Raw genomic sequence first — 144,179 nt, 5'->3', positions numbered from 1 at the left:
GCACCTGCCACCCAGCAAACAGGGGATGTACCACCAACACCACCACCACCACCTCCGTCACCAAGCGTCTCAACCATGTCACACGCCAGCGTTCAGCTCTCCATCTCACAAACATTTGATAGAAAGCGTAAATTCCCACCTAGCCACCCTCGATCCCTGGCCCTGAATGCCAGCATTTCTAAACTACTGGCCTATGAAATGCTGTCATTTAGGCTGGTGGACACAGACAGCTTCAAACAGCTCATGTCGCTTGCTGTCCCACAGTATGTTGTTCCCAGCCGGCACTACTTCTCCAAGAGAGCCGTGCCTTCCCTGCACAACCAAGTATCCGATAAAATCAAGTGTGCACTGCGCAACGCCATTGTGGCAAGGTCCACCTAACCACAGATACGTGGACCAGTAAGCACGGCCAGGGACGCTATATCTCCCTAACTGCACACTGGGTAAATGTAGTGGCAGCTGGGCCCCAGGCAGAGAGCTGTTTGGCGCACGTCCTTCCACCGCCAAGGATCGCAGGGCAACATTCTTTGCCTCCTGTTGCCACCTCCTCCTACTCAGCTTCCTCCTCCTCTTCTTCCACCTGCTCATCCAGTCAGCCACACACCTTCACCACCAACTTCAGCACAGCCCGGGGTAAACGTCAGCAGGCCATTCTGAAACTCATATGTTTGGGGGACAGGCCCCACACCGCACAGGAGTTGTGGCGGGGTATAGAACAACAGACTGACGAGTGGTTGCTTCCGGTGAGCCTCAAGCCCGGCCTGGTGGTGTGCGATAATGGGCGAAATCTCGTTACAGCTCTGGGACTAGCCGGTTTGACGCACATCCCTTGCTTGGCGCATGTGCTGAATTTGGTGGTGCAGAAGTTCATTCACAACTACCCCGACATGTCAGAGCTGCTGCATAAAGTGCGGGCCATCTGTTCGCGCTTCCGGCGTTCACATCCTGCCGCTGCTCGCCTGTCTGCTCTACAGCGTAACTTCGGCCTTCCCGCTCACCGCCTCATATGCGACGTGCCCACCAGGTGGAACTCCACCTTGCACATGCTGGACAGACTGTGCGAGCAGCAGCAGGCCATAGTGGAGTTTCAGCTGCAGCACGCACGGGTCAGTCGCACTGCGGAACAGCACCACTTCACCACCAATGACTGGGCCTCCATGCGAGACCTGTGTGCCCTGTTGCGCTGTTTCGAGTACTCCACCAACATGGCCAGTGGCGATGACGCCGTTATCAGCGTTACAATACCACTTCTATGTCTCCTTGAGAAGACACTTAGGGCGATGATGGAAGAGGAGGTGGCCCAGGAGGAGGAGGAGGAAGGGGGGTCATTTTTAGCACTTTCAGGCCAGTCTCTTCGAAGTGACTCAGAGGGAGGTTTTTTGCAACAGCAGAGGCCAGGTACAAATGTGGCCAGCCAGGGCCCACTACTGGAGGACGAGGAGGACGAGGATGAGGAGGAGGTGGAGGAGGATGAGGATGAAGCATGGTCACAGCGGGGTGGCACCCAACGCAGCTCGGGCCCATCACTGGCGCGTGGCTGGGGGGAAACGCAGGACGATGACGATACGCCACCCACAGAGGACAGCTTGTCCTTAACCGTGGGCAGCCTGGCACACATGAACGACTGCATGCTGCAGTGCCTGCGCAACGACAGCAGAGTTGCCCACATTTTAACGTGTGCAAACTACTGGGTTGCCACTCTGCTGGAGCCACGGTACAAAGACAATGTGCCCACCTTACTTCCTGCACTGGAGTGTGATAGCAAGATGCACGAGTACAAGCGCACGTTGGTAGACGCGCTACTGAGAGCATTCCCAAATGTCACAGGGGAACAAGTGGAAGCCCAAGGCCAAGGCAGAGGAGGAGCAAGAGGTCGCCAAGTCAGCTGTGTCACGGCCAGCTCCTCTGAGGGCAGGGTTAGCATGGCAGAGATGTGGAAAAGTTTTGTCAACATGCCACAGCTAACTGCACCACCTGATATGCAACGTGTTAGCAGGAGGCAACATTTCACTAACATGGTGGAACAGTAAGTGTGCACACCCCTCCACGTACTGACTGAAGGTTCGGCCCCATTCAACTTCTGGGTCTCTAAATTGTCCACGTGGCCAGAGCTAGCCTACTATGCCTTGGAGGTGCTGGCCTGCCCGGCGGCCAGCGTTTTGTCTGAACGTGTATTCAGCACGGCAGGGGGCGTCATTACAGAGAAACGCAGCAGCCTATCTACAGCCAATGTGGACAAGCTGACGCCTATAAAAATGAACCAGGCATGGATCCCATAGGACCTGTACATCCCTTGTGCAGATTAGACATTAACTACATCCCATTAACCATATATTATTGTACTCCAGGGCACTTCCTCATTCAATCCAATTTTTTTTTTCATTTTACCATTATATTGCGAGGCTACCCAAAGTTGAATGAACCTCTCCTCTGTCTGGGTGCCGGGGCCTTAATATATGACAATGGACTGTTACAGTGGTGGCTGACGTAAAGCCTGATTCTCTTGTATGACATGCAAACTGATTCTCTGCTGACATGAAGCCAAATTTTCTGTTACGGGACCTCTCTCCTCTGCCTGGGTGCCTGGGCCTAAATATATGCCAATTGACTGTTCCAATGTTGGGTGATGTGAAGCCTGATTCTCTGCTATGACATGCAGACTGATTCTCTGCTGACATGAAGCCAGATTCTCTGTTACGGGACCACTCTCCTCTGCCTGGGTGCCTGGGCCTAAATATATGACAATGGACTGTTACAGTGGTGGCTGACGTGAAGCCTGATTCTCTGCTATGACATGCAAACTGATTCTCTGCTGAAATGAAGCCAGATTCTCTGTTACGGGACCTCTCTCCTCTGCCTGGGTGCCTGGGCCTAAATATATGCCAATGGACTGTTCCAATGTTGGGTGACGTGAAGCCTGATTCTCTGCTATGACATGCAGACTGATTCTCTGCTGACATGAAGCCAGATTCTCTGATACGGGACCTCTCTCCTCTGCCTGGGTGCCTGGGCCTAAATATATGCCAATGGACTTTTCCAATGTTGGGTGACGTGAAGCCTGATTCTCTGCTATGACATGCAGACTAATTCTCTGCTGACATGAAGCCAGATTCTCTGTGACGGGACCTCTCTCCTCTGCCTGGGTGTCTAGGCCTAAATATATGCCAATGGACTGTTCCAATGTTGGGTGACGTGAAGCCTGATTCTCTGCTATGACATGCAGACTGATTCTCTGTTGACATGAAGCCAGATTCTCTGTTACGGGACCTCTCTCCTCTGCGTGGGCCTAAATATATGCCAATGGACTGTTCCAATGTTGAGTGACGTGAAGCCTGATTCTCTGCTATGACATGCAGACTGATTCTCTGCTGACATGAAGCCAGATTCTCTGTTACAGGACCTCTCTCCTCTGCCTGGGTGCCTGGGCCTAAATATATGACAATGGACTGTTACAGTGGTGGCTGACGTGAAGCCTGAATCTCTAATATGACATGCAAACTGATTCTCTGCTGACATGAAGCCAGATTCTCTGTTACGGGACCTCTCTCCTCTGCCTGGGTGCCAGGGCCTAAATTTATGACAATGGACTGTTACAGTGGTGGGTGACGTGAAGCATGTTTTTCTGCTTTGAAATAAAGACTGATTCTCTGGTGACATGAAGCCAGATTCTCCGTTACGGGACCTCTCTCCTCTGCCTGGGTGTCTGGGCCTAAATATATGCCAATGGACTGTTCCAATGTTGGGTGACGTGAAGCCTGATTCTCTGCTATGACATGCAGACTGATTCTCTGCTGACATGAAGCCAGATTCTCTGTTACGGGACCTCTCTCCTCTGCCTGGGTGCCTGGGCCTAAATATATGCCAATGGACTGTTCCAATGTTGGGTGACGTGAAGCCTGATTCTCTGCTATGACATGCAGACTGATTCTCTGCTGACATGAAGTCAGATTCTCTGTTACGGGACCTCTCTCCTCTGCCTGGATGCCTGGGCCTAAATATATGACAATGGACTGTTCCAATGTTGGGTGACGTGAAGCATGCTTCTCTGCTATGACATGCAGACTGATTCTCTGCTGACATGAAGCCAGATTCTCTGTTACGGGACCTCTCTCCTCTGCCTGGATGCCAGGGCCTAAATTTATGACAATGGACTGTTACAGTGGTGGGTGACGTGAAGCTTGATTCTCTGCTATGACATGAAGACTGATTCTCTGGCGACATGAAGCCAGATTCTCTGTTACGGGACCTCTCTTCTCTGCCTGGGTGTCTGGGCCTAAATATATGCCAATGGACTGTTCCAATGTTGGGTGACGTGAAGCCTGATTCTCTGCTATGACATGCAGACTGATTCTCTGCTGACATGAAGCCAGATTCTGTGTTATGGGACCACTCTCCTCTGCCTGGGTGCCTGGGCCTAAATATATGACAATGGACTGTTACAGTGGTGGCTGACGTGAAGCCTGATTCTCTGCTATGACATGCAAACTGATTCTCTGCTGACATGAAGCCAGATTCTTTGTTACGGGACCTCTCTCCTCTGCCTGGGTGCCTGGGCCTAAATATATGCCAATGGACTGTTCTAATGTTGGGTGACGTGAAGCCTGATTCTTTGTTATGACATGCAGAATGATTCTCTGCTGACATGAAGCCAGATTCTCTGTTACGGGAACTCTCTACTCTGCCTAGGCCTAAATATATGCCAATGGACTGTTCCAATGTTGGGTGACGTGAAGCCTGATTCTCTGCTATGACATGCAGACTGATTCTCTGCTGACATGAAGCCAGATTCTCTGTTACGGGACCTCTCTCCTCTGCCTGGGTGCCTGGGCCTAAATATATGACAATGGACTGTTACAGTGGTGGCTGACGTGAAGCCTGATTCTCTGCTATGATATGCAAACTGATTCTCTGCTGACATGAAGCCAGATTCTCTGTTACGGGACCTCTCTCCTCTGCCTGGGTGCCAGGGCCTAAATTTATGACAATAGACTGTTACAGTGGTGGTTGACGTGAAGCATGATTCTCTGCTATGACATGAAGACTGATTCTCTGGTGACATGAAGCCAGATTCTCTGTTACGGGACCTCTCTCCTCTGCCTGGGTGTCTGGGCCTAAATATATGCCAATGGACTGTTCCAATGTTGGGTGACGTGAAGCCTGATTCTCTGCTATGAAATGCAGACTGATTCTCTGCTGACATGAAGCCAGATTCTCTGTTACGGGACCTCTCTCCTATGCCTGGGTGCCTGGGCCTAAATATATGCCAATGGACTGTTCCAATGTTGGGTGACGTGAAGCCTGATTCTCTGCTATGACATGCAGACTGATTCTCTGCTGACATGAAGCCAGATTCTCTGTTACGGGACCTCTCTCCTCTGCCTGGGTGCCTGGGCCTAAATATATGACAATGGACTGTTCCAATGTTGGGTGACGTGAAGCATGATTCTCTGCTATGATATGCAGACTTATTCTCTGCTGACATGAAGCCAGATTCTCTGTTACGGGACCTCTCTCCTCTGCCTGGGTGCTAGGGCCTAAATTTATGACAATGGACTGATACATTGGTGGGTGACGTGAAGCTTGATTCTCTGCTATGACATGAAGACTGATTCTCTGGCGACATTAAGCCAGATTCTCTGTTACGGGACCTCTCTCCTCTGCCTGAATGTCTGGGCCTAAATATATGCCAATGGACTGTTCCAATGTTAGGTGACGTGAAGCCTGATTCTCTGCTTTGACATGCAGACTGATTCTCTGCTGACATGAAGCCAGATTCTCTGTTACGGGACCTCTCTCCTCTGCCTGGGTGCCTGGGCCTAAATATATGCCAATGGACTGTTCCAATTTTGGGTGACGTGAAGCCTGATTCTCTGCTATGACATGCAGACTGATTCTCTGCTGACATGAAGCCAGATTCTCTGTTACGGGACCTCTCTCCTCTGCCTGGGTGCCTGGGCCTAAATATATGACAATGGACTGTTACAGTGGTGGCTGACTTGAAGCCTGATTCTCTGCTATGACATGCAGACTGATTCTCTGCTGGCATGAAGCCAGATTCTCTGTTACGGGACCTTTCTCCTCTGCCTGGGTGCCTGGGCCTAAATATATGCCAATGGACTGTTCCAATGTTGGGTGACGTGAAGCCTGATTCTCTGCTATGACATGCAGACTGATTCTCTGCTGACATGAAGCCAGATTCTCTGTGACGGGACCTCTCTCCTCTGCCTGGGTGCCTGGGCCTAAATATATGCCAATGGACTGTTCCAATGTTGGGTGACGTGAAGTTTGATTCTCTGCTATGACATGCAGACTGATTCTCTGCTGACATGAAGCCAGATTATCTGTGACCGGACCTCTCTCCTCTGCCTGGGTTCCTGGGCCTAAATATATGACAATGGACTGTTGCAGTGGTGGCTGACGTGAAGCCTGATTCTCTGCTATGACATGCAGACTGATTCTCTGCTGACATGAAGCCAGATTATCTGTGACGGGACCTCTCTCCTCTGCCTGGGTTCCTGGGACTAAATATATGACAATGGACTGTTACAGTGTTGGCTGACGTGAAGCCTGATTCTCTGCTATGACATGCAAACTGATTCTCTGCTGACATGAAGCCAGATTCTCTGTTACGGGACCTCTCTCCTCTGCCTGGGTGCCTGGGCCTAAATATATGCCAATGGACTGTTTCAATGTTGGGTGACGTGAAGCCTGATTCTCTGCTATGACATGCAGACTGATTCTTTGCTGACATGAAGCCAGATTCTCTGTTACGGGACCTCTCTCCTCTGCCTGGGGGCCTGGGCCTAAATATATGCCAATGGACTGTTCCAATGTTGGGTGACGTGAAGCCTGATTCTCTGCTATGACATGCAGACTGATTCTCTGCTGACATGAAGCCAGATTCTCTGTTACGGGACCTCTCTCCTATGCCTGGGTGCCTGGGCCTAAATGTATGCCAATGGACTGTTCCAATGTTGGGTGACGTGAAGCCTGATTCTCTGCTATGACATGCAGACTGATTCTCTGCTGACATGAAGCCAGATTCTCTGTGACGGGACCTCTCTCCTCTGCCTGGGTGCCTGGGCCTAAATATATGCCAATGGACTGTTCCAATGTTGGGTGACGTGAAGCCTGATTCTCTGCTATGACATGCAGACTGATTCTCTGCTGACATGAAGCCAGATTATCTGTGACGGGACCTCTCTCCTCTGCCTGGGTTCCTGGGCCTAAATATATGACAATGGACTGTTACAGTGGTGGCTGACGTGAAGCCTGATTCTCTGCTATGACATGCAAACTGATTCTCTGCTGACGTGAAGCCAGATTCTCTGTTACGGGACCTCTCTCCTCTGCCTGGGTGCCTGGGCCTAAATATATGCCAATGGACTGTTTCAATGTTGGGTGACGTGAAGCCTGATTCTCTGCTATGACATGCAGACTGATTCTCTGCTGACATGAAGCCAGATTCTCTGTTACGGGACCTCTCTCCTCTGCCTGGGGGCCTGGGCCTAAATATATGCCAATGAACTGTTCCAATGTTGGGTGACGTGAAGCCTGATTCTCTGCTATGACATGCAGACTGATTCTCTGCTGACATGAAGCCAGATTCTCTGTTACGGGACCTCTCTCCTATGCCTGGGTGACTGGGCCTAAATGTATGCCAATGGACTGTTTCAATGTTGGGTGACGTGAAGCCTGATTCTCTGCTATGACATGCAGACTGATTCTCTGCTGACATGAAGCCAGATTCTCTGTTACGGGACCTCTCTCCTCTGCCTGGGTGCCAGGGCCTAAAAATATGCCAATGGACTGTTCCAATGTTGGGTGACGTGAAGCATGATTCTCTGCTATGACATGCAGACTGATTCTCTGCTGACATGAAGCCAGATTCTCTGTTACGGGACCTCTCTCCTCTGCCTGGGTGCCAGGGCCTAAATTTATGACAATGGACTGTTACAGTAGTGGGTGACGTGAAGCATGATTCTCTGCTATGATATGAAGACTGATTCTCTGCTGACATGAAGCCAGATTCTGTGTTATGGGACCTCTCTCCTCTGCCTGGGTGCCAGGGCCTAAATTTATGACAATGGACTGTTACAGTGGTGGGTGACGTGAAGCATGATTCTCTGCTATAACATGAAGACTGATTCTCTGGTGACATGAAGTCAGATTCTGTGTTATGTGACCTCTCTCCTCTGCCTGGGTGCCGGGGCCTAAATTTATGACAATGGATTGTTACAGTGGTTGGTGACGTGAAGCCTGATTCTCTGCTATGATATGAAGACTGATTCTCTGCTGACATGAAGCCAGATTCTCTGTTTTGGGACCTCTCTCCTCTGCCTGGGTGCCAGGGCCTAAATTTATGACAATGGACAGTTACAGTGGTGGGTGACGTGAAGCATGATTCTCTGCTATTATATGAAGACTGATTCTCTGCTGACATGAAGCCAGATTCTGTGTTACGGGACCTCTCTCCTCTGCCTGGGTGCTGGGGCCTAAATATCTGAGAATGGACTGTTCCAGTGGTCGGTGACGTGAAGCCAGATTCTCTGCTATGGGACCTCTCTCCAATTGATATTGGTTAATTTTTATTTATTTTATTTTTATTTTTATTCATTTCCCTATCCACATTTGTTTGCAGGGGATTTACCTACATGTTGCTGCCTTTTGCAGCCCTCTAGCCCTTTCCTGGGCTGTTTTACAGCCTTTTTAGTGCCGAAAAGTTTGGGTCCCCATTGACTTCAATGGGGTTCGGGTTCGGGACGAAGTTCGGATTGGGTTCGGATCCCGAACCCGAACATTTCCGGGAAGTTCGACTGAACTTATCGAACCCGAACATCCAGGTGTTCGCTCAACTCTACCAGTGACACGTGCCAAAAAGGGCTTTAGGACATATAACTGCAGCGCTGAGCGGCAAGTATATTTTTTCTTTTTACGGTAATACACACCACAAAAGGCTTTCAATCAGATAACTGCACGGCTGACGACAAAGATGTTTTCGGTTTGCCACTTATACACATTAAAATTGGCTTTAAAACAGATAACTTCACCACTAACCGGCAAATATACTTTTGGTTTGTCAGTATTAGGCCTCATGCACACGACCGTTGTGTGCATCCGTGTCCGTTGTTCCATTTTCCGTGATTTTATGCGGACCCATTGACTTTCAATGGGTCCGTTGAAAACTCGGAAAATGCACCGTTTGTTATCCGCGTCCGTGATGCGTGTTTCCTGTCCGTCAAAAAAATAGGACCTGTCCTATTTTTTTGACAGACAACGGTTTGCGGACCCATTCAAGTTAATGGGTCCATGAAAAAACACGGAGGCTGCTTTGGCAGAGTGGGGGGGGGGGGGTGTAGGAGCAGTTCTAGCTTCATCAGCAGCAATTTGAGTCTAGAGTCACTAATGAACAGTTTCTTCACCTTCCTAGTGAAGAAACTACTTATCAGCAGCAGTAGCTAGACCTGGAGCAGAACCTGAACCAGCAGGTAGTGGCATACATGGACAGCACCCTGTCACCCCACATTAAAGATCTGCTGGACTACTGGGCAACCAAACTGGATTTGTAGCCGCAACTCGTAGAGTTTGCCCTGGAAAAGCTGTCCTGCCCGGCCAGTAGTGTGGCATTATATAGTTAGCTCATATATATAATCCAGATAGTTAGTTGTAGATAGTGTAGGTTAGTGAGTGAATAGTGTAGCTGATAGGGTACAGTGCAGGGTGTAGTGTAGGTTAGATAGAGATATAGTATAGTGTAGGCTATTGCTGTCTGTTTCATCTGTGAAAGTTTTTTTTCTGTGTTTTAGTGTTTTAGGGATTCGTGTGGGTAGTGATTAGTGCAGCGTCTTTTGTCAGTGAAAAAAAAATTAATAACAAAAAAAATGTATTTTTCAGTGTTTTAGTGTTAGTGTTTTAGGGTTTCCTGTGGGTAGTGATTAGGGTCAGCGTCTTTTGTCTGTGAAAAAAACAAACAAAAAAAGTATTTTTCTGTGTTTTAGGGTTTTGTGTATATTTTATTGTTTGCCCCATTATCCCCAACCCTATAAAGTTTGCCCAAATTCCCTCATTATTTTTTTTGTATATAAAAACAGATCATGAGTGCATGTGGGTGTGCCAGCAGCCGTGGTCGTGGTAGTGGAGTTGGTGCCAGTGCTGGAACGCTGCCAGCATGTGGAAGCTCCTCTACACACAAGGGCGGGTGCAGGTGTACTCCGCCTCTGCAGGACCAGCCCCCAAGACTCTTCCCTGCTGTTGTTTGACAGCAACAGTGAGAGGGACATCTTGGGGGAGGTAATGCAGGAGAGTGGGCTGCAGCTTAGTCCTCCTGAAGCTCAGGACCTGTTGGAAGGGATGGAGGAGGAGGAGGAGGTGGTACCGCCTGTCAGTACCCCAGTGAATTCCCTTCCAACTGGTGCGGGTGGTTTCAGCCACAGAACCCCCACACTTAGTCAGACCCAGGCGTCAGCGAGGGGACAGCGGAGCCAGGTCAGGGACTCCACGTCTGCTGTTCCCCTCAGTCCACCACTGGCCTTGGGTCTGATATTACAGGGGATGAAGAGGAGGGTGACCTAGAATGGGTGCCACCTCCCTTGTCAGGTGACAGCAGCACTAATGAGGAAGGTAGGCACCCGAGGCAAACGGTGCGCCAGGTCACAAGGGAGCCCAGTGGCAGAGGCTTCACTTGTAATGGCAGCGGGAGGAGGCAGCAGCAGCAGGTGCCGGCTCCCCCTGTGCTCACCGATCCTGAACAGGCGCAAGCCAGCACCACCCCATCTGACCAGAGGTCACCTGTTTGGGCTTACTTCACCCTGGCATCAGATGTTCAGACAATTGCAATCTGTCAGCTGTGCCATGCCAGGATGAGGAGAGGGAGGTCTGTTGCTCGACTGCGTACCACTGCCCTTACCCAACACCTGAGAGTCAACCACTGGCGGAAGTGGGACCATATTCAGTGTGGTCGCAGCAGGGCCAGCAGGACTGCACAGGGGACAGCAGCTCCTGCCACTGTCCTGCAGCCACCCCACCCTCTTCCAAAAATGTATTCCCACTCCCTCTCCTAGAGGTACTGGCACTGGCAGCCAGACCTCTGCCTCCTCTGCACCCTCCTATATTGCCTCCACTGCTGTCCGGCACCAGCCGTCAGTTGCCGACGCATTTGAACACACCGTGGCCTAAACCCCTGGGTTATCGCCCAACATCTGCTGCCTTTCAATATTGTGGACAGCAATCCATTCCAGCAGATGTTGGAGCAGGCCAAACCCAGATGGCGTGTCCCCAGCCGCCACTTCTTTGCCAGGACAGGCGTCTCTGCCCTACACCAGCACATTGTGCAGAATGTATCTCTGTCACTGGATCATGCTGTCAGCGAAAGGGTGCATCTGACAGTGGGTGCCTGGACCAGCAGACATGAGCAGGGACGATACATCAGTTTTACAGCCCATTGGGTGTCCCTCGGAGGCGCCAGGGAGGGATCATCAGATATGGCGGCATCTCAGTTTGTGGTGCCGCCCCAGGGTAACCAGGGGAGAATTGCTGCTCTCATTCAAGCCACTGTCTCCACCGCTGCTGAGCCCCCCAAAAAGCATCCCTGTAGGTACGCAAGTGTGGGGCACATCCGCTGCCAGGCCGCGCTCCAGCTCGTGAACTTTGGGGAACGGAGACACACTGGACCTGATGTTCTGGCTGCCCTCCAGGCTCAAATCCACAAGTGGCTGACACCTCGAAGGCTCCAGGCAGGTATGGTTGTCTGTTACAACGGCAGCAACCTCCTCGTCGCCCTGAATTCTGGCAGTCTAACACATGTGCCCTGCATGGCACATGTCCCCAACCTTGTGGAACAGAAGTTCCTACGCAAATGCCAAAGGTTGAGCGACATTGTGCAAAGGGTATGGAAGATTGTAAGTCACTTCTGATGCTCCCCAACCACCACTGTGTCCCTGTCCAAACTTCAGCAGGACAACAGCCTGCCAACTCACAGGCTGATTGTGAACAGCGTGACGTGGTGGAACTCCACCCTCCATATGTTGGAGAGGTTGTGGGAGCAACAACTGGCGGTGAAAGAGTACCTGCTGGACCAAAGCACTTTTGGGCCATCACACCCACTCCCCTACATCACCAATGCGAAGTGGGGTAAGATAAACCAGGTCTGCCACATGTTGGCCCCATTCGAGCAGGCAACCAAGATGGTTAGTGGGGAGCATGTCGGCCTCAATCATGTGCTCCCCATAGTGTTCCTGCTGGACAGGACACTAGAACACCAGCTTGATGCTGGGGAGAGTGCCTTGGTGGAGCAGGAAGAGGCAACACTGTTCCACCAAGACCAGGCCCAGTACGAGGTAAAGAAAAAAAATTGTTGAGGAGTTAGCTGATGTCCAGGAGTCTGGGCTTGGTCAGGAGAGAGAGCCGATGCTGGGGGCACCGTTAGTCTGGGGGTGGGGCATCTCTCATAGGGAGCAGCAGCAGGAGGACCAAGATGTCATGGTCCCGGGCAACCAAGTGGAGTCACAGCAGGCTGTCATCTTCTCCATGGCTGCCCACATGCTGCGATGCCTCAGGAGGGACCCCCGGATCAAGAGATTTAAGGAGAGGGATGATTTTTGGTTGGCCACCCTTTTAGACCCTCATTACAAGAGTAAACTGGAGCAGTTCATCCCAGCCAGCCGGAGGGATGCCCGTATGCAAAACTTGTGGGTCTGTCTGATCATCCAGCTGGAGCAAGCAAACCCTCATCCTGAACGAGTCCTGGATCGGTAGCGACTTCTTGGACCTCGTCGTCGGTTCAGGGCGCTGAAGGGTCCCTTGTCAATCCCTCTCATTGTCTCTCCCTCCCAAACATCGTTGGTTTTTAACTTCTGTATATATTTCTGGATAAATTAATTAATTAATTTATTTATTTATGGATACATTTTTTCTATATATTTATTTATTGATAACTTTATATATATATATATATATATATATTTATATATATATATCTGCATTGATGAATTAATTTATGTATTGATTGATTAATTTATTTATGTATTTATTTATTGATTACTTTTTTTATATATATTTCTCTATTGTTGAATTTATTTATGTATTTTTTTTCTGAATATTTTTTTTCTTATCTTTTTTTTTCTATAATTTATTAAACCTCTTATTTATTTATTTATTTATTCATTCAATTAACTAATTGTTGAAATATAAATATAAATACTACACATTAAGCCTGTTAGAATAACGGGAGCTAAAACAGTAGTGCATAAACATTAGTAGGAACAGTCGATCTTAAATGGCAAGGGAACTAGACCACATTGGCTTTTTGTGTCGAATTACTCAATTTAATTGATTAATTGTTTCAGTCCTAGTATAGTGTAACCTTTATTCCTCTGTGTGATCTCTGGACACTGCCCTCCATACATAAACCATACTGGAAAATAGACCTCTCAGATACCAATTAGAGATGTCGCGAACATAAAATTTTCCATTCGTGAACGGCGAACGCAAATTTTGCGCAAATGTTTGCGAACGGGCGAACTGGGCGAACTGCCATTGACTTCAATGGGTAGGCACATTTTAAAACCCACAGGGACTCTTTATGGCCACAATAGTGATGGAAAAGTTGTTTCAAGGAGACTAACACCTGGACTGTGGCATGCCGGAGGGGGATCCATGGCAAAACTCCCATGTAAAATTACGTAGTTGACGCAGTCCTAAATTGTTTGGAATAACGTGCTTTAAAACAACAGGTATGATGTTGTATCGATCAGGTAGTGTAACGGTTACGCCCGCTTCACAGTGACAGACCAAACTCCCTGTTTAACGCACCGCAAACAACCGCAAACAACCGCAAACAGTCCATTTGCACAACCGCAAACTCCCCATTTGCACAAGGTTGGATACCAAGCTAGCCATGTCCCGTTCCTTGTCCTCACTGATGTCATTGAAGGTCACTTCCTCCACCCTGCCACGTACAACACCAAGGGTCCCCGATAGGTGACAACAAGCCCCCGTGACGCCTGCTGTATTTGGTCTTCCACCTCCTCAAAGCCACCTTCCTCCTCTGACTCCTCTTCTTCAGACTCCTCTCTCTGCGTTATTATAAGGTGTGTTAAGTAGTACTATTCCTATCAGTTTAATCCCTGTTACGTCCCCTATCCGGGGACGTGTATATGGAATCGATTTTAGGAACCAGGAGATGGAAAAAGATGCTTGGTCAGTCCTCTTAATTCCAATTTGGGGCACTGCGCGTGCAATCTAATGCGCCACCAGATATGAGTGGCGTGTTAAGTAGTACTATTCTTATCAGTTTAATCCCTGTTACGTCCCCTATCAGGGGACATGTATATGGCATCGATTTTAGGAACCGGGAGATGGAAAAAGATACTTGGTCGGTCCTCTTAATTCCAATTTGGGGCACTGCGCGTGCAATCTAATGTGCCACCAGATAAGAATAGTGCTACTTAACACGCCACTCATATCAGTTTAATCCCTGTTACGTCCCCTATCAGGGGACGTGTATGGAATAGATTTTAGACAACCGCAAAGAGTTGTCAATAGTTGACACACTCATGACATCTTGATGTAGTGATGACTGTGCTCGAGCGCACGTTTGGGAGATTGCAGGCGATGGGGTTTTTTCAAAGTCTATGGTCGTGCTGAGGTAGTTCAGTGACAGTTAAGTGACCCAGAAAACAATGATTCTGCAGTGTGGGCCCATTGTTGGCCTAGTAGGCTTTAATGATCACCTTAGATGATCACATAGAAAATTAATGTTTTTTCTATGCAAAATTATCCAGCCGATCGCTTTTGGTCTATTCGAAATGAAGCAACAACCTTATCATCTGGGGTGTGCCAACATTGCCATTGCCAACACACTCATAGAGGTGGTCGCTTCATTGTGATACGCAAGCCCCTTCACCACAACAAGGTAACGATCATGAAGGGGAATTGACACATGTTTTTTTTTGTTTGTTTTTTGAAGCCACAGTGCAGCACCAGAGGCCAGAATAATTAGGCATGTACACATGCCTGAAAAACTTGGTATTGTTGCAATCACTGTTGTAGCAGCGGCCAGAAAAATTTATGTTTGTTTCCCAGGCAGAAAGTGCCCTAAAACATTGCGGCTTGAACCCTAGTTGGTGGCGGATAAGTCACGCAAGTCATCCGGCATTCAGAGATAAAATACAGCAGCGTGTGGACCATTTTTAGCCCAAGGCAGATCATCTCATCACCAGGCTTTTTTTAGTCGAATGTATCGCCCACTGTCAGTCCCTTCGGGATCCATGCCTCATTCATCTTAATAAAGGTGAGGTAATCTAGACTTTTTTGACCTAGGCGACTTCTCTTCTCAGTGACAATACCTCCTGCTGCACTGAAGGTCCTTTCTGACAGGACACTTGAAGCGGGGCAGGCCAGAAGTTCTATCACAAATTGGGATAGCTTAGGCCACAGGTCAAGCCTGCACACCCAGTAGGTCGAGTCGTTCTCTGAGGGTGGACACGAAGGGCTGTGGCGATGCGTAGGACTTAAAAAGCTCTGCATGTCCTTCATCAACAACACGTCTGTAAAGCGCCCTGTTCTTGTCGGCGTGGTCGTGGTAGGAGGAGGATTACTTTCACCTCTTCCCCTGTTAGATTCCCGTTGTGCTGTGACATCACCCTTATATGCTGTGTAAAGCATACTTTTTAATTTATTTTGGAACTGCTGCATCCTTTCCGACGTCCGGTAATTTGGTAACATTTCAGGCACTTTCTGCTTATACCGGGGGTCTAGTAGCGTGGACACCCAGTACAGGTCGTTCCCCTTCAGCCTTTTTATATGAGGGTCCCTCAACAGGCACGACAGCAGGAAAGACCCCATTTGCACAAGGTTGGATGCCGAGCTACTCATGTCCCGTTCCTCGTCCTCGTTGCCGCAGGTCCAGCAAGCGATGCTGATAAGGCTGTTTCTGATGGTGATGATGGTGACCACAACTCTTCCTCTTTACGCTCATCTATGGCCTGATCAAGCACTCTTCGCAGGGCACGCTCCAGGAAGAAAACAAATGGGATGATGTCGCTGATGGTGCCTTCGGTGCGACTGACTAGGTTTGTCACCTCCTCAAAAGGACGCATGAGCCTACAGGCATTGCGCATGAGTGTCCAGTAACGTGGCAAAAAAATTCCCAGCTCCGCAGAGGCTGTCCTAGCACCCCTGTCATAAAAATACTCGTTGACAGCTTTTTCTTGTTGGAGCAGGCGGTCAAACATTAGGAGTGTTGCATTCCAACGTGTCGGGCTGTAGCAAATCAAGCGCCTCATTGGCATGTTGTTTCGCCGCTGGATGTCTGAAAAGTGTGCCATGGCCGTGTAGGTACGCCTGAAATGGCCACACACCTTCCTGACCTGCTTGAGGGCATCCTGTAAGCTGGGTACTTATGCACAAAGCGTTGTACGATCAGATTCAACACATGTGCCATGCACGGCACATGTGTCAACTTGCCCAAATTCAATGCCGCCAACAAATTGCTTCCGTTGTCACACACCACTTTGCCGATCTCCAATTGGTGTGGAGTCAGCCACTGATCCACCTGTGCGTTCAGGGCGGACAGGATTGCTGGTCCGGTGTGACTCTCTGCTTTCAGCCAAGTCAACCCCAAGACGGCGTGACACTGCCGAATCCGGGATGTGGAATAGCCCCTGGGGAGCTGGGGGGTGCCGTTGATGTGGAGCAAGACGCAGCAGCAGAAGAGAACTCAGCCGAGGAGGTTATGGAAGAGGATTGAGTATGAGGAGTAGAGGAGGTGGCAGCAGGCCTGCCTGCAAGTCGTGGCAGTGTCACCAACTCCTCTGCAGAGCCACGCATTCCATGCTTGGCAGCCATCAGCAGGTTTACCCAATGCGCAGTGTAGGTGATATACCTGCCCTGACCGTGCTTTGCAGACCAGGTATCAGTGGTCAGATGGACCCTTACCCCAACACTGTGTGCCAGACATGCCATTACTTCCTTTTGCACAATCGAGTACAGGTTGGGGATTGCCTTTTGTGCAAAGAAATTTCGTCCGGGTACCTTCCACTGCGGTGTCCCAATAGCTACAAATTTTTTGAAGGCCTCAGACTCCACCAGCTTGTATGGTAAAAGCTGGCGGGCTAAGCGTTCCGACAAGCCAGCTGTCAGACGCCGGGCAAGGGGGTGACTCTGTGACATTGGCTTCTCACGCTCAAACATGTCCTTGACAGAAACCTGACTGTGGGCAGATGAGCAGGAACTGCTCAAGGCGGGAGACGGAGTGGCGGATGGTTGAGAGGGGGCAAGCAGGACAGCAGTGGTTGACGTGGCTGAAGATACTGGACCAGGAGGAGGATGGCAGCTTTGAGTTTGTGTGCTGCTTGTACTCATGTGTTGATCCCATAGGCGTTTCTGATGTGCGATCATGTGCCTTCGCAAAGCAGTTGTACCTAGGTGGGTGTTGGACCTCCCACAACTCAGTTTCTTTTGGCACAGGTTGCAAATGGCATCGCTGTTGTCAGAGGCAGACACACAAAAAAATGCCACATTGCTGAGCTCTGCAATGATGGCATTCTGGTGGTGGCAACAGCATGCGTTGATTGACGTGCTGTCTGGCTGACCCCGGCTGCTGATGCATGCTGTCTCACTGTGCCACTAGCTCCTTGCGACGACCTCCCCCTGCTTGCAACTCGTCTCCTCCTACTCTCTGTCTCCCAATCTGAACTTTCCCCCTGTTCTTCTTCTCTTCTAGTGGGCACCCGCGTGACATCCATGGACACATCATCATCATCAACCGCTCCACTTGTATCTGAAAACTCAGCAAAGAAGCAACTCAGCAAAGAAGCAGCACTGGGTACAACATCATCATCATCACACCATACGTCCATGTGTGTAATGCTGCCTGACTGAGACATATCCCTGTTATCTACATCCTCTGGCAATAATGGTTGCCCATCACTCATTTCTTCCAACTGATGTGTAAAAGCTCCTCTGACAGATTAAGTGAAGCTGCTGAGGTGCTAGTGTTGGTGGTGGCAGCAGGCAGGCGAGTGGTAACTTGAGAGGTGCCCGAAGCTAAGCTGCAGGAGGATGGTGCCTCAAGGTTCCTAGCAGAAGCTGTAGAAGATTGGGTGTCCTGTGTTAGCCAGTCAACTATGTCCTCAGAACTTTTCGAGTTCAGGGTACGTGCCCTCTGAACACTGGGCATTATTCTAGGGCCAAAGGAAATCACAGCACCATGACCACAATGGCCCCTGCGGGGTGGCCCGCCTCTGCCTGTCATTAATTTTTTTCGATTAGTGGTACTATTTGTGCAAGCTACTGTGACAACAGATATGAAAGGCACGGTGCACTGGCAGAAGTTGGAAGAGTAGACGCTGTAGGCCTGACACACATGCTTGCAGACAACTAACTTCTATTCAATCTATTACAGTCAAATTTCTCTTTTTTTTTTAAATGAACACTACTGTTACGCCAGATATGAGTGGCACTGGTGTGACACTGTGCCCTGGCAGGCCCTGAAACACACATGTGTGAAGGGCAGGCAACTGACTGCTATTATTTCACAGTCAAATTTCTATATTTTTTTTAATGAACACTACTGTTACACCAGGCCCTGAAACGCACACGCGTGAAGGAAACTGACTGCTATTATCTGGCGGGGTTTAGCAGTGGCTCTCTCATCCTCCTTTTGTCTTTGAGGAGGCATGGTTACCGGCGCTCGCACGATCCATACATGATCAGCGCCGCACACACGCCGGGCTCCAGCCATCGGCAGCACCCAGCCATCCTCTGCCTGTCTGAGCACAGAAGCCAGTCAGGAACCAGCTTGCCTCGGTCCGGGTGTGGAAGTGTCCCTGGCTCTGCCCCCGGGATCAGTTCCCCTCCCCTCAGTGATGATTCAGGTACAGTCACCGGCTGCTGGCGGGGTCCTCGGCGGCTGCCTCTGCCGTGACCAGGAATGGGTACACTAACGCCACTTATGCAGTGGGCCAGGAGACAGGTGGATAATAGTCTGTATTTGTCATTACACCACCAGAGTGGTGTAATGGCCTATAATCTCTCTGTAGGGTGATGATAATTGTGTCAACGGTGTCTACTACCTAGGTATGTCTGGACTCCTGGCTCCTGGCTCACTTGCAATAAATTTAAGTGTAGTGATAGTAGGAGTAATAGAGGAATTTTGCAGAAGAAATGAGGTCCAGACCTTTAGATGAAGTTCAAACATTTCTTTACTGAAGATAACTTGTATCCAAGCAGTATATAGCTTTGGTCTCTGGTCCCAGCAGGTTTTAGCAATGATTGGCAGGAAATTAATGCTTCTGCTCTTTAAATGTGAGCTTGCAGGATGATTTGTCTGCTTGGTAGCTCTGTAATTGTGGCAGGAACTAATCTTTTGCACTTTTCTGTAGCTTCTGCTTTGTGGGGACAGAGTAGCTGAGGAGTAATGGCTTCTCCTAGGTCTCTGGACATAACTCACAGATGATTTTTCAGGGGATGCTTTCTTCCTGGAACTCTGTAGGTTGTCTGTGGTTTTCTGCTTCTTTTTATCCAGCTGAGGCTGCAGGTGCTTGGTCTGGGTATGTGATCAGGTCTCAGCCGAGACAAGATCCTTGCTGTCTTTCCTATGCAGGGGATCTCCTAACACACACACCCTACCCCTAGCAGGAGGGTGGGCTGCACTAAACTCTAACTTCCTTCTCCACCCATGCGGCAGGATGTGGGAAGAGCCCACTTCGCTCACAGAGGGGGAGCTAAGCTGGAATAAGCCATTCCAGCTTAGATATACTAAGCTAGGACTTGTACCTGGCCAATGCATTGTTGCCACCTGCTGGTGAATCTCGAAAATTGCAAGGAACAATTGTATTCAACATGGTTTTAGATGCACATTTGTGAAGACATAATATAAATTACATCAGATGACAATATACAGGTTCTTAGAAGATAGTAGCGGAGTAGAGGAGTGTAATAACACAACTCTGGGGTGTTACATTCCCCCTTACTTTGAGTTAGGCCGTCCTCAGCTTATGCTTAGGATAAGAGGAACAAGCTCTTAGGTACCCAATTTAATAAGTGCTGCATGAAATACACATAAGACATACAAAGACAAACACATAACAGCTACCCTGAGGTTCCTGACCGCATGAGTAGGGGGTCCTAATTAACAGCTTCCCTCTCTGTATACCCAGTGAACCAAAGGTCTGAACTAAGCAATCACTACTGACTGACTTTGAAGTATGCCGGCCAATGAACACCAAAGAAAGCATGGGGGTGTCTTTACTCTGTAATCACACCATTATGTAATGAAATGCCCGCAAATGGAAGGGTGGCTTTATCCTGTATTCCCTTCCCTGCACCAAAGTCAAAATATAAGGCTTATAGCACGATCACTATGTTGACTATGGGTAGCAAAAAAGGCTCTAAGGTTAAGGCGCCATACCTTAGGCAAAGGCACAGAAGGGGGAGGTATCAGCTTCTCAATGCGCTTCTGGCAATGTCACAGGAGGAGTGTATAATAATCCCATGAAACTCCTGGAAGACAACACAGGATGGGGGTTAAGTAGTCCCATTACCAATCCTGGCACATATAACAAACAGGAAGGAGGGGTATATTACTCCCCTAGCCGTACCCGAAGCAGCGGGGTTACCCTTGTAGTTTCTGGACCTGCCTGGAACTTACCACTTGTCCTACCCGTGCACTATGAGTAGGCCATTAGTATTTAGCGTCTGCAGAGGCAGTCCATATAAAGAGAACAGAGCCGTGAAGCAAAGTGACACAAAAGTAAGGTGCTACTGATCGGGCTAAAGGCAAAAGTTAAGTGCACTATCACAAAAAGTGCATACAGGTCACATTGCGGCACCTAGAGAAGAATACATACAATGGGCCAGATGATACTTGAACGTTGCATTAACCATATCACAGTAGAGATCACAAAGAGCTCAGATACACGTTTGAGTCTTTTCTTTGGGTGCAAGCTTGTAACTTTGCATAACCTGTAGACATGTTGGGAAAACAGTGCAAAAACATTATGCATTTATTAGTGCAATCAATATTCAATAATACACTCAAATATGACTTGAGTCCTTTTTTTTTCAAGTGCTTTAAAGGATAACTGTCACACTTAGACCCTAATTTAAATTTTCATATATGTAGTTACTAATAACAGGATATTCCAGACTTAGTTACTATTAGACTGACTTACCCCATATTTAATAAGATTCAGCCCTTAGCAACCAGTTTGCATAAAACTGCAATTTCACTATTCAGTTAAGATGACCGCAACTGCCCTCACCCTGAGGCTAATCCCGCCTGCCCTCACTAGCCAGTAACAATAGCCCCCCAAAAGTGTCAGTAACCAGAGCCCTTACCACTAAAGGGCTAATCTCCTGCAGCACAAAGGGGTCCTCTTACCACATGTTGCTTTCATTTATACACTGAGCAGACGGCAGATCTCCCTTCCCTGGTCTGCGCTGCTCCAACTCTGCATTCTCCAGCTCTGCTGAGTGAGGGAGTGTCTGCCAAGTGCAGGGACAGGGAGAAGGGCACACAGCCCAGGCACTGTTATCAGCTGCTGGGGAGGACCTGGCTTTAATCATTTACTTACAGTCCCTCGCTGTCTGTAATCTGCACGCTGCGTGCTTCTGCGTCCTCCGTCCTTCAACACATAGACGGACCCTGCATAGTAACCTGATTTTAAGCACAGGTAAAAGTAGGCAGCACAAGGAACTAAACTGTGGCATTAACGGGTAATTTAATACACAGTGGAAAGTTGAAATAGGGCCACCAAGGAGATATTAATCACAACAATCCAATACTCCAAAAAAAAAAAAAAAAATGACAGTTATACTTTAAGGTAGAATCCTCTGGAAACACATAAAAGTCACTTGTAATACAAGGGAAACAATAGAGTCAATTGTAATCCAATAGAATATATATTTGTAATCCAAGGAGTGGTATAAAAACCCATAAAACACATATCACATAGCAGCATGATGAGAACCATAGTCCCATGAGTCTCTCAAATAAACTGAGAAATTGGATAAAACAATGTGTAAACTGGGGTATACAAAGTTATTGAAGATGGGGGGAGTCCTCACAAGAGTGGCCATCCAGCTGAGGCTGTAACTAGCGGCAACGGATACAACAGAACTGGCCAACAGTCCCTCCGATTTCAAGACCAGTCCAGACTGTGGCTCCCAATAATCTTTATTTAGGATTAGGAAGCATTTAGAGAAGAACTTGCAGGTCCTCCTCACTACTGGAGCTGCTAAAGCTCATTAGGGGGCGCTCTTGTTTCTGGTAGTTAAAAGTCACAGCAGTTGTGGTGCGCCACTGCCCTCTTGTGGTGTTCTTGGGATTTAGCTGAGCAGTCAGCCTGGTGAACGCTGCAGTAACCTGCTGCAAACCGGGATCCCTAGCCGGTGTAGAGGTGGACAAAACCTCTGCCTGGAGGGGCTCTGGAAGGCAAACTGGGGGTGCCTGGGGGAGCTTCCAGGGCAGGATGTAGGGTTGCACCCTGGGATTAAATGTTAATACGGAATTGTTTATCTGACCCACCCGCAGTGTTGGGGGTGCTGCTGGGTCACGGATGAGTGGCTCAGGTTCTTTCTGGGCCCGTTCCCTGAATCTTAATTTGTCTCCTGCAAACAACGGACCCTACCTGCAGAGCCTGGATCTTCCTGCCAGGTCTCAGGGGTAAATGCAGGGGATAGTGGCTTGGCCAGGAGGGTCACTCCTGCGGCAAAGGGGCCTTGAATTGACCGCATTGGAGTGTATTCAACCTGGTCCCCCACCATACAAATTGTATTGGGCCTGAGGCAGGTAGGTGCGCTTGACAGAGCGGCGGCCCACAAATACCTCAGCTCCCAAGTAGTTGTCTTGGAGGAAGCCTACTCCTCTCTCTACACAAAACCAGAGTATGGTTCCTGTGCGCCTGGCGAGTTTGGGATTCTTCTGGCTGTGGGTCATCCAGTACCTGTTTCACCCACTCCTCAATGACTGTCTTATACTCCCACTGGCTTTAGGCATGACAGGTGATCTCCATTGGGACTTCTGGATTAAGGTGACTGGGCCTAGGTTCAGTCCGGCTGGGCAGCGGGTGTGCGGAGCGTGGCCTCTCTGGGCCTAGTAGAGGTGTCGGGGACCACCGGGTATGGTGCAGGGCAGCTACGGGCTGGACTGGGGCCTCAGGGAGTGGGACTGCTACAACCTGTTGTTGCGGCCGGGTGTTCGGTTGCGGTGCCTCCTGCTGGTGCTCAGCGGCGGAGCTGGGACATCGGTTGCTGGAGGTGTAGATGCGGTCTGCGATGCAGAGACCTACAGGGCCTGGACAGCTTTGCTGGCGGTGGTTTCCTCAGAAACGGGTTTGTTGTCGTCAGCCATCTTGTCCTCAGCACTGGCGGCAATCTTGGTGTTGGGTGAGGAATCCACAGCCTCCACAGGTAATCCAAAGATGGTGGGGCCAATCTTCTTCACCACCTGGAAATGCAGATCTCCGGTGGTGGAATTTTGTATGCTGGTTTGTTCCCAATGACGATCTGGTTCCATTTTGGTTTTGGGAGACGCGCCATCTTCTTTGCTTCTCCTGCCATGACGAGTGCAAGAAGTGAGGATGGAGCCCATGGGGAGGAGTCTTCACTCCCTTGGCTCACATTACAAAGTTCTTGGTGGGCAGTCTTTAGTTTTCCCGCTTCCAGGGGGGCGTAGTCATCATTTTCGCGCTCCTGAGAGGTCCTGCTTGAGTTTTGCCGCTTCCAAAGGGCATGAAGAAGCGGCGCCATTACAAAAATATGGCGGATTAACCCCTGAAGTGCTGGTGTGTACGGTTTAGCGCTTTCTGGCACCGGAATATAGGCAATAAAGTAAGTTGTCGGGGTATTCACACAGTCTGTAGGCCTTGTAGTAGGGATAGGAACACAATCCAATCCTGTTATAGCAGTGATAGGCACACAATCTGATTCTGTTAGGCACACAATCCAATCCTGTTAGGCACACAATTCGATCCTGTTTGTAGGACGCCAAAAATGCTGTGACCAGGAACGGGTACGCTGATGCCACTTATGCAGTGGGCTAGGTGGATAATAGTCTGTATTTGTTGTGACATCAATTGCAGCGTGCGCAGGGTACTACCCCAGTGCTCTTCCAAGGTGTTATAACGGACGTCCCAGATTAGGAATGCCAAAGTGGTGTAATGGCCTATAATGTCTCCGTAAGGTGGTATTAATTGTGTCAACGGTGTCTCCTACCTGAGTATGGCTGTACTCCTGGCTCACTTGCAATACATTTGAGTGTAGTGATAGTAGGAGTAATAGAGGAATTTTGCAGCAGAAATGAGGTCCAGACCTTTAGATGAAGTTCAAACGTTTCTTCACTGAAGATAACTTGTATCCAAGCAGTATACAGCTTTGGTCTCTGGTCCCAGCAGGTTTTAGCAAAGTTTGGCAGGAAATTAATGCTTCTGCTCTTTAAATGTGAGCTTGCAGGATGAGTTGTCTGCTTGGTAGCTCTGTAATTGTGGCAGCAACTAATCTTCTGCACTTTTATGTAACTCTGCTGTATGGGGACAGACTAGCTGAGGAGGAATTGCTTCTCCTAGGTCTCTGGACTTAACTCACAGATAATGTTTCAGGGAATGCTTTCTTCCTGGAACTCTGGAGATCTGTGGTTTTCTGCTTTTATCCAGCTGAGGCTGTAGGTTCTCGGTCTGGGTATGTGATCAGGTCTCAGCTGAGACAAGATCTTTGCTGTCTTGCCTATGCACGGGATCTCCTAACACACACACACACCCTACCCCTAGCAGGAGGGTGGGCTGCACTAAACTCTAACTTCCTTCTCCACCCATGCGGCAGGATGTGGGAATAGCCCACTTTGCTCACAGAGGGGGAGCTAAGCTAGAATAAACCATTCCAGCTTAGATATACTAAACTAGGACTTGTACTTGGCCAATGCATTGCTGCCACCTGCTGGCGAACCTGGAAAATTACAAGGAACAATTGTATTTAACATGGTTTTAGATGCACATTTGTGAATACATAAAATAAATTACATCAGATGACAATATACAGGCTCTTAGAAGATAGTAATGGGGTATAGGAGTGTAGTAACACAACTCTGGGGTGTAACACCTCCAGTGCGCAGCCCGGGTCATCAATCGCAGGTCAGGCTGCTGAATAAGTCTTTAGCTGCTAGGCTTGGCTAAACATGGGGGTTAGTGTCAAACAGCCCAGAGCAGACTTTAACAGGAAGGGGCTGACAGCCAGGCACCGGGGAGCACCTACACTGTCATCCAGCAGAGCATAGTTTGTAGTCTATTTTGAAGGCACCATGTGTTCTGGAGTTAGATAGAACTGCCCATAAACTTACCCCACAAAACGAATGCAGCTGTGCTTCATCTTTGTGGACATAGAAATTCATATCCTTTAGGTTCATGAAAAACGTACAGTAATCCGGTCCTATACAATGCAGATATCTGGAGGGAGAGAAGAATGCAGGGCTTCCAGTGAGATATGGGGTAGATAGATATATACATGTTGTCCATCATACTCTAATCTATCTATCTAACCCATCTCTTCCTGGAAGTCCCATGGTCTACAATGGTATTCAATGGAGATCTGGCTGCTCCCCAGCACATATACACGCAGTGTTTTTTTGTCCAGCCATATCTCCGCATATTTGCCAGGTAGTGGCTGGATCTCCGCTGGATCCCATTATAGTAAATGGGGCCAGCAGGCATTGCAGTAACATCTGGCTATGCTGAATGCAAAGAACTCCATTAGGCTGTTCTCTGCTGGAACATCCTAGTGGAATATGACAAAATAATATCAAAGACAGGTGCACTCTGCGGTCTTACTAAACCCGCAAACTGATTTTAAAATTGAGAGATTAGCCAACATGTCCTAGGACATGTCTGAGCCCGAGCACTGCGCCAAGGTTTCTCAAGTAGCTCGGGACCTAATACTTACCTACCTGTGCCATGTGGGCAATACCAGGAGCCAATGGGAAAATTACAGGAGCATGAGGCCGACTCACAAACAACTCACCAGTTACCTCCAGCATGTAACCATGCTTGCAATGGGAGGAGGGAGGAGTCTGCAAGTCCCACTAAAGACTGGCTGATATGGCTCAGGCCTCACAGGTGCACCTAAATGTAGCCTGTAGATGGAAAGCAGGCACATTTAAATTTGAGTTTATACACCTCCAGGCATCTCTATATATACAAACTGAATAGAATGGCGTGGTATTAAACAGGCAGGAAGTGCTCAAACCCACATGCAGTTGTGCATATATATACAGGGGAGCAAATCCTACACTTGTGGCCCGTTGCTAATGACGATCCCCAGCAAAAATGCATACAGTGGAGGATGCCCGCAGCGAACCACAAGTACCACAATAGACATCCTACACAAGATAGCAATTATGTGGATGTGATAATCAATATAACAATATAACAAAATAATAGCAAAGACAGGTGCACTCTGCGGTCTTACTAAAGCCTCAAACTGATTTTAAAACTGAGAGATTAGCCAACATGTCCTACGGTGTAGGACATGTCTGAGCCCGAGCACCGCGCCAAGGTTTCTCAAGTAGCTAAATGATGTATCTCTGGACCTGCAGACATGCAGATAGCCTGTGCTGGTGCACTATCGTTGCATAACATGGCTGCCGATTATGTATTGATATTGAAAAACTGAAGTAAAAAAAAGTTTGTTTTCAGCAGTAGTTGGCTCAGGGCAGGCTTAAAACAATTGTGCACTGCACCCACAAAACATATTTGATGTAGATCGCTGAGTTATGCAGGCAGTTCTTAATAAGATTTCTCCCTGATCTCTCCCTCACAGCAGCTGCAGCCTCTCCCTACACTAATCCGAGCAGAGTGACGGGCAGCGCTACGTGACTCCAGCTTAAATAGAGGCTGGGTCACATGCTGCAGTTGGCCAAACACAGCCATGCCAATAGTAGGCATGGCTGTGATGGCTTTTTGGGGCAAGTAGTATGACGCTTGTTGATTGGCTGCTGTGCAGCCTTTCAAAAAGCACCAAGAAAGAGCCAAACACTGAACCCGAACTTTTACGGAAATGTTCGGGTCCGGGTGCCGAAAAACCTAAAGTTCGGTAGGAACAATTCTAGTGGAGACGAATAGTTTTAAAGGCCTTATGGCAGTGGCTGTCCCACAGTACGTCGTGCCCAGCGGGCACTACTTTTCAAGGAGAGCCATCCCTTCCCTTCACAACCAAGTAGGGGACAAAATCAGGTGTGCACTGCGCAACGCCATCTGTGGCAAGGTGCACCTGACTTCGGATACGTGGACCAGTAAGCACAGTCAGGGCTGTTATATCTCTATAACAGCACACTGTGTAAATGCAGTGGCGGCTGGGCCTGAGGCGGATAGAAGTTTGGCGCATGTCCTTCCACCACTGAGGATTGCAGGGTGCTTCAGTTTGCCTCCTGTTGCTTCCTCCTCCTACTCTGCTTCCTCATCCTCTACCAGCTCCTCATCTGGTCAGCGTAACACCTTCATCACCAACTTCAGCACAGCCAGGGGTAAACAACAGCAGGCAGTTTTAAAACTTATCTGTTTGGGGGACAAACCCCACACAGTGCAGGAGCTGTGGACGGGCCTTGAACAACAGACCGATGAGTGGTTTGTGCCTTTCAGCCTCAAGCCCGGCTGGGTGGTGTGCGATAATGGGCAAAATCTCGTAGCAGCTCTGGGACTAGCCGGTTTGACGCACATCCCTTGCCTGGCGCATGTGCTGAATTTGGTAGTGCAGAGATTCGTTAAAACTTACCCTGATATATCAGAGCTGCTGCATAAAGTGCGGGCCGTCTGTGCACGCTTTCGGCATTCTCACCCTGCTGCTGCTCGCCTGTCAGCGCTGCAGAGTAACTTAGGCCTTCCCGCTCACCGCCTCATATGCGACGTGCCCACAAGGTGGAACTCCACCTTGCACATTCTGGCCAGAATGTGTGAGCAGCAGCAGGCGATAGTGGAGTTTCAGCTGCAGCACGCACGGGTGAGTCGCTCGGCGGAACAGCATCACTTCACCACCAATGACTGGGTCTCCATGTTAGACCTGTGTTCCTTGTTGCGCTGTTTCGAGTACTCCACCAACATGGCCAGTGCCGATAACGTCATTCTCAGCGTTACTATCCCACTTCTATGCCTCCTTGAAAAAAGGGTCCTGGCGATCATGGAGGAAGATGTGGCACAGGAGGAGCAGGAGGAAGAGGGATCATTTCGTGGGGTTTCCGGACAGTCATTCCCAAGGTGGCTCGGAAGGTGGGTTCCTGCACCCACAAACCCAAGGTTCACAATTGTCCAGCCAGGGCACAGTTCTGTAAGATCAGGAGGTGGAGGATGAGGAGGAGGAGATGGAGGAGGAGGAACCATGTTCATAGCAGGGTGGCACCCAGACCAGCTCATGGCCATCACTGGAGCATGGATCGGGGGATACAGAGGACACAGACGATACACCTCCCACAGAGGACAGCTTTTTGTTGCCTCTGGGCAGCCTGGCACACGTGAGCGATTGCATGCTGCAGTGTCTCCGCAACGACCACTGAGTTTCCCACATTCTAACTTGTGCTAATTACTGGGTGGCCACGCTGCTGGATCCTCATTACAAGGACAAGTTACCAGCCTTAATTCCCTCATTGGAGCGTGATCGTAAGATGCGCGAGTGCAAGTGCACGCTGGTAGACTCGCTGCTGGTGCCATTCCCACCTCTTAGCGGGGGCACAGTGGAAGCACAAGGCGAAGGCAGGGGACGAGGTTGCAAACGCAGCTGCGGCACCGCCAGCACCTCAGAAGTCAGGGTTAGCATGGCCGAAATGTGGAAAAGCGTTGTCAGCACGCCACAACAACCAGCACCACCAGCTGATATGGAACGTCTTAGCAGGAGGCAGCATTTCACCAACATGGTGAAGCAGTATATGTGCACACGCCTACACATACTGAATGACGGGTCTGCCCCCTTCAACTTCTGGGTCTCCAAATTGGGCACATGCCCTGAGCTTGTTTTTGCGCCTTGGAGGTGCTGGTCTGCCCTGCAGCCAGTGTATTATCTGAATGTGTGTTTAGCACGGCAGGGGGCGTCATCACAGACAAGCGCAGCCGCCTGTCCACAGCCAATGTGGACAAGCTCACGTTCATTAAAATGAACCAGGAATGGATCCCACAGGACTTGTCTGTACCTTGTGCAGAATAGACATGTATACCGGAACTAAGCAGCTATTATTATACTGCAGCGCAATTGCTCATGTTTTTATTTTGGATTTTTCACACTCTTTTGGAGTGTACATTAATTTTACAAAAATTAAAACCAAAAACCTGTGTTTGCTATCTCGTCCTCCTCCACTGCCGCTTTCACCTACTCCGCTACGTCCACTGCCTCCTCAAACCCCTACTCCATATGGAATTCCACCTCATAAATCTTTTTTTTTTTGTACGTGTTTTATTTTATATAATTTCACTACATTGTCATTTACAATTTCTGGTGAAATTCACAAATTTTTGGGTGTATAGTACCACTGCTATACCTACTAGGCCGGTTAAAAAATAAATTCTCATTAACATTTTCTGTTGAAATTAACAAATATTTGGGTGTACAGTACCACTGCTATACCTAGTAGGATGTTAACAAAAAAAAAATTGTCATTAACATTTTCTGTTGAAATTAACCAATTTTTGGGTGTATAGTACCACTGATATACCTAGTAGGCCGTTTAAAAAAAATAATAATTGTCCTTAACATTTTCTGGTGAAATTAACCAATTTTTGGTTGTATTGTACCACTCTTATACCTCGTAGGCCAGTAAAAAAAAAATTGGGTGTATTTTTGGGTGTAAAGTACCACTGCTATACCTATTAGACCGGAAAAAAGATAAATAACATTTGTCAGTTACATTTTATGGTCAAAAATCAACATTTTTTTGGTGTAATATACCCCTCCTCTAACTAGTTGACAGCTTAAAAAATTTGGATAATTTTTATTTTACATTTTCGGGTGACAATAAACAATAGTTTTCTGTCATAGACCCCTGCTCTACCAAGTAGAAAGGTTAATACATTTCTGTAATTTTTCTGTTACATTCTTGGGTTGACATTATACAATTTTAGATGTGAATAAACCCCTGCTCTGCATAGGTGACAGGGAATAAAATTTCTGAAATGCTTCTTTAATTGATGCGCGCCACCTCCTATGATTTAATGCTTAAGCTTAAACAAGTTGTACCACAATTAAGCTTCAATACTTTGTCCCACATTTCCGCTATACTCTTTTGGACAACATTTGCGCCTCAATAGCTTTTCGCACATGTCCGCTTGACTCTTTTGGCCCATTTGGGCTTCTGTAATTTGTTCCACATTTGCGCCTCAATAGCTTTTCCACATTTCTTCTCGATCCCCAATTTTTAAAATAAATGTATCTCCCTTAAATTTGGTCTCTTTTTATCAAGTTCCCTCTCCGGCCTGGAACCCTAATTCCCCGCCACCCGTAATCACCATGGTAGGCGCATAAAAGAACATCGAAAGTTGATAGAGCAGATATCAAATTGGATCGTGAACATCAGGGGGACGTGCAACATGGTGGGGCAGTAAGTAAGCACACACCTACACGAACTAACTGACAGGGGTCAACCCTTGCAACTTCTGGGTCTCCAAATTGGGCACATGGTCTGAGCTTGCCCTTTACGCTTTAGAGGTGCGGGCCTGCCCTGCAGCCGGTGTATTGTCTGAACGTGTGTTTAGCATGACTGGAGGGGGTTATCACAGGTTATATTTCCCAATGTTTTGGGGTGTACCCTAATTTAAAAAAATAAATAAAATAAAAATTAAAACAAAAAGCAGTGTAGGCTACCTCCTCCTCCTGGTCCTCCTAGATCAAGATTATTATTATTTTTTTACGTATTTTATGTTATTTAAAGTAATTTCCCTATCCACATTTGTTTGCAGAGCACGTGCCATGCTCTTGACCACCTTTTGACGACATTTGCAGCCCTCTAGCCCTTTCCATGACATTTTTACAGCCATTTTAGTGCGCAAAAGTTTGGGTCCCCATTGACTTCAATGGGGTTCGGGGTCAAGTTTGGGTCAAGTTCGGGACCCGAACTCAAACTTTTTTCCGAAGTTCGGCCGAACCCGTCGAACCCAAACATCCAGATGTCCGCTCAACTCTAATTATGGCTTACAGCTTATGAAACCCAAAAGTCTCAATTTTAAGGTACCCATTGCTCAGGGGGTATGGATTAATTATCTGACTAGGGTGTGACATTTTGAGCCTAGAACATTTGCGGACATACCGCCTGTGCAGCTGGTTCAGGCACTACAGAGATGATTATAACTCTGGGGGGTATGGCAGGAGGTATTATAATTACAGTGGGCACTGCAAGGAACATTATAAATACTGTGGGCAGTGGTGGAGGGCATTACTACTACTGAGGGCTTTATAGAAGTGCCTTATAGATTATAAGAGGTGCCCTATAGGGAGGCCTTATTTGTACTGAGGGCACTGTAGGAAGCCTTATTACCACTGGGGATACTATTTGGGGGAGGCTTGGCAGTGAGCCTGGGGATGTCACTGGCACTAATAGGTATACTTTAGTGCTGCCTTAGCCTGTAAAATGGCTAGGGCAGCGCTAAAGCCACCCATCAGAGCCGGTCTGTGTTGGGCCCGTATTGAGAAAAGAAATTAATAATTGAATATATGCAAATTATCCTCTAGGAGCAACGGGGGCGTTACCATTACACTTAGAAGCTCTGCTGTCTCTGCAACTGCCGCTCCTTGTCTGCTTTGACAGGGCCTAGCAGTAAAAATGTCATCTCCCTGGGCAATAATAAAGTGCAGAGGGCGCGGCAGTTACAGAGAAAGCGGAGCCTCTAGGTGTAATGGTAACGCACCAGTTTGTATATAATAAAACATAATTTTTCTCAGCAATGCGGGCACATAAGAACATGGGACCAACACAGATGTCTCCAGCTGCTGAGCGCATACGTAATAGATCAGTCCTTTAATTGTCCAAGTGTATGAGGGAGTCCTGAGGGATAGCTGAAGGCCTAGGGAGCCTTTTACCATCAGCTATGGACTTCATTGGGGGGAGAAAGCTGGCACTAAAGTGCCACGGGCAGCATCAAATCTAAATATGGCCCTGGCTCCACAGCAGTAGCAGGATGTAGTGTCACCCATCACACCGCTGGTCTGTGTATGAGGAGGAGCGGTGCGGCCGGGAATCTGCTGTGCTCCTCCTCCTACACAGACCAGCAGAGCAATGTGTGACACTACATCCTGCTACTGCTGTGGAGCGCCTGCGGCTGAACTGTGATCATGAGGAACTAGGTGTGTATATTTTTTCAAAATTCTGTGAAGGGGGCACATATCTGACCATTACTACTGTGAGGGGGCACATATCTGTACATAACTACTGTGAGGGGAGACATATCTGACCATTACTACTGTGAGGGGGGACATATCTGGCCATTACTACTGTGAGGGGGCACATATCTGACCATTACTACTGTGAGGGGGCACATATCTGTACATAACTACTGTGAGGGGGCACATATCTGACCATTACTACAGTGAGGGGGCACATATCTGACCATTACTACAGTGGGGGGCACATATCTGGCCATTACTACTGTGAGGGGGCACATATCTGACCATTACAACTGTGAGGGGGCAAATATATGACCATTACTACAGTGAGGGGGCACATATCTGACCATTACTACAGTGAGGGGGCACATATCTGACCATTACTAGTGTGAGGGGCACATATCTGACCATTACTACTGTGAGGGGGGACATATCTGGCCATTACTACTATGAGGGGGCACATATCTGACCATTACTACTGTGAGGGGGCACATATCTGTACATAACTACTGTGAGGGGGCACATATCTGACCATTACTACAGTGAGGGGGCACATATCTGACCATTACTACTGTGGGGGGCACATATCTGGCCATTACTTCTGTGAGGGGGCACATATCTGACCATTACTACTGTGAGGGGGCACATATATGACCATTACTACAGTGAGGGGGCACATATCTGACCATTACTACTGTGAGGGGGAACATATCTGACCATTACTACTGTGAGGGGGCACATATCTGTACATTACTACTGTGAGGGGGCACATATCTGACAATTACTACTGTGAGGGGCAAATATCTGTGCATAACTACTGTGAGGGGGCACATATCTGACCATTACTACTGTGAGAAGGCACATATCTGTACATAACTACTGTGAGGGGGCACATATCTGACCATTACTACTGTGAGGGGGCACATATCTGTACATAACTACTGTGAGGGGGCACATATCTGACCATTACTACAGTGGGGGGCGCATATCTGACCATTACTACTGTGAGGGGGCACATATCTGACCATTACTACTGTGAGGGGGCACATATCTGTACATAACCACTGTGAGTGGGCACATAGCTGACCATTACTACAGTGGGGGGCGCATATCTGACCATTACTACAGTGAGGGGGCACATATCTGACCATTACTACAGTGGGGGGCACATATCTGGCCATTACTACTGTGAGGGGGCACATATCTGACCATTACTACTGTGAGGGGGCACATATATGACCATTACTACAGTGAGGGGGCATATATCTGACCATTACTACAGTGAGGGGGCACATATCTGACCATTACTACAGTGGGGGGCACATATCTGATCATTACTACTGTGAGGGGCACATATCTGTATATAACTACTGTGAGGGGGCACATATCTGACCATTACTACAGTGAGGGGGCACATATTTGACCATTACTACTGTGAGGGGGCACATATCTGACCATTACTACTATGAGGGGGCACATATCTGTACATAACTACTGTGAGGGGCAAATATCTGTACATAACTACTGTGAGGGGGCACATATCTGACCATTACTACTGTGAGGGGGCACATATCTGTACATAACTACTGTGAGGGGGCACATATCTGACCATTACTACAGTGGGGGGCGCATATCTGACCATTACTACTGTGAGGGGGCACATATCTGATCATTACTACAGTGAGGGGCACATATCTGGACATGACTACTATGTACTGGCAGAAAGGGGGAATAATTACTATGTGGGGGCATTAAGGGGACTGGGTGTGTATAGTTATGCTTTGGGCAGAGATAGAGGCGTGACCTAGTTTGAAAAGAATATATATACATATTGTAAACATATTCACAATAAGTTTTTTATTTGCACACATATGTTTAGATTTGTATGTGTGATGGGGGGTGGGGGCAGGTACATCCTTTGCACAGGGGCCCTTCGCTGTCTGTGTCCGCCCCTGGCCTAGAATATTGAACCTTTTCACAAAATTCTAATTTTAAGTTGCATTAATGCAATTCCTTTTCATTTGCATTAGTGAAATACAGTAAATGGACTTTTGCATGATATTCTAATTTTTCGAGTTTCACCTGTACGTCCCTATACACTTTCAACAGAAATTACATGGCAAGCTTGATAGAGTGAGAAATGCATTTCAACTTTTATTTATTTATATAGCACATTTAATTGCAATGTTGTTGCCCAAAGTGCTTCACAGTTACATTAAAACATACATTTATAAAAACATTAGCAGCTGACTTGTGTATGGGGACTTGAAAATGAGGGAGTGGTGGCAGTTTAGAAATCATGTCCTGATTTTTCAGCTCACACTCTAGCATTTGTCACTCTGCTGGCTGCTCACACACCTGGGTTCTTATGGCAACTTACTCTACAGAGAGGGCAGAGAAGATCAGTTAAAAATAATCTGCTCAAACTTGCTCACTTCACTGGTGGTTGCCATCTTCAAACAGTTGTTGTTTAAAAATGATAAATCCTACAACAAAGAGACTCAGACCTACATTTTGATGCAGTATGTCTCTGAAATATAAAAAATGAAGGCACAGTTGCAGTTTAGAAATTGCCCTTCAAATTTGAGGTGGCTGGAGTGGAGTTTCAATGAATGTCAATGAGTTGCAAACAAATGGTCTTATTGTAAAAACTATCAGGACTATGGCTAAGCCGTGGACATTTTTACTGGCAGCAGGGATAGCTGAATGTTTTGATATAAGATTTGTGTAGGTGGGCTTGAAAATGAGGGAGTGGTGGCAGTTTAGAAATCATGTCCTGATTTTTCAGCTCACACTCTAGCTTTTGTCAGCTCCCACTCTAGTTTTGAACATTTCGCCATTCATTCCTATAGGACAAATTTCGCCACAAAAACGCCGATATTTTGTGAACCATTCGGCAAAACATTCCACAAAGTAATGCAACACGCCAGACCTGCAGGGTATAGCGAAGTGAGGTCACGGTTATGGGCACTCGAGGGTTACTCACTATATTTGGAGAACCCTGGGCAGGCGCGTGGCAGTGAAGGAGAGGTAGACACGGTTCCTCTGGGGCACACTCTGTATATAGGGACCAGGCCTGATGGTGGATGAGGTGCCCTGGATGTTACAGGTATTTTGAGTGCCGGGGGCAAGGTCCCTGTTGGATTCGTGACGCCAGTGCCTTTGGACGGTGGCACGCCGGTTGATAGTTGAATGATGTAGGTACACAGGTAAAATGGTGAACCAAACGTTACTTTTACTGAACAGTTCAACTTTGTACAGCAGGTGGTCACACAGTCTTTCAATCACAGTTCCACAAGTAGGCTTATTCACAAAACGGCAGGTATGAGTTATGCAAGATACGCAGAGGGTAAATTCACAAGCACTCAGCAGCAGGTTGTACCTTTCCTCAGAATCAATGTACACTGTCCTTTCTAGAACTCCTGCTCTGGCTTTATCTCCCAAGGCCCGGATGCCTAAAGGGTGGCTTAAATCCTTGGTTACTATCTTCCTCAGGTATTAGATTCTTGCTTTCCTTTCTATTTGCATCTGCCCATCAGGGTTACTTAGCTTACCCTGGAGTTTTCTCACTTGACTGTTGATTGACTGTGGGTTTCTCCCAGGAGGTTGGGTCCTGCAACTGGGGTGTCTCTACTGAGCTAATCCTAGCCTCAGGAGCTTCAGGTGGACGAAGTAACTCCTCTAGTCCCCTGGAATGAACTAACACTTCCCTGTCTGGGCCTTCCTATATATAAGGAGGGCTCTCCAGCTCCCTCTAACGTCCGGGAGGCTAAACTACACCCTGACAGGCCTGACACCCAGCTAATACAGGGAAAAACATGCACATGACATTCAATGCATATAAACACATTAACCTGTGCAGTGCCCACCTTTACCTAGTGGGACACTACATACCCCCACGCTATAACGTTGCCCGTCCTCGGCGCAACATGGAGGGTCCGCCCATCTAGAAGCGGCAACCTGAAAGACAGATGAAAACATGCATATACAGCAATCACCACATTTAACAATATAACAGTTGATAAATACACTGAAAGGAGTGATGACAAGGGGCGTCGTTCTCTTCTCTCAGGATAATGTGAGGGAACAGGGGCGCTGACCTGGCACAGCGTATCAATAAACCAGGATAGTCCGTATAAAAATAAATAAACATAAGTCCTTGGAGGCTCAAAGAACAACATGAGTCCGTACCCAGGCTTGCAATGGTTAAACAGGGGCTTCCCGTGAGGGGCTACCTGGGCCCATAATGTAGTCCACAAACCTCACAGGACGATGCCCCCTGGTAGAATGGGTAGACCTTCTTACTGGCAGGGATTCTTCCTGCCCGGATTCAGGAATGTCAGAGGAGCCCACCGCCTCTGGAGCTTCTTCAAGAGGCTGAGGGCTAACAGGAACAGGAGCAGGAACCAATAAATTCAACCAAGGCGTGAGGGCCCAGTGGAGCGGCTCTTTATCATGGATTAAGTTCTCCACAGCCTGCATAGGGTCCATAGGTGGAGCCGGCGACTCTTCCTCAGTAGACTCAGGCTCCATCTCCTCTGCCGCTGGTTCTCCTTCTATACAGGGCTTGAGGCGGTTCCTGTGAACAACTTGGGGACATTTTCCTTCCCTGGAGACCTGGTAAATGTGGGCCGCAGCATTGGGTATGGCAGTGATAAGGTAGGGAATCCTTTCCCATTTGCTGTCCAACTTGCTGGTCCGGTGGTTGTTTTTCAACCACACCTTGTCTCCCAGAGCCAGGGGTCCCGCATGGGCAGTCTGGTCATAGTCCTTCTGCTGTCTTTCTCGAACAATCTCCATCCGTTCCTGGACAATCTTCTTAGCATTAAGAAGACGCCTTTGGTGTTCCACTACCCAATCAGTCTTGGGCAGGGGGTTGATCTCGTCCGGCACCTGTACCCCTAAGGAGTGGTCCGCAGGCAATCTCCCTTGTCGACCAAACATCAAATAGAACGGGGTGTAACCGGTGGAACAATGGATGGTGTTGTTGTAAGTATACATAAGCTGCGGCAACAGAGTAGGCCAATCTCCCCTCGTCTCAGGGGGTACTGCTCTCAGCATTTCAATGAGAGTCTTATTTATTTTCTCACAGAGTCCGTTACCTTGCGGATGATAAGCGGTGGTCCGGACCTTCTGGCAGTTGTGTAGCAGGCACATCTCATGGAACAGCTGTGACTCAAACAGCCGTAGGGCAGCAGGAAATGCTTCCAGAACGCCTCCGCTGTGGTCTTGGCTGTCAGGTCTTTCACAGGCACTGCTACGACAAACTTAGTGAAGTGATCAATTATAGTCATGGCATATGTATACCCTGAGCGACTCGGCTCTAACTTTACATGATCAATGGCAACAAGTTCTAAAGGAGCCTTACTTACGATGGGATGGAGAGGCGCCCTCTGGTTATGGCGTTCAGTCCGCCCCACAGCACAGGCAGTGCATTCTCGGCACCATTTCTCGATATCTTCTCTCATCCCGATCCAATAAAATCTTCTGCGAATGGTGGCCTCAGTCTTTTGCACACCGAAGTGTCCGGACTGATTGTGGTACATATCCAGCACCAGGCTGGCATCCCGACGTGGCAGGAGAATTTGATACACTCTATCATAGGACACTGGATCCAGACTCCTTCTAAGCAACAGGCCCTTTTGAAGGAATAGTTGATGGCGATGTCTCCACAGTCTCACTAGCTCTGGGTCTGCACTCTTCCTGCGGATCCTCTCAGGGATTTTCCCACTAGTAAGGAAGTCAAGCAGTTCACCGAGGACTCTACTTTCGGACTGGAGCTGAATCCATCTTTCTTGATCGCCTCTGGACTCAGGATCATCTGATGAGGAAGGATCAGCAGCAGGGGAATCTTCAGTACGTATATTATCCTGCTGGGTAAATTTATTATAAAACGCTGGCATCTCCACCTCTTCCCAGGCATCTTTCGGTTCATCTGGGGCTTCTGTAGTGGGGAGTCGTGACAGAGCATCAGCGTTATCATTGGAGCGGCCTGCCCGGTACTTCACAGTAAAATCATAGTTGGCCAGGCGGGAGGCCCATCTCTGCTCCAGTGCCCCTAGTTTGGCTGTTTTCAGATGCGCCAGGGGATTATTATCTGTGAAGGCAACAAACGGTGTGGCAGCGAGATAGTCTTTAAACTTTTCGGTCACAGCCCACACTAAGGCAAGAAACTCCAGCTTGAAAGAACTGTAATTCTGGTCGTTTTTCTCAGCTCCCTTCAGGGATCTGCTGGCGTAGGCAATCACCCTTTCTTTGTTATCTTGCACTTGAGCCAACACAGCCCCCAGGCCTCTTTTACTGGCATCTGTGTAGAGGTGGAATGGCTTCTGATAATCTGGGTAACCCAGAGCAGGGGGTTCAGTCAACTTCTTCTTTAGGAGTTGGAAGGCAATTTCCCACTCTTCATTCCACTCAACAGGAACAGGAGTCTTTGGGCTCTTTTTTGGATGCCCCCTCAAGAGTTCCTGGATGGGATCCGCAATTTGTGCGAAATGCGGGATGAATCGCCTATAATACCCTGCAAAACTGAGGAAGCTTCTCACCTCTTTCACGGTCGTAGGAGTAGGCCAGTTACGGACAGCAGCAAGTTTATCAGGATCAGGCTGTACTCCTTCGGCACTGACAACGTGCCCGAGATATTTGACGGCTGGTTTCAGCAGGTGGCACTTGGATGGCTTGATTTTGAGGCCATATTTAGTAAGAACTTGAAACACCTCACCCAGGTGCTTTAGATGGTCCTCATACGTCTTGAAGTATATAATGACGTCATCCAAGTATAATAGTACCGTCTCAAAATTCCTATGGCCTAAACAACGTTCCATCAGCCTCTGGAACGTTCCTGGAGCATTACACAGTCCAAATGGCATATCATTGAATTCAAACAGGCCCATAGGTGTAGTGAAAGCAGTCTTTTCTCGATCTTCTGGGGCCATGGGTACCTGCCAGTACCCACTGGTTAAGTCCAAGGTGGAGAAATAGGCTGATGACCCCAGGGCAGTCAAGGACTCCTCAATGCGTGGCAATGGATATGCATCTTTGTGGGTGATTTGATTAATTTTCCTGTAATCCACGCAGAACCTTATGCTGCCGTCTTTTTTCCGAACAAGTACTAGGGGCGCAGCCCAGGGACTATGACTGTCCCGGATTATATTAGAGTCTTTCATCTCTTGTATCATCTCTTTCACAGACTGATAGGTAGTAGGTGGTATGGGTCTGTGCCTCTCCTTAATAGGAGGATGAGAGCCAGTGGGTATGGTGTGTTGGATTACACTGACCTCTCCATAGTCTGTGGAGTGTTTGCTGAAAGCCTGGTGGTGCTCCTTCAGCAGCTTCAGGACTCCCTCTATTTGCTCCTTTGGGGTGGATTCGTCCCCCACATGTAGTTCTTCCCACCAGGATGCCGTTGGGGTGCTGCTATTCTGCGCGGTCTGGAACGCCTCCGCGGCAGGCAGACGGATCACATCCTGGAAAGACACCTGGAAAAGCTGAGCAACGGGGTAGTGTTTAAAGAGAGTAACGGGATGATCACCAAAGTTGATTAAACGAACAGGCACTTTACCTTGAGACACGGTCACCATGCTCTTGGCTGTCCGTACGAAAGGATGGTCCTTAATAGGAATAGGCTCCACTAGGGCTTGATAGTCCTGGCCCTGGATCCCTAATACAGCATGGCACCACAGGATGATCTGGGAATTTGGAGGCAAAATCACCGGCCGGTTATCCCGGATCCGGACAGTGCAAATTTCTCCTTTCTTGTTGGCGAACCTTTGTTGAGCGCAAAGCACACTAATAGTTTTCTGAATAACTCTTCTGGAAGCAGGTGAGGCGGATGATATGGTTTGATTCAATGCTTCAAGCACTTCGGAGTAACAATTTTTAAGAACATTAGTCCCTAAAATCACAGGGTGTCCTCCTTTACCTCCGGCTTGTACCACAATCACGCCTTGCTGTGGCAGGGTGGCTTCTCCCACCTGAAGAGTAGGTTCCCAATACCCATGCACTTTCACTGGCTTACCGTTGCTAGCGATGATATCTAGCCAGGACTCTGGTGGCTGGGTGAGGAGACTTGGATCCCAGAACTTGTCGAAGGCAGGCCGTTGAATAGTGGTGACCTGTGACCCAGTGTCCAACAGGGCCTCAAAGGGTATCCCGTTGATACATATATTAATTTTCGGACGGGATCCTACATACTTAGGCATCTATTTTGGATCCTTTGGACCTACTGTTCTACCTCCCGAGGGGCGGTCCTCTGCCTCAGGGGTTACTCGTTTAACTGCCAGCACATTGATTCAGTATGTCCATATTTCTTGCAGTGATGGCAGACAGGCTGTTTTCTACTTCGGTCGCCCATCAGGCTCTTTTGGATATACATCTCCATATGCAGGTGGGAGCCTGGGAGGAAAAGGACCTTCATCTTCTAGTAACAATGGTCTCTCCCACTCCTCTATCTTTTTGCACACCTTCTCTAGACTTAGAGTAAGATAATTCACTTGCTCCATTAGTGCTGCCACTACATCCGTGACTGGAGCTTGGGTGGCTTGACCGACTCCTGTAGACTCCACATTAACAGTCTTTGGCTGACAAGCCTGGGGTTCAAGGAAGGTTGCTGGCCCTGGAGCAGGGTTCTGGCCTAGTATGCTGATGGCCAATTCTTTAAAATCCAAGAACGTACAGTGAGGGTGTTGAGCTGACAACATCCGTAGCTGGCCCTTTAAATGTTCAGTACTTATGCCTGCAATGAATTGCTCTCTAAGAGTCCGGTCCTGGTCCTCAGCTTCTTTAGGATCCACTTGGACTACAGCTCTCAGCATCTCCTGTAAGGACAGGGCAAAATCACGGAGCGACTCTCCAGGCTGCTGCTTTCTGCTGAAGAAACGCATTTTAACTTCTGACACCGCTCTGGCTTCAAATGTGGTGCCCAAACGTTCAAAGATCTGTTCCAGGCTATTTTTCTCAGAACGGGGCCATGACATTACTTCCCTGCGGGCGGCCCCTTCTAACTGAGCTAAGAGGATCTCCATTTGCTGCTCAGCATTTATGGGATAAAGCTGGAACAAGGCCAGTATCTGTTCCCTGAAGTCTTTTAACTTGTGGGCTTCCCCTGAATAACGTGGGAACCAGGGGGCCCCGAAATAGTACGGCATGGTTAGCGGCATCAGGCTTGGCGGTGCCGCGGCGGCAGGGGCCCCAGAGTCGGCTGCGGGTACTTCAGCAGGCACGACTGGGGCTGCCTGTGCGATTTCCTCGACTGCGGACATGGCGTTGCTAGGTGGGTATGGCCCTTTAAATGTAGCGGAGCGGACCGGAGCGGCAATGGCAGTAACTTTAACTTTTTTTTTCCAGACTCGTTGGTGACTAGCGGGGGTCCCTCTGGTGCCCTGGCAGGGGTCGGGAAGCTCCCGGTAAGGTAAGCGGAGAAGCCGGCAAAAGTTTTTGAAGTCGGTACTTACTCCGGTGGTGCTCGCTCCAAGTCTCGCGAGATGCGCAGCTACGGGTGTCGGACGTCCTGCGTACCGCGTCAGCAGGTTGGCGCGGCCTCTCGTAGCTCCGGGACTCAGGTAGGCGGGGTTCTTCTTCCTCGTTGGCTGGGCGATGGCTTCACCTGATTCTTTTCGCGCCAAAGTCCTCTTTTTCGCGCCAAACAGCTCCACGAGGCGCGCTTGTAATCCGATCAGGTTAAGTGGGCAATATGGCTGTCTATTCACTGACAGCAAGTGGTGACTTAAATCGGCAGCAAACAGTCCAGATAACAAAATCTTCACACCGCAATTGTCACAGTTCACTTTGGCCCAGCAATTTGCAATAAACAATTAGGGCTTGTCACTTCAAGACAATTTACAGCACACAGTTTTTAAATCCGCAATGGCGCAGGAATATTCGGAATCCTGTTCGTGACGCCAATTTATGCAACACGCCAGACCTGCAGGGTATAGCGAAGTGAGGTCACGGTTATGGGCACTCGAGGGTTACTCACTATATTTGGAGAACCCTGGGCAGGCGCGTGTCAGTGAAGGAGAGGTAGACACGGCTCCTCTGGGGCACACTCTGTATATAGGGACCAGGCTTGATGGTGGATGAGGTGCCCTGGATGTTACAGGTATTTTGAGTGCCTGGGGCAAGGTCCCTGTTGGATTTGTGACGCCAGTGCCTTTGGACGGTGGCACGCCGGTTGATAGTTGAATGATGTAGGTACACAGGTAAAATGGTGAACCAAACGTTACTTTTACTGAACAGTTCAACTTTGTACAGCAGGTGGTCACACAGTCTTTCAATCACAGTTCCACAAGTAGGCTTATTCACAAAACGGCAGGTATGAGTTATGCAAGATACGCAGAGGGTAAATTCACAAGCACTCAGCAGCAGGTTGTACCTTTCCTCAGAATCAATGTACACTGTCCTTTCTAGAACTCCTGCTCTGGCTTTATCTCCCAAGGCCCGGATGCCTAAAGGGTGGCTTAAATCCTTGGTTACTATCTTCCTCAGGTATTAGATTCTTGCTTTCCTGTCTGGGCCTTCCTATATATAACTAGGGCTCTCCAGCTCCCTCTAACGTCCGGGAGGCTAAACTACACCCTGACAGGCCTGACACCCAGATAATACAGCGAAAAACATGCACATGACATTCAATGCAAATAATCACATTAACCTGTGCAGTGCCCACCTTTACCTAGTGGGACACTACAGTAATAGCACACCAATCGGGAACAATCTGCACGTTTCGGTATATTACTGTCTATGTAGTGTAAAACCTGTGGGAGGAGTTAGGGTGGTAAATTTGGCTATAATAATAAGAATATATATGTGACATAACAGTAAGTTGTCTTGCCATGCAAGAACACTTAAAAAAGGGAGAGCACCTTTATGTCTCAAAAGTCAAGCATTAACTACGTATATGTATATGTGTATATGACTTTTCCAGACACCGCGCTCCATCTGTAGTGAGAGTTGCCTCCATGGATACTGGAAAGTCCTACTGGAAGGAAAACAGAAATGCTGCTACTACTGTGCCCCCTGTGCAGAAGGCGAAATCTCCAACCAGACTGGTGAGTAGGGACAGTTTCACATGAAAGTACAAATCTACAAGATGGGCATTAGCACCGATCAGACAACATTCATTGTGAGATCTATTGCAAGAGAAAGATGCGTTCAGATGTAGCCAACATTATCCTGGCTCCGGGCATGCCGGGAGGGTCACTGTAACAAGATCACTGTAATGTCATTTTGTTTCATTAACGCGTTAAGCCAGTCAAGATAACATTGGCTACATCTGTATGTCGGGTAGATCAGTCATATTTTGGAAGGGGCCATTTTGCTAGTTTCCATTCCTCCAGGTGTTTAATATGAATATCATATAGAGGAATCCATATTTTTTATAATTCTCCATAGAAGTTTTTTTCACAAAAATGCTTCAGCCAAACAAAACCGCAGTTTAAGCAATTTTCTTTTGAGTCATTTCCAAAACAGTGATTGCCATTTTATTGTTAAAATGCAAGAGAAATAGAGCGTGGAGGATGGGGAAGACAGATCACATGACTCTGGGAGAAACCCTGGCTTGTGGGCTTTGCAGACAGCCTATCAGCCAATCATGTGGCTGGATAGATATTTGCCTATAGGGATATACAGTGAGGAACAGAAGTATTTGAACAACCTGCGATTTTGCAAGTTCTCCCACTTAGTAATCATGGGGGGGGGGTCTGAAATTCACATTGTAGTTGCATTCCCAACAGAATGAAAAAATAAGAAAAATAAATCGCGAAATCACATTGTATGATTTTTAAAGAATTTATTTGTCTTGCACTGCTGCACATAAGCATTTGAACACCTGAGAAACAGCAAGAATTCTGGATCTCAAAGACCTGTTACTGTGCCTTTAACCACCTCCGGACCGCCTAACGCAGATGTGCGGTCCGGAGGCGGCAGCGCTGCGCAGAGTGACGCATATACGATGACGCGCTTTGCCGGCCCGCGCATGCGCAGTTCGGGCCGGCATTTCGTCAAGGGGGGTCGCGTCATCAGCTTGCCAGCCAATGATCGCGGCTGGCAAGCTGATGATTTAAAAATAAAACAATCAAGTGCCAGATAACAGATCATATTAGTAAATATGATCTGTTATATGGCTGGCCTGCTCCTCTGCTGGTCCTTTTCGTCGGTTGGATCCAACAGAGAAGCAGGCTACACAGTGAGTACACCAACACTACACTCTTAGCCCCAGATCACCCCCTGCACCCCAATTAACCCTTTGATATTGGGCAGACTGGATGGGCCAAATGGTTCTTATCTGCCGACACATTCTATGTTGATCACCCCTTTGATCGCCCCTGTCAATCACTAGTGAAAGGAAAAAAGTGATCAGTGCAAACTGTAACTTTTTTTTTTCACTGGTATTGACCGTTAGGTTTTAGGTATAGTTTAGGCCCCTTGGTTAGGTAGTTTAGGGATCGGTTAGCGCCCAGCCCACCGCACCGCAGTCACTGATTCGCTGATTAGCGTATCGCTAATCAGCATTTGTACTTTTATAGTATCTGGAAGTGATCAAAACTGATCACGGTCAGATCTATAATAGTATTAGTGTCACTTTAGTTCACTCTCCACCCAAAACGCTGTGTTTGCCCGATCAGGCCTGATCGGTCGCCCACACGTGCGTTCGCCCACACCCGCCCCACCGCAGTGACAAAAAAATATATTTTTTTATCACTGCACATTCACTTTACAAGCGCTGCGGCGATAAAAAAAATCAGTTTTGATATTTTTTATCAACCGCAGCGGCCTCCGGTACTTCGCTAGCCTCCCCTTTGTAAGACAGGCTTGCTTTTTTTTCTTGGGTAGTCTCAGGGAATACCCCTAAATTTTGTTGCCCAAATGTCAAACAGGGGGTATTCTTCTGAAGAGGCCTACAGGCGTCTGACCCAGTCGGATGAGGAATGGGAACCCTCATCTGACGAATCTAGCGGGTCAGAATACGAACCTGTAGAAAGCAGTGGCTCTCTGACCCAAAGTTCGGACGAGAAGGCTGAGGTCCCTGATAGCACCAGGCGTACCCGGCCCCGTGTCGCTAGACCACAGGTTGCGCAGGATCCGCTTCAAGAGCAGCAGAGTGGGGCTGGCGCTGTCGGATTACGTGGTGAGGCATACACCAGCAGCGCAGCCCTCCCTGGACCTAGTACCAACACTGCCGTACAACCTGGTGACGTGGCGAGCACCAGAAGGGCAGTTGAAGCTGGTACGGTGGCACGAGCAGTAGTGACCCCGTCGCAGCCACCGCAAAGACGGGCCCGTAGAGCCCCTAGAATCCCAGAGGTGCTGGCAAACCCTGATTGGCAGTCCCCAACTTCAGCCGCACCTGTAGTTCCCCCTTTCACTGCCCAGCCTGGAGTTCGGGTTGAGACAGCTCAGATCGGTTCGGCCCTGGGATTTTTTTAGCTGTTCTTGACTGCGGAGCTCTTGGACTTAGTTGTGGCCGAAACAAACAGATATGCCGCACAATTTATAACCGCCAACCCGGGAAGCTATTATGCCCAGCCTTTCCGATGGAAACCAGTCCAAGTTTCCGAAATTAAAACTTTTCTGGGCCTTCTCCTCAACATGGGTCTAACTAAAAAGCATGACTTGCGGTCATATTGGTCCACGAACCCAATTCATCACATGCCCATGTTCTCTGCTACTATGTCCAGGGCACGTTTTGAGGCCATCCTGCGCTTCCTGCACTTTAGCGACAACACCGCCTCCCGTCCCAGAGGCCACCCTGCTTTTGACCGGCTCCACAAAATTCGGCCCCTCATAGACCATTTCAACCTGAAATTTGCAGATTTGTATACCCCAGAGCAAAACATCTGTGTAGACGAGTCCCTGATACATTTTACCGGGCGCCTTGGCTTCAAACAATACATCCCAAGCAAGCGCGCCCGGTATGGGGTCAAATTGTATAAGCTCTGGGCCACAGGCTATACCCACAAATTTCGGATCTATGAGGGAAAAGATCAGACCCTGGAGCCGGTCGGTTGCCCTGACTACCTGGGGAGCAGTGGGAAGACAGTCTGGGACTTGGTGTCACCCTTATTCGGCAAGGGGTACCATCTTTATGTGGACAATTTCTACACAAGTGTGGCCCTCTTTAGGCATTTGTTTCTAGAACGGATTGGCGCCTGTGGCACCGCACGAACTAGTCGCGCGGGCTTCCCCCAACGGCTCGTTACCACCCGTCTTGCAAGGGGGCAGAGGGCCGCATTGTGTAACGAAGAACTGCTCGCGGTGAAATGGAGAGACAATCGTGACGTTTACATGCTCTCCTCCATTCACGCAGACACGACAATACAAATTGAGCGAGCAACCCGTGTCATTGAAAAGCCCCTCTCAGTCCACGACTATAACCTTCACATGGGAGGGGTGGACTTCAATGACCAGATGTTGTCTCCGTATTTAGTTTCCCGCAGAACCAGACGCTGGTATAAGAAGGTGTCTGTATACCTAATTCAATTGGCTCTGTATAATAGTTTTGTTCTCTACAGTAAGGCTGGGAGAACTGGATCCTTCCTCAAATTTCAGGAAGAGATCATCGAGAACCTCCTGTACCCAGGAAGTTCCGTGGCCCCATCCACCAGTGTAGTTAGCCGTCTACACGTTCCTGGTACCTCAACCCAACCGTCACCCGAAAAAGATGTCGTGTCTGTAGCAGGAGTGGAATAAGGCGTGACACCCGCTATTTCTGTCCTGACTGTCCTGATCACCCTGCCCTATGCTTTGGAGAGTGTTTCCGGAAGTACCACACACAGGTACACCTAGCATAGGGATCACATCTCACCAGGACAGGCACACAGGGCTATTAGGGCCCATTCACATACAGCTGCTGCAAACCTCTCCTTTCACCTGGGACAAAGTGCATAACGCACTTCGCCACATCTTTGACCCATGGGGAAGGAGAGGTTTGTTCTATAAAGGTAAAAAATAAATAAAAAAATAAAAAACACCAGTAAGCAAAAAGGTTAATGTTTAGTTCAAAAAGTTAAAGTTTATATATTCTGTTCCAAAGTTAATCAAATTATTGCGTTGCGGCCTGTTTTTTTTTGTTTTTTTTTTTACCTTCCAGGTGGACCAACTGATCGACTAGCTGCAGCACTGATGTGCATTCTGACAGAAGCATTGCGCTGCTGTCAGATTACACGCAAGTCGGTGTATGCGGCGCTGCAAGACGAGATTTCTCCTCTGCAGTAAAAGATACGTTTGCCGAGGCATACGAGCTGAGGAGGTGGCGGTGTTCATATGCTTTGGCAAACACTTTGTATATAAAAAAAATATAAATAATCCCGGCAATGATTTATTCATCCACATCGATTGATGTGAATGGAGAAATCTGGTTTGCCAGGGCATACGAGCTAAGTGGGTATAGATGTTGGGCGGAGCTCCTATGTCCTGGCAGATGCCTTTCCCCTCCTTTTTTTTTTTTTTTTGGAAGAGATTTTTTCATCCACATTGATCGATGCGAATGAAGAAATCTGTGCCGTTCATTTTTTTCTTTCAGCCCAGAGGCTGAACGGAAAAAAAAATCTCATTACCTGTATGCTCAATATAAGGAGACTAGCAGAAACTCCTAATGCTGGCCATACATGTAATGATTGTGGAGACCCTCAAATGCCAGGGCAGTACAAACACCCCATAACTGACCCCATTTTGGAAAGAAGACACCCCAAGGTATTCGCTGAGGGGCATATTGAGTCCATGAAGGATTTACATTTTTGTCCTCAGTTAGCGGAAAGTGAGACTTTGTGATAAAAAAAAATATATATATATTTCCGCTAACTTATGCAAAAAAATTAAATTCTATGAACTTGCCAGGCCCCTCATTGAATACCTTGGGGTGTCTTCTTTCCAAAGTGGGGTCACATGTGGGGTATTTATATTGCCCTGGCTTTTTAGGGGCCCTAAAGCGTGAGAAGAAGTCTGGGATCCAAATGTCTAAAAATGCCCTCCTAAAAGGAATTTGGGCACCTTTGCGCATCTAGGCTGCAAAAAAGTGTCACACATCTGGTATCACCGTACTCAGGAGAAGCTGGGGAATGTGTTTTGGGGTGTCATTTTACATATACCCATGCTGGGTGAGATACATATCTTGGTCAAATGCCAACTTTGTATAAAAAAATGGGAAAAGTTGTCTTTTGCCAAGATATTTCTCTCACCCAGCATGGGTATATGTAAAATGACACCCCAAAACACATTCCCCAACTTCTCCTGAGTACGGCGATACCAGATGTGTGACACTTTTTTGCAGCCAAGGTGGGCAAAGGGGCACATATTCCAAAGTGCACCTTTCGGATATCGCAGGCCATTTTTTACACATTTTGATTGCAAAGTACTTCTCACACATTTGGGCCCCTAAATTGCCAGGGCAGTATAACTACACCACAAGTGACCCCATCTTGGAAAGAAGACACCCCAAGTTATTCCGTGAGGGGCATGGCAAGTTCCTAGAATTTTTTATTTGTAAAATTTATATATGGATGTCGTTTTTTTTGCAAAATTTTACAGCTGAAAGTGAAAAATGTCATTTTTTTGCAAAAAAATCGTTACATTTCGATTAATAACAAAAAAAGTTAAAATGTCAGCAGCAATGAAATACCACCAAATGAAAGCTCTATTAGTGAGAAGAAAAGGAGGTAAAATTCATTTGGGTGGTAAGTTGCATGACCGAGCAATAAACGGTGAAAGTAGTGTAGTGCAGAAGTGTAAAAAGTGGCCTGGTCATTAAGGAGGTTTTAGTTAGCGGGGTTAAAGTGGTTAAAAATTGCACCTCTACCCACTCATTAATGTAACATGTCTGAGCTCTTAACCATATTTCTATTTATTGAGGTAAAAATCAAGGTCACACGCCCACACATGACATCAGTACAGTAACATTAAGAGTCAAAATAGTCATCCAGTGCACATATCATGTGTAAACAATACAAGCGATTGTCATCTTCATCAGAGATATACATCAAAAGGAAAAGAAAGGGTATAGGGGGGAAACAATCGGGGAGGTAGGGGTAGAAAACCAGGAAAGGGAGGATTCCTGCTCTATCATGCAAAATTCCTATGTAACTTCCACGGGGACCATAGCTTTAGGAAGCAGTGGCGTGAGTTAGTCTCCCAGTGCGCTAGTTCCTCAAAGCGGTAGAGTTGATCCACCTTGTCCGTCCACATATTGAGAGACGGAGGGGAATCAGTTTTCCATAAAAAGGGGACCAGTAATTTAGCTGCTGTAATTAACATCGTTGGGAGGTTATTCTTGGCGGGAGTTAGGGTGCTATTAGTGCACCATAATAGGATAAGTTTGGCATCCAAGACGATCTTGGTTTTGCATACACTATTGATCATGGATTCTATCAGCTTCCAAAATGGCTGGATCTTATGGCAGAGCCACCAGATATGTGACAATGAACCAGTTTCTATGCCACACCTCCAGCATGCTACGGAGATTTCAGGGTTAAGTCTAGCCTAGACCAAATCCCAGAGGGGTTTGACACAGAAGGGTGAATATAGCTTTGCAATAATTTGAGAGGCATACAGTGATTAGGAAAGCTAAACAGCTGGGATTGGACCATTTTGGACCATTCTACTAGCATTCCCTTCCAGACCGGGGAGGAGGCGTAATGATTGGCTGAGAAGGGCCTGACACCCCATAAAGTAAGCTGGTCTTGGTTGGTGAGCAGTACAGACTCAAGACGTGAGCAAAGGGAGCTAGATTGGCGGGATAGAGTAGCCACACATCTACATAACTGAACAGCAGTGTAATATAACTTTACATCTGGCATCCCAAAGCCTCCGAACCTCCTGTCTCTTGTGAGGACAGAATAGGCAATGCGCGGCGATTTGCCATTCCAGAGGAAGCGCGTGAACACTCGGCGGACTTCTGTGAAGTATGAATTTGGTAGCCAAATAGGGAGGGCTTGCAGCAAATATAGAAATTTGGGGAGGATAAAAGTTTTAAGGTAATTCTTTCTTCCAATCCATGAAACAAACGGGAGTTTCAGGTTCTGTATATGGGTGCGGACATTTTGCAAGAGCGGCACATAGTTAAGGGAGGCTAGGTCTTGGACATTAGCCGAAACATGCGTCCCCAAGAACGTAATGTCTCTGGAGGCCCAGGTAAATGGGGTGGTACGTTTAAGATTATTGACCACAGTTTGGGGGCAAGAGATATTAAGTGCCATGGATTTCCCATAATTTATTTTAAAATTGGATACAAATCCAAAATCCTCGAATATATTCTACAATTTGGGCAAGGCCTCTGCAGGGTTGGAGGTCATGACTAAAAGGTCATCCGCGAATGCTGCAGTAACATGAGTATAGGGGCCAATCTGAAGGCCTCTAATGACCGGGTCTGCTCTAATTTTACACAAAAGGGTCTCCATCACTAATATGAATAGTGCAGTAGAGAGGGGACACCCCTGCCTCGTCCCATTGGTGATGTGAAATGGTGGGGATAATGCTCCATTGACTATGACCATGGCAGAGAGGTCCGAATATAGGGTATTAATGGCACTAATAAACTGGTCTGGGAGGCCAAACTTCGACAGGGTCCGCAACATAAAGAGCCAGCTGACCCTGTCGAAGGCCTTCTCTGCATCCGTACTCACCAAGACCAAAGGCTTAGAGGATCTCTTGGCCCAATTTACAAGATGGAGAAGCCGCACCGTGTTTTCAGACCCCTGTCTGCCATGGACAAAACCTACTTGTTCCTCATGTACAATGTCAGGGAGAACATCCTGAAGCCTGGTAGCCAAGACCTTTGCCCACCACTTCACATCATTATTAAGCAGAGATATCGGCCTGTAGTTACTGCAGCAGGTCGGGTCCTTGTTTTCCTTATGGAGGACAGTAATGTGCGCCAATAAGGAGTGAGGAGCAAGGGAGCCCCAGTCAGAAGGTAGTTGCACAAATTCTTGAAACGTGGGATTAAAACATCCTGAAAGGATTTATAATACGCAATGGAAAATCCGTCGGGCCCGGGGCTTTTACCCGACGGGATAGACATGAGAACCTTACGAACCTCTGAATCTGAGATGGGCCTAGTCAGAAGGGAAGCTTTGGATGAGGATATGGAAGGGAGGTTCAGGGTCTACAAAAATTTGTCTGTGGCTTCAGAGAGATCCCCGGGGGTAGTCTCATTAGGAGGGGGTAAATTATATAAAGCCTCATAAAAGGCGCAAAATGCCTTGGCGACATCAGGGGTGGACTTATGCATTTTACCCTTGGAGTCCTTAATGGAGGAAACAAAGGAGTCAGAAAACTGCTTCTTGGCAATTGCCGACATCAGTCTGTTTCCTCTATCCCAATGGGCATAGGCCTTGAATCGGGAGCGCAGGACCAACTTTGCAGAAGTTACATTTAATACATTTTTTAAGCGTGTTCTGGCTTCAGTTAGCTCTGCTAGGGTGCTTATAGCCTGTGATTCCTTGTGGGAGGATTCCAGGCGAGCTATGGTCGCCAGTAAGGCTTCCAAAGCTTGTGTCCTTTGCTTTTTCACAAAAGCCCCCAAAGCGATAAGTTCCCCCCTCAGGACCACTTTGTGGGATTCCCATAGTATGGAAGGGGAAGGAGGGGAGTCTGGGGTGTCATTAAGCGCAAAAAACTCAAGCGTGTTTAGGGTCTAAAATCAAAGTATCATTGAGACGCCATAAGCGCTCTTTCCTCTGAGGACCGGACAAGGAGAAGTGAACAATAACAGGGGCATGGTCGGATAATGTGATGTTACCTATCCGGGCTCCAGAGACATTACGTATATGCGAATCAGACAGAAACAGATAGTCCAGTCTGTGAAAAGACAGCTTAGCATGCGAGTAGAATGTATAATCTCGGCCATTGAGGTTCAAGGTCCGCCAAACATCCAAGACTTTAAGTTTTCTCAGGGAGATTTTTAGCCTTTTCAAGAGCTTATAAGACACAGAAGGTCTGCCCGCCAAGGTGTCCACCGCTGGCTCCAGGGCAACGTTAAAGTCGCCCCCTAAAACTAATAAACCATCTGAGAAGAAGGATAATAAAGCAAGGGTCTGAACGAGCCATGGTACTTGGCCTTTATTAGGAGCGTATAAATTTGCAAAAGTCACTGGGGAATCACCTAGTACACCCTTTACAAAAATGTACCTACCCTCAGGGTCTGCTGAAGTAGCTGCGTGCTTAAAGGGGAGGCATTTATGCACAGCTATACTAACCCCCCTACTGGCAGAGTCATGAGTACTGTGAAACCACTGGACAAATTTCTTAGGGGGAAAGTTGGGAATTTTGCCCGTTCTGAAATGGGTCTCTTGCAGAAAAGCCACTGAGACTTTATCCTTCAAGAGGAGAGATAGTGTTTGAGACCTTTTGCATGGCTCGTTCAGCCCATGTGCATTTAGTGAGGCGACTACTATAGAAGACATTTCTGCATACAGTCAGGTGAATAAAAGCATAGGACACCCACAGAAGCATGGAAAAGCACACAATTGATATGAGCAGGAGGGGGGAAGGAGGAGAGGAGAACACAAAACAAAAAATAGGGGAGAGAACATTAAACATGTCAAACTGACAAGTGATCAGCTTGGACAAAGTACCCATCCGAGGAGGGATTAGTACTTTACTTATCACCAGCCAAGACAGGGTTGGACTGGCGAGGGGGCAAGTAAAGCACTTATGGTCTATAACGAAAGAGACCAAAAACAAAAAATACGTCCAGCACCAGTATCCGTCCGGACATCGCCCTGCGAATAAGGAACAGAGTTCGTCGTCCTAGAGGTAGCGTCCATTAATAACAGTGAGACGTCACAGTTCTGGTTAAACAGCATATGAAAACATTAAGCCCAAATAAGAGAGAGGCCGGGGAAATAAAAAGTGAAAAATGTGGAAAGGCCAAGTTCGCCTCTAATAACCCGTATAACCTGAGGATGAGAGACAGTCATCTCCAAGTTTGGAGAAGTAAAATAGCAGCGAGTTATGCTTACGAGCACAGCCGATGTCACCACAGTTCAAGTCAGGTGAGGGCCCTGTCCATCCTGCTGCGTCCCGAACGATCCGGCTTGCCCGCGGACGCCGTCTGCCAGGCGGTCACACGAGGTGGTATGGGCAGGGAGCCATCTTGGTCAGCCGACAGCCATGAGGGGATTTCCACCGGAGGGACATCCAGGGACCTCCAGACAGAGTCAAGGTCTGCTGGTGAGCGTACGGTAAGTAGCTTACCATTCCTGGAGATCGCCAGCCCAAAAGGGTACAACCATCGGAACATGGCCGATGTTTTCCTCAGGACATCCAGGAGAGGCTTGAATAGGCGCCGTTTGGCCAAAGTAGATGGCGCGAGATCCTGGAACATCTGGATCGGGGTGTTCTCGTACTCCAGTACCTCCATCTCTCGTTGTCTTTTCAGCAGGGCTGCGGTATCAACGTAGCTCAATAGGCCACAGATCACATCACGTGGCGGTTCTTGCGGTTTAGGCTTAGGGCGCAACGCCCTGTGTATGCGCTCCACCACGATTCCCGCCGCTCTGTCAGGATCAAGCATCATGGAGAATAATTTGCGCGCCACTGTCGGTAAGGCCTCCGCTGTAATCGACTCAGGTAGGACGCGAATGCGGATGTTGCGGCGGCGGCTACGGTTCTCCTGGTCTTCCAGCTTCAGGAAGGCATAGTTTAGTAAGGCCTTATGAGACGCCAGCACCTCCGACGCTTTACCTTCGTAGGTCATGATGGCCTCTTGCGTGGCTTCTAGTGCGACCACTCTCTGCCCCAAGTGCTTCATGTCGTCCTTGATGTCAGACAGGTCCTGAGAGAGGCGGGTCTCTGAGCCTCCTGTCCGATATATCGGAGCCGCTGCCTGCATCTGAAAGTTCTCCTGCATCGGAGTCATGTGCAACAGACGCCGCCATATTGGGGCCTTTCTGCGCGACAATCCTCTGCGTTTTCCGAAGAAACTTCTCCATCTCAGGTTGTTTGGAGTGCAGTGGGGTAGACTCTGAGCTTCCTCTGTTCTTTTCTCTGCCAGGTTTCCCCATAATCAGGCAAATTGTTAGCTTATATAGGGCAAATGAGCCAGAATGCTGGAGGAGCTCAAGCTCGTGCGCCCATTCAGCAGCGTGGCAAGGCTCCGACCACCCCCATGTCTGAGCTCTTTAAATACACCTGTCTACCCCACAGTCAGTCAGACCCCAACTAATACCATGCGCAAGACCAAAGAGCTGTGGACCAAAATTGTGGACCTCCACAAGGCTGGAAAGGGCTTCGGGGCAAGAAAATAGAAGAGGCTAAAGACGACTGTCAGTCTCCCTCGGACTGGGGCTCCATGCAAGATCTCACCTCGTGGGGTATCACTGATGATAAGAAAGGTGAGGAATCAGCCCATAAGTACGGTACAAGGGAGGAGCTGGTCAATGACATGACGAGTGCTGGGACCACAGTTTCAAAGGTCACTGTCGGTAGAACACTACGCCGTCATGGTTTCAGATCATGTATTGCACGGAAGGTTCTCCTGCTCAAGTCATCACATGTCCAGGCCTGTCTGAAGTTTGCCCATGACGATCTGGATGATCCAGAGGAGGCATGGGAGAAAGTCATGTGGTCAGATGAGACCAAAGTAGAACTTTTTGGTCTAAACTTCACTCGTTGTGTTTGTAGGAAAAATTAGGTTTAGAGCTCAAAAGACAAAGTATTAGTATCTCATCAGTCCTCCTGATGGATAGGTGCACACCCCTTAGCACCCCCTGTGGTAGAGTGAAACTGAAGATATATATTAAACTGGGTGGGGGGGCACTCTGAATTTGGCCACACATGTATTAAAATAATTGGATTGATTTATTGTCACGAATAAAAATCTTCAAAAAACTATAATATACAATATAAGACAATATAAAAGTAAAAATTAAATTAAAATGACAAATGTCTATCTTTGGTTGATAGCAAAAATGTCAAAAATATCAAGAAATCGCCTTAAAATATGGTGGTGTTTCTGCTGTGCAAAGTTCCAATTGACATATGTATTGTGGTGCCTTTGTTGTATACAATTCCAATCCACATATAGATCACAATGAATATCGATAGTATTTAATGATATAAGTTGTCTCTGATCCCTCGTGGTCGATTATGATTTCCTCACAGTGGGTAGATAGATGTCCTGTTCATTCAATCATTTGATATGGAATCGAATCACACATGTAGCGAGTAGGGATGAGCGAACCCGAACTGTATAGTTCGGGTTCGTACCGAATTTTGGGGTGTCCGTGACACGGACCCGAACCCGGACATTTTCGTAAAAGTCCGGGTTCGGGTTCGGTGTTTGTCGCTTTCTTGGCACTTTTTGAAAGGCTGCAAAGCAGCCAATCAACAAGCGTCATACTACTTGCCCCAAGAGGCCGTCACAGCCATGCCTACTATTGGCATGGCTGTGATTGGCCAGAGCACCATGTGACCCAGCCTCTATTTAAGCTGGAGTCACATAGCGCCGCCCGTCACTCTGCTCTGATTAGCGTAGGGAGAGGTTGCAGCAGCGACAGTAGGGCGAGATTAGGCAGTGATTAACTCCTCCAAAAGACTCCATTAATTGATCGATCTGCAGCTGTGGATGATTGAACTGCTGCTATTGAATTGCTCACTGTTTTTAGGCTGCCCAGAGCGTTTTTCAGTCACTTTTTTCTGGGGTGATTGGCGGCCATTTTGTCTTGTCTTGTGTTGTGCCAGCACAAGCTGCGACCAAGTGCATTTAACCCTCAATGGTGTGGTTGTTTTTTGGCTAAAGCCTACATCAGGGTCAAGCTGTCACACCAAGTGCATTTAACCAGCAATAGTCTGTTTATTTTTTGGCCATATACTACATCAGGGGCATGCTGCGCCTGTCACCAAGTGCATTTAACCCTCAGTAGTGTGGTTGGTCAAGCTGTCACACCAAGTGCATTTAACCAGCAATAGTCTGGTTATTTTTTGGCCATATACTAAATCAGGGGCAAGCTGCGCCTGTCACCAAGTGCATTTAACCCTCAGTAGTGTGGTTGGTCAAGCTGTCACACCAAGTGCATTTAACCATCAATAGTGTGGTTATTTTTTGGCCATATCCCAGTCTAATTCTGTCAGTAAACGTATACCTGTCACCCAGCGCCTAAATACTAGGCCTCAAATTTATATCCTGCTAAATCTGTCGTTACTGCTGTACTGTTGTGGCTGGGCAAGTTATTTAGTGTCCGTCAAAGCACATTTTTTGTTCTGGGTTGAAATACAATTCCCAATTTAGCAATTTCCTAATTTAGTGGTTTCTGCTGTATCAGGCCTACTTTAAATTTATCCCTAAAAGGGTATATCAGATTCAAGGTGCACATAGGGTCATTCTGAATAACTTCACACACACGCTACTGTGCATTTCCAAGTCTAATTCTGTCAGTAAACGTATACCTGTCACCCAGCGCCTAAATACTAGGCCTCAAATTTATATTCAGCTAAATCTGTCGTTACTGCTGTGCCTGTATTAGTGTAATACGGTACCTAAATAGATAGCCAGATAGTGTTAGATGTCTGTAAAAAAAAGCCTGAATTTGAATTCAATAGATTGGGCCAAATAATATTTTTGTTGTTGTGGTGAACGATAACAATGAGGAAAACATCTAGTAAAGGACGCGGACGCGGACATGGTCGTGGTGGTGTTAGTGGACCCTCTGGTGCTGGGAGAGGACGTGGCCGTTCTGCCACAGCCACACGTCCTAGTGTACCAACTACCTCAGGTCCCAGTAGCCGCCATAATTTACAGCGATATTTGGTGGGGCCCAATGCCGTTCTAAGGATGGTAAGGCCTGAGCAGGTACAGGCATTAGTCAATTGGGTGGCCGACAGTGAATCCAGCACGTTCACATTATCTCCCACCCAGTCTTCTGCAGAAAGCGCACAGATGGCGCCTGAAAACCAAGCCCATCAGTCTGTCACATCACCCCCATGCATACCAGGGAAACTGTCTGAGCCTCAAGTTATGCAGCAGTCTCTTATGCTGTTTGAATACTCCGCTGGCAGGGTTTCCCAAGGGCATCCATCCAGCCCTTCCCCAGCGGTGGAAGACATAGAATGCACTGACGCACAACCACTTATGTTTCCTGATGATGAGGACATGGGAATACCACCTCAGCATGTCTCTGATGATGACGAAACACAGGTGCCAACTGCTGTGTCTTTCTGCAGTGTGCAGACTGAACAGGAGGTCAGGGATCAAGACTGGGTGGAAGACGATGCAGGGGACGATGAGGTCCTAGACCCCACATGGAATGAAGGTCGTGCCACTGACTTTCACAGTTCGGAGGAAGAGGCAGTGGTGAGACCGAGCCAACAGCGTAGCAAAAGAGGGAGCAGTGGGCAAAAGCAGAACACCCGCCGCCAAGAGACTCCGCCTGCTACTGACCGCCTCCATCTGGGACCGAGCACCCCAAAGGCAGCTTCAAGGAGTTCCCTGGCATGGCACTTCTTCAAACAATGTGCTGACGACAAGACCCGAGTAGTTTGCACACTATGCCATCAGAGCCTGAAGCGAGGCATTAACGTTCTGAACCTTAGCACAACCTGCATGACCAGGCACCTGCATGCAAAGCATGAACTGCAGTGGAGTAAACACCTTAAAACCAAGGAAGTCACTCAGGCTCCCCCTGCTACCTCTTCTGCTGCTGCCGCCTCGGCCTCTTCTGCTGCTGCCGCCTCGGCCTCTTCCTCCGCCTCTGGAGGAACGTTGGCACCTGCCGCCCAGCAAACAGGGGATGTACCACCAACACCACCACCTCTGTCACCAAGCATCTCAACCATGTCACACGGCAGCGTTCAGCTCTCCATCTCACAAACATTTGAGAGAAAGCATAAATTCCCACCTAGCCACCCTCGATCCCTGGCCCTGAATGCCAGCATTTCTAAACTACTGGCCTATGAAATGCTGTCATTTAGGCTGGTGGACACAGACAGCTTCAAACAGCTCATGTCGCTTGCTGTCCCACAGTATGTTGTTCCCAGCCGGCACTACTTCTCCAAGAGAGCCGTGCCTTCCCTGCACAACCAAGTATCCGATAAAATCAAGTGTGCACTGCGCAACGCCATCTGTGGCAAGGTCCACCTAACCACAGATAGGTGGACCAGTAAGCACGGCCAGGGATGTTATATCTCCCTAACTGCACACTGAGTAAATGTAGTGGCAGCTGGGCCCCAGGCGGAGAGCTGTTTGACGCTCGTCCTTCCGCCGCCAAGGATCGCAGGGCAACATTCTTTGCCTCCTGTTGCCACCTCCTCCTACTCGGCTTCCTCCTCCTCTTCTTCCACCTGCTCATCCAGTCAGCCACACACCTTCACCACCAACTTCAGCACAGCCCGGGGAAAACGTCAGCAGGCCATTCTGAAACTCATATGTTTGGGGGACAGGCCCCACACCGAACAGGAGTTGTGGTGGGGTATTGAACAACAGACCGACGAGTGGTTGCTGCCGGTGAGCCTCAAGCCCGGCCTGGTTGTGTGCGATAATGGGCGAAATCTCGTTGCAGCTCTGGGACTAGCCGGTTTGACGCACATCCCTTGCTTGGCGCATGTGCTGAATTTGGTGGTGCAGAAGTTCATTCACAACTACCTCGACATGTCAGAGCTGCTGCATAAAGTGCATGCCGTCTGTTCACGCTTCCGGCGTTCACATCCTGCTGCTGCTCGCCTGTCTGCGCTACAGCGTAACTTCGGCCTTCCCGCTCACCGCCTCATATGCGATGTGCCCACCAGGTGGAACTCCACCTTGCACATGCTGGACAGACTGTGCGAGCAGCAGCAGGCCATAGTGGCGTTTCAGCTGCAGCACGCACGGGTCAGTCGCACTACGGAACAGCACCACTTCACCACCAATGACTGGGCCTCCATGCGAGACCTGTGTGCCCTGTTACGCTGTTTCGAGTACTCCACCAACATGGCCAGTGGCGATGACGCCGTTATCAGCGTTACAATACCACTTCTATGTCTCCTTGAGAAAACACTTAGGGCGATGATGGAAGAGGAGGTGGCCCAGGAGGAGGAGGAGGAGGAGGAGGAGGAGGAAGAGGGGTTATTTTTAGCACTTTCAGGCCAGTCTCTTCGAAGTGACTCAGAGGGAGGTTTTTTGCAACAGCAGAGGCCAGGTACAAATGTGGCCTGCCAGGGCCCACTACTGGAGGACGAGGATGAGGAGGTGGTGGAGGAGGATGAGGATGAAGCATGGTCACAGCGGGGTGGCACCCAACGCAGCTCGGGCCCATCACTGGTGCGTGGCTGGGGGGAAAGGCAGGAAGATGACGATACGCCTCCCACAGAGGACAGCTTGTCCTTACCCCTGGGCAGCCTGGCACACATGAGCGACTACATGCTGCAGTGCCTGCGCAGCGACAGCAGAGTTGCCCACATTTTAACGTGTGCGGACTACTGGGTTGCCACCCTGCTGGATCCACGGTACAAAGACAATGTGCCCACCTTACTTCCTGCACTGGAGCGTGATAGGAAGATGCGCGAGTACAAGCGCACGTTGGTAGACGCGCTACTGAGAGCATTCCCAAATGTCACAGGGGAACAAGTGGAAGCCCAAGGCCAAGGCAGAGGAGGAGCAAGAGGTCGCCAAGGCAGCTGTGTCACGGCCAGCTCCTCTAAAGGCAGGGTTAGCATGGCAGAGATGTGGAAAAGTTTTGTCAACACGCCACAGCTAACTGCACCACCACCTGATACGCAACGTGTTAGCAGGAGGCAACATTTCACTAACATGGTGGAACAGTACGTGTGCACACCCCTCCACGTACTGACTGATGGTTCAGCCCCATTCAACTTCTGGGTCTCTAAATTGTCCACGTGGCCAGAGCTAGCCTTTTATGCCTTGGAGGTGATAGCCTGCCCGGCGGCCAGCGTTTTGTCTGAACGTGTATTAAGCACGGCAGGGGGCGTCATTACAGACAAACGCAGCCGCCTGTCTACAGCCAATGTGGACAAGCTGACGTTCATAAAAATGAACCAGGCATGGATCCCACAGGGCCTGTCCATCCCTTGTGCAGATTAGACATTAACTACCTCCTCTTAACCATATATTATTGTACTCCAGGGCACTTCCTCATTCAATCCTATTTTTATTTTCATTTTACCATTATATTGCGAGGCTACCCAAAGTTGAATGAACCTCTCCTCTGTCTGGGTGCCGGGGCCTAAATATATGCCAATGGACTGTTCCAATGTTGGGTGACGTGAAGCCTGATTCTCTGATATGACATGCAGACTGATTCTCTGCTGACATGAAGACAGATCCTCTGTTACGGGACCTCTCTCCTCTGCCTGGGTGCTGGGCCTAAATATATGACAATGGACTGTTACAGTGGTGGCTGACGTGAAGCCTGATTCTCTGCTATGACATGCAGACTGATTCTCTGCTGACATGAAGACAGATGCTCTGTTACGGGACCTCTCTCCTCTGCCTGGGTGCCTGGGCCTAAATATATGCTAATGGACTGTTCCAATGTTGGGTGACGTCAAGCCTGATTCTCTGCTATGACATGCAGACTAATTCTCTGCTGACATGAAGACAGATGCTCTGTTACGGGACCTCTCTCCTCTGCCTGGGTGCTGGGCCTAAATATCTGACAATGGACTGTTGCAGTGGTGGCTGACGTGAAGCCTGATTCTCTGCTATGACATGCAGACTAATTCTCTGCTGACATGAAGCCAGATTCTCTGTTACGGGACCTCTATCCTCTGCCTGGGTGCTGGGCCTAAATATCTGACAATGGACTGTTGCAGTGGTGGCTGACGTGAAGCCTGATTCTCTGCTATGACATGCAGACTGATTCTCTGCTGACATGAAGCCAGATCCTCTGTTACGGGACCTCTCTCCTCTGCCTGGGTGCTGGGCCTAAATATATGCCGATGGACTGTTCCAATGTTGGGTGACGTGAAGCCTGATTCTCTGCTATGACATGCAGACTGATTTTCTGCTGACATAAAGACAGATTCTCTGTTACGGGACCTCTCTCCTCTGCCTGGGTGCCTGGGCCTAAATATATGCCAATGGACTGTTCCAATGTTGGGTGACGTGAAGCCTGATTCTCTGCTATGACATGCAGACTGATTCTCTGCTGACATGAAGCCAGATCCTCTGTTACGGGACCTCTCTCCTCTGCCTGGGTGCTGGGCCTAAATATATGCCGATGGACTGTTCCAATGTTGGGTGACGTGAAGCCTGATTCTCTGCTATGACATGCAGACTGATTCTCTGCTGACATAAAGACAGATTCTCTGTTACGGGACCTCTCTCCTCTGCCTGGGTGCCTGGGCCTAAATATATGCCAATGGACTGTTCCAATGTTGGGTGACGTGAAGCCTGATTCTCTGCTATGACATGCAGACTGATTCTCTGCTGACATGAAGACAGATTCTCTGTTACGGGACCTCTCTCCTCTGCCTGGGTGCTGGGCCTAAATATCTGACAATGGACTGTTGCAGTGGTGGCTGACGTGAAGCCTGATTCTCTGCTATGACATGCAGACTAATTCTCTGCTGACATGAAGACAGATTCTCTGTTACGGGACCTCTCTCCTCTGCCTGTGTGCTGGGCCTAAATATCTGACAATTGACTGTTGCAGTGGTGGCTGACGTGAAGCCTGATTCTCTGCTATGACATGCAGACTGATTCTCTGCTGACATGAAGCCAGATTCTCTGTTACGGGACCTCTCTCCTCTGCCTGGGTGACGGGGCCTAAATATCTGAGAATGGACTGTTCCAGTGGTGGGTGACGTGAAGCCAGATTCTCTGCTATGGGACCTCTCTCCAATTGATATTGGTTAATTTTTATTTATTTTATTTTAATTCATTTCCCTATCCACATTTGTTTGCAGGGGATTTACCTACATGTTGCTGCCTTTTGCAGCCCTCTAGCCCTTTCCTGGGCTGTTTTACAGCCTTTTTAGTGCCGAAAAGTTCGGGTCCCCATTGACTCCAATGGGGTTCGGGTTCGGGACGAAGTTCGGATCGGGTTCGGATCCCGAACCCGAACATTTCCGGGAAATTCGGTCGAACTTCTTGAACCCGAACATCCAGGTGTTCGCTCAACTCTAAAAGAGAGCCAATTGCGTTTATTAATGATGCTCTTCTTATTTTTGACAGTGGGTGCTACTTTTAAACCCAGGTTTGGGACCTTAGTATACGTGATTTTAGGAGTATTTGTGAGTATGGGTCCTATTATTTTGTCATCGACTAAATGATGCCAGTGATTGTTTATAATCTGTACCTCTACCTTCTTATGTTGTACATGAAATGGTAGAATCATTCTGATTGCATCGTAGGCTTGTTGTATCCGACCCGATGTAAAAACATCTCCTCTGTTCATTTCCCGTACCTTTTTTAGGGATTCTTCTAATATATTTGGGGGATATTGTTTGTCCAAAAATTGTTGCCGTAATTCCTTGGCCTCTATTTCAAACAGTTCTTCTTGTGTGCAATTGCGTTTTAATCTACTAAATTGACTCCTAGGAATATTAGTTAACCACCTAGGCAGGTGACAGCTGGAATATAGAATATGGTTATTTCTTGATACAGGTTTTGAATATGTACTACATATTAATTTTTGCTGTTCTACCCTGATATCAAGAGTTGAGCGAACACCTGGATGTTCGGGTTCGAGAAGTTCGCCCCGAACTTCGCCCCAAACCCGAACCTTATTGAAGTCAATGGGGACCCAAACTTTTCGGCACTAAAAAGGCTGTAAAATAGTCCAGGAAAGGGCTAGAGGGCTTCAAAAGGCAGCAAAATGTAGGTAAATCCGCTGCAAACAAACGTGGATAGGGAAATGAATAAAAAAAAAAAAAAAATTTGAATTAACCAATATCAATTGGAGAGAGGTCTCATGGCAGAGAATCAGGCTTCATGTCACCTACCACTGGAACAGGCCACTGTCAGATATTTAGGCCCCCTGCACCCAGACAGAGGAGAGAGGTCCCATAGCAGAGATTCAGGCTTCATGTCATAGCAGAAAATCAGGCTTCACGTCACCCGACACTGGAACAGGCCACTGTCAGATATTTTTAGGCCCCGGCACACAGACAGAGGAGAGAGGTCCCATAGCAGAGATTCAGGCTTCATGTCATAGCAGAGAATCAGGCTTCATGTCATAGCAGAGAATCAGGCTTCATATCATAGCAGAGAATCAGGCTTCACGTCACCCACCACTAGAATAGGCCATTGGCAGATATTTAGGCCCCGGCACCCAGACAGAGGAGAGAGGTCCCATTGCAGAGAATCCGGCTTCATGTCATAGCATAAAATCAGGCTTCACGTCACCCACCACTAGAACAGGCCATTGTCAGATATTTAGGCTCCGGCACCCAGACAGAGGAGAGAGGTCCCATAGCAGAGAATCAGGCTTCATGTCATAGCAGACAATCAGGCTTCATGTCACACACCACTGGAACAGGCCATTGTCAGATATCCTTAGGCCCCGGCACCCAGACAGAGGAGAGAGGTTCCATTGTAGAGAATCAGGCTTCATGTCATAGCAGAGAATCAGGCTTCATGTCATAGCAGAGAATCAGGCTTCATGTCATAGCAGGGAATCAGGCTTCACGTCACCCACCACTGGAACAGGCCATTGTTAGATATTTAGGCCCCGGCACACAGACAGAGGAGAGAGGTCCCATAGCAGAGAATCAGGCTTCATGTCATAGCAGAGAATCAGGCTTTAAGTCATAGCTGAGAATCAGGCTTCATGTCATAGCAGAGAATCAGGCTTCACGTCACCCACCACTGGTACAGGCCACCATCAGATATTTTTAGGCCCCGGCACACAGACAAAGGAGAGAGGTCCCATAGCAGAGATTCAGGCTTCATGTCATAGCAGAGAATCAGGCTTCATGTCATAGCAGAGAATCAGGCTTCATGTCATAGCAGGGAATCAGGCTTCACGTCACCCACCACTGGAACAGGCCATTGTCAGATATTTAGGCCCCGGCACCCAAACAGAGGAGAGAGGTCCCATAGCAGAGAATCAGGCTTCATGTCAAAGTGTCAAAGCAGAGAATCAGGCTTCAAGTCATAGCTGAGAATCAGGCTTCATGTCATAGCAGAGAATCAGGCTTCACGTCACCCAACACTGGAACAGGCCACTGTCAGATATTTTTAGGCCCCGGCACACAGACAGAGGAGAGAGGTCCCATAGCAGAGATTCAGGCTTCATGTCATAGCAGAGAATCAGGCTTCATGTCATAGCAGAGAATCAGGCTTCATATTATAGCAGAGAATCAGGCTTCACGTCACCCACCACTAGAACAGGCCATTGGCAGATATTTAGGCCCCGGCACCCAGACAGAGGAGAGAGGTCCCATTGCAGAGAATCCGGCTTAATGTCATAGCAGAAAATCAGGCTTCACGTCACCCACCACTAGAACAGGCCATTGTCAGATATTTAGGCCCCGGCACCCAGACAGAGGAGAGAGGTCCCATAGCAGAGAATCAGGCTTCATGTCATAGCAGACAATCAGGCTTCATGTCACCCACCACTAGAACAGGCCATTGTCAGATATCCTTAGGCCCCGGCACCCAGACAGAGGAGAGAGGTTCCATTGTAGAGAATCAGGCTTCATGTCATAGCAGAGAATGAGGCTTCATGTCATAGCAGAGAATAAGGCTTCACGTCACCCACCACTGGAACAGGCCACCGTCAGATATGTTTAGGCCCCGGCACACAGACAAAGGAGAGAGGTCCCATAGCAGAGATTCAGGCTTCATGTCATAGCAGAGAATCAGGCTTCATGTCATAGCTGAGAATCAGGCTTCATGTCATAGCAGGGAATCAGGCTTCACGTCACCCACCACTGGAACAGGCCATTGTCAGATATTTAGGCCCCGGCACCCAGACAGAGGAGAGAGGTCCCATAGCAGAGAATCAGGCTTCATGTCAAAGCAGAGAATCAGGCTTCAAGTCATAGCTGAGAATCAGGCTTCATGTCATAGCAGAGAATCAGGCTTCATGTCATAGCAGGGAATCAGGCTTCACGTCACCCACCACTGGAACAGGCCATTGTCAGATATTTAGGCCCCGGCACCCAAACAGAGGAGAGAGGTCCCATAGCAGAGAATCAGGCTTCATGTCAAAGTGTCAAAGCAGAGAATCAGGCTTCAAGTCATAGCTGAGAATCAGGCTTCATGTCATAGCAGAGAATCAGGCTTCACGTCACCCACCACTGGAACAGGCCACCGTCAGATATTTTTGGCCCCAGGACACAGACAAAGGAGAGAGGTCCCATATCAGAGATTCAGGCTTCATGTCATAGCAGAGAATCAGGCTTCATGTCATAGCAGAGAATCAGGCTTCATGTCATAGCAGGGAATCAGGCTTCACGTCACCCACCACTGGAACAGGCCATTGTCAGATATTTAGGCCCCGGCACCTAAACAGAGGAGAGAGGTCCCATAGCAGAGAATCAGGCTTCATGTCAAAGTGTCAAAGCAGAGAATCAGGCTTTAAGTCATAGCTGAGAATCAGGCTTCATGACATAGCAGAGAATCAGGCTTTACGTCACCCAACACTGGAACAGGCCACTGTCAGATATTTTTAGGCCCCGGCACACAGACAGAGGAGAGAGGTCCCATAGCAGAGATTCAGGCTTCATGTCATAGCAGAGAATCAGGCTTCATGTCATAGCAGAGAATCAGGCTTCACGTCACCCACCACTAGAACAGGCCATTGGCAGATATTTAGGCCCCGGCACCCAGACAGAGGAGAGAGGTCCCATTGCAGAGAATCCGGCTTCATGTCATAGCAGAAAATCAGGCTTCACATCACCCACCACTAGAACAGGCCATTGTCAGATATTTAGGCCCCGGCACCCAGACAGAGGAGAGAGGTCCCATAGCAGAGAATCAGGCTTCATGTCATAGCATAGAATCAGGCTTCAAGTCCCCCACCACTAGAACAGGCCATTGTCAGATATCCTTAGGCCCCGTCACCCAGACAGAGGAGAGAGGTTCCATTGTAGAGAATCAGGCTTCATGTCATAGCAGAGAATCAAGCTTCATGTCATAGCAGAGAATCAGGCTTCATGTCATAGCAGAGAATCAGGCTTCATGTCATAGCAGGGAATCTGGCTTCACGTCACCCACCACTGGAACAGGCCATTGTCAGATATTTAGGCCCTGGCACACAGACAGAGGAGAGAGGTCCCATAGCAGAGAATCAGGCTTCATGTCATAACAGAGAATCAGGCTTCAAGTCATAGCTGAGAATGAGGCTTCATGTCATAGCAGAGAATCAGGCTTCACGTCACCCACCACTGGAACAGGCCACCGTCAGATATTTTTAGGCCCCGGCACACAGACAAAGGAAAGAGGTCCCATAGCAGAGATTCAGGCTTCCTGTCATAGCAGAGAATCAGGCTTCATGTCATAGCAGAGAATAAGGCTTCATGTCATAGCAGGGAATCAGGCTTCACGTCACCCACCACTAGAACAGGCCATTGTCAGATATTTAGGCCCCGGCACCCAGATAGAGGAGAGAGGTCCCATAGCATAGATTCAGGCTTCATGTCAAAGCAGAGAATCAGGCTTCAAGTCATAGCTGAGAATCAGGCTTCATGTCATAGCAGAGAATCAGGCTTCACGTCACCCAACACTGGAACAGGCCATTGTCAGATATTTAGGCCCTGGCACACAGACAGAGGAGAGAGGTCCCATAGCAGAGAATCAGGCTTCATGTCATAACAGAGAATCAGGCTTCAAGTCATAGCTGAGAATGAGGCTTCATGTCATAGCAGAGAATCAGGCTTCACGTCACCCACCACTGGAACAGGCCACCGTCAGATATTTTTAGGCCCCGGCACACAGACAAAGGAAAGAGGTCCCATAGCAGAGAATCAGGCTTCATGTCATAGCAGAGAATCAGGCTTCATGTCATAGCAGGGAATCAGGCTTCACGTCACCCACCACTGGAACAGGCCATTGTCAGATATTTAGGCCCCGGCACCCAAACAGAGGAGAGAGGTCCCATAGCAGAGAATCAGGCTTCATGTCAAAGTGTCAAAGCAGAGAATCAGGCTTCAAGTCATAGCTGAGAATCAGGCTTCATGTCATAGCAGAGAATCAGGCTTCACGTCACCCAACACTGGAACAGGCCACTGTCAGATATTTTTAGGCCCCGGCACACAGACAGAGGAGAGAGGTCCCATAGCAGAGATTCAGGCTTCATGTCATAGCAGAGAATCAGGCTTCATGTCATAGCAGAGAATCAGGCTTCACGTCACCCACCACTAGAACAGGCCATTGGCAGATATTTAGGCCCCGGCACCCAGACAGAGGAGAGAGGTCCCATTGCAGAGAATCCGGCTTCATGTCATAGCAGAGAATCAGGCTTCATGTCATAGCAGAGAATCAGGCTTCATGTCATAGCAGGGAATCAGGCTTCACGTCACCCACCACTGGAACAGGCCATTGTCAGATATTTAGGCCCCGGCACCTAAACAGAGGAGAGAGGTCCCATAGCAGAGAATCAGGCTTCATGTCAAAGTGTCAAAGCAGAGAATCAGGCTTTAAGTCATAGCTGAGAATCAGGCTTCATGACATAGCAGAGAATCAGGCTTTACGTCACCCAACACTGGAACAGGCCACTGTCAGATATTTTTAGGCCCCGGCACACAGACAGAGGAGAGAGGTCCCATAGCAGAGATTCAGGCTTCATGTCATAGCAGAGAATCAGGCTTCATGTCATAGCAGAGAATCAGGCTTCACGTCACCCACCACTAGAACAGGCCATTGGCAGATATTTAGGCCCCGGCACCCAGACAGAGGAGAGAGGTCCCATTGCAGAGAATCCGGCTTCATGTCATAGCAGAAAATCAGGCTTCACATCACCCACCACTAGAACAGGCCATTGTCAGATATTTAGGCCCCGGCACCCAGACAGAGGAGAGAGGTCCCATAGCAGAGAATCAGGCTTCATGTCATAGCATAGAATCAGGCTTCAAGTCCCCCACCACTAGAACAGGCCATTGTCAGATATCCTTAGGCCCCGTCACCCAGACAGAGGAGAGAGGTTCCATTGTAGAGAATCAGGCTTCATGTCATAGCAGAGAATCAAGCTTCATGTCATAGCAGAGAATCAGGCTTCATGTCATAGCAGAGAATCAGGCTTCATGTCATAGCAGGGAATCTGGCTTCACGTCACCCACCACTGGAACAGGCCATTGTCAGATATTTAGGCCCTGGCACACAGACAGAGGAGAGAGGTCCCATAGCAGAGAATCAGGCTTCATGTCATAACAGAGAATCAGGCTTCAAGTCATAGCTGAGAATGAGGCTTCATGTCATAGCAGAGAATCAGGCTTCATGTCACCCACCACTGGAACAGGCCACCGTCAGATATTTTTAGGCCCCGGCACACAGACAAAGGAAAGAGGTCCCATAGCAGAGATTCAGGCTTCCTGTCATAGCAGAGAATCAGGCTTCATGTCATAGCAGAGAATAAGGCTTCATGTCATAGCAGGGAATCAGGCTTCACGTCACCCACCACTGGAACAGGCCATTGTCAGATATTTAGGCCCCGGCACCCAGATAGAGGAGAGAGGTCCCATAGCATAGATTCAGGCTTCATGTCAAAGCAGAGAATCAGGCTTCAAGTCATAGCTGAGAATCAGGCTTCATGTCATAGCAGAGAATCAGGCTTCACGTCACCCAACACTGGAACAGGCCATTGTCAGATATTAAGACCCCGGCACCCAGACAGAGGAGAGAGGTCCCATAGCAGAGAATCAGGCTTCATGTCATAGCAGAGAATCAGGCTTCATGTCACGCACCACTGGAACAGGCCATTGTCAGATATTTTTAGGCCCCGGCACCCAGACAGAGGAGAGAGATCCAATAGCAGAGAATCAGGCTTCATGTTATAGCAGAGAATCAGGCTTCATGTCACCCAACACTGGAACAGGCCACTGTCTGATATCTTTTGGCCCCGGCACCCAGACAGAGGAGAGAGGTCCCATAGCAGAGATTCAGGCTTCATGTCATAGCAGAGAATCAGGCTTCATGTCACCGAACACTGGAACAGGACACTGTTAGATATTTTTAGGCCCCGGCACCCAGACAGAGGAGAGGTTCATTCAACTTTGGGTTGCCCCGGAATATAATGGTAAAATGAAAATTAAAAAAAGGATTGAATGAGGAAGTGCCCTGGAGTACAATAATATATGGTTAAGAAGAGGTAGTTAAAAATTTCTAATCTGCACAAGGGATGGACAGGTCCTGTGGGATCCATGCTTGGTTCATTTTTATGAACGTCAGCTTGTCCACATTGGCTGTAGACAGGCGGCTGCGTTTTTCTGTAATGATGCCCCCTGCCGTGCTGAATACACGATCAGACAAAACGCTGGCCGCCGGGCAGGCCAGCACCTCCAAGGCATAAAAGGCTAACTCTGGCCACGTGGACAATTTGGAGACCCAGAAGTTGAATGGGGCTGAACCATCAGTCAGTACGTGGAGGGGTGTGCACACGTACTGTTCCACCATGTTAGTGAATTGTTGCCTCCTGCTAACACGTTCCGTATCAGGTGGTGGTGCAGTTAGCTTTGGCGTGGTGACAAAACTTTTCCACATCTCTGCCATGCTAACCCTGCCCTCAGAGGAACTGGCCGTGACACAGCTGCGTTGGCGACCTCTTGATCCTCCTCTGCCTTCGCCTTGGGCTTCCACTTGTTCCCCTGTGACATTTGTGAATGCTCTTAGTAGCACGTCTACCAACGTGCGCTTGTACTCGCGCATCTTCCTATCACGCTCCAGTGCAGGAAGTAAGGTGGGCACATTGTCTTTGTACAGGGATCCAGCAGGGTGGTAACCTAGTAGTCCGCACACGTTAAAATGTGGGCAACTCTGCTGTCGTTGCACAGGCACTGCAGCATGTAGTCGCTCATGTGTGTCAGGCTGCCCAGAGGTAAGGACAAGCTGTCCTCTGTGGGAGGCGTATCGTCATCGTCCTGCGTTTCCCCCCAGCCGCGCACCAGTGATGGACCCGAGCAGCGTTGGGTGCCACCCCGCTGTGAACATGCTTCATCTTCATCCTCCACCACCTCCTCCTCATCCTCCTCGTCCTCCAGTAGTGGGCCCTGGCTGGCCACATTTGTACCTGGCCTCTGCTGTTGCAAAAAGCCTCCCTCTGAGTCACTTCTAAGAGACTGGCCTGAAAGTGCTAAAAATGACCCCTCTTCCTCCTCCTCCTCCTCCTGGGCCACCTCCTCTTCCATCATTGCCCTAAGTGTTTTCTCAAGGAGACATAGAAGTGGTATTGTAACGCTGATAACGGCGTCATCGCAAATGGCCATGTTGGTGGAGTACTCGAAACAGCGCAACAGGGCACACAGGTCTCGCATGGAGGCCCAGTCATTGGTTGTGAAATGGTGCTGTTCCGCAGTGCGACTGACCCGTGCGTGCTGCAGCTGAAACTCCACTATGGCCTGCTGCTGCTCGCACAGTCTGTCTAGCATATGCAAGGTGGAGTTCCACCTGGTGGGCACGTCGCATATGAGGCGGTGAGCGGGAAGGCCGAAGTTACGCTGTAGCGGACACAGGCGAGCAGCGGCAGAATGTGAATGCCGGAAGCGCGCACAGACGGCCCGCACTTTATGCAGCAGCTCTGACATGTCGGGGTAGTTGTGAATGAACTCCTGCACCACCAAATTCAGCACATGCGCCAGGCAAGGGATGTGCGTCAAACCGGGTAGTCCCAGAGCTGCAACGAGATTTCGCCCATTATCGCACACCACCAGGCCGGGCTTGAGGCTCACCGGCAGCAACCACTCGTCGGTCTGTTGTTCAATACCCCGCCACAACTCCTGTGCAGTGTGGGACCTGTCCCCCAAACATATGAGTTTCAGAATGGCCTGCTTACGTTTACCCCGGGCTGTGCTGAAGTTGTTAGTGAAGGTGTGTGGCTGACTGGATGAGCATTTGGAAGAAGAGGAGGAGGAAGCCGAGGAGGAGGTTACAGGAGGCAAAGAATGTTGCCCTGCGATCCGTGACGGCGGAAGGACGTGCGCCAAACAGCTCTCCGCCTGGGGCCCAGCCGCCACTACATTTAGCCAGTGTGCAGTTAGGGAGATATAGCATCCCTGGCCATGCTTACTGGTCCACGTATCTCTGGTTAGGTGGACCTTGCCACAGATGGCGTTGCGCAGTGCACACTTGATTTTATCGGATACTTGGTTGTGCAGGGAAGGCACGGCTCTCTTGGAGAAGTAGTGGCGGCTGGGAACAACATTCTGTGGACAGCAAGCGACATGAGCTGTTTGTGTCCACCAGCCTGAGTGACAGCATTTAATAGGCCAGTAGTTTAGAAATGCTATCATTCAGGGCCAGGGATTGAGGGTGGCTAGGTGGGAATTTACGCTTTCTCTCAAATGTTTGTGAGATGGAGAGCTGAATGCTGCCGTGTGACATGGTTGAGATGCTTGGTGACGGAGGTGGTGGTGTTGGTGGTACATCCTCTGTTTGCTAAGCGGCAGGTGCCAACGTTCCTCCAGAGGCAGAGGAAGAGGCCGAGGCGGCAGCAGCAGAAGAGGTAGCAGGGGGAGTCTGAGTGAGTTCCTTGTTTTTAAGGTGTTTACTCCACTGCAGTTCATGCTTTGCATGCAGGTGCCTGGTCATGCAGGTTGTGCTAAGGTTCAGAACGTTAATGCCTCACTTCAGGCTCTGATGGCACAGCGTGCAAACCACTCGGGTCTTGTCATCAGCACATTGTTTGAAGAACTGCCACGCCAGGGAACTCCTTGAAGCTGCCTTTGGGGTGCTCGGTCCAAGATGTCGGCGGTCAGTAGCAGGCGGAGTCTCTTGGCGGCGAGTGTTCTGCTTTTGCCCACTGCTCCCTCTTTTGCTACGCTGTTGGCTCGGTCTCACCACTGCCTCTTCCTCCAAATTGAAGTGGCACGACCTTCATTCCATGTGGGGTCTAGGACCTCATCGTCCCCTGCATTGTCTTCCGCCCAGTCTTCCTCCCTGACCTCCTGTTCAGTCTGCACACTGCAGAAAGACGCAGCAGTGTGCACCTGTGTTTCGTCATCATCAGAGACATGCTGAGGTGGTATTCCCATGTCCTCATCATCAGGAAACATAAGTGGTTGTGCGTCAGTGCATTCTTTGTCTTCCATTGCTGCGGAAGGGCTAGGTGGATGCCCTTGGGAAACCCTGCCAGCGGAGTCTTCAAACAGCATAAGAGACTGCTGCATAACTTGAGGCTCAGACAGTTTCCCTGGTATGCATGGGGGTGATGTGACAGACTGATGGGCTTGGTTTTCAGGCGCCATCTGTGAGCCTTCTGCAGAAGACTGGGTGGGAGATAATGTGAACGTGCTGGATCCAATGTCGGCCACCCAATTGACTAATTCCTGTACCTGCTCAGGCCTTACCATCCTTAGAACTGCATTGGGCCCCACCAAATATCACTGTAAACTCTGGCGTCTACTGGGACCTGAGGTAGTTGGTACACTAGGACGTGTGGCTGTGGCAGAATGGCCATGTCCTCTCCCAGAACCAGAGGGTCCACTAACACCACCACGACCATGTCTGCATCTGCGTCCCTTACTAGATGTTTTCCTCATTGTTACCGTTCACAACAATAGGAAAAAAATGATTTGGCCCAATGTATTGAATTCAAATTCAGGCCTTTTTTTACAGACACCTAACACTATCTGGCTATCTATTTAGGTACCGTATTACACTAATACAGGCACAGCAGTAACCACAGATTTAGCTGAATATAAATTTGAGGCCTATTATTTAGGCGCTCGGTGACAGGTATAGGTTTACTGACAGAATTAGACTTGGATATGCACAGTAGCGTGTGTGTGAAGTTATTGAGGATGACCCTATCAGCACCTTCAATCTAATATACCCTTTTATGGATAGTTTTAAACTTGGCCTGCTACAGTGGGAAATCACTGATTTAGGGTACTGCTATTTTGGCAATTGTATTTCACCCCTTAATAAAATAGTAAGCACAGCCAAGCTCTGATATAGGATATAGCAACAAAAAAAAAACCACTATTGGTTAAATGCACTTGGTGGCAGCTTGTGCTGGCGCACCACAAGACACAAAATGGCCGCCGATCACCCCAGAAAAAAGTGACAGAAAAACACTCTGGGCAGCCTAAAAACAGTGAGCATTTAAATAGCAGAGGTTGAATGATTCACAGCTGTAGATCGATCACTTAAGTGTTTTGGAAGAGTAAATCACTGCCTAACCTCGCCCTAACAGCAGCAGCTGCATCCTCTCCCTACACTGATCCGAGCAGAGTGACGGGCGGCGCTACGTGACTCCAGCTTAAATAGAGGCTGGGTCACATGCTGCACAACTGTATGTTGGTTTCACTAATAGGGAGGTAAATTTCAAATTCCTATCGTTGGAGTTTATATGTAGTGATGTCGCGAACATAAAATTTTCCGTTCTCGAATGGCGAACGCGAAAATCTGCAAATGTTCGTGATCGTGCGAACCGGGCGAACCGCAATAGACTTTAATAGGCAGGTGAATTTTAAAACCCACAGGTACTCTTTCTGGCCACAATAGTGATGGAAAAGTTGTTTCAAGGGGACTAACACCTGGACTGTGTTAGGAGGGGGATCCATGGCAAAACTCCCATGGAAAATTACGTAGTTGACGCAGAGTGTGGTAAGTTGAAATTGCAATGCGATTTATAGAACTTGAATTAATTGCATTGCGATTTCAACTTTCTCAAATCCGACAGTAGCATGGAGTCGTTCCCATGGTGATGGGGACGCTCCATGAGCAAGCAAGTCGGCAGAAGTTCTAAGTTGAAATCGCAATTCGATTTATAGAACTCGATTACATGCTGCAGTGTCTCCACAACGACCGCCGAGTTGCCCACATTCTAACTTGTGCTGATTACTGGGTGGTCACGCTGCTGTATTCCCGTTACAAGAACAACTTACCGTCCTTAATTCCATCACTGGAGCGTGATCGTAAGATGCGCGAGTTTAAGTACACGCTGGTAGACGCGATGCTGGTGGCATTCCCACCGGACAGCGGAGGTACAGTGGAAGCACAAGGGGAAGGCAGAGGAGGAGAAAGAGGTCACCAACGCAGCTGGAGCACCACCAGCACCTCAGAAGGCAGGGTTAGCATGGCCGAAATGTAGAAAAGCTTTGTCAGCATGCCACAACAACGAGCACCACCAGCTGATATGGAATGTCTTAGCAGGGGGCAGCATTTCAGCAACATACTGGAGCAGTATGTGTGCACACGCCTACACGTACTGACTGATGGGTCTGCCCTCTTCAGCTTCTGGGTCTCCAAATTGGGCACATGGCCTGAGCTTGTCCTTTACTCCTTGGAGGTGCTGGCCTGCCCTGCAGCCAGTGTATTGTCTGAACGTTTGTTTAGCACGGCTGGAGGGGGTTATCACATGTTATATTTCCTGTTTTGGGGTGTACCCTAATTTAAATTTTATTTTATTTTATTAAAACCCAAAAACAGTGTAGGCTACCTCCTCCTCCTCCTCCACCGCCACTTCCACCTACACCACCACATCCACTGCCTACTCAACCTCCTACTCCATATGGACCTCGTCCTCCTCGATCAAGATTATTATTTTTTTTACGTATTTTATGTTATTTGAAGTCATTTCCCTATCCGCATTTGTTTGCAGAGCACTTGTCATGCTCTTAATTTGCTGGCATTTGCAGCCCTCTAGCCCTTTCCATGTCATTTTTAGAGCCATGTTAGTGCTCAAAAGTTCGGGTCCCAATTGACTTAAATGGGGTTCGGGTTCTGGATCAAGTTCGGGTCCCAAACTCGAACATTTTTGTAAAGTTTGGTCGAACCTGAACATCCAAGTGTCCGCTCAACTCTACCGAGTAGGTGATTTTGCCCCCAACAGTCCGCACTGACTGACTGTTATATCTGTAAAGAATAGATCAAGGCAACTGGACTTACTGTAGATTTCTTCAAAATGTTTCACTCGTTATTCCAAAAAGCTTTCTCAATTCTGAGTGACTGTACAAGAATTCTCTGGGAATAAAAATGTAAGTGAATCAACTTCTGGTAATTATACCCAGCATGGGGTCAGAGGTCAATATACCCAGCATGGGGTCAAAGGTGTTTATTCCATTATTCTAATTAGGGTCAGTAGGTGATAATGCCCTCCCAGACTGCTACCTCTGCTGCCTCTGTGAACCCCTGCACCACTACTTCCCGGGCAGGCAGGCTGCTGCAAAGCACTTTTGGCTCCCGACCTCCCACTGCTGCCACCCTGCTGACTCCCAAGGTCAGGGGGCTAGTTGCCACCCTCTTCTCCTGATGATGATGAAGCCCCTTCTGCATTCGTCTCCCAAGTGCGAGCGGCTTCATCATTATCGAGTATTGTCTGCACATTACTGATGTCTGAAGGTCTCTGGGTCCTGACCACTCACAACAGCACCTCCCACTCCACTCTCCTCATCACTACTTGCCCACCTAGCGGCGGAAGTCTCCTCCAGATCTTGGCTGTGCAGAAGCTGCTTAATGTCATCTAGTTGCTCGTTCTCGCTGTATAGTGGAGCTGAGTCCACAGCATACAATACTTCTGTGGGTGAGGGAACAGCAAAGGACAGACGCAGTTTGAGGACAGGTGAGGCCACAGGGCCTGCTCTTGGGTCATGCCAACTAAGGGTAGTGTCTGACGAACCCACCAACTGTCAGCTGGGGGTGTCTGATGTCACTCGGGATGAAGTGGATGACCAAGTTAACCAATCAAGAGCCGCTGGGTTACTGGTCAAGACACGAGTGCTAGATGACCCTGGGAGCTCAGGCCTCTCGCTGCAACTCCTGCTTTCACGCCCCCTTACACTGCTGCGACCTCTACCTGCGCAATAAATATTTAGGCCTCTGCCACTCCTCTGTGCATGGCCTGGCACTTCTCTGTCTAACATACTTTTTGCTGAACTAAATAAATTATAATCAAATTAAAACACCCCTAAAGGCAACAAATATGTTTCTCTTTTTGTACTGAAATAGGCCAGTAAACGCTTTTATTGCAAATAACTGCAAAAGTGAACTGTGTATATATTTATCTTTTTGTACTGAAATGGGCCAGAAAACGCTTTTAGTGCAAATAACTGCAAAAGTGAACTGTATATATATATATATATATATATATATATATATATATATTTGCACATAAATTGGCCAGTAAACGCTTTTACTGCAAATAACTGAAAAAGTGAACTGCGTAAATATTTCTCTTTTTGTACTGAAATATGCCAGAAAACGCTTTTAGCGCAAATCACAACAAAAGTGAACTGCGTATATATTTATCTTTTTGTACTGAAGTAGGCCAATAAACACTCTCTCTACATGTACTGCAGAAGTGAAATGTGTATATATTTTTCTTTCTGTGCTGAAATAGACCACTAAATGCTTTCGCCGCAAATAACTGCAACTGTGAAGTGCGTATATATTTTGAATAGGCCACTAAAAGCTTTTCAACATAGCACTCACTTGCACCCCAATAACAACAATTTGCTGGAATGCCAGAGCTGTATAATGGCCATTTGGATCCCCAAATAATCTATTCCTGCAGTTGTAAATTGCTTTTCTAGCACTGTCCCTAGCTCCTTCTGACGTCTCTCCCTGCACTAAGATGCTGTGAAGTGATTCCCCCCTATCCTTTCCATGCACTTATAAATAATTTTTTCAGTTTTTGTTTTTCACAATGAGGCTTTTCCAATTGCTGCACTCAGAACGCTTTGAAAATCTAAGATGGCCATCGGATTTATAGAGCTGTGACATAACAGGGCTGGCTGGCTGCTGATTGGCTGCCTGCATGCATTTAAAACTGGGTGATCCCACCTTCCCAGACTTCCTTTCTCCATGTCCTCACACGTTCACCCGCCATTTTAGGAAAAATGTGTTTCGTTACCACGAAGCGCAAGGAAATTTGCATTCGTTGTGATTAAAAATTTTCCTGAAATTCTGATCGAATTCCACTTAATCAGCTTCGATTCGCTCATCTTTAGTCATGACAACTACTATAAATGGACATTTCTGCCAAATTTACAATAGTAAAATATAATCATTTCTTGATTGCAGATATGGAAACATGCTTAGTGTGTCCTAACGATCACTGGTCAAATGGAAGAAGAGATTCCTGCGTTCCAAGACCGATTGAATTCCTGTCTTATGGAGACACACTGGGGTCATCTCTAGTTATTATAAATCTTACATTTTGCCTTGTGACTATAGTTGTGTTGGGGATATTTATAAAAAATAAAGATTCTCCAATTGTGAAAGCCAATAACCAGAATCTTAGTTTCATACTTCTCCTCTCACTCATCTTCTCATTTTTATGTCCTCTCTTATTCATTGGACGTCCCTCAGATATATCATGTCTCCTCCGACAAGTGACTTTTGGAATCATTTTTAGCCTTGCAGTTTCTTCGGTCTTAGCTAAAACAGTGACTGTAGTCTTGGCTTTTCAAGCCATTAAACCAGGCAGGACACTGAGGCAGTGGATGAAGAGACACCTCTCCACATCCGTACTTGTTATAGGTTCATCTGGAGAAGTTTTGATCTGTGTCCTCTGGTTGTTTTATTCTCCACCATTCCCAGATTATAACACTGGAATAGAGGTTGGAAAGATAATCTTACAATGTATTGAGGGATCTGCCATTTTTTTCTACTTGTCCATCGGCTACATTGGATTTCTGGCAATTATGAGCTTTATTGTTGCTTTCTTGGCCAGAAGACTTCCAAAAACCTTCAATGAGGCTCAGTACATCACCTTCAGCATGCTGGTGTTCTGCAGTGTGTGGATCTCCTTCATCCCGGCCTACCTCAGCACCAAGGGGAAGTACATGGTGGCTGTGGAAGTTTTTGCCATCTCTTCTTCCAGTGCTGGACTTCTGGGCTGTATCTTCATTCCCAAATGTTACATTATCCTACTGAGACCAGAACTCAACACAAAGTCCAATATAAGGGTCATAAGAAAACATTGTACAGGAGAATTTTGATTTGTGTTTCCATATACAATTGTAGCTGAGCTAAACTTGACTCTGATAACACATGGCACAGTCTTATCTTGGTTTTCTCGTGACAAAAGCCATTTAAATCCATTGAAAAGTTAGTTACCTTTTTCTTCCTATTCTTTACTTAATGCGTTAACCATCAAGTTTAGCTCGGCTGCATCTGTATTTATTACTCTATTAAATTTGTATTATTTAGTTATATCTCTACTCTCGTATCGTTCTGCATCTTCCTCAATCAGTTTTTTTTTATTAACTGTTTCTAAAACTATCAAATATAAATAACCTATTTTCTCCATGATAGCAGAGTTTGCAAGGTTTTAATAAAAAAACATTACAAACTTTACATTGCTTCAAATTTGAATCTTGGAATTGTGAACTTTACCTGTTTGCATTGAACTTGTGTCCTATTGTGGTCTTATCTGAAGAAATGTTCACCTACAGGAGTCTCCAGCTTTATTTTATTTTGTGGCTTTGCAGATTAATCTTAGATGATGGTTTCTGATTAGTTTCTCGAGCGCTGATTCTTTCAGGTCGCCTTGTACGCGGTAACGTTATAGTCCAAGAAATGCGGCACAGCAATAACTTATTTCAATGCACAGTGAGAGTAAAATCATGACTCACGAGCACGAGGAAGGTCACAGTTCTGTCTTTTTCTTAATCTGGTTTTGGTAATTTCCTATATTCAGTCTTTAGTTACATACAGCATACAGAGAACGCCAGGTTTCCTGCCCCATCCTCCTGACTAGAGATGAGCGAAGTTATGAAAAAATTGATTTGGCTGCTTTGATGAATTTCCCAAAGAAATTCAAATTGTGACAAATTACTTCTTCTTTGTTAATTCATCGATGTTCGCAGCATCTGAGATTAAAATGAAGATCTTTCAGGGACTAATCCAGTTAAAAAAGAATAAGCATACAGATGTGTCATTGCTAGCGCTGCTTTTCTTCGCATAACGTTACTAGTGAAGCACAAGTTCTCATCCTTCACTATGAACGAAACAACCACTGTAACTGCAATACACAACAAAGCCAATAGATGGCAGTGATAACCTAAACTAGGTAATTACACTACACAATACACTATGCCTAATCCTCCTCTGCAACCTTACCGGCTACCCTCATCCCTACCCTGTTATTCTTCTGATATCCTGAAAACTGAAAGAAAAAAAATTGCTTTGTTAAAAATTAAGGATGTAAAATGTAGGGTATAAATAGCTAATCGGCAGTACAGTTCCTGGTTACACAAGTGAACCAAAGTGAACCTAAGGGGAACAATCTACGGAGAGACCGGCTCTGTCTTTTCCGCTGCCGTTCTGTGCCTGCCCAATTCTAAACTATTATAGCACTTTCCCCTATATTTATTTTAAAGAAAAGGGGATGAAAGGGTTAATGTGCAGTCGGACTGGAGGTCAGGGTTAGGGTTACTTTCAGCAGGCGTGTCAATAACTTTCCGCTGTAACAATTGACACTGTAAAGGTAATATTTCTGGCAATTCCAGCAGCCTGTATCTATATACTGTATATATACTATACTGTACCAGTAGCAGTTAAGACAAAATGTGTCCATAAATCTCCACTGTGACAGCAGCATACTGTGTATGTTCAAATCTCTGTTATAGTAGTTATGTCAACATATATTGTAGGAGAGTCCTTGGGATAATAGTGGATGGACGATACGTTCCACCAGAGGTCCTGGCCCTGGTGTAGTAAGAACCAGATCATTGCGGTTACAGCGGCGAATGCTGCTGATGCAGCGTGTCCAGGCCAGTTCTTACTGGGAACAGGTAAAGAGCAGGGTGGGTGACCTGTTCCCCAAGGCCATCCCAGGTTTTTGGTGGAGCTGGGCCTTTGAAGAACCCAGCCTGCTGAAGATGGGGGGTGGGTGTGTGTCTTGCTGTGCTGGAGATTTTCACAGACAGAGTCAGTGCTGGTCAATGAGAGACTGGGTGCAGCACAAACTGAAGGATAGCCCTGGGACGTGTGGTGCTACTAGCCGAAGGGGCTCTTGCAGCACTCCAGACCTGCAGGGTATTGCGATTGTGAGGTCACGGTTTATGGGCAAGCGAGGGTTACTCACAGTTCTGTAAGAAAACCCTGGTCAGGCGTACAGCAGTGAAGGAGAGGCTGGCACAGGGGTCCTCTGGGGCACACTCTGTATTTTGGGACCAGGCCTGATGGTGGATGAGGTGCCCTGGATGTTGCAGGTGTTTAATGTGCCTAGGGCAAGGTCCCTTTAAGGTTCGTGATTCCAGTGACTGTAACGGTGGCACACCGGTTTCTAGCAGTAATAAGTGAGGAACACAGGTTGCGGTGAACCAAACTTTTCTTTACTAGTAACAGTTCAACTTTGTACAGTTAGTTGTCAATACAGTTCCATATAGCAGGTTCCCTTCACAAGCAGGCTTTCACAAATAATGGCAGGTACACTGTTCTTTGCAAGATACTCAGAGGGTAAACAACAACACACTCAGATCAGGCTGTACCTTCTCCTCAGAAATAGTGTACACTGTTCCTTAGAACTCCTGTCTGATTCTATCCCAAGGCCCGGATGCCCTAATACTGGCTTTATCCTTGGTAGAAATCTTCCTCCCGTATTTATCCTTGCTTCACATTTATAATCCTTCTGCCCTTCAGCTTACTTGTTTTAGCTGGAAACACTGGCTCTGCTTGGCTTGTGGGGAACTGCAGGTTTCTCCCAGGAGGCAAACTCTTCTCATGGGGTGACTCTTCTGAGCTAACTCTGGCTCTTTATCCTCAGGCAGGCTAGGATCCTTCCACTAGCCTCCTGGTAGCAACTAGAAGCCTGGACTGTCTAGCTGCATGTCAGGAGGAGGCCCTCAGCTTGTCTCTGGCTGGTGCCCTCTCACTTCTGTCTCCACAGACTCCTGACTACAGACTAACTCCTCCCTGTCTGGGCCTGAACATTTATACTAGGGGCTCTCTATCTCCCTCTAGTGTCTAGGATGCTGCACTACACCCTAATAGGCCTGCAATACATATCACAGGGGAACAATACATATAAAAGCATATAGAAAATACATTAAAATGAACGGTTAAATTTACTGCCACTGTCCCTTAGAAGTAGGAGTATCACGTGGCCCAATTGACCCTTGTGTAGTGCCCACCTTTACCTAGTGGGACACTACACTCTGGCCTGAGGGAGACAAAGGGAGGTAGCCTAGAAGCCTGCAGGACCGGTGTGGTCTGTCCAGAAACAAGGTGACTCAAACCTGCTGTTTATTTGCTATGGAAGGACTTTTGTTCTATGCACGATGTGGATATGCACCTGTGTGGTCTGCACATTGCCTGTCACGCCTTTGGTGTGAATAAAGTCACAGTGTATCACAAATAGTGATGTCCCAAACTATTCGCCAGCGAACAGTTCACGGCGAACATGGCTTGTTCGCCGCGGCGGGCGAACATATGTGATGTTCGGTCCGCCCCCTATACATCATCATTGAGCAAACTTTGACCCTGTACCTCACAGTCAGCAGACACATTCCAGCCAATCAGCAGCAGACCCTCCCTCCCAGACCCTCCCACCTCCAGGACAGCATCCATTTTAGATTCATTCGGAAGCTGCATTCTTAGTGAGAGGAGGCAAGTGATGGCGATTAAAATAGAGAAAGGCGCTCATAGGGTGAGTATGTTCAAAACAGAAAAAAACTACTATAGGATGTATTATGCTCACCTATTGGGGTTGCACCAGTTTGGGTGCAACCGCAAGGAAGACTGAATAACAGGGAATTTCAACGGTTGGTGCAGCCTAGATTCGTCCGGTCGCCTTGGGCAGGAGCCACCCTGCCACTCGGGTAACGGTAGAAGAAACGAGACGATGAACTTTAAGTCCAACGTATGGACCTTAAACGGCGCACTCACACAACCGATCGTAGACAGTATTAGGGTATCAGCTATTTTTTTGCTTTATTCATAGACAACGCGTTTCGGGGTACTAGGGACCCCTTTATCAAGTCTAAAAGGTAAGGTTAAAATAAGGGGGGAGAAGCAAATATATGGAAAGACATAATACAGATGTATCCGTCAATAGGGAAGTAATAGTATAAAAATAAATAGAAAATGATAGAAAATACGTATATGTATATAAAGACATGTATATATCAGACGGGGAAATGATCAATAAAAATATGTACACATAAAATTTATAAAGGGTATTACATATACATGGAGGCATGTAGTTTAAAACAACAAAAAAATAAATAAAAAATATACATATATATATAAAAGAAAAAATATATATAATCTAATCACTACTGTCGCATTTATTTTGAAAAAATAGTAGTTTTGAAAAAACAGCAGTGAATGAATGTCCACTGTTTAAGTGAAGGCCACTATATTGTGCTAGGCCATTAACCACAAGGACCAAGGTAGGAATATATATATGTTCTCTCAAATTAGGAGCAGAATATGGCTGGAAGGTCTAAGTGTATGTTCTAAAGACTGTTGTGGAAGATAAGGTTACTAGCAAAAGGAATAATGGACTCTGATGTAGAAGTATTAACATACCTGGATCGGATCAGCAGAGCGGTGCTGCTGCTGAATCCGGGAAGCACGAGGAGGACGCTGACCTGCTGTGGCGCGCGCACTGCTGGGGGTTAAGAGGTGGCTGCGCTTGTATGGGAGGGCCTGACTTCCTTCATTGGAGGTGCGTCCGTGGGGGGCGGGGCCGGGGGCGGAGTCGGGGCGGAGTAACCAGCGGCGCACGGAGAGATGAATGGGGGATAGAACAGAGCGGGCAGAGAGAGGGATCGGGGTACGGATGGTGTCAATTAAAAAACTGAAGCTGAGGTGGGGACGTGTGTATGAAAGCAAGTCTGATATTAAGTCGATCGTGGTGGCTGTGGGGTTATTTGAGCAAGGCAGGTTATTGGCAAGGGGGAGAGAAGGGAAGGAATTAAAGGGATATATACCCTGCAGGGAAAAAATGGATATTGATGTAGGTGTATGATGGGTGGGCTGGGGATGGCATATAATTAAACTCACTGAGTGTTGAATAGAAGGAGGGAGGGGGAAGGGGGACACAATGTGACATGGGAACAAGAGGATGAACCGGAAAGATACATGTGAAGAAATGTTGGAACTAAATGAGGGGGATAGATATAATGGGGGGCACTGGGATATACGGGATAGTATAATGTAAGTCGCGCCAATTATATATACAGTTGCAAGAAAAAGTATGTGAACCCTTTGGAATGATATGGATTTCTGCACAAATTGGTCATAAAATGTGATCTGATCTTCATCTAAGTCACAACAATAGACAATCACAGTCTGCTTAAACTAATAGCACACAAATAATTAAATGTTACCATGTTTTTTTGAACACACCATGCAAACATTCACAGTGCAGGTGGAAAAAGTATGTGAACCCCTAGACTAATGACATCTCCAAGAGCTAATTGAAGTGAGGTGTCAGCCAACTGGAGTCCAATCAATGAGATGAGATTGGAGGTGTTGGTTAAAGCTGCCCTGCCCTATAAAAAAACACACACCAGTTCTGGGTTTGCTTTTCACAAGAAGCATTGCCTGATGTGAATGATGCCTCACACAAAAGAGCTCTCAGAAGACCTACGATTAAGAATTGTTGACTTGCATAAAGCTGGAAAGGGTTATAAAAGTATCTCCAAGAGCCTTGCTGTTCATCAGTCCACGGTAAGACAAATTGTCTATAAATGGAGAAAGTTCAGCACTGCTGCTACTCTCCCTAGGAATGACTGTCCTGTAAAGATGACTGCAAGAGCACAGCGCAGGCTGCTCAATGAGGTGAAGAAGAAGTCTAGAGTGTCAGCTAAAGACTTACAAAAGTCTCTGGCATATGCTAACATCCCTGTTAGCGAATCTATGATACAAGAGCACATGGATGTTCCACAGCAGTACTGGCAAAATATTCTGTGGACAGATGAAACCAAAGTTGAGTTGTTTGGAAGAAACACACAACACTATGTGTGGAGAAAAAGAGGCACAGCACACCAACATCAAAACCTCATCCCAACTGTGAAGTATGGTGGTGGGGGCATCATGGTTTGGGGCTGATTTGCTGTGTCAGGGCCTAGAGGGATTACTATCATCGAAGGAAAAATGAATTCCCAAGTTTATCAAGAAATTTTGCAGGAGAACTTAAGGCCATCTGTCCACCAGCTGAAGCTCAACAGAAGATGGGTGTTGCAACAGGACAATGACCCAAAGCATAGAAGTAAATCAACAACAGAATGGCTTAAACAGAAGAAAATACACCTTCTGGAGTGGCCCAGTCAGAGTCCTGACCTCAACCCGAGGGAGATGCTGTGGCATGACCTCAAGAAAGTGATTCACACCAGACATCCCAAGAATATTGCTGAACTGAAACAGTTCTGTAAAGAGGAATGGTCAAGAATTACTCCTGACCGTTGTGCACGTCTGATCTGCAACTGCAGGAAATGTTTGGTTGAAGTTATTGCTGCCTAAGGAGGTTCAACCAGTTATTAAATCCAAGGGTTCACATACTTTTTCCACCTGCACTGTGAATGTTTACATGGTGCGTTCAATAAAAACATGGTAACATTTAATTCTTTGTGTGTTATTAGTTTAGGCAGACTGTGATTGTCTATTGTTGTGACTTAGATGAGGATCAGATCACATTTTATGACCAATTTGTGCAGAAATCCATATCATTCCAAAGGGTTCACATACTTTTTCTTGCAACTGTAGATACATTAAAGTTCACCGTCTCGTTTCTTCTAGTGAGAGGAGGGACAGTGCTGCTGCTGCTGATCTAATAGGGAAAGCATTAGCTAGGGCAGTGTTCTGAACTTCTGTGTCCACAGACTCGTCTGCTGTAAGGACAGCGTCCTGACAGCACCCCAAAAAGCCCTTTTTAGGGCTGGTACATTAGTCAGCTTTATATATATAGAAAAAAATAACTAACAGCACCACCTTTGAAGCAATAGCTTGTGGGTGCAAAGTCCAAGTACGGCAACTGGATCTTACCCCTTTCAATATAATAAAAAATTGGACTGCACCCCAAACGGTTCCTTGTAGTAAAACGAGTGAAGTTTATTCACACATGTGATGGCAGCAAAATATATATATATATATATATATATATTAAGGCTGTTAACAGCCTGCATTTGTGGGAGGGGCGTCTGGCTATTTATCCCCCTACCTGCCACTCAGCCAGGCGCCCGAGCCTCACGCTTCCTGAGGCATCACGCTCCGTTCCTCTCTGACCCGAGACCTCCCTTCCGGTTCTGCACCCACGCACCGCCGGCGTCTGAAATCTTCGCTCTCTCCTCCGGTCTTCAGGTAATCGAGGCGCAGCTGGCGCCGTCCCAGCTGTGCCTCACGTCTGGGCTCATGCCCCCTGGTGGTTCAAATTAAGTGCCGCTCTCCCCAGTGCCGCTCAGTGCCGATCGCTGGATTCCGGCTGCAGGGCCGGCAAGCTGCGTCCCGGTCCACTATTTTTCCGGTCACGTGCTGAGCAACTGGGGTGCTGAGGAGCTTCAATTGGGAAGTCAGTGTCGTCCTCACATTTTCGCCACCCACACACCCTCTCATCTTTTTGTTTGATGTCAGCTCAAGTGATTCAGGCGTTGTTCTGGCTCTGTGATGCGGGCAGCACGCCCACTGGGGGGGGGGGGCGCAGTTTTATAAAAAAAAAAAAGAAGAGGGGTTGATAATAAAAATTCCTTCTTAGGGGGGGGGGAGGAACGATTCTTCACAGTCACACCGCCTTCATCTCTGCATCAGCATCACATTGCCAGAATTTGCGCCGTGAAGTTGGTGATACATTACTTTTCAATTCAGCAGTTTTATCTCACGCTGCTTCCGTCTCCATCACTTGTCTCTGGATCGCCCAGCTTGTCAGTGTCCCTGGATCGCCCAGGTTGTCAGTGTCCCTGGATCGCCCAAGTTGTCAGTGTCCCTGGATCACCCAGGTTGTCAGTGTCCCTGGATCGCCCAGGTTGTCAGCGTCCCTGGATCGCCCAGGTTGTCAGCGTCCCTGGATCGCCCAGGTTGTCAGTGTCCCTGGATCGCCCAGGTTGTCAGTGTCCCTGGATCGCCCAGGTTGTCAGTGTCCCTGGATCGCCCAGGTGGTCAGCGTCCCTGGATCGCGCAGGTGGTCAGCGTCCCTGGATCGCCCAGGTGGTCAGCGTCCCTGGATCGCCCAGGTGGTCAGCATCCCTGGATCGCCCAAGTTGTCAGCGTTCCTGGATCGCCCAGGTTGTCAGTGTCCAGGTTGGGCCCTTCACTAGCCTGATTTTGAAAGCGGCCATGTATCTCACCTTTTATGGATTCCTCCGGCCCGGTGAGGTTCTGGCGGGTCCAAATCGCCATAACCATCCTCTGAAGCAGCATCTGTTATGGGGCCAGGGCCATTACACTCCCCTGCTACCTTCCACCAAAACCATTCAGACGGGACCCCCTTCCGAGGTTAAATTCTATCCCACGTTGAACGATTGGTGCCCAGTTCAGGTGCTGCATCAACTGCTAGCCCTCATCCAAGGTTCATCACCAGATAGCCCGCTCCTGCAACACGCAGGCAAGCCTCTCAGCACCTCTCAGTTTATATCTTTCATCCGTGCCCTCGCCCAGGGTCTAGGCTATGACCCCAAGGTAATTTCGGGCCACTCATGTCGCATAGGGGCAGCCTCCGCTGCTTCTCGGCATCAGGTGCCAGCTCATGTCATCCGGTCCATGGGGCGGTGGCGGTCCTCCTGCTTTACCAGGTATATACCCAATCCTTGAGAAAGGTTCTGTGAGAGAACCGAAACGTTGTCAATTTTCTAAAATGTGTGAATAAACTGCACATTTTTTACTTGAAGGAGTGCTGCGGACTTTCTTTGTTGTTTATCCGTCCTGTATCGAGGGACCACCGCGGGCACCATACAACCATTTACTGCATGTGAAGGAGTGCTGCCTAACCTTTTCTATGGATCTATATATATATATATATATATTAACCAAATAATCCAGCGGGAGCACCATCCAGGAGACAGGTGCAATGTCCAACATAGGGTAACGGCAATACCCAGTAATATAAAAAGCAAAAAAGTAGGACTGCACTCCTGAGTTGTAGTGAAATCAAAAAAACTTTTATTCACCCATAATGTGGCAAACGTTTCGGCTCACGCTTGAGGAAGGCTCTTGTGAGCCGAAACGTCGCAAGTTTGCCACATTATGGGTGAATAAAAGTTTTTTTGATTTCACTACAACTCAGGAGTGCAGTCCTACTTTTTCGCTCTATATATATATATATATACAGTCATGTGAAAAAATTAGGACACCCTTTGAAAGCATGTGGTTTTTTGTAACATTTTTAATAAAAGGTTATTTCATCTCCGTTTCAACAATACAGAGAGATTAAAGTAATCCAACTAAACAAAGAAAACTGAAGAAAAGTCTTTTCAAGATCTTCTGTAAATGTCATTCTACAAAAATGCCTATTCTAACTGAGGAAAAAGATAGGACACCCTCACATGTATTCCCTCTTAAATTGGCTCAGATCTCACACAGGTATATCACACCAGGTGCACATAATTAGTAGATCGTTACTCTGCATGTTGAATGAGGCTTGCCCTATTTAAACCTCAGACATTTAGTTTGGTGTGCTCCTGACTGTTGAAGTGAGAGTGAGCACCATGGTGAGAGCAAAAGAGCTGTCAGAGGACTTCAGAAAAAAGATTGTAGCAGCCTATGAGTCTGGGAAGGGATTTAAAAAGATCTCAAAAGATTTTGAAATCAGCCATTCCACTGTCCGGAAGATAGTCTACAAGTGGAGGGCTTTCAAAACAACTGCCAACATGCCCAGGACTGGTCGCCCCAGCAAGTTCACCCCAAGAGATGACCGCAAGATGCTAAAAGAGGTCTCCAAAAACCCTAAAGTGTCATCTCGAGAACTACAGCAGGCTCTGGCTACTGTTGATGTAGAAGTACATGCCTCTACAATCAGAAAGAGACTGTACAAGTTTAACTTGCATGGGAGGTGTGCAAGGAGGAAACCTTTGCTTTCCAAGAAAAACATCGAGGCCAGACTGACATTTGCCAGAGATAAAGTTGACAAAGACCAGGACTTCTGGAATAATGTTCTTTGGACAGATGAGTCCAAAATTGAATTATTTGGACACAACAGCAGAGGACATGTTTGGCGTAAACCAAACACAGCATTCCAAGAAAAGAACCTCATACCAACTGTGAAGCATGGAGGTGGAAGTGTCATGGTTTGGGGCTGCTTTGCTGCAGCAGGACCTGGTCAGCTCACCATCATAGAATCCACGATGAATTCTACTGTGTATCAGAAGGTGCTTGAAGAACATGTGAGACCATCAGTTAGAAAATTAAAGCTGAAGCGGAACTGGACCATGCAACATGACAATGACCCAAAACATACTAGTAAATCACCCAAAGATTGGCTGAAAAAGAAGAAATGGAGAGTCCTGAAATGGCCAAGTCAAAGTCCAGATTTGAATCCCATTGAGATGCTGTGGGGTGACTTGAAAAGGGCTGTACGTGCAAGAAACCCCTCAAACATCTCACAGCTGAAAAAGTTCTGCATTGAGGAGTGGGGTAAAATTTCCTCAGACCGATGTCGAAGACTGGTAGATGGCTACAAGAACCGTCTCACTGCAGTTATTTCAGCCAAAGGAGGTAACACTCGCTATTAGGGGCAAGGGTGTCCTATCTTTTTCCTCAGTTAGAATAGGCATTTTTGTAGAATGACATTTACAGAAGATCTTGAAAAGACTTTTCTTCAGTTTTCTTTGTTTAGTCGGATTACTTTAATCTCTCTGTATTGTTGAAACGGAGATGAAATAACCTTTTATTAAAAATGTTACAAAAAACCACATGCTTTCAAAGGGTGTCCTAATTTTTTCACATGACTGTATGTTGCAGTTGCCTGCCCGTGTGTGAGAGGCTGCAGGCTCACCGACAGTACTGTGTGCACACCATTCATACAGGGTGTCACAGACAGTACCTTGCAGATAAAAAAATAAGTACATTTATTATTTATCTGTGATATAATCGCAGTTGCAAGCCAGTGAGTGTCTGGCCCACAGACTGTACTGTGGCCACTGGCTAGGCCACCTGTCACGGCCACGGTTATGGTCGAGACTCCTCAACCGCATGCGGTTGCCTGCGGTTTGGTTTTGGTGTTCAATCACAGGTGAGGGCCGCTGGTGTGTGGCCTCACTTGTGGTTGCCGCGGGCAACTAGTTCATGTCATGCGGTTGCACCTAACCACCTTCATGTTGGGTGTTGTGTTTGTTTGTCTGGTGTGCACTGCGTTTTGTGTTGTGTGTGCACTAGGACTCTTCCCTTCACTGTGGCTGCCCGTGGCAACATTTGGTTGGATGTGTACAGTGTCCCGGCTTTCGGGCTGACTCCCAGGACATGGTTGCCACCCATGTCGTTGCCTGCGGCAAAAGCCACAGTGTGATCTTGGTTTGGACACTTCCCCTTTAAGTGGTGTTTTCCCTTCCCTGGTGTTGGAAGGGTTAACTCCCTTTCTGTGTGTGTGAGACACTGGGTTTGTCTGTGTGGGTGTGGCCACTTAGGCCTATAAAGCCTCTGTGTTTGGCATGTCTCAGTGAGTTGCTTCAGCCATGCTTAGCTGGAGCAGTCTCCTGTGCATTCCATCTGCCAGTGGGGGCCACCCTTGTGGTCATAAACTATCTGTGACTCTTAAGTTTATGTTGATGTCCATTTGATGTTTTCCTTTGTTATGCAATGCACCTATGGATCTGAGTTCCTGTGTGTTTGTGTGTGTACTGTGTCCATTTGTGTTTGGGTGTGGACACTTGCTGTCTTGCTCGGGATCCAGTCTGAGTGTCTGTGGCAGGTAGGTGTGGAAGTGCTTTTCAGCCTCCTGCCATATCCATAGGCTGTTTATGTTCCTTTCCCTGCAGCTTGTCCAGTGAGACTCCTGTTCATTCGTGTCCAGAAGGAACAGGTCGTCTTATCCTGTTCCTTGTTCCAGGGCAATCCTGAGAGCTAGTAGGGACCCCAAGGTATCCGGTGTATGAGTCCTCCCACCTTCAGGGTTGACTCATATGGATAGGAGTCAGGGTCAGTTTAGGGACGCGATAGGAGCTGACCTGCTCCCTAATACTGACCACAAAAAATTCATTTTATAAAAAAAATATATATATTTTTGTGGACATACTGTCACGGCTGAGGATGGGGAAAAACCCTCAGCCGTGCGATGCCAGAAGATGTTACGCGCTGCTTGACCAGGACGACAAACCGTTACAGGGTGTAACTCATACCGTTACACAATGTCACGCACAAATCCCAATACCTTGCAGATAATAAACAAATTCAATGTATTATTTATCTGTGATATAATCGCAGTTGCAAGCCAGTGAGTGTCTGGCCTGCAGACTGTACTGTGCCCACTGGCCAGGCCACCACTCATAGCATTACAGGGTGTCACTCACAATACCTTGCAGATAAAAAAAAGTAAAATTATTTTTTCACTGTGATATAATCGCAGTTGCAAGCCAGTGTGTGTCAGTCCCACACAGACTATACTGTTCCCACTGCCCACCACTTATATAGGGTGGCACAGTACCTTGCACGCATAGTACCACTTAAAAAAAAAAAATGACAGGCAGAGGCAGGCCACCCCGCAGGGGCCGTCGTGGTCGTGGTGCAGTGATTTCCACTGGCCCTGGAATAATGCCCAGTGTTCAAAGGCCACGTACCCTGAACCCAAAAAATTCTGAGAACATAGTTGACTGGTTTACACAGGACACCCAATCTTCAACAGCTTCCACTAAGAACCTTGACGCACCATCCTCCTCCAGCTCAGCTTTGGTCACCTGCTCTCAAGTTACCACTTTCCCGCCCGCCGCCACCTTCACCACTACCACCACAGCCACCACAGCCGCTTCACTTGATCCGTCAGAGGAGTTATTTACACATCAGTTGGATGAAATTAGTGATGAGCAACCATTATTGCCAGAGGATGTAGATAACAGGGATATGTCTCAGTCAGGCACCATTACACAGATGGACGTACGGTGTGATGATGATGATGATGATGATGATGTTGTACCCGCTGCTTCCTTTGCTGAGGTGTCAGATACAAGTGAAGCGGTTGATGATGACGATGTGTCCGTGGATGCCACGTGGGTGCCTGCTCGAAGAGAAGAAGAAGAGGGGGAAAGTTCAGAAGCTGAGACAGAGAGAAGAAGGAGACGAGTTGGAAGCAGGGGGAGATTGTCGCAAGGAGCTAGCAGCACAGTCAGACAGCATGTATCGGCACCCGGGGTCAGCCAGACAGCACGCCAATCAACGCATGCTGTTGCCACCACCAGAATGCCGTCATTGCAAAGCTCAGCAGTGTGGAATTTTTTTTTTGTGTGTCTGCCTCTGATAACAGCAATGCCATTTGCAACCTGTGCCAAAAGAAACTGAGTCGTAGGAAGTCCAACACCCACCTCGGTACAACTGCTTTGCGAAGGCACATGATCTCACATTACAAACGCCAATGGGATCAACACATGAGTACAAGCAGCACACAAACTCAAAGCCACCATCCTCCTCCTGGTCCAGCATCTTCAGCTACGTCAACCACTGCTGTCCTCTTTGCCCCCTCTCAACCACCCACCACTCCGCCTCTCACCTTCAGCAGTACCATTTCATCTGCCCACAGTCAGGTGTCTGTCAAGGAAATGTTTGAGCGTAAGAAGCCAATGTCAGAGTCACCCCCTTGCCCGGCGTCTGACAGCTGGCTTGACGGAACTCTTAGCCTGCCAGCTTTTACCATACCAGCTGGTGGAGTCTGAGGCCTTAAAAAAATTTTTCGCTATTGGGACACCACGGTGGAAGGTACCCGGACAATTTTTTTTTTCAAAAAAGACAATCCCAAACCTCTACTAGTTATTGAAAAGGAAGTCATGGCATCTCTGGCATACAGTGTTGGCGCAAGGGTCCATCTGACCACTGATACCTGGTCTGCAAAGCACGGTCAGGGCTTGTATATCACGTACACTGCGCATTGGGTCAACCTGCTGATGGCTGCAAATCATGGAATGTGTGGCTCTGCAGCGGAGTTGGTGACACCGCCACGACTTGCAGGCAGGCCAACTGCTACCTCCTCTACTCCATCCTCATCGATAACCTTCTCGGCTGAGTCCTCTTCTGCTGCGGCGTCTGGCTGCACATCAACTAAATCCCCCCAGCTCCCCAGGGGCTATTCCACATCCCGGATACAACAGTGTCACGCTGTCTTGGGGTTGACTTGCCTGAAAGCAGAGAGCCACACCGGACCAGCACTCCTGTCCGCCCTGAACGCACAGATGGATCAGAGGCTGACCCCGCACCAACTGGAGATCGGCAAAGTGGTGTGTGACAATGGAAGCAATTTATTGGCGGCATTGAATTTGGGCAAGTTGTCACATGTGCCGTGCATGGCACATGTGTCGAATCTCATCGCACAATGCTTTGTGTCTAAGTACCCAGGCTTACAGGACGTCCTCAAGCAGGCCAGGAAGGTGTGTGGCCATTTCAGGCGTTCCTACACGGCCATGGCGCACTTTTCAGACATTCAGCACCGAAACAACATGCCATTGAAGCGCTTGATTTGCGACAGCCCGACACGTTGGAATTCAACACTCCTAATGTTCGACCGCCTGCTCCAACAAGAAAAAGCCGTCAACGAGTATTTGTATGACCGGGGTGCTAGGAAAGCCTCTGCGGAGCTGGGGATTTTTTTGCCACGTTACTGGACGCTCATGCGCAATGCCTGTAGGCTCATGCGTCCTTTTGAGGAGGTGACAAACCTAGCAAGTCGCACCGAAGGCACCATCAGCGACATCATCCCATTTGTTTTCTTCCTGGAGCGTGCCCTGCGAAGAGTGCTGGATCAGGCTGTAGATGAGCGTGAAGAGGAAGAGTTGTGGTCACCATCACCACCAGAAACAGCCTTATCACCCTTGCTTGCCAGACCTGCGGCAACGCTGGAAGAGGAGTATGAGGAAGAGGAGTCAGAGGAGGAATGTGGCTTTGAGGAGGAGGAAGACCAACCACAGCAGGCATCCCAGGGTGCTCGTTGTTGTCACCTATCTGGGACCCGTGGTGTTGTACGTGGCTGGGGGGAAGAACAGACCGTCAATGACATCAGTGTTGATTACCTCACCTTCATTAAGATGAATGAGGCATGGATCCCGAAGGGACTGACAGTGGGGATACGTTTGACTAACAAAAGGGCTGATGACATACCTTGGCCTCAAAATGGTCCCCACGCTGCTGTATTTAATGTCTACATACCGGATGACTTTCGTGAATTCTCTGCCACCAACTAGGGTTTCAAGCTGCAATATTTTAGTCACCTTTCTGCCTGGAAAACATAAATTTTTCCGGCCGCTGCTACTGCAGCGGCTGCAACAAAACCTAGTTTTTCAGGCATGTGTACATGCCTAATTTTTCTGGCCTCTGGTGCTGCACTGTGGCTGCAAAAACAAACAAAAAAAAAAAGCACATACATGTGTCAATTTCCCTTTGTGATCAGTACCTTGTTGTGGTGCCCCAACTTGGGAGTAAGAGGACCGACCAAGCTGCTTTTTCCATCTCCCGCTTCCTAAAATCAATTCAGTTTGGTCTATCAGAGTTTGGTCTGTCACTGTGAAGGCAGTCGAAGGTACCCGGCCTAAATTTTTTTTCACAAAAGGCAATCCCTGATATGGGACGTAACAGGGATTAAACTGATGAGAAGAGAACTACAGAAAATACCACTCATATTGAGTGTGACAGTAAATTGCACGGTGCAGACGCAGTGACCGTGGATTAAAACAAAGGGGAGGGAGCCAGCGTTTTTTTAACCATCTCCCCATTCGAAAAATCAATTCAATTCACCTTTCGGGGATCCTTGGTGTTGTACGTGGCTGGGTGGAGGAAGAAACCTTCAATGACATCCACGGGACATATCTAGCTTGGTATCCAACCTTGTGCAAACGGGGAGTTTGCAGTTGGGCAAATGGACTGTTTGCGGTTGTTTGTGGTGCATTAAAAAAGGAGTCTGTCAATGTCTGTGATGCGGGCGTAACCCTTACACTACCTGATCGATACAACATCATACCTGATCGTATACACACACTGGATGTTTTAAACCACGTTGTTCAAAAAAAAATTGGGATTAAAATCCAACTCTGCGTCAACTATGTCATTTTCCATTGGAGTTTTGCCATGGATCCCCCTCCGGCATGCCACAGTCCAGGTGTTGGTCCCCTTGAAACAACTTTTCCATCACTACTGTGGCTAGAAAGAGTCCCTGTAGGTTTTAAAATTCGCCTGCCTATTGAAGTCTATGGCGGTTCGCCCGGTTCGCCTGTTTGCGAACATTTGCAAAAATGTGCGCTGGCCATTCGCAAATGGAAAATTTTATGTTTGCGACATCTCTAATCACAAGGACTGTCTGTGATCGCATCAATACTGCCGCTGCTACCGTAGCCTACCACGATTACATCCCCACAGTATTTACAAATCTCTGCGCTTTAAGGGGGTTAAAGAGCCATATACCTATTTTATTGCTGTTTACTTCACTATAATTATGGAAATATAATATATTGTAAAAAGTCTACCTGCCAAATTACATGAATAACATGAAGATATAACTGCGCTTGGTCTCGAGTTACTATGTAGAACTAAATAGATATCACAGCCACAACTCCATATCTTGCAACAGCAATTTAGATGATGCTGTAGATAATGCTGGAGTGGCCGGAGGTCGAGGTGTATGGGCGTCGGGCACTTACCCCTCCCCCGCTCACTGCAGCGCTGAGCAGACTGACCCTACAGTAGTAGAGGCTTTGAGTGTCGCTGATGTCTATGTCTGCTGCCATAACCCTGCTTCTTCCCATAATATTCCCATTCTTACAGCGGGTAGAAGTTATCAGATGTGGCACAGTCAGGGTTTTCAGGTACAGATTGGGCTGCATATAATGGAATAATATATAGAGTTTAGCCTTTACTTTGGATGAAATTGTTGCACTTTACATTTGCTCTTATCTGCGTTATATAAATAACATCTATAGATGAATGAGAAATATAGTTTTTGTGCTCAATAACCTCCCCCCTTTCTCACACTATGATAATGATACAATTATAAGCACAAAGCAGTGAAATAATAGAGGCCGGACAGAAGGGTCATCGGTTCTTGTAAAGAGTCCAATTACAGTAAAATACAACGTTTGCTGCCCCAACCAGCCTCCTGGTTATACATGTATTCTATGGTAATGGCAGCGGCTTACTTCCTACTGTAGTCCCTTGCCGGCTTCCCTGTGAGGAATATGGATTAATATTTACTGTCGGACATGTCCTCACACCCCCATTTGCTGACAGATAGCAGAGGTAGTGAACTCCACAGGAGGGCCCTGCTTCAAAGCCCCAGCCCTGATTGTCATTTGCTTCACCTTTTGGCATGTTCATCAGCGTAGTCAGACCACACATGGAGTACTGACATAGCAGAGCTGGAGAGGGTCCAGAGGAGGGCAACTAAAGTAATAACTGGAATGGGGCAACTACAGTACCCTGAAAGTTGATCAAAATTAGGGTTATTTACTTTAGAAAAAAGACGACTGAGGGGAGATCTAATTAATATGTATAAATATATCAGGGGTCTATTTATCCCCGGGACTGGGACTGTGACGAGGGGACATCCTCTGCGTCTGGAGGAAAGAAGGTTTGTACACAAACATAGAAGAGGATTCTTTACGGTAAGAGCAGTGAGACTATGGAACTCTCTGCCTGAGGAGGTGGTGATGGTGAGTACAATAAAGGAATTCAAGAGGGGCCTGGATGTATTTCTGGAGTGTAATAATATTACAGGATATAGCTACTAGAGAGGGGTCATTGATCCAGGGAGTTATTCTGATTGCCTGATTGGAGTCGGGAAGGAATTTTTATTCCCCTAAAGTGAGGAAAATTGGCTTCTACCTCACAGGTTTTTTTTGCCTTCCTCTGGATCAACTTGCAGGATAACAGGCCGAACTGGATGGACAAATGTCTTTTTTCAGACTAATGTACTATGTTACTATGTTATATGCAAAATAAGTCCCCCCCCATCTGATTGTTAGCTGGCAAGGAAGAAAGCCCCCGGGGTCCAGGCTTCAATGATGCCCCAGGTGGAGAAGGTCACACCTCAATCAACCAGTTTGGAGGCAAGCTAAATCCTGCAGGAAAACCCCCCAGCAGGAGGTATCAGCCCTCGCCAGGATCAAGGATGTTGGCACCTACATTTCATAAGGAATTATGAATCGCCCGGCCATCGCAGGCGCAAACCGGATACATACGGATGGAGTAGAGGTAACACTGAGATTTCTAATCTAAGCAAACACCTTCAATTGCTTTTCAATGGCTTTTGTCTGAAGATAACGCGTTGAGTTAAGAAATTTGAGTTAAGAGCTGGAGTGCTACTCTGCTCCATCTGTATTTGTGTCCCGGTGGCCACGATGTACGTGCCCATGGGCTTTGTTTGATGGGGCATGCCAGGGAAAGGAGATATCCATATCTCCCCACAGAAACCAAATACTGGTACCATGTTTGGACTCTAGTTGTAGCCGGAATCCAGGCGGATCAATTGGGCCCGGAACCATCTTCCTGCGACATTCTGGTCTGGGGCTATGAGCCCTACCCATAGGCGGGGGGAGGGGAGCGGCCGGCTGCAGGTCATAAGCCCATGGAAGCCAGAGGGCGGTGTCTTTTCTCGTGAAATGTGTTTGGAGAGACCTGGAAACCGCTGACATCACCGCCCCCACGTGACTGAAGCTATGGACTATTCCACCATCATAGAGCTTTCATCTACCTGGTTCCTGACTTTTGCTCTGCTTAACCCTGTTGTCCCCATATGACCTGTATCTGTGACCTCCGACCACGGTGTATATTCTCTGTGTATACTGTGTTATATCTAGTGCGCCCTTACGGCGATTAAATATATAATTTCATCTTGTGCTGTCTTGTATCTCGATCACGAATCCCCACGTCCATGTTTCGGCCTACTTATAAGCTACCGCGGGTTGGTTTCTCACCCTATATAATCCCGTTAACGGACCGGGCTTATATCAAACGAGAAGCTGGTGGCAGATTATCTGAGCTGAGACCGCGCTGTTTTCCCTGCGGCCGTGACCAGGCTCTCAGCTTGTCGCCTCTCTGTGCCGGCGTGGACAGGAGGAGTCTGTGTAAACTGCACCAGGCTGACCCTGCTCCTCTGGAGGGCGTAACGTCACGTTTATGGTAACCCGTGACCATACCGCGCCTTGTGAGCTCGACGTAGGCGACGTCATGCGGGCACGAGGTGTGGCATTCGTCACATTCCCCAGCACAAGTGATTCCTTTACAAGCAATGAATAGAACTGCCGGACTCTGATGACACTCAAGCAGCAACATGAAATATATACAGAACATATATATCTATAAATCTCATAAAATGTACACTTTATTTATATGTTAGAGCATCAGGCTCTCCGGATAAAATGTCCTGTAACTAGGCCGACTGTCGGTATACAGCGGCAGGGTGTGTCAGTGTACACCGGATACACACATTATAGGGCGAATGGAAATCAGAGCTTCTGTTTAGCTATTGTCCCGATTACACACTACCCCATCCCCCGCTGAGGAAAGTGCAGCAGGACGCCCGCTGTTCAAATTTTCCATAGAATAAAAATAGTTATTTTGTAAAATTGTTAACGTTAAAAAACTATATATTTAATGTAAATACATTTTTGTTATAATATAAAAAATAATATATATATTTTTTCGCTTTATCTCCGGTGAGAAGACGTTCCTGCCGATGCTCTCTTCTGAGTCCGCAGGTCCGGACCGTCTATAAATGATGTAGTATTGGATGATCTGGTCCCGACATAAAGCAGAGTAATCACAGAGCACTGCGGAGGAGGAGGCTGCTGGGTCCTAGTGCAGAGGGATTTACCTGGGTGTAGAATTACTCTAGAAGACCCCGGCCAGGGCGGTCACACTCCAGACCATTTCTAAGATGGGACCCAGGGTCAAAACAAAACAGAAACTTCCTGTGCCTGTTTATTCTTTTATATAAAAAATAACCTTTATTTACTGTAAATCTAAATAAAATGTCCAAGAACAAGTAACATCTTTGTGATTAGGTGCAGGAAAACCTGCCCATGTAAAACCCAGGAGTACAGTAGTATAGTAATAGGTCAATACAGCAGCAGCGTAAGGTGTAACGTGCACCAACAGTGACAGGTAAACATATAATGTATATGATCCACATCTGACAAACCCTTCCCTGCTCCATCTCCCGCACTCTGCTCTGCTGCATGTACACCATACCTCCCGTCTCTGACAATCCCAGCTCAGCTACATCTGGAAACCTGAACAGCTAGGTCCTATAGCGGCAGCTCTGCTGCCATTCAAACAGTTCTGTGTTACATCTGACAAACTCAGCCCCACTGTACCTGAAAGCCCTGACTATGCTACATTATACCATTAGCATAGGATTGTCCCCTAGGAGAACGGCTATCTGCCACATTACAGGAATGCGGAGGATGCGGGCGGGAGAAATGATAAAAGGCTTCCCTGAATACAAAGTGCCGGCTATGCTGCGATGCGCCGATACAGTAGATGCTGTTGTCAGATCCTGTATCCGCTGTAGCAGCAGTGTGAACCCAGGGCTGGGCGCAGAGATGTTCCCGACACCAGACAGTTACAGCCTCCTGGCAGGCTCCACCGATGTCACCTCCACAGAGCGAGGGGCCCCATTCGATCCAGCGCTCCCCGAGTATCTTCCCTTCTCTTCCAGCTTTGGGTGATAACATTAGCTATAGTGGGAATGTCCAGTATATATAGGTACAGTATATACAGGTACAGTATATATAGAGAGGTGACTGCCTATCCTGTATAAAGGTGCTGGCTGGGAGGTGCATCAATATCAGATGTAGCAGGGCTGAGTTTGTCAGATGTGGCAATAATAAAGATGAGTTTCTGTCAGATACAGTACAACTCGGATGGTTTGAAGATGGGAGGTGAATAGGACAGATGTAGCAGTGCTGAATTTTTAAGATGCTGAAAGGCAGACTATGTCAGCTGTGTAGAGCAGAGTTTGTCATTAATGGCAGAGATGTTTTACAGTGTAGATCCAGGAAAAGTAAATCAGCTTTTCAGAAGAGCAGAGCTCAATATGTCAGATGGAGAAGAGCTGGGTTTACCAGCCGTAGGTGAGATAAATGTGCAATTTATAGCAGACATTGAGCTAAATTTGTCAGATGTAGCAGAGCTGAGATTGCCAGCTATAGGATGAATTAGTACAGTAGAACTGAGTTAGTCAGAAGAGCAGAGCTAATTGTCTTATGTAGTAGAGCTGGGTTTGCAAAATGTAACATGATATACAGCAATGTCATGTTTTACAGTAGTAGAATTGCTGTTGTCATATGTAGCAGTGCTGAGAATGAGTGACATAATGATAAGCGCCTGTGAAGGTTCTCGTTTATCCAGGTCATGGTATATCTGTAAAGAATAAATCAAGGCAACTGGACGTACTGTAGATTTCTTGAAAACATTTCACTCGTTCTTCCAACAAGCTTTCTCAATTCTGAGTCACTGTACAAAAATTCTGGGAATAAATATGTAACTGAATCCACATCTGGTAATTATACCCAGCATTGGGTCAAAGATGTTTATTTCATTATCCTAATTGGAGTAGGTAGGTGATAAAGACTTTCCAGAAAAAGGTGTCAAGACAGCATTGTATGTGGCAGACAATAGATGTCTAACCCCCCGCCTCTATTCAAGCTTGGCTTCTCCATTTTTAGGTAGATGGCCTCCTTCACGCCTCATTTGTACCAACACGCCTCGTTTGTAACAACAAGATGGACAACATTGTGTACGCAGTCCAGTGCAATGAAGAATGCTCAGAACTGTATATCGGCGAAACAAAACAACAACTACATCAGCGTATGGCCCAGCATAGAAGAGCCAAAACCTCTGGTCAAGATTCAGCCATGTACTTACATCTAAAAGGAACAGGTCACACCTTTGAAGACAGTCAAGTACGTGTTTTGGATAAGGAGGTCGATTCGTACAAACGAGGCGTGAAGGAGGCCATCTACGCAAAAATGGAGAAGCCAAGCTTGAATAGAGGCAGGGGGGGGGGGGGGGTTAGACATCTATTGTCTGCCACATACAATGCTGTCTTGACACCTTTTCTGGGAAGTCTTTATCACCTACTGACTCCAATTAGGATAATGGAATAAACACCTTTGACCCAATGCTGGGTATAATTACCAGATGTGGATTCAGTTACATATTTATTCCCAGAATTTTTGTACAGTCACTCAGAATTGAGAAAGCTCGTTGGAAGAACGAGTGAAACATTTTCAAGAAATCTACAGTACGTCCAGTTGCTTGAGGCTGACTGGCGCAAACCACTCATCGGTCTGTTGTTCAAGGCCCGTCCACAGCGCCTGCGCGGTGTGGGGTTTGTCCCACAAACAGATAAGTTTTTAAACTGCCTGCTGTCGTTTACCCCTGGCTGTGCTGAAGTTGGTGGTGAAGGTGTTACACTGACCGGATGAGGAGGCATTAGAGGATGAGGAAGCGGAGTAGGAGGAGGAAGTAACAGGAGGCAAACTGAAGCGCCCTGCAATCCTCGTGGTGGAAGAACATGCGGCAAACTGCTATCCGCCTCAGGCCCAGCCGCCACTGCATTTACCCAGTGTGCTGTTATGGAGATATAACATCCCTGACAGTGCCTACTGGTCCACATCTCCGTAGGGAGGTGCACCTTGCCACAGATGGCGTTCCGCAGTGCACACCAGATTTTGTTCCCCACTTGGTTGTGCAGGAAATGGATGGCTCGCCTTGAAAAGTAGTAGCGGCTGGGCACAACGTACTGTGGGACAGTAACCGCCATAAGGCATTTCAAACTATCCGTCTCCACCAGATGGAATCACAGCATTTCAAAGGCCAGTAATTTTGAAATGCTGGCATTCAGGGCCAGGGATCGTAGGTTGGTAGGGGGTACTTCCTCTTCCGCTCCAGTGTTTGGGAGATGGAGAGCTGAACGCTTCCGTGGGACATTGTGGAGATGCTTGTTTACCTAGATGGTGGTGTTGCTGGCAGATCCTCTGTTTGCGGGGTGGCAGGTGACACTGTCACTCCAGAGGTGGATGAAGAGGCCGAGACTGCAGAAGAAGAGGAAGCAGGAGGAGCCAGCAATCTTAATTGGTTTTTGAGGTGTCTACTCCACTGCAGCTCGTTCTTTGCACTTAGATGCCTGGTCATGCAGGTTGTGCTCAGGTTGAGAACGTTTATGCCTCGCTTCGGGCTCTGATTGCACAGCGTGCAAACCACTGGTGTCTTGTCGTCAGCACATTGTCTGAAGAACTACCACGCCAGGGAACTCCTTGGAGCTGGCTTTGGTGTGCTCGGTCCATTGCTGCGGTGGGCAGTAGCAGGCGTACTGTCTAGGGGACGGCCGCTCCGCTTTTGCACCCTGCTCCCTCTTCTGCTGTGCTGGTAGCTCTGTGCGACCACCGCCTCTTCCTCCGAACTACACAGGTCACTCACATGACCTTGATTCCATGTGGGGTTGAGGACCTCATCGTCCTCCGCATCATCTTCTACCCAGTCTTCACCCCTGCCCTCCTTGTCGGTCTGCACACTCAGAATTGAGAAAGCTCGTTGGAAGAACGAGTGAAACATTTTCAAGAAATCTACAGTACGTCCAGTTGCCTTAATTTATTCTTTACAGATATAATGAGAAGTGCACATGAAGCGTGTGGATGGTCACGCCTGGGGATGGCGGCCGGGCTCCCGCCTGTCTATGAACTGACCCGCTCTGTTTATTATGTCTACTGCTTTCATCTTAATTAATACTTGTGATATCACCGATTAAACGTATAATACCTGAAACAGCATTTATGAACGTGTATAACTAGACTAGATCGGACACATGGATGTTCGGGTTCGACGGGTTCGGCCAAACTTCACAAAAAAGTTTGAGTTCGGGTTCGAGTTCGGGACCCGAACTTGACCCCAAACCTGAACCCCATTGAAGTCAATGGGGACCCGAACTTTTGAGCACTAAAATGGCTCTAAAAAAGTTATGGAAAGGGATAGAGGGTTGCAAATGGCATCAAAATGTGGTTAAGAGCATGGCAAGTGCTTTGCAAACAAATGTGGATAGGGAAATGACTTGAAATAACAAAAAATACATAAAAATGGAAAAAAATCTCGCTCTAGGAGAACGAGGTCCATATAGAGTAGCAGGATGAGGAGGCGGTGGATGTGGCAGTGTAGGTGGAAATAGAGGTGGAGGAGGAGGAGGTAGTCTACACTGGTTTTTGGTTTTAAATTTATTTACATTTTTTAAAATTAGGGTACACCCCAAAACATTGGGAAATAGAACCTGTGATAACCCCCTCCAGTCGTGCTAAACACACGTTCAGACAATACACCGGCTGCAGGGCAGGCCAGCACCTCCAAGGCATAAAGGGCAAGCTCAGGCCATGTGCACAATTTGGAGACCCAGAATTGCAGGGGCTGACCCCTGTCAGTCAGTTTGTGTAGACGTGTGCAAACATACTGCCCCACCATGTCACACGTCCCCATGATGTTCACGATCCAATTGGATATCTGCTCTATCAAATTTCAATGTTCTTTTCTGCACCTACCATGGTGATCACGGGTGGCGGGGAATCAGGGTTCCAGGCCGGAGAGGGAGCGTGAAAAAGAGAGACCACATCCAAGGGAGGTTAATGGATAAAATTTTATTGTGATTGAGCGAAAATGTGGGAAAAGTTATTAAAGCAAAAGGATCGAAGAAAAGGGCCAATTAAAGACGAATTTTAGAAATGTAAGTCCCTGTCACCTAAGCAGAGATGTAGATTTTCATCGCCAGAAATGGGTTAATGTCAGCCACCAACGGAACAGATTATTTTTACAAATTTCTGTCCCTGTCACCTATGCAGAGCAGGGGTTTATTCATGTCAAAAATGGTAAAATGTCAACCCAAGAATGTAACTGAAAAATTTGTGAAATTTATTAACCTGTCTACTAGGTAGAGCAGGGGTCTATGACAGCCAAGTATTGGTTAATTTAACCCGAAAATGTAACAGACAAATTAGTGATTTTGTTTTTACCTGTCTACTAAGTATAGCAGTAGTATATCACACCCAAAAAATTTTAAATTTCACCCGAAAATGTAACAGACAAATTAGTGAAATGACATAACATAAAATAAAATACATACAAATAAAAAAAATAAAGAACTTGATTTATGAGATGGAGGTCCATATGGCGTAGGAGTTTGAGGAGGCAGTGGACATAGCGGAGTAGGTGGAAGCGGCGGTTGAGAAGGACGAGCTAGCCAACACTGGTTTTTGGTTTTAATTTAATTTTTTTATTTTTTATTAGGGTACACTCCAAAAGAGTGTGAAATATCCAAAATACAAGAATGAACAATTGTGCTGTAGTATAACAATGGCTGGTTAGTGCCGGTATACATGTCTATTATGCACAAGGTACGGACAAGTCCTGTGGGATCCATGCTTGGGTAATTTTAATGAACATGAGCTCGTCCACATTGGCTGTGGACAGGCGGCTGCACTTGTCTGTGATAACGCCCCCTGCCATGCTAAACACACGTTCAGATAATACACTGTCTGCACGCCAGACCAGCACCTCCAAGGTGTAAAGGGCAAGCTTGGGCCATGTGCCCAATTTGGAGACCCAGAAGTTGAAGGGGGCAGACCTGTCATTCAGTACGTCTAGGAGTGTCCACCATGTAGGTGAAATGCTGCCTCCTGCTAAGACGTTCCATACCAGCTGGTGGTGCTGGTTGTTGTGGCGTGCTGACAAAGCTTTTTCACATTTCGGCCATGCTAACCCTGCTTTCTGAGGTGCTGGCGGTGGCCCAGCTGCATTGGCGACCTCTTCCTCCTCCTCTCCATTGGCCTTGTGCTTCCACTGTGCCCTCGCTGTCAGGTAGGAGCGCCAACAACAGCGCGTCTACCAGCGTGCGCTTGTACTCGTACATCTTACGATCACACTCCAGTGAATTAAGGACGGTACATTGGATCCAGCAGCGTGGCCACCCAGTAATTAGCACAAGTTAGAAAGTGGGCAACTCGGCGGTCGTTGCGGAGACACTGCAGCATGTAATCGTTCATGTGTGCCAGGCTGCCCAGAGGCAACGAAAAGCTGTCCTCTGTGGAAGGTGTATCGTCTGTGTCCTCTGTGTCCCCCCAGCCACACACCAGTGATGGCCATGAGCTGGTCTGGGTGCCACCCTGCTGTAAACAAGGTTCCTCCTCCTCCATCTCCTCCTCCTTATCTACCGCCTTGTCATCCTCCAGAACTGTGCCCTGGCTGGACATTTGTGTACCTGGCATTTGTGGGTGCAGGAACCCCCACTCGGAGACACTTGTGAATGACTGGCCGGAAACACTACAAAGTGATACCTCTTCCTCCTCCTCCTCCTCCTCCTGTACCACATCCTCCTACATCATAGCCAGCAGCGTTTTTTCAAGGAGGCATAGAAATGGGATAGTAACGCTGAGAATGGCGTTATCGGCACTGGCCATGTTGGTGGACTACTCAAAACAGACAACAAGGAACACAGGTCTCACATGGAGGCCCAGTCATTGTTGGGGAAGTGGTGCTGTTCCGCAGAGCGACTCACCCGTGCGTGCTGCAGCTGAAACTCCACTATCGCCTGCTGCTGCTTGCACAGTCTGGCTAGCATGTGCAAGGTGGAGTTCCACCTTGTGGGCACGTCACATATGAGGTAATGAGCGGGAAGGCCGAATTTACGCTGCAGCACTGACAGGCGAGCAGCAGCAGACTGAAAATGGCAAAAGCGTGGACAGACGGCCCACACTTTCTGCAGCAGCTCTGACATATCGATGTATTTTTAAGGAACCTCTGCACCACCAAATTCAGCACATGCGCCAGGCAAGGGTTGTGCGTCAAACCGGCTAGTCCCAGAGCTGCTACAAGATTTTGCCCATTATCGCACACCACCAGGCTGGGCTTGAGGATCACTGGCGCAAACCACTCATCGGTCTGTTGTTCAAGGCCCGTCCACAGCGCCTGCGCGGTGTGGGGTTTGTCCCACAAACAGATAAGTTTTTAAACTGCCTGCTGTCGTTTACCCCTGGCTGTGCTGAAGTTGGTGGTGAAGGTGTTACACTGACCGGATGAGGAGGCATTAGAGGATGAGGAAGCGGAGTAGGAGGAGGAAGTAACAGGAGGCAAACTGAAGCGCCCTGCAATCCTCGTGGTGGAAGAACATGCGGCAAACTGCTATCCGCCTCAGGCCCAGCCGCCACTGCATTTACCCAGTGTGCTGTTATGGAGATATAACATCCCTGACAGTGCCTACTGGTCCACATCTCCGTAGGGAGGTGCACCTTGCCACAGATGGCGTTCCGCAGTGCACACCAGATTTTGTTCCCCACTTGGTTGTGCAGGAAATGGATGGCTCGCCTTGAAAAGTAGTAGCGGCTGGGCACAACGTACTGTGGGACAGTAACCGCCATAAGGCATTTCAAACTATCCGTCTCCACCAGATGGAATCACAGCATTTCAAAGGCCAGTAATTTTGAAATGCTGGCATTCAGGGCCAGGGATCGTAGGTTGGTAGGGGGTACTTCCTCTTCCGCTCCAGTGTTTGGGAGATGGAGAGCTGAACGCTTCCGTGGGACATTGTGGAGATGCTTGTTTACCTAGATGGTGGTGTTGCTGGCAGATCCTCTGTTTGCGGGGTGGCAGGTGACACTGTCACTCCAGAGGTGGATGAAGAGGCCGAGACTGCAGAAGAAGAGGAAGCAGGAGGAGCCAGCAATCTTAATTGGTTTTTGAGGTGTCTACTCCACTGCAGCTCGTTCTTTGCACTTAGATGCCTGGTCATGCAGGTTGTGCTCAGGTTGAGAACGTTTATGCCTCGCTTCGGGCTCTGATTGCACAGCGTGCAAACCACTGGTGTCTTGTCGTCAGCACATTGTCTGAAGAACTGCCACGCCAGGGAACTCCTTGGAGCTGGCTTTGGTGTGCTCGGTCCATTGCTGCGGTGGGCAGTAGCAGGCGTACTGTCTAGGGGACGGCCGCTCCGCTTTTGCACCCTGCTCCCTCTTCTGCTGTGCTGGTAGCTCTGTGCGACCACCGCCTCTTCCTCCGAACTACACAGGTCACTCACATGACCTTGATTCCATGTGGGGTTGAGGACCTCATCGTCCTCCGCATCATCTTCTACCCAGTCTTCACCCCTGCCCTCCTTGTCGGTCTGCACATTTTTGAAAGCCACAGCAGTTGGCACCTGTGTATCGTCATCATCCGAGACGTGCTCCGATGGTACTCCCATGTACTCATCTTGAAACATAAGTGGTTGGGCATCGGTGCAATCTCTTCCACTTCTGGAGCAGGGCTAGGTGGATAGGTGGATAGGTTGATGACCCTGGGAAACCCTGCTAACAGAGTCCTCATATTTCTCAAATTTAGGATCTTTCCCTAAATGGGTGTTTTATTAATAGCAGAATAGAACCAAAGTATCTAAAGTGTGTATCTCACACGTACTGATCCAGACTAGGCCATAATTAAAGATTTTTGCCCCAAATTAGTGTTTCTCTAATAGAAGAATAGAACCACAGTATCTATAGTGTGTATCTCACACGTACAGATGCAGAGTAGGCCTCAATTAAAGATTTTTGCCCAAATTGGTTGTTTTATTAATAGCAGAATAGAACCACAGTATGTAAAGGGTGTATGTCACACGTACAGATGCAAACTAGTCCACAATTAAACATTTTTACCCAAAATGGGTGTTTTATTAATAGCAGAATAGAACCACAGTATGTAAAGGGTGTATCTCACACATACAGATCCAGACTAGGCTGTGATCAAAGATTTTTGCACTAAAATAATGTTTTTCAAATAGCAGAATAGAACCACAGTATCTAAAGTGTGTATTTCACACGTACAGATGTAGACTAGGCCGCAATTAAAGAAGATTGTAAGGCAGCTCTCACCTGCAGTGGTAGAATCACCTGAGGTGCACGGATGCTGCCCCTGGGTGCGGTAAAAACCAAAGTAGAAAAGAAGAGAAAAATCCGGCCTGCTTCAGATGAAGTATAATAGCTTTTATTCCAGCAAAGTAAAATCCGTAAACAGGTGTACATGAAACAATCTACGCGTTTCAGACCTCTGAGGTATGTGGGTCCTTCCTCATGACAAACATGCATATGAAGTGGGAGCACCTCCTTATGTATCCCAAACTAGCCCCTGGTTGATGAGTATCACCTGGGAGGAGGAGACCTGAGAGGGCATTCCCATGCAAAATGACAAAAAACTGAAAACCCTTTATAACCAAAAGCAAAACAAACATGAGGAAAAAGACTGAGGTATAAAAATGTCACTAGAACAATGATCATCATAGTAAATAAATAAAAGTACAAAGAGAGCAATAATCATAAGGTCAATAAATGTATATAACAGAGAAAAACGCTGTGGTCTCATATCAATATTGTAAGATGAGATCATGGCGTTTATTCAGTCCATAGGGCTGACGAGATTCTAGCTGGAAGATCCAGAAGGCCTCCCTATTAAGGAGTTTCCTTCTATGTTCTCCGCCCCCTAGGTGGCAAAAAGACCCTTTCTATGCCCTTAACTTGTAGATGGGACATATCTCCTGCATGTGCAACTGCAAAATGTAGGCTGACTGCAGAGACATTCCGGTCTTTGTAATGTGGCACATCGGATATGTGTCTGCGGATCCGATTCTTTAACGGATTGGTGGTACAGCCCACATATAGCAAAGAACATATTGGGCATGTGATGAGATACACCACATGCTTGGTGTTACAATTGATATAAGATTGGATATTGTATACTTTTTCATTTTTCATAGATTTAAACGTTCTCTCAGTGGTCATGTGACGACAACAAATGCATTTTTTGTGTCCACACTTGAAATTGCCTTTATGTTGTAACCAAGTGGCTTGTGATTTTTTCCCTACTGAGAAAAAACTGGGGCTAATAATGTTGCCTAGGGTGGGTGCTCTTTTGGCTACGCACTTAATTCCGTTAGACACAATATCAGACCAATCGCCATCAAAGTTAAGTATATGGAAATTCTTGGCTGTATTGTGTGACGAAATAGGTTGCTTGTTGGCTGTGATTGGTATCCACTGTTTGCCTACGTGCCAAGGGCTGTCTGGGAAAGATGAGAGACTGTCTATCCATTTGTAGAGCCATTTTGGTGGCATGTTGTATGTCCTTACATGAATAGTCCCTGTGTAATAATCTTTCAGTTATGTTGGAAGCTTCTCTTTCAAATGCCCTCTGATCGGAACAATTCCGACTGGGAACGTATCAATTCACCCCTGGGGATACTGTGAATGGTATGGGAGGGATGGCATGACTGGGCCAATAGTATGGTATTCCCAGCAAGTTGTTTACGGTGGGTAAATGTATTAACTGTGTTAGTGGAAACCTCCCCCCTCAGGCACAGATCCAAAAACTGGATCTCAGTTTGATGGGTGTGAAAAACTAATTGTATGCAGTCCACCTTGGAATTAAAATATTCCATGAGCTCCGGTATGGACGCCACATCACCAGACCATACCATCAGCAGGTCATCAATGTAACGTCCATACCAGAGTAGGCGGTCCAGGAGTGGAAAGGTGTCGATGAGGAGAAAGTGTCCCTCCCACCATGCCATAAATATATTAGCAATGGAGGGAGAGAACTTGGCCCCCATGGACACCTCCGACACCTGGAGATAAAAATTCTCACATGTAGGTGATGTGTCCCATCTACAAGTTAAGGGCATAGAAAGGGTCTTTTTGCCACCTAGGGGGGGAGAACATAGAAGGAAACTCCTTAATAGGGAGGCCTTCTGGATCTTCCAGCTAGAATCTCGTCAGCCCTATGGACTGAATAAACGCCATGATCTCATCTTACAATATTGATATGAGACCACGGCGTTTTTCTCTGTTATATACATTTGTTGACCTTATGATTATTGCTCTCTTTGTACTTTTATTTATTTACTATGATGATCATTGTTCTAGTGACATTATTTATACCTCAGTCTTTTTCCTCAAGTTTGTTTTGCTTTTGGTTATAAAGGGTTTTCTGTTTTTTTGTCATTTTGCATGGGAATGCCCTCTCAGGTCTCCTCCTCCCAGGTGATACTCATCAACCAGGGGCTAGTTTGGGATACATAAGGAGGTGCTCCCACTTCATATGCATGTTTGTCATGAGGAAGGACCCACATACCTCAGAGGTCTGAAACGCGTAGATTGTTTCATGTACACCTGTTTACGGATTTTACTTCGCTGGAATAAAAGCTATTATACTTCATCTGAAGCAGGCCGCAAATAAAGGTTTTTGTCCAAATTGGTTGTTTTATTAATAGCAGAATAGAACCACAGTATGTAAAGTGTGTATCTCACATGTACAGATCCAGACTAGGCCCCAATTAAAGATTTTTGCAAAAAAATTGTGTTTTTCTAAAAGCAGAATAGAACCACAGTATCTAAAGTGTGTATCTCACACATACCAATGTAGACTAGGCCACAATTAAAGATTTTTGTCCAAAATGGGTGTTTTATTAACAGAAGGATAGAACCACAGTATCTAAAGGGTGTATCTCACAATGACATATCTAGCAAAGGCTGCAAAATTAAGTTTTTTGTCCAAAATGGGTGTTTTTTTAAATAACAGAATATGACGGCAGTATATAACGCTTGAATTTCACACGTGCAGATGCAGCAATGGCTGTAAAATTGTGCATTTTGCACAAAACGGGGTGCTGGTGCACTGAGCTTGCATAAAATGTCCGCCGCCGCCCACCTAACTAACAGACGGATAAAAGTTATTTTTCTGTGTCACTGGGCTCAGGGCAGGGTATAAAGATTGTGCTCTGCACCCACACAACTAAATCTATGTAGATCGCTGAGTACAATTGCAGTTCTGATCACAGATTTTGTCCTATTCTCTCCCTCACAGCAGCAGCATCCTCTCCCTACACTAAGCACAGCAGAGTGACGGGCAGCGCTACGTGACTGCAGCTTATATAGAGGCTGGGTCACATGCTGCACTGGCCAATCACAGCCATGACATTAGTAGGCATGGCTGTGATGGCTTCTGAAGGCACAGAGTTAAACGCTTGTTGATTGGCTGCTCTGCAGCCTTTCAAAAAGCGACCAAGAAATAACCGAACATCGAACCCAAACTTTTACTGAAATGTTCAGGTCCTGGTTCACGGTCCAAAAAACTTGCTCAACCCAATGTATAACATATAAAATGGGTCTTTCATATTTTAACCCTTTAGAGTTTAGAGTTTATGGACTGACTATGTTACATTTATACCTTATATAGCCTTAATGCCTTTTTAAAATTTTTTATACAAAGTTGTTTATTTACAGAGATATTTCTCTCACCCAGCATGGGTATATGTAAAAGTACACCCCAAAACACATTGCCCTACTTCTCCTGAGTACGGCGATACCACATGTGTGACACTTTTTTGCAGCCTAGGTGCGTAAAGGGGCCGAAAGTCTAACGAGTACCTTTAGGCCCCTTTCACACGGGCGAGTATTCCGCGCGGGTGCAATGCGGGAGTGGAACGCATTGCACCCGCACTGAATCCGGACCCATTCATTTCTATGGGGCTGTTCACATGAGCGGTGATTTTCATGCATCACTTATGCGTTGCGTGAAAATCGCAGCATGTTCTCTATTAGTTTTTCACGTAGCGCAGACCCCATAGAAATGAATGGGGTTGCGTGAAAATCGCAAGCATCCGCAAGCAAGTGCAGATGCGGTGCGATTTTCATGCACGGTTGCTAGGTGACAGTCTATTCACTGTATTATTTTCCCCAAAGTTCGGGTTTGGGTACCAAACATGCGCAATTTTTCTCACGCGCGTGCAAAACACATTACAATGTTTTGCACTCGCGCGGAAAAATTGTGCGTGTTCCCGCAACGCCTCCGCCTCTTATCCGGGCCAAAAATATGACGCCCGTGTGAAAGAGGCCTTAGGCTTCACAGGGTTGCTCACAATTTAGCCCCGCCCAAAATGCCAGAATAGTAAACACACCCCACAAATCACCCCATTTCGGAAAGTAGACACTCCAAGGTATTCACTGAGGGGCATAGTGAGTCCGTGGGAGATTTTTTTTTTTTTCCAGAAGTTAGCAGAAATTTAAAGTTTATTATTATTTTTTTTCCTCAGAAAGTGTCATTTTCCGCTAAATTGTGAAAAATAATTAAATCATACATAAACTCACCAAGTTCCTCCGGGAATACTTTGGGGTGTCTTCTTTCTAAAATGGGGTCATTTGGGGGGTATTTATACTATCCTGGCATTGTAGCACCTCAAGAAACATGACAGGTGCTCAGAAAGTCAGAGCTACTTCAAAATGCGGAAATTCAAATTTTTTTACCATAGTTTGTAAACGCTATAACTTTTGCGCAAACAAATAACTATACACTTATTGTTTTTTTTTTATCAAAGACATGTAGAACAATAAATTCTGACACAAACTTGTATAGAAATGTAATTATATTTGAACAATTTAACCAGAGAAAGTTAAAAATACACTTTTTTTGAGAAAATTGCGGTATATTTTGATTAATATCAGAAAAATGAAAAATCTCAGCAGCAATCAAATACCACCAAAAGAAAGCTGTACTTGTGAGAAGAAAAGGAGGTAACATTCATTTGGGTGCCAAGTTGCATGACCAAGCAATAAACCATTAAAGTTGTGAAGTGCCGATTTGCAAAAAGGGCCTGGTCACTAGGGGGTATAAACCTGTGGTCCTAAAGTGGTTAATGATGATGATGTGTGGAAAACACTCTGGAAGATGCTGTCCACTTCACAATGCCTAAACAACTTAGTGAATTATTTGCATATGTCTGCGTTTTAGCATCATTACAAAATATGAATGCACTTTTTCTAAAATATGAGCAATATCTCATTGAAGATTTATTCACAAACATAAACAACACAATGATGATTGCACAATTTGTCGTAAGATCGCACTTACAGAATAAGCTAACATTCTGGTACTACATGGCAAAAACTGTGAAGATTTTGGATTGCCTTCCACAATGCCAAATAATGATCAACTTTGGAATATGTATGAGAAGGAATTACAAAAATGCCAAGCTGAAGAAATGGAGAAAACATTAAACATAGAAGAAAAAAGAGCTTCAGAAAAAATATTGTCTGCAAGCAAAAATGACAACCTTTGCAACCGTTGTTTTTTCTTGGATGGTCCAGGAGGCAGTGGTAAAACCTATCTTTACAAAACTCTTCTCAACACAGTTTGTGGAGAAGGTAACATTGCACTCCCTGTAGCCTCAACAGGTATAGCAGCCAATCTTCTTGAGGGTGGAAGAACATACCACTCTCAGTTCAAATTATCTGTTCTGATAGTTGAGAACTAAATATCAAATATGCGTCTCAATTCTGATGATGCTAAAAGTTTGAGATCATCTACAGTACTCATTTGGGATGAGTGTACAATGGCCCCGTCTAGTGCTCTTACAGTGGTTAACAAACTGCTAAAAGAAATAATGGATAACCAGAAAGCTGGAGGAAAAGTTTTATTACTTGGTGGAGATTTTTGGCAAACACTTCCAGTGGTTCCTCATGGTGACCGGACAAAAAATTGTTAATGCATGTATAAAGTATAATAAACTGTGCCAAAACTTCCAAATACTTAACCTTACAAACAATATCTGTTCAGCTGATACTGAATTCAGCAATTGGTTGATCCAAGTTGGCAATGGTGATACACCACACAATGATGGCTTGCCTGGAGACATAATTGAAATCCCTTCAAAAATTTTATGTACAGGAAATATTGTCAACGACTTATTTGGAGAAAGAATTTTAGTTGCTGATGTCTCAAAGATAACAAAAGAACTCTGATGTTAAACATTTTGGAAGGAGATACTGTGACATTCCTTAGCTTAAACTCAATTGATGACTGAACTGAGGAAGATATGTAGAACTATCCTATTGAGTTTCCTAATGAGCTAACTCCAACAGGAATGCCGAGGCATAAACTGAATCTTAAAAAGGGAGCAATAATTATGGTCCTTAGCAATATAAACACTAAAAGAGGATTGTGCAATGGAACCGGCCTCTTTGTTGAAGACTTGAAAAGAAACCTCATTATTGCTTAAGTAATAACAGGTTCAGCTGAAGGGGACATGGTCTTTATTCCACGTATTGATTTAGCTCCATCCTCTACTAATTTGCCATTTACCTTAAGAAGGTGACAATTTCCAGCTGCATTAGCCTTTGCCATGACAATTAATAAAGCTCAGAGGCAAACCTTAGAAAAAGTTGGCATTTACTTGCCAGAACCAGTATTTAGCCACGGTCAGTTATATGTTGCATCATCTAGAGCTAGAACTTTTCTGATGTGGCTGTAAAGGTTGTAGATGGTCCTGAAGAAGGCAAACTGCTGCCAAATTCTGATGGAATATTTGCAAGAAATGTTGTGTATAAAGAAATTGTATAATTTTTTTTTTTCATGAGGTAAAAAAATACAAAATTTTTCCTGAATATCTGCTTCAGGTATTGCATATTGCAGATTGTTACAAACTATACTTACTGTATTGTGATATATGTGTTTCCATTTGAATTTTATTATTAATTTACTTTTGACTTCTTTCCAAAATATTTTTGACAAAAAAAATAAGACAAGAAATACAATGTGGTTAAATTATCTTAATATTTAATATAGACTGTTCCTACTAATGTTATTGCACTACTGTTCTAGCACCCGCTATTGTAACGGGCTTAATGTCTAGTTTATAAATAATTAAATGACCTGCACAGAATATTCATAATTTTTTTGGGTCTCTGATAACAAAACCTGACATCTCATTGCTTTCCATCACTCTAATATTCTATCCCCATGAAACCAGATGAGAACATAAATACACTGAAGATTGACAGTAATAAAGACCACATGGTCCATCTTCTCTTCCTTCTATTATTTCATTCTTAGATTTATCTTAGGATAGATAAACATTTATGGATAACTAGATTAATAAGTGTCTCTAAAATATAACCTTTATTTTGTGTCTCTTAAAATGATTGGGGAAGTTTTTATATATCATAAAATATAGTCCGATCCCCTTTGTTACTCAGGGATACTACACCAGATGGACAGCTAGCAAACTGCAGGCTCCGCTATCCACCTGGGGACTAGTGCTAATGTGGGGGAGGAGGAGTATCTATTCAGTGCAGACAGCACAGGTGGTTTATGATCGTCCCCACCCTGTGTAGCTGGTAACTATGTTACCTAATATGTGCACCTGGACCTAGTGTTGTCGCTCATATCATTCAACAAACAAGCAGTCCCCAATAGTCTCTCACACACCTGTTTCTTTGTGAGCCTCCAGTGCTATCCACCCACCAATTAACTAATGCTGGCTATGCCAAATAGCTTTGCTGGCTATAACATATTAGTTCTAGCTGTCTCATCTGCGCTATGAAAAATTCAGATACAGTCCTAATCAAAAGTTTAAGATCACTTTAAAATGGCAAAAAATCATATTTAGCATGGCTGGATCTTAACAAGGTTCCAAGTAGAGCTTCAACGTGCAACAAGAAGAAATGGGAGTGAGACAAAACATTTTTTGAGCATTCAATTTAATGAAAACAACAAATAAACTGAAACAGGCTGTTTTTCAGCTGATCAAAAAATCCAACTTCCAAACATGAACTCAGTAATGAGTAGCTATGCTGTTATTGTTTATCACTTCCAAAATTATTTTTGGCATGCTTGATGCAAGCGTTTCCATTAGGTGAGTGGGAACATTTCTCCAAGTGGTGAAGACGGCCGCATGAAGGCCATTTACTGTCTGGAGCTGTTGTCCATTTTTGTAAACTTCCCTTGTCATCTATCCTAAATGTTCTCAATTGGATTAAGATCAGGGGAACACGCAGGACGGGCCAAAAGAGTGATGTTATTCTCCTGGAAGAAGTCCCTTGTCCTGTCGGCATTGTGTACTGTAGCGTTGTCCTGTTTAAAAATCCAGTCGTTACCACACAGACGAGGGCCCTCAGTCATGAGGAATGCTCTCTGCAACATCTGGACATAGCCAGCAGTCGTTTGACGCCCCTGCACTTCCTGAAGCTCCATTGTTCCACTGAAGGAAAAAGCACCTCAGACCATTATTGTGCCCCCTCCACTGTGGCGCGTAGAAAACATCTCAGGTGGGATCTGCTTGTCATGCCAGTAACGTTGGAAACCATCAGGACCATCAAGGTTTCATTTTTTCTCATCAGAGAATAAAACTTTCTTCCACCTTTGAATGTCCCATGTTTGGTGCTCACTTGCAAAGTCCAAACGAGCAGTTCTGTGGCGTTTAAGGAGATGAGTTCTTTGAAGACGTTTTTTGTTTTTGAAGCCCTTCAGTCTCAGATGACGTCTAATGGTTATGGGGTTGCAGTCAGCACCAGTAAGGGCCTTAATTTGGGTGGAGGATTGTCCAGTGTCTTGATGGACAGCCAATTAGATCCTCCAGCTCAGTGCTGATGAAATTTTTTTGGGTCTTCCACTTGACTTTTTTGTTCCATAACCCTCAGGATCATTTAAGATCTTACTGTGTCCCACCTCAGCAGTGAAGGCGCGTTGTGAGAGACCCTGCTTATGCAGTTCAACAACCCGACCACATTCAAAAAGGGAGAGTTTTTTTGCCTTTGTCATCACAACATGTGACTACCTGACAGAAAATGACAATGAATCCACATCTGTGCACAGATTTGGCCTTTTAAAGGCATGTGGTCCTAAAATTTGGATCAGCTGAAAAACAGCCTGTTTCAGTTTAATCGTTATTTTCAATTAATTGAATGCTCAAAAAATGTTTTGTCTCACTCTCATTTCTTCGTGTTGCATGTTGAAGCTCTACTTGGAACCTTGTTAAGATCCAACAATGTAAAATAAGATTTTTTGCCATTTTTCAAGTGGTCTTAAACTTTTGATTAGGACTGTATTACTGCAGTCCTATACTTAAACCTTCAACGCGTTTCCTAGGCAACTATTAAACATTTGCCTCTTCATCAGGAGCGGTTTGTTTCAGCAGACAGACAGACAAACATTCAGACATGCTGCACACTGTTAGTATCAAGTGTGCAGCACACAGAGACAAAGCCTATGGCACGGGGATGGCGGTAACACGGCCGCTCAATGTGCCTGTTTATGTAGACCTATTCCCGCCCCCTCTGGGCTGTGCCGGCATCGCAGGATCCAATCACCTTTGGGAGAGTGTCAGGTCAGGCACTCCTCTGGCCCACCTCTTCATCGCTGGAGCACCAGAGGATACAGTGGGATGTGAAAGTTTGGGCAACCTTGGTAATCGTCATGATTTTCCTGTATAAAACGTTGGTTGTTACGATAAAAAATGTCAGTTAAATATATCATATAAGAGACACACACAGTGATATTTGAGAAATGAAATTAAGTTTATTGGATTTACAGAAAGTGTGCTATAATTGTTTAAACAAAATTAGGCAGGTGCATAAATTTGGGCACCACAAAAAAGAAATTAAATCAATATTTGCAGAAATTATAGCCTCTAAACGCTTCCTGTAGGTTCCAATGAGAGTCTGGATTCTGGTTGAAGGCATTTTGGACCATTCCTCTTTACAAAACATCTTTAGTTCATTCAGGTTTGATGGGTTCCGAGCATGGACAGCTCTCTTTTAGTCACACCACAGATTTTCCATTATATTCAGGTCTGGGCACTGAGATGGCCATTCCAGAACGTTGTACTTGTTCCTCTGCATAAATGCCTTAGTGGATTTTGAGCAGTGTTTAGGGTCGTTGTCTTGTTGAAAGATCCAGCCCCGGCGCAGCTTGCTAGCTGTCCATCTGGTGTAGTATCCCTGAGTAACAAAGGGGATAGGACTATATTTTATGATATATAAAAACTTTCCCAATCATTTTAGGAGATACCAAATAAAGGTTATATTTTAGCGACACTTATTAGTCTAGTTAACCATTCAATACATTGGGTCGTCAAACGATTTACATCTTTTTATGAGTTAATCCTAGATAAACATTTATCAGCATTCACTTCTTTGGTTTGGCGATAAATATCTATCCACTGTGATCAGGCGGAAATGTGTGAAAATCCTCATGAATCCATCAGTCTGATTCATTTTAACAAAGCTAATGTGTTTAATTTTGCCCACTTGAGTGTAAAGACGGCACCTGCCGAGTTCAAATTACACTAAAGGCTGGACAAGACATTTAACCAATAGCAAACTGGACAAGGAATCCTTGGGATCAGGAAATAACATTGCCCCTGCTGTCTCACTTCTTTCTGTTGGCACAGATGTTGCACTACTCAGTGACCAGCCCCACTCCCCTTTCTTCCACAACTCTGGTTCCGCCATCCTCTGGCATCCTCTGTGAGCCAAGCCTTGGTGTCTACTTTACAGGTCTCCATCCCTGCTCTATAGGACACGTGTGCTTCTTCTTGGCCTCTTGCAAGGTCAGCTTGCGCACGTCCAAATCCTTCCCTAGCCAATGGGTTGGTTTCTCTAGGTAGTTAAGGTGCCCTCCCCTTTGGGAGAGTGTCTGAGTTTTAGTTTTTCTAGTGTCTAGTAAAAAGCTAAGGTGTATTTTCTGTCTTACTACCCATGTACCTTACTCCAGTCTGACTACCAACTCTGATTTCTAGTTGCCTTTCCTGACCTTACCGTGTCTCTCATATAAAAAAACTCACTGAAAAAAAAAAACGGGTGAAATGCTCCAAACCCACTGTAGCTTGTCTATAACTGGGTGAGCAATTCCTCCGCATGCGGTCCGCAGACAACGGCAATCCCCAGCAAAAAATGCATACAATGGAGGATGCCGGGGAGGACCGCATGCACCACAAAAACATCTTACACAAAATGATACGCAACTTCACTGGAAAAAATGCACCAAAATGATACGCAACTGACAATACTAGCTAATTCCCCAGGCCGATGTTAAAAGCTGATAACGTTGCCAATATCTTCCAGTCAGGAACATATCGGAGCCCCTCATGCACCACGTCACGGTGTCTCAGCACGCTTGGGGTCCTACCACTCAACGGCCCGTGGTGTGTGAACAGGGTCTGAATCAGTGCAAGAAATCAACTCACAGCCAGACTCTCACATGCCTCCATAGTGGTATCACCAATGCACTGTGAGGTAGGATAAAGCTATGAGCCGCGCCCACAACAGACCATGTGACACAGAAGCTACCAGGTGTAAAAGAATGTTACCAACAAATTAAAGTGGCACATTCTATACACATAAAGACAAAAAACTCACTGAAAAAAGTGGCCTAAATGGGTGAAAATGCAAAGGTGTATTTTCTGTCTTACTACCCATGTACTTTACTCCAGACTAAACATATTATCTGATCCTTCACTGCCTTTCACTGGTGTCTGTTACCTGTCTGCATCAAAGTTTGTCCCTGTCAGGGGTTAAAGAGTGAATACCAGAGTATTGACTGGATAATGCCCTTAGCGTTACCCCTAAGCCAAACCGGTCTGTTGGTATAGTAGGTTCACACCCACTGCCCATAAACAGTGTATGTGTCAGAGAAAGGGCACACACAGTCATGTACAAAACAAGACAATTTTAAATAATTTAAAAAAGACAGCTGGCCAGAAGTGCAAATATTATGTAGCAGAATAAAATTTGGCAGAAGGTGCAGAACTGCGCAACATTTTGAAAATGAAGCAGTTTTTACACACAAATGGCCATAAGTACCAATGCCATAGAGTACCAATCATACACACCCTTTAAAAATTGTGATTGATGGCCTGCTGGTGAGCCTCAAAAACATTAGGAGCATTAGGAGCAAGGGCCTGCTGATCTGACCATCTGAAACATTATGGGTGGTGGCCTGCTGCTGCTTTCGTGACTCTAGTTAACCTGGGGCCGATGGCACGTCCCCGTGACGGCGACGATCCATTCGGATGTCAGGCCTATCAACTTTCGATGTAGTTGTCAGCTCAAAACCATTGTAAACTATGTGTAACGGGGAATCAGTGTTTGATTCCGGAGAGGGAGCCTGAGAAACGGCTAACACAGCCAAGGAAGGCAAGAGGGTGGCGCGCAAATCACACACTCCCGACTCGTGGAGGTAGTGACGATAAATAACAATACAGGACTCTTAAGATGCACTGTTTTTGGAATGAGTAATAAAAAATGTTAGCTGTCATATTGTTTAGATACATATACAGTATATGTCATATAGCTTAGATACATATAGCTGGCAAATATCTTAGATACATATAGCAGTCATATAGCTTAGATACATATAGGTGTCATATAACTTAGATACATATAGCAGTCATATAGCTTAGATACATATATGTGTCATATAGCTTAGATACCCATAGGTGTCATATAGTTTAGATACACATAGCTGCTATACAGCTTAGATACATATAGCTGTCATATAGCTTAGATACATATAGGTGGCATAGAGCTTAGATACATAAAGCTGTCATAGAGCTTAGATACATATAGGTGTTATATAAATTAGATACATATAGCAGTCATATAGCTTAGATTCATATAGGTGTCATAAAGCTTAGATACATATAGGTGTCATATAGATTAGATACATATAGGTGTCATATAGCTTAGATACATATAGATGGCTACATATAGGTGGCATAAAGCTTAGATACATATAGCTGTCATAAAGCTTAGGTACATATATCACTCATATACCTTAGAAACATATAGCAGTCATATAGCTTAGATACATATAGGTGGCATAGAGCTTACATACAAATAGCAGTCATATAGCTTAGATACATATATGTGTCATATAGCTTAGATACATATAGTTGAAATATAGCTTAGACACATATAGCTGTCATATAACTTAGATACAGTACAGACCAAAAGTTTGGACACACCTTCTCATTCAAAGAGTTTTCTTTATTTTCATGACTATGAAAATTGTAGATTCACACTGAAGTCATCAAAACTATGAATTATCACATGTGGAATTATATACATAACAAAAAAGTGTGAAACAACTGAAAATATGTCATATTCTAGGTTCTTCAAGTAGCCACATTTTGCTTTGATTACTGCTTTGCACACTCTTGGCATTCTCTTGATGAACTTAATGAGAAGGTGTGTCCAAACTTTTGGTCTGTACTGTATATGTATCTAAGCTCTATGACACTTACATGTATCTAAGCTCTATGAAACCTAAATGTATCTAAGCTCTATGACACCTATATGTATCTAAGCTATATCACAGCAATATCTATATTATGGAGAATGATTTCCTTTGTGATGTTCCTGGGGGTGGTTTTGAGCTACCAGCTGGGGCTAGTACAGATCGCCAGACGCAGGGCAACGGACACACTGGTGGACGGGAGGGAGGGAGCTTTGCAATCTATGGAATCTTTCTTTACAGCTGCCGGCACTGATAAGGATCGCGCATGAGCGATCCCTCACAGGAGCCATGGCAGCCAGATACAGAGAGACAGGGGGCGGGCACCAAAGGCTCTGACGTTTCGTTTACAGAGCCGGGCTCTACCTCAAGCAGGGAGAAGCCTGTAAACGAGACGTCACCACCGGAGCCTGGTGAGTGACGTCAGGGGTCACGTGACCCACATCTGGCGTGTGGAGACACAGCAGAATAAATAATGAATGTACATTAGAAATGTATTTTTAATAATGTTTTAAGCCACCTTAACATATATTGATTTAACTCGGATAACCCCTTTAATTAAACACAGATTGAGGAAGATCCAGACCGATACGAGAGTAGATATGTAACTAAATAATACAAATATAAAAGAGTAATAAATACAGATGCAGCCGAGCTAAACTTGATGGTTAACACATTAAGTAAATAATAGGAAGAGAAAGGTAACTAACTTTTCTATAGATTTCAATGGCTTTTGTCACGAGAAAATCAAGATAAGACTGTGCCATGTGTTATCAGAGTCAAGTTTAGGCTACAACTGTACATTGTAACACAACTCAAAATTATCCTGTACAATGTCTTCTTATGACCCTTATATTGGACTTTGTGTTGAGTTCTGGTCTCAGTAGAATAATGTAACATTTGGGAATGAAGATACAGCCCAGAAGTCCAGCACTGGAACATGAGATGGCAAAAACTTCCACAGCCACCATGTACTTCCCCTTGGTGCTGAGGTAGGGTGGGATGAAGGAGATCCACACACTGCAGAAGACCAGCATGCTGAAGGTGATGTACTGAGCCTCATTGAAGGTGTCTGGAAGTCTTCTGGCCCAGAAAGCTACAATAAAGCTCATCATTGCCAGAAATCCAATGTAGCCGATGGACAAGTAGAAAGCAATGGCAGATCCCTCAATACATTGTAAGATTATCTTTCCAACCTCTATTCCAGTGTTATAATCTGGGAATGGTGGAGAATAAAACAACCAGAGGACACAGATCAAAACTTCTCCAGATGAACCTATAACAAGTACGGATGTGGAGAGGTGTCTCTTCATCCACTGCCTCAGTGTCCTGCCTGGTTTACTGGCTTGAAAAGCCAAGACTACAGTCACTGTTTTAGCTAAGACTGAAGAAACTGCAAGGCTAAAAATGATTCCAAAAGCCACCTGTCGGAGGAGACATGATATATCTGAGGGACGTCCAATGAATAAGAGAGGACATAAAAATGAGAAGATGAGTGAGAGGAGAAGTATGAAACTGAGATTCTGGTTATTGGCTTTCACAATCGGAGAATCTTTATTTTTTATAAATATCCCCAACACAACTATAGTCACAAGGCAAAATGTAATATTTATAATAATTAGAGATGACCCCAGTGTGTCTCCATAAGACAGAAATTCAATCGGTTTTGGAACGCAGGAATCTCTTCTTCCATTTGACCATTGATCGTTAGGACACACTAAGCATGTTCCCATATCTGCAATCAAGAAATGATTATATTTTACCATTGTAAATTTGGTGGAAATATCAATTTATAGTAGTAGTCATGACATCAGTGGTCTGCGGGAAACAGCAAGAAGGCCGCGGTGCTACATCCAGCGCCACTGCCTTCTCAAACAGCTGATCGGCAGAATTTCCGGGTGTCGGCCCCCCACCGATCAGATGCTGATGATCTCTGATACATGACCAGTAATAAAAAGCTACAGAACCCCTTTATTGACCCACATTTTGTATAATTTGAGGATGTGTCCAGTTTTTCTAATTTTGCCTCTTTGCATTGGGGCTCCCAGTGCAAAGAACCTTTGCCCTGATAAAGCTTCATGAGGTTTTCTTTTTAATAGGATTAGATGAACTTTCCCATGGTGCTGAGCTGGATTAAATATCCTTTCATTACATGTATTTATTTATTTATCTCAAAAGGAAATTTTAATTGTGATACTTATTTTATGACTATAATGAAATATACAAGTGTTCTGATAGTATGTGATCGGTTGTTGGGATATTTGGAGAGGACATCTGGACACTGCACTGCGGACCTTCAATAGCTATACATCATTTTTACCAAACCTAATTATATGATAATTCCCCTGTTACACGGGCGGCTCAAGCTCACTGCTGCTGCTTTATATCCTAATCTTCACCAACCAATGACTAGCAACCAGTAGATATTTAAGGCACCTTCCCTGGTAGGTGTGCCTACCTCTGCCTGTTTCTTGATTGTTTCTCTGTTGCCTAACCTGACCTGTGCATGATTTTTCATATTGATCCAGTGCCGCTTGCTGTGACCTTGGTTATGGTTCTCAGATTTCCATGTTTTCTGCCTGTCCTGACCTTGGCCTGTCACTGACTATGAGTTTGATTGATCTCTCGGTGCCCTGCACCAGTGTCTCTGACTCCCAAAATTCAGCTTCCCAACCACATTGGGATTATTCCAGAAGGTAGCAGCCTGGTTGTTCCCTGCAGTGAAGTCTCAATCCCTGTTTGTGGATAAAGGGTAAATACCTGCGGACTGGCTGGATAACACCCTTAGATCTAGCCCAAAGTCAAACCGGTTGGTTGGTACAGTATTTCCACACCAACTGCCATAACATTCCCTTGATTACAATTTATTTGTATTCAATGGACATTTTTTATACTGACATTTTATGGTGTTAGAACAACTGGCCCATTTACTCACATTTATCTTAGGATACATATACATTTATCAGCAGTTGCTTCATTAGGTTGGTGATAAACATCTACTGTCAACAATAGCAGATCTATTCATTGTCATCATGGTAAAATGTGTGCAAATCCTCAGGCATCCATGTGTCTGATTCATTTTGATAAAGGTAATGTTTTCGACAATGGTGCAGGACAATGTTGCCTATTTGGGTGTAATAACGGCACCTGCTGAGCTGAAACCTCTCTCTGAAATCACAGTGAAGTATTGACAATACAATTCAGCAATAGCAAAGTGGGCTACTTCTAGTCACTGTTTCAATTTTCCTCCCCAGAAGTCCATGGGGTCAGGAAATAGTGTTGTACTGATATCCTTTGCCCACCGCTGCCTCACTCCTTCCTGTAGGCCCAGGCACTGCACTACTCCCAGTGGCCCCACTCCTCTTCCTTCCACAGCTCTGGTTCCACCCACCATGGTCTTCTGCGAGTCAATCCTACTTTAAAGGCTTCCAGGCCTGCTCTATAGTGCACATGCATGCTTACTCTCAGCCTCTTGAAAGGTCAGCATGCGCACGTCCAAATCCTTTTCCACCCTGTCCCTAGGTATTTAAGTTGCCCTCCCCTCTGAAAGGGAGCTTGAGTTTTAGGTTTTCTAGTCTCTAGTAAAATGCAAAAGTGTATTTTCTGTCTGACTATCCATTTAACTGTACAGATGGCTAGAAGTTACATAGTTACATAGTTAATATGGTTGAAAAAAGACATAAGTCCATCAAGTTCAACCAAGTGTGAATATCATATAGCATCATTAAATATGAGTAAAGACGCGGAACTGGGCGACATTTTGAAAATGAAACAGTTTTTACAGACAAATGGCCAAAAGTACCAATGCCATAGAGAAGAATTACATTTCTGTGAAGGTGCAGAACTGGGCAACATTTTCAAAGCGACAAATTTTCCAGAGAGCTGAGAAGAAATACTGCTGCCATAAAGGACAATAACAATTTAGACCATGGATGTCAAACTCATGGCCCTCCAGATGTTGCAAAACTACAACTCCCATCATTCCCTGATAGCTGTAGTATGCCCAGGCATGATGGGAGTTGTAGTTTTGCAACAGCTGGAGGGCCACGAGTTTGACATCCCTGGTTTAGACAAATCACACAACTGTGCAACCTGTTTGAGAAGAGGACAGTTTTATACAGAAAGCCGACCAGAAGTATTATTGTCATGTAGCAGAATTACATTTGAGTGAAGGCATGGGACTGCGTGAAATGTTAAAAACTAGACAATTTTTATATATAGCTATTAATGCCACATTTATAGCAGAATTACATTTGGGTGGTGGCGCCACTTGCCTCACTGAATGCCCGTTATAACAGTATACTGGAGGCTGGACCAGATCTGGTACAATGATAGCACACTGGGCCATTTCCAGCCACTGTCCCAATCTGCCTCCCAGAAGTCCACAGAAAGGGCACAGTCATTTAGAAAAGGAGATAAATTTAAAGGGAGTCTATAAGAAACTTACCAGTCCGGGTTTCAGCGGTGCTGGAGCCACGCCCCCTGGTTACGCTACAGCATCCTTAGCAACAGGATGCAATACTCTGTTTCTTCTTGCAGCTGCCGTGTGCTGGGGGATATTAGCAATGGGCTGAATGCTCAGCTGCTCTATTACTGTGCGCTAGTGTTTCTGACTAATGGAGCTTTGAGTAATGGACCTATCAGGTTCTGATCCAGGGACTTGTGCTCTATTTAAACCTGTTCCTGGCCATACACCAGTGCCAGTGATAGTCTCTGACTCACTAGCTGTGTTCCTGGTTCTTGCTTCTGTGCTTATTGGATTGCTCGTTCCTCTGACTCTTCTGACCACTCTCTGTATCTGGTTTGGTACTCCATAGCTTGTCTGGTTCTGACCCATCTATGTACGACTCTGGTATTTTGTTTGCCTGTCTTGTTAACCGCCTCCGGACCGCCTAACGCAGATGTGCGGTCCGGAGGCGGCAGCGCTGCGCACAACGACGCATATACGCGTCATCTCGCGAGACGCGAGATGACGCGCTATGCGGCCCGCGCATGCGCAGTTCGGGCCGGCATTTCGTCAGGGAGTAAATCGTCATCAGCTTGCCAGCCAATGATCGCGGCTGGCAAGCTGAAGATTTTCAAAAAATCCAATCAGAGAGCCAGATAACAGATCATATTTGTAAATATGATCTGTTATATGGCTGCCTGCTCCTCTGCTGGTTCTTTTCGTCGGTTGGATCCAGCAGAGGAGCAGGCTTCACAGTGAGTAGCACCAACACTACACACTTAGCCCCAGATCACCCCCCTGAACCCCAATTAACCCTTTGATCACCCCTTTGTCAATCACTAGTGAAAGGAAAAAAGTGATCAGTTTAAACTGTCACTTTTTTTTTTCACTGGTATTGACCATTAGGTTTTAGGTATAGTTTAGGCCCCTTGGTTAGGTAGTTAGGGATCAGTTAGCGCCCAGCCCACTGCACCGCAGTCCGTTATTCGCTGATTAGCGTATCGCTAATCAGCATTTGTACTTTTATAGTATCTGGAAGTGATCAAAACTGATCACGGTCATATCTATAATTGTATTAGTGTCACTTTAGTTTGCCCTCCACCCAAAACGCAGTGTTTGCCCGATCAGGCCTGATCGGTCGCCCACACGTGCGTTCACACACGCCCACCCCACCGCAGTGACAAAAAAATTTTTTTTTTGATCACTGCACAATCAGTTTACACGCACTGCGGCGATAAAAAAAATCAGTTTTGATATTTTTTATCAACCACAGCGGCCTCCGGTACTTCGCTAGCCTCCCCTTTGTAAGACAGGCTTGCTTTTTTTTTCTTGGGTAGTCTCAGGGAATACCCCTAAATTTAGTTGCCCAAAATGTCAAACAGGGGGTATTCATCTGAAGAGGCCTACAGGCTTCTGACCCAGTCGGATGAGGAGTGGGAACCCTCATCTGATGAATCCAGCGGGTCAGAATACGAACCTGTAGAAAGCAGTGGCTCTCTGACCCAAAGTTCGGACGAGGAGGCTGAGGTCCCTGATAGCACCAGGCGTACCCGGCCCCGTGTCGTTAGACCACAGGTTGCGCAGGATCCGCTTCAAGAGCAGCAGAGTGGGGCTGGTGCTGTCGGATTACGTGGTGAGGCATACACCAGCAGCCCAGCCCTCCCTGGACCTAGTACCAGCACTGCCGTACAACCTGGTGAAGTAGCGAGCACCAGAAGGGCAGTTGAGGCTGGTACGGTGGCACGTGCAGTAGTGACCCCGTCGCATCCACCGCAAAGACGTGCCCGTAGAGCCCCTAGAATCCCTGAGGTGCTGGCAAACCCAATCCCCAACTTCAGCCGCACCTGTAGTTTTCCCTTTCACTGCCCAGTCTGGAGTTCGGGTTGAGACAGCTCAGATCGGTTCGGCCCTGGGATTTTTTGAGCTGTTCTTGACTGCGGAGCTTTTAGACATAGTTGTGGCCGAAACAAACAGGTATGCCACACAATTTATCACCGCTAACCCGGGAAGCTTTTATGCCCAGCCTTTCCGGTGGAAACCAGTCCAAGTTTCCGAAATTAAAACTTTTCTGGGCCTCCTCCTCAACATGGGCCTGACAAAAAAGCATGAATTGCGGTCATATTGGTCCACGAACCCAATTCATCACATGCCCATGTTCTCTGCTGCTATGTCCAGGGCACGTTTTGAGGCCATCCTGCGTTTCCTGCACTTTAGTGACAACACCGCCTCCCGTCCCAGAGGCCACCCTGCTTTTGACCGGCTCCACAAAATTCGGCCCCTCATAGACCATTTCAACCAGAAATTTGCAGATTTGTATACCCCAGAGCAAAACATCTGCGTAGACGAGTCCCTGATACATTTTACCGGGCGCCTTGGCTTCAAACAATACATCCCAAGCAAGCGCGCCCGGTATGGGGTCAAATTGTATAAGCTCTGTGAAAGGGCCACAGGCTATACCCACAAATTTCGGATCTATGAGGGAAAAGATCAGACCCTGGAGCTGGTCGGTTGCCCTGACTACCTGGGGAGCAGTGGGAAGACAGTTTGGGACTTGGTGTCACCCTTATTCGGCAAGGGGTACCATCTTTATGTGGACAATTTTTACACAAGTGTGGCCCTCTTTAGGCATTTGTTTCTAGAACGGATTGGAGCCTGTGGTACCGCGCGAACTAGTCGCGCGGGCTTCCCCCAACGGCTCGTTACCACCCGTCTTGCAAGGGGGCAGAGGGCCGCACTGTGTAACGAAGAACTGCTCGCGGTGAAATGGAGAGACAAGCGTGACGTTTACATGCTCTCCTTCATTCACGCAGACACGACAATACAAATTGAGCGAGCAACCCGTGTCATTGAAAAGCCCCTCTCAGTCCACGACTATAATTTGCTCATGGGAGGGGTGGACTTCAATGACCAGATGTTGTCTCCGTATTTAGTTTCCCGCAGAACCAGACGCTGGTATAAGAAGGTGTCTGTATATTTAATTCAATTGGCTCTGTATAATAGTTTTGTTCTCTACAGTAAGGCTGGGAGAACTGGATCCTTCCTCAAATTTCAGGAAGAGATCATCGAGAACCTCCTGTACCCAGGAGGTTCCGTGGCCCCATCCACCAGTGTAGTTAGCCGTCTACACGAGCGTTCCCCAATGTCGTTCCTGGTACCTCAACCCAACCGTCACCCCGAAAAAGATGTCGTGTCTGTAGCAGGAGTGGAATAAGGCGTGTCACCCGCTATTTCTGTCCTGACTGTCCTGACCACCCTGCCCTATGCTTTGGAGAGTGTTTCCGGAAGTACCACTCACAGGTACACTATTAGCATAGGGATCATCTCACCAGGACAGGCACACAGGGCTAATAGGGCCCATTCACTCACACAGCTGCTGCAAACGTCTCCTTTCACATGGGACAAAGTGCATAACGCACTTCGCCACATCTTTGGGCGATTTGCGCTTTGCACATTGACCCATGGGGAAGGAGAGGTTTGTTCTATAAAGGTAAAAAAAGAAAAAAATATATAAAAAAAACACCAGTAAGCAAAAAGGTTAATGTTCAGTTAAAAAAGTTAAAGTTTATATATTCTGTTCCAAAGTTAATAAAATTATTGCGTTGCGGCCTGTTTTTTTTTTTTGTTTTTGTTTTTACCTTCCAGGTGGACCAACCGATCGATTAGCTGCAGCACTGATGTGCATTCTGACAGAAGCATTGCGCTGCTGTCAGATTACACGCAAGTCGGTGTATGCGGCGCTGCAAGACGAGATTTCTACTCTGCAGTAACAGATACGTTTGCCGAGGCATACGAGCTGAGGAGGAGGCGGCGTTCCTATGCTTTGGCAAACACTTTGTATATATATAAAAATAAAAAAAATCCCGGCAATGATTTATTCATCCACATCGATTGATGCGAATGGAGAAATCTGGTTTGCCAGGGCATACGAGCTAAGTGGGTATGGATGTAGGGCGGAGCTCCTATGTCCTGGCAGACGCCTTTCCCCTCCATTTTTTTTTTTGGCTGAGATTTTTTCATCCACATTGATTGATGCGAATGAAGAAATCTGTGCCGTTCATTTTTTTCTTTCAGCCCAGAGGCTGAACGGAAAAAAAAATCTCATTACCTGTATGCTCAATATAAGGAGAATAGCAGAAACTCCTAATGCTGGCCACACATGTAATGATTGCGGAGACCCTCAAATGCCAGGGCAGTACAAACACCCCACAACTGACCCCATTTTGGAAAGAAGACACCCCAAGGTATTTGCTGAGGGGCATATTGAGTCCATGAAAGATTAAAATTTTTGTCCTAAGTGAGCGGAAAGTGAGACTTTGTGAGAAAAAACAAAAAAAATAAAAAATATCCGCTAACTTATGCGAAAAAAATAATTTCTATGAACTTGCCAGTCCCCTCATTGGATACCTTGGGGTGTCTTCTTTCCAAAGTGGGGTCACATGTGGGGTATTTATACTGCCCTGGCTTTTTAGGGGCCCGAAAGCGTGAGAAGAAGTCTGGAATCCAAATGTCTAAAAATGCCCTCCTAAAAGGAATTTGGGCACCTTTTGCGCATCTAGGCTGCAAAAAAGTGTCACACATCTGGTATCGCCGTACTCAGGAGAAGTTGGGGAATGTGTTTTGGGGTGTCATTTTACATATACCCATGCTGGGTGAGAGAAATATCTTGGTCAAATGCCAACTTTGTATAAAAAAATGGGAAAAGTTGTCTTTTGCCAAGATATTTCTCTCACCCAGCATGGGTATATGTAAAATGACACCCCAAAACACATTCCCCAACTTCTCCTGAGTACGGCGATACCAGATGTGTCACACTTTTTTGCAGCCAAGGTGGGCAAAGGGGCACATATTCCAAAGTGCACCTTTCGGATTTCACCGGTCATTTTTTACACATTTTGATTGCAAAGTACTTCTCACACATATGGGTGCCTAAATTGCCAGGGCAGTATAACTACGCCACAAGTGACCCCATTTTGGAAAGAAGACACCCCAAGGTATTCTGTGAGGGGCATGGCGAGTTCCTAGAATTTTTGTCGCAAGTTAGTGGAATATGAGACTTTGTAAGAAAAAAATAAAAAATCATCATCATTTTCCGCTAACTTGTGACAAAAAATAAAAAGTTCTATGAACTCACTATGCCCATCAGCGAATACCTTAGGGAGTCTACTTTCCGAAATGGGGTCATTTGTGGGGTTTTTCTACTGTTTGGGCATTGTAGAACCTCAGGAAACATGACAGGTGCTCAGAAAGTCAGAGCTGCTTCAAAAAGCGGAAATTCACATTTTTGTACCATAGTTTGTAAATGCTATAACTTTTACCCAAACCATTTTTTTTTTGCCCAAACATTTTTTTTTATCAAAGACATGTAGAACAATAAATTTGGTGAAAAATTTATATATGGATGTCGTTTTTTTTTGCAAAATTTTACAGCTGAAAGTGAAAAATTTCATTTTTTTGCAAAAAAATCGTTACATTTTGATTAATAACAAAAAAAGTTAAAATGTCAGCAGCAATAAAATACCACCAAATGAAAGCTCTATTACTGAGAAGAAAAGGAGGTAAAATTTATTTGGGTGGTAAGTTGCATGACCGAGCAATAAACGGTGAAAGTAGTGTAGTGCCGAAGTGTAAAAAGTGCTCTGGTCATGAAGGGGGTTTCAGCTAGCGGGGTTGAAGTGGTTAAATAGCGTAGGGACTGTCGACCCATTGCGGTCTAGCTATATAGGGCTTCTACTGCAAGTAGGTAGGGACAGCTGGGTTCTAGCCTAAGGGCTCACTGACCATGTTTGTCCCTACCTACTAACTGAGTCTGTCATGTAAATTTCACTAATATAGCTACCAGCAATGGCCATAAGAACATTGCAAAAACATTATAACCATACCTTTATGTCATCTGGATGTGTTTTCACAAACAGCTTCCAAGTTCCCATTCGGCAGGCTTTCCTGAAAGTGCCTAAGTCCGCCACATTTCCCCGCTGTCTGCTATTCCCCTAACTTGCCCAGGCTGCGCCCCCGACATCACAGTGATGCAGGGGAAGAAGCCTTGGGTGGGTGGGGAGAAGACCTTTCTAGAAACACACTGATATTGATGCACTGAAATGTGCTGAACAGGAGCAAAATTGCAACTAGTTTGTAAAAAAAAAAAGGGCAACTGCACAGAATATCCAGCAAAACGTATGCTGCTGGAGGTACTGTGCATATGCCTATAAAACACAAACTAGTGAATGGTGAAGTGTTATGTAATGACCGGCGTCACGCAAAGGGAGGGAAAAGGGAAGGCCCTGCCCAAGGGAGAGGGAAAGGTGGTGACCCCTGACTCACCTTGCGGCTGGCATCTGACTGCCCTAACGTCCCTAGACGGGTTACTCACCCATACGCCGATCACGTGCCTAAACCCTGGCTTTCCCTAAGATGAGCCCTAGGTAGTGAACGGGACGGTAGGATCACTAGTCCGCACCACTGACACTAAGAGGGAAAAAACCAAGGAGAGGACAGACAATACAGACAAACATATAATCCCAGGTGGGCGACAACAGCAGACCACAAAGGCCCAACAGGGATCCGGAGGGTAACGTTCTGGAACAACGACCAGGGAACACAGCTATACAGCTCCAGTTGGTCAGTATAGAAGTCCAGGCAGGAAGCTCTATATCTGGCAACCAGAGAAGTGGGAGAGGGGAATATAAGGAGGTTGGGAGTGCTGGACAAGGAACAGCTGAGGAGAAGGAGCTACGGATCCCTGAGTGAGCCAAAAAGGGTTGCAAAGCAAACCCAGAAAGCTACCATAAAGAAACAGCCCTATCTTTCAACATAGAGCGCGCAGCCAACCGATGTGACTTCCTGACCCCGGGTATAACGGAGTCAGGCGTGGTTCTTGACACCCTCGTGACATTTTATGAATAAAGATAAAAAGGCTAGCTACTCATGCACAGTATAAAAATATATTATTTTAGGCTCTGCAAGATATTTGTGATTGCAGTGCATTACATGAACAGCTCTAGATGCCCTCACTGTAAGGTAAACACACAGAACAATGCCCCTATGTTCTCCTCCTCTACTGATAAAACCCTGACATTTCTACCTATTAGTTCAATCTACCAAACTAAGTATGTCCCTATACTATCCCTGCAATACCCTAAGATGGCTGCTTGAGTTTGTAATTGGGGTCTGCCGAGTCAGACAAACTCATGTGACACAAGTTCACAATGACATCTGTGCTTCAGACATACCACAGAGCCTGATGGGACAATGTCTATCCAGCCACATGATAGGCTGTCTGCAAAGCCCGCCAGCCAGGGTTTCTCCCAGTCAAGTGATCTGTCTTACCCATCCTCCCCGCTCTATTTCTCTTGCATTTTAACAGTAAAATGGCAATCACTGTTTTGGCAATTCCAAAAAAGCAAATTACCTAGGACTGTGATGGCCGCATAGTTTGGAGCTCTCCGCATTAGATTCTCTACAGCACCAGCCTACACAAGCGGACAGACAACAGCATGGTGAAAATCGGGCACCCGAGGGCCGGTGACACCTCTGGAACTAGCAGGCAGCCGAACAACAACGGCGATATGGATACATTTATTAAAAAAGCGGCTGCTACAGTGGCGGCAAGAGAAAGCAAGATGGCGCCGAACCCGCCTTCTAAGGTGAGCGAGCGTGCAGCTGACATGTCTGAGGGGGAGAGCGATGCAGAGGACTTACATGGCAGGACGGCGCTTCCTATCACCCGCCGCTTCCTGAAACAATCGCTAAGTAAAGCGATGGAGCCGATCTTAAATGAGCTCACGACCATGCACCAGGATATCCACCATATTGGAGATCGGGTAGTTACCTTAGAAGCGCAACAAAACGCGGTGCTCGAACACCAAACAGCAACTGCCTCCTCCTTTCAAAAATGCAGCACATACCTTAATGACCTCCATAACGCCCTGGAGGATCAAGAGAACAGAGGGCGCAGGAACAACCTGCGATTCAGGGGGATACCGGAGACAGTCGCTGCGGCTGATATCCCTGGGGCCGTTATAGATATATGTTGCTCCCTGCTGGGCTCTGACGGACGTCCCGACATTATTCTTGAACGTGCCCACAGAGCGCTCAGACCTAAGCCTAAAGGGTCGGAACCACCAAGGGATGTAATCTGTAGGTTCCTAAATTTTCAAGTTAAGACCGCTGTCCTGGAAGCAGCTAGGAACCAAGAAGATCTAACATATGAAGATTCAAGCATCCTGATCTACCAAGACCTAGCCCCGTCTACATTGAAGAAAAGAAAATCACTAAAGCCCTTGACGGATTGGCTCATGATGAACAAGATCCTGTATAGATGGACCTTTCCCTTTGGGATTTCGTTCTTCTATGCAGGACGCTGCCTCACTATCAACACCTTCGCCGACCTGATGGGAGCCTACGACCACCTGCAGATCCCACCTCTGGATATCGAGAACTGGGAACTTTATCAGGATATTACAGAGCTTCCTGAACTGCCGAAGCCTTTACCCTTTTAGCTTCCACGTATACCAAAGGCCCAGAAGTTCAAGTGGAGGAACACGCAGCTCACACCGTAGAGTCTGGCTCTATAAGCGTAACGACATGCTCCGATTCTTCCGTTTTTCTTGCTAAGCTTCCTCTTAACCTATTCCCTTTGATTTTCCTGCCTACCATCTATCCCTTTCCCCCCTAAAATCAGTTGTATGCTACCATACTCTGTATATCCCTCCTATCCTACCCTTACCAAACCTAATATCTTCCCCTCCCCTCCACCTCTTATTACAGCCTCTTAAATGTCTGTCTTTCAATCTCATCACAGAGAATCACATTCTGTGCTTAGAGGATCACAATAGGGTTGATTGACCATTTCCCCCCTTGTGACCCTTGTAGCCTACACTGTTGAAACCCATTATAATGGGTACTGTTATACGAGACTTTCCAGTCACGTTATTTTTTGTATTGTTCACTTTGTTTACTTTGTTATTAAGGTACATGCAATCTGTATCCTAAAGATCTCACTGTTGCAACGGGCCCCTCTGCAGCCCACCCCACCCACCTGGACTCAACATTTTGCTCCCAGTCAAACTGCGCTCTCCTGGAGAGGGGTAGACCCTCAAAAAGGTCATTCACACCGCACCACACACTATGGCTGACCTGTCATTTGCGTCTTACAATGTCAAAGGCTTTAATTCTCCCTCTAAACTGAGTCAGGTTTTCTCATTGTTACGCAAATCTGGAGCCACTATCCTTCTTCTCCAGGAGACGCACTTTAAATTTAATCATTACCCCAACCTCTCATATGGCCACTACTCTCAGTGGTTTCATTGTGGTAGCAACTAGTCTGCTTCTGGGGGGGTGAGTGTTGGGTTTCAGAGGAAGTTTCCCTTTCAATATACCTCCCACCTACAGGACCCTGATGGCCGATACGTATTGGTAAAGGCAGTATTGGCCCCCAGATATATACGTTTATTAACCTCTATCCACCGAATACCGGCCATTATAGCTGGTTTGCTAGGATATTTCCAATTATTAAATCCTTTTCAGAAGGTTTGGTTGTAGTGGGAGGCGATTTCAACGCTACCTTAAACCCACAACTAGACTCCTCGACATCTAAATCGGCGCTCAAAACCCTGCGCTTCATAAGAGAGGGTTTTTGGAATTTTCACCTTATAGATGTTTGGTGTACGTTATATCCAACCACAGCTGACTATACTTTCTATTCCAACGCTCATGGTACATACCAACGCTTGGACAACCTGTTTGTATCTAAGGAGCACCTCCAGCTCTGTCACAACCCTCAAATAGGGTCTATCCACCTCTCCGACCATGCCCCAATTTCACTACTAATTTCAGCCCCTGTATCTAAACGTAATCAATTCAAGTGGCATCTAAACAAATCCTTATTAGGTAACCTCGATACGAGAGATAGGATTGCTGGTCTTCTTGAGGAATACTTCACTATAAATAAAGATCCTGATATCTCCGCTTTTTCATTATGGGATGCCCACAAACCTTATATCAGAGGTCATTTTATAAGTATTGGAGCTTATCTAAAAAAGGAGAGAAACAAAAAGCTTGATTCCTTATGTCAAAGAATCCAATCCTTGGAATCCTTGCATAAATGTTATTTTTCTGCAACACAACTTCAGGAGTTATCTGATTGTAGAGCTGAACTGAAATCTTTGTTACAGCACTCTACAGTAGAGTTGAGCGAACACCTGGATGTTCGGGTTCGAGAAGTTCGGCCGAACTTCCCGGAAATGTTCGGGTTCGGGATCCGAACCCGATCCGAACTTCGTCCCGAACCCGAACCCCATTGAAGTCAATGGGGACCCGAACTTTTCGGTACTAAAAAGGCTGTAAAACAGCCCAGGAAAGGGCTAGAGGGCTGCAAAAGGCAGCAGCATGTAGGTAAATCCCCTGCAAACAAATGTGGATAGGGAAATGAATTAAAATAAAAATTAAATAAATAAAAATTAACCAAAATCAATTGGAGAGAGGTCCCATAGCATAGAATCTGACTTCACGTCACCCACCACTGTAAGAGTCCATTTTCATAAATTTAGGCCCAGAACCCAGGCAGAGGAGAGAGGTCCCGTAACAGACAATCTGGCTTCATGTCAGCAGAGAATCAGTCTTCATATCATAGCAGAGAATCAGGCTTCACGTCAGCCACCAATGCAACAGTCCATTGTCAGATATTGAGGCCCGGCACCCAGGCAGAGGAGAGAGGTCCCGTAACAGACAATCAGGCTTCACGTCAGCCACCAGTGCAACAGTCCATTGGCATATATTTAGGCCCAGCACCCAGGCAGAGGAGAGAGGTCCCGTAACAGAGAATCTGGCTTCATGTCAGCAGAGAATTAGTCTGCATGTCATAGCAGAGAACCAGGCTTCACGTCACCCAACATTGGAACAGTCCATGCTTCATCCTCATCCTCCTCCACCTCCTCCTCATCCTCATCCTCATCCTCCTCGTCCTCCAGTAGTGGGCCCTGGCTGGCCACATTTGTACATGGCCTCTGCTGTTGCCAAAAACCTCCCTCTGAGTCACTTCGAAGAGACTGGCCTGAAAGTGCTAAAAATGACCCCTCTTCCTCCTCCTCCTCCTGGGCCACCTCCTCTTCCATCATCACCCTAAGTGTTTTCTCAAGGAGACATAGAAGTGGTATTGTAACGCTGATAACGGCGTCATCGCCACTGGCCATGTTGGTGGAGTACTCGAAACAGCGCAACAGGGCACACAGGTCTCGCATGGAGGCCCAGTCATTGGTGGTGAAGTGGTGCTGTTCTGTAGTGCGACTGACCCGTGCGTGCTGCAGCTGAAACTCCACTATGGCCTGCTGCTGCGCGCACAGTCTGTCCAGCATGTGCAAGGTGGAGTTCCACCTGGTGGGCACGTCGCATATGAGGCGGTGAGCGGGAAGGCCGAAGTTACGCTGTAGCGCAGACAGGCGAGCAGCAGCAGGATGTGAACGCCGTAAGCGCGAACAGACGGCCCGCACTTTATGCAGCAGCTCTTTGTCTTCGCTTTAGAACCCCTCCTCCTCAAATTAAGAGCCGACACTGGAATCCAAGGAGTAAAGTTGGGAGGTACGGAGCATAAGGTTGCCGCCTTTGCGGACGACATTATGATAATGACTTCAAACCCTAAGAATTCACTCTTAGCGATTCAGAAGCACCTTGATACCTATAGTTCCCTTTCCAACTTTAAAATTAATAAGCAAAAGTCACTGGCCCAGATTCAGGTAGATTTGCCCATTACTTACACCTGAGCCGCTCAGCTGAATTTCTCTGCGCTGGAGCAATTTTGCCAAATTGCCACCTGATTCAGGAATCGTTTGTTCATTTAATTTGCTCCTGTTTAAGGCAAAGCTGAGGGCGCAAGGCCGTGCAAGTCAAAGTGGGTGTGCCCCTATGTAAATGAGGAATTTTCGGCTCAGCAGAGGTTTGCTAGCATAATTTCAGGGCAAATCCTGCTCAGCTGCTTGCACTGAGCAAATAAATAGGAGCAGACTTGCGCAGTTTCTTTGCTGAATTTCATCCTGCTTTTTCCTACCCCCCCCCCCTGAGCAAGGAAATTCAGCCCTTTTGCAAGACATGGCACCTCCCAAAGGGACCAAAATAAGGAAGGCCAACTTTGTGGCTGCAGAGATGGACATCCTGATTGCTGCACTCCAGCAGCATAAGGCTACTTTCACACTAGCGTTCGGGCGGATCCGTTCTGAACGGATCCGCTCATATTAATGCAGACGGAGGCTCCGTTCAGTACGGATCCGTCTGCATTAATAACTTTAAAAAAATTCGCAAGTGCGCAAGTGCGAAAGTAGCCTGCGCGGATCCGTTCAGACTTTCAATGTAAAGTCAATGGGGGACGGATCCGCTTGAAGATTGAGCCACATTGTGGCATCTTCAAACGGATCCGTCCCCATTGACTTACATTGAAAGTCTGGACGGATCCGCACGGATCCGCACGCCTCCGAACGGCCAGGCGGACACCCGAACGCTGCAAGCAGCGTTCAGCTGTCCGCCTGTCCGTGCGGAGGCGAGCGGAGCGGAGGCTGAACGCCGCCAGACTGATGCAGTCTGAGCGGATCCGCCTCCATTCAGACTGCATCAGGGCTGGACGGCTGCGTTCGGGTCCGTTCGTGAGCTCCTTCAAACGGAGCTCACGAACGGAAACCCGAACGCTAGTGTGAAAGTAGCCTAAGGAAGTCCTATATGGTGCCCAGCGGGCAAACACCACCATTGCCCAAAGGAGGGCTATATATGAAGCCATTGCCCTGGACATCAATGCCCTGGGTAATGAAGTGCGTACCTGGGATGACATCCAGAAGAAATTAAATGATATGAGACATTTGGCCATCTTTTGCTAACTTGCCCCTGCTTTTAACAGGAGCAAGTTTGCCCAGGGAAAAAAGCTTGCACGCTTCCAGCGCAAGATGCGCATCACACGCGCATGTTTCTGAATCATCGGCAGTACCTAATTTGCATATTCGCTGAGGGAATTCCATGAAGGCGCAACTTACACCCCGCGCAAAATTGCACGAAAATTGCGCAGGAACAGCTAGGCTGCGTGCGCGGGAAAATGGCCGCATTTCAGGCTTAACTGGTTTACAGAATCAGCCGCAAATTTGCATAGGAGCAAATCAGTACTTGCGCGGCGCAAATCACACTTGTTCCCGCGCAAGTGCTTCTTGAATCTGGGCCACTGGTGATTTGTTTTGGGATCCCCCAATCAACACAAAGAAGTCTAAAAAGAGACTCCCCTATCAATTGGTCTTCCCTTACTTAACATACTTAGGGATCAAAATCAGTTCCAACACCTCGGAACTTTTTTCACTCAACTATGCTCCACTATTAAAGAACATTTCCTCTAGCATAGATAAGCTGGAAAATCCGACCATCTCTTGGTTTGGCCGCAAGAATCTACTTATGTCCTTGATACTCCCCCGCCTAACATATTTACAACAAGTATTACCCATTCCAGTCCCCAGAACCTATTATGACTCTTTAAGGAAACTATTCCGTGCATTTATCTGGAAAAGAAAGAAGCCTAGATTGTCTTTTGAACTCCTATCACACCCCAAGTACTATGGAGGAATTGCCCTACCCGACCCAGAGATATATGGAAGAGCGATTCTCTTATCCAGAATAATAGAGTGGCTCAGATCTTGCAGCGCCAAACCATGGGTAGCAATAGAACAGGAGCTAATAAATAAACCTTTCAGGTCTCTCTTACTAGGCAATAACAACACATGCAACCTACCTCCCTCGCCGTATCCAATTATTCAAGCTACTCTAAAAGTGTGGAGATGGCTCCAATCATCTCACTGTGCGATACCCTTCCCATCCCCCCTCCTTTCAATTAAGGATATTTTGGGGACTGCCTTACCTGCAGTAATTGATAGTACTCCACGGGAATTGAGGGACTCATCTATTCCAATCCTCTCCTTCTTTGATCCTAATGGATCAGTACTTCAGCTCAAGGAGTTCCAAAAAATTCTGAATGCCACTTATCCCCACCTATCCTCTACTTCATACTTACATACCTTCATCTCTCAGCACATAGACCTTTACCGCTTTATCTCTCAGCACATATCGATAAGCGACCTTTACCGCCCTTTGCTATGGTCTGAGACACTCATCTCTAATCCCTCCCCCCCCAAGAAAACTAATTTCACAACTTTTCAAAAGACTAAACACCCTTACTATACCAACTAAACCATCCTTTATACGACAATGGGAAAAAGACTTAGGACAAGAATTCTCCATCACAAATTTGCCAAACATACTGTCCTCCCCACATACCTCATCTAGGTGTGTCCACATACAGGAGAATGGATATAAGATCCTAGCCAGATGGTATAAAACACCCGACATAACGTCGCTTTATTCAGCAACAGCCTCAGATAGATGTTGGAGGTGCCTTGACGGTAGAGGATCTTTTTTCCACATTTGGTGGGATTAACCAACCATTAGGATCTGGTGGAAAGTAATCTTCCAGATTTGTAACCAGATTTGCCAGACTAAGGTGCAAATGTCCGCACGTAAAGCCCTACTCAACCTCGAGGAGGATAATGCAGTACATCCTATGTCTTTCCTCTTTAAACAGCTTCTAATAGCAGCCCGTTTATTGATTCCCAAGTTTTGGCTCTCCACTGCCCTTCCCTCCATAGAGCAATGGAAACAAAAAATTGATCAAATCTTCCGTTTTGAGGAACTCTCTTCATGGGAGGCTAGGAATCATCTTAAGTTCCAACGCCAGTGGCATTTATGGCAAAAGTTTAGACACCCGAATTATCCATAGTGATTCTCATGCCATTCTTTCAGATATAGATGTCTATTACCTAATTTTGACATCCCTAGTTGTATACCGGACCCCTATAGTCTCTTATAGCGACCTCCCCGGGTGTATAGTAGTAAAAGTATGCTCATTGGCTACCAGGACTAGCTAATTTATTCCTTTAATGTGGTGTTATGTGAATGCTTAAATACTGAGATACGAGACTCTGTCACCCGTTGTATGTGATTTGATATGTTGGCTACTACTGCAACTATGTACTTGTCACGCCTTGCAAGGCATATCAGAATCTATTGATGTACCTTGTTACGTTAAATAAAATAAAATAAATTATAAAAAAAAAAAAAGCAAATTGCCTAAACTATGGATTTGTTTGGCAGAATAATTTTTGTGAAAATTATATTGATCAATTCCATCTAAACAATTTTTATCCCTTTTACAAAAAACCTTCTATGGAGAATTATAAAAAAATATGGATTCCTCTATATGATATTCATATTAAATACCTGTAGGAATGGAAACTAGCAAAATGGCACCTTCCAAAATATGACTGATCTACCCGACATACAGATGTAGCCAATGTTATCTTGACTGGCTTAACGTGTTAATGCAACAAAATGACATTACAGTGATCATGTTACAGTGACCCTCCTGGCATGCCTGGAGCCAGGATAATGTTGGCTACATCAGAAGACATCATTTTTTTCTTGCCATAGAGCTCAAAAAGAATGTTGTCTGATCGGTGCTAATGCCCATCTTGTAGATTTGTACTTTCATGTGAAATTGTCCCTACTCACCAGTCTGGTTGGAGATCTCGCCTTCTGCACAGGGCGCACAGTAGTAGCAGCATTTCTGTTTTCCTTCCAGTAAGACTTTCCAGTATCCATGGAGGCAACTCTCACCACAGATCGAGCGCGGTGTCTGGAAAAGCCATATACACATGTACATATACGTATTTAATGCTTGCCTTTTGAGACATAAAGGTGCTCTCCCTTTTATAATATATAAACTCCAGATATTGAGACCTGTAGAGGAATCCATACTCATCCAGTCCCTGCTACTCAATTATGGCCCTCTGACATCCAAGCTGTCTGCACTGCACTTCTGGTCCCAGCCAATGACTGGTCTCAACAGTGATGTGTCCCAAAGTGGCACATCACTGCTGGGTGATGTACTGCTTGGAGATATGTCACCTTTGAGGCCACTCAGTGGAAGCAGAGGATAAAGTGACCCTGTCCATGTAGGAAGTTGACATATAGAGACCAGAAGTCCAATGAAGAGCCCTGGAGCGAGGGAGTCAGAACCGAGCAATGGGGACTAGATGAGTATAGATTTCTAAGCAGGTCCCAATTTCAGTGAGTTACATAAATACACAACTGACAATACTAGCTAATTCCTCAAGCCGATGTTAAAAGCTGAGAACTTTGCCAATATCTTCCAGTCAGGAACATATCGGAGCCCCTCATGCACCACGTCACGGTGTCTCAGCAAGAATGGGGTCATACCACTAAACTACCTATGGTGTGTGAACAAGGTCTGAACAGTGCTAAAAACCAACTCACAGTCAGACTCTTAGATGCCTCCATGGTGGTATCACCAATGCACTGTGCTGAGAGTTGGTTTTTAGAAATGTTCAGACCTTGTTCACACATCACAGGTAGTTCAGTGGTAGGACCCCATGCTTGCTGAGACACCGTGATGTGGTGCATGAGGGGCTCCGATTGGAAGATATTGGCAACATTCTCAGATTTTAACATCGGCCTGGGGAATTAGCTAGTATTGTCAGTTGCGTATCATTTTGGTGCATTTTTTCCAATGATTTTTGTATTTATATATTTTTTCATCTGCACTAATGTATCATTTCATGTAAGGTGTCCTTGTGGTGTATGTGGTCCGCCCCGGCATCCTCCATTGTACACATTTTTTGCTGGGGATTGCCGTTATCTGCGGACCGCATGCAGAGGAATTGCTACTCCGGTTATAGACACGCTACAGTGTTTGGGTTTGGAGCATTTCCACCTGTTTAGTTTTTTTTTTTCAGTGAGTTACATAAAGAAAATAAAACAAAAAACTGAAAACTCCTTTAAGGTGTGTGATATTTTGCTACTGGGAGCAGTGCCATCCAGGAGTAGGGCTGGATAAGCAGGAAATGTCCTAGGCTAGTTTCACACTACCATTACCATTCTCCACTAGGCTGTTCCAGCAGAGAACTGCCTAATGGAGTTCCCTGGATTCAGCATACCCAGATGTTACTGCAATGCCTGCTGGCCCCAAGGGATCCAGAGGAGATCCAGCCACTACCTGGCAAATATGCGGAGATTCGGCTGGGCAAACACTGCAGGTATATGTGCTGGGTAGCAGCCAGATCTCCATTGGATACCATTGTAGTTAATGGGACTGTCAATCTGTTTTCTGCTGGATCAGCCTGCCGGACACTGGTAAAGGAGATGTGCAAGAGGCCTTAGACTACAAAATGTACAGTATGCAGCAGGTATTCTGTTTTCAAAGTTCTTGACTTAGTCCTCATGCATTTGTGGTCCACAAATTATGGATCCTCAAAACATGCATACCGGCAGTGTACTGTACATGTCATCATGTTCTTTCTCCCTTTTATAGAAGTGTCCTATCCTTTTCTGCATAACGGACAAGTGTAGCATGTTTTTTTACTATTATAATTTTTTTTGCAGAATATCAACACTGAAATGTGGGCTGTCTACATTTTTGGCAGACTATTGAAATAAATGTGTCCGCATTCGAAACGCTAAAAATGTGGATGAGATGTGGAAGGAAAATCCGGCGGTGTGCATAAGGCCTTAAATAACAAGGAAACTATGTCTTGCAGATAGAAGCAAAATACAGTAGAAAATATAGAAACATAGAATGTGTCGGCAGATAAGAACCATTTGGCCCATCTAGTCTGCCCAATATACTGAATACTATAAATAGACCCATGACCCTATCTTATATGATGGATGGCCTTATGCCTATCCCATACATGCTTAAACTCCTTCACTGTATTTGCAGCTACCACTTCTGCAGGAAGGCTATTCCATGTATCCACTACTCTCTCGGTAAAGTAATACTTCCTGATATTACTTTTAAACCTTTGCCCCTCTAATTTTAAACTTTGTCCTCTTGTAGCAGTTTTCTTCTTTGAAATATTCTTTCCTCTTTTACCTTGTTGATTCCCTTTATGTATTTAAAAGTTTCTCTCATATCCCCTCTGTCTTGTCTTTCTTCCAAGCTATACATGTTAAGGTCCTTTAACCTTTCCTGTTAAGTTTTATCCTGCAATCCATGTACTAGTTTAGTAGCCCTTCTCTGAACTCTCTCCAAAGTATTAATATTCTTCTGGAGATATGGTCTCTAGTATTGTGCACAATGCCCCAAATGAGGTCTCACTAGTGCTCTGTAGAGCGGCATGATCGCCTCCCTCTTTCTACTGGTAATTCCTCTCCCTATACACCCAAGCATTCTGCTAGCATTTCCTGCTGCTCTATGACATTGTCTGCCTACCTTTAAGTCTTCTAAAAAATGACCCCTAAATCCCTTTCCTCAGATACTGAGGTTAGGACTGTATCACTGATTTTATATTCTGCTCTTGGGTTTTTACGCCCCAGGTGCATTATCTTGCACTTATCAACATTACATTTTAGTTGCCAGATTTTTTACCATTCCTCTAGTTTTCCTAAATCTTTTTCCATTTGGTGTATCCCTCCAAAAACATCAACCCTGTTACAAATCTTTGTGTCATCAGCAAAAAGACACACCTTACCATCAAGGCCTTCTGCATTTCTCTGATAAAGATTTTAAACAATATGGGTCCCAGAACAGATCCCTGAAGTACCCCACTGGTAACAAGACCATGGTCTGAATATACTCCATTGACTACAACCCTCTGTTGTCTGTCCCTCAGCCACTGCCTAATTCATTCAACAATATGGGAATCCAAGCTCAAAGACTGCAGTTTATTGATAAGCCTTCTATGTGGGACAGTATCAAAAGCTTTACTAAAGTCTAGATAAGCGATGTCTACTGCACCTCCGCCATGTATTATTTTAGTCACCCAATAAAAAAAATCTATAAGATTACTTTGACATGTTCTCTCTGAAGTAAACCCATGCTGTTTTCATCTTTCAATCCATGGGATTTTAGATGTTCCACAGTCCTTACCTTAAGTATGGTTTCCTTTAATTTCCCCACTATTGATGTCAGGCTTACTGGCCTATAGTTGCCCGATTCCTCCCTACTACCTTTCTTGTGAATGGGCACAACATTTGCTGATTTCCAATCTTCTGGCCCGACTCCTGTTGCCAGTGATTGGTTAAATAAATATGTTAATGGTTTGGCTAGTTCACCGCTAAGCTCTTTTAATAGCTTTGGGTGTACATTCAGAATTCATTTATATCATTTTAACAAAGTGAAAAAAACAGCAGAGACTCTGTAGCATC

The 144,179-nt window shown here is 46.6% G+C and overlaps 1 protein-coding gene across 1 annotated transcript; it reads left to right on the top strand.

Annotated features, from left to right (window-relative positions):
• Positions 1 to 42,664: 42,664 nt before the first annotated feature.
• LOC122924260 (vomeronasal type-2 receptor 26-like) lies at positions 42,665 to 78,309 on the top strand. Its single transcript, XM_044275196.1, has 3 exons — positions 42,665 to 42,682; positions 43,265 to 43,388; positions 77,390 to 78,309. Exons 1-3 carry the CDS (start codon positions 42,665 to 42,667, stop codon positions 78,307 to 78,309), a joined length of 1,062 nt encoding a protein of 353 aa, XP_044131131.1.
• The last annotated feature ends 65,870 nt before the right edge of the window (positions 78,310 to 144,179 follow it).

The sequence above is a fragment of the Bufo gargarizans genome, unplaced genomic scaffold (assembly GCF_014858855.1).
Source record: "Bufo gargarizans isolate SCDJY-AF-19 unplaced genomic scaffold, ASM1485885v1 original_scaffold_961_pilon, whole genome shotgun sequence".
Taxonomy (NCBI): domain Eukaryota; kingdom Metazoa; phylum Chordata; class Amphibia; order Anura; family Bufonidae; genus Bufo; species Bufo gargarizans.
This window is presented reverse-complemented; position numbering and strand designations above follow the sequence as displayed.

Excerpts from the sequence above, each read along its gene's own strand:
- LOC122924260 (XM_044275196.1), top strand. Across the intron at positions 43,389-77,389 it reads CGAAATCTCCAACCAGACTG|ATATGGAAACATGCTTAGTG; the intron begins GTGAGTAGGGAC and ends TCTTGATTGCAG.